The 144179-nt window shown below is 45.8% G+C and overlaps 1 protein-coding gene across 1 annotated transcript; it reads left to right on the top strand.

Moving 5' to 3' along the window:
• The first annotated feature begins 51772 nt into the window (after nt 1–51772).
• On the top strand, nt 51773–120607 carry LOC144755070 (spondin-2-like). Its single transcript, XM_078643554.1, has 3 exons — nt 51773–52137; nt 119742–119956; nt 120052–120607. Exons 1-3 carry the CDS (start codon nt 51945–51947, stop codon nt 120562–120564), a joined length of 921 nt encoding a protein of 306 aa, XP_078499680.1. The 5' UTR covers nt 51773–51944; the 3' UTR covers nt 120565–120607.
• The last annotated feature ends 23572 nt before the right edge of the window (nt 120608–144179 follow it).

The following is a 144179-nucleotide window of genomic DNA, read 5'->3' as shown; positions in this document are numbered from 1 at the left end:
CAACGGGCGGATGGTCCTCTTCATCAGGATCCAGGGTGAGTGGCACCTCCCCCTCCACTGCCATGTTGTGCAGCATGCAGCACACGGTGAAGATGTCACACACCTTGAGCGGGGAGTATGGTAGTGATCCGCCTGTCTTGTCGAGACACCTGAACCGGCTCTTCAGGAGTCCAAACGTCCGCTCGATCACACGCTGTGTCTGGCCATGTGCATTATTGTAACGCTGGTCTGCGGCAGTTCGGGGGTTGCGTAGTGGAGTCATGAGCCACGGCATGTTCGGATATCCGGCATCTCCTACAACAATACATCATGTCAATGAGTGTGCAATAAGTAGCCATGAGAGGGATGATTGACATTGAGACATACATGAGTAACAGTGTATACCCACCAACTAGACATGCCCGATGGTTGCGCAGCTGCAGCATCATCTGTGGTACCCTGCTCCGCCTCATGATGAATGCATCGTTGCATGATCCTGGAAAACGTGCACAAACATGGGAAATCATCATGTTAGCAAGACACACCACCAGGGCATTTATGGAGTGGTAGTGTTTCTGGTTGCGGAAGACCTTCTCCTGAGCCTGTGGTTTTTTTTAAAGGACAACGGTCCTTGACAAGGAAGAATAGCACTTGCAATGATTATAGGCCACAATATGCACTATAATGAACAGATAGTCCAGCCGGACTATAGAATTTATTCAATAGTAGAATAATTTTAAATTCAACAACCAACAATAAAGCAGTGGGACACAGTCCTGCATCCACAGTGCTGCACAAACAATACAGATTACATTTAACTAAGGTATTTCAGGCATTTACAAAAACAGGAGCAAAAAAACCTAGTAGTATAATTGCTTCACATATGTGGAAAACACATGAATTTTGGCACATCATAGTGAACTAGTGTTTAAACACATATTAAGTCGACGGCGTTTCGATCCAATCCTTAATAATGGATCATCATCAGGACATTTGGTTGATTGCCTGAATTAAAAGGCCTTGTAATTAGGGTTGGCGCGTAATATAAGGTAATATGGCACCAGCATCGGTGGGTGACAGGGGGGCTGGAATTAAACCTCGAATCGCGGTTATATCTCAAATTAAGGTAAAACAGAAGAACAGGGAATTAGGCACAGGGTGCTGCCGCTGGATTGGCGGTGATCAATATGCCGTGCAGTTACAATTGTCGATCCAAGTAGTAACCTACGAACTTCAGAGTGCCAAGTCCTTTATTACGGAGCGTGATGGCTGTCGTACGAGCACCTGAGGTTCACAATGGAACTCACAGGAACATCCTGGTGCACATTCGCGCCCTGAGCCTGTGGTGGCACCAGTCCAACATGTGTCCCATCAATGGACCCTATTACATGTGGCATGCGTCCCAGGGCATAAAATGCACCCTTGACATTGTTCAACTCTTGTGGAGTGGGGAACTTAATGAAATCATCAATGTGCTGCAACATAGCAGCTAAGACATCACGGAGGACACGACTAAACATGGTTTGGGACATCCCCACACATCACCTATGGTGAATTGGAACATACCTGTGGCAAAGAAATGTAGGGCTGCCATCACCTTTACCTTGGGTGTCAGCGCAGTTGGATACCTGTGTTGCGGTTGTAGGTGTGGTTTCAGCCTGTCAGTCAAATCCTCTATCATTTTCTGTGGAAATCTGTACCGCCGGATGCAATCCCGTTCCCTCATGGCATCCAAGTCAGGCAACGGCCTTGGCAGAGGGGGTGCCCTGCACGACATGTGTGGGGAAAAAAGTGTACCACTATCAGCCAAAACATTTTACAATGTACATATCACAATCACCACGTCACGTTTCCAGCATGAGAAGGTGGTCAACACATCCAGACAGCTGACTGCACGGAACACACCCACGTCACATGTGCTCTATATTTTGCTTTTCAGTGATATTGTGCATGAGTTTAGCATTTTACAATACTACACCACAGACTTCCTCTGAATGCAGATCTGTATGTCTGTGGCCAAATGCTCTATGATGCCATCACACACATGAGCTTTAGAAATGCCCCTGTGGCATGGTGTGCGTACATGTGTGACACTTGCTATCACGACACAGACCCATCATAGATGCACCGATAGAGGATGACGTTTACCCAATACAAACAGCATGTCCAATGGATTACATGGCACACACATTACATTGTCACACAGGGTCATGCATAGCCTAAATTGGTACTGTGAGACAGTGCCCCTGTCCCTGGCATCATGTGAAAGATGTCCGTAATGAAGAGTGTGCCATCACAGTGTTCATGTGAATTACTACATGTCCATTATGTTACTCATGTGACAAGTGTGAAGGTAATGTACCCGTCACAAATGTCATGTCTCCACAGCCCATCACTCATCAACAATGCCACTAGTTCATATTCCCTCTGCTATTTGACTGTGTGCCAAACCGGGGGCCTGCTAATGTAGGTCAGCCATGTGAATACATACATGGACATCCTCATGATAAACTCACACCCACATCCCTGCCATGTGTTTTCCTGTTGTCACTATAGTAATGGTATTTTAACAAGAACAGCGGTCCTGGGCTTATCAAATACTTTCAAAGCAATGTCAAACATAGACTTAAATAAGGGTCCCGTCTGTCACACACGATGGTGGAGGAGTGGCACTCCTCCACCATCGTGTGTGACAGACGGGACCCGGCTTTCAACTGAACCCTCGCAAGGTTCGGAAGCCAGCGTACTGCCCTATTTTGACAGACGCCAACTCCCCATTCCTTAGGACCGCTTCAATTCCTCGAGTCCGACCTAAGGCAGCCACGCCCTCGGATGAGGCTTTTTAACACCGATCTGCCGTCCCGTCCCACTGGCTGTATCTCCCACTGAGGTGCCAGACAGTTCAGAATACCGCGTTCTCCTTGCATACCCCGCAGGAGTTCACTCGCCTATTAGGCTTGGCTTAAAACAACTCAGGCAATAGCAATTGTATTAGTCCTGAAGATGATCCCAATACACAATTGGAGCTAGGGATCGAAACGTTACGTCGACTGTAATAACAGAACTGCATATCTTTAACCTATATATTAAGTGCAGTCGCTGTTTGTGCATGCTTATACAAGATTGCATTGTAATTGCTCCACCCTTTGCCTGTCAAAAATCTTCATTCTTTCTATTCTTCTCTTCACTCGGTACAGGCTTGTGCCCAGTCTTCTTGATTCGTGTTTTATTACTCTATTTTTCCAAAAATTTTCAAAAATAAATCCTTGTCCGGCTGGACATGTGAAATCACGCCATAGTTCTTATTTAAGTCTATGTTTGACATTGCTTTGAAAGTATTTGATAAGCCCAGGACCGCTGTTCTTGTTAAAATACGATTTACCCGAGGTCCTTGGCCATTAACACGGGTTCCCTTGTTCAATATATTACTATAGTAATGGTGCCATGCGTGAGCCTGTGGAATGCAGTGTACACATGCATTGACTGGAGCATGTGATACACACACTACCCCACTGGTGCGTGCAGGTGTACGGGTCGTCTCAACAATGCATTGTGCCTATACGCGATACAAGTCAGGAGCGTACCCCACTGGTGCGTGCAGGTGTACGGGTCGTCTCACCTATGCATTGTGCCTATACGCGATACAAGTCAGGAGCGTACCCCAGTGGTGCGTGCGGGTGTACGGGTCGTCTCACCAATGCATTGTGCCTATACGCGATACAAGTCAGGAGCGTACCCCACTGGTGCGTGCGGGTGTACGGGTCGCCTCACCAATGCATTATGCCTATACGCGTGTGTAGCGTACCCCGCTGGTGCGTGCGGGTGTACGGGTCGTATCACTATCTAAACATGGCGTTTGCAACGATTCACGCACCGTACTTGTGTGTGGATGCCTGAAAATACATAGGGAACACCTAGGGGGCGAGTTGAATGCACTGAATGCAGGATGGTTGTCAATGAAACTGAGATTTGAATGTGCTACAGGTGTCCTGCAAAATTCAGTTGGCCAAAAGTATACAATGTTGCTATGTTTGTTGTGTAGCTGGAGCTAAAATTTCAAACCATGCAAATGTGTGTCAGGGCCTTATGTGGAATGGGATTGGATGAAACATAGGATGCAAAGTGATGTGCCCTATCACACTGTCTTCCTGAGAATAACAGCCCCTCAGCAGCAGAGATTTAAGGCTGCATGTGGCTGTGAGAGGGCACTTGCCTGCACAATATTTGAGTGGGCAACACTGCTGCTGTCTCTGCATTCCCTGGACCCTGATTTTGCTGGACATGGAGAGGGCACCTGCATTCAGTGAGGGGGAGAACCAGGCACTGCTGGATGCCCTCCTACCCAACTACAGCAAGCTGTATGGGAAACCAGGGGATCAGGTGAGTGGTTAATGTGTGAGTGTGACTACAGCCATTGTGTATTTATGGGACAGAGAGAGATGCAATGTACTTCAAAGTGAGTGCCTGGTGTATACATTAAAATAGCTACCATGCAGTGAATGATGTATCTAAATCTTGTGTACTGCTTACCGCCGTTGTGCTAAGTACACTCACTTGAGAGTGTGTGGTCTGCTTAGAGTTCGTAGGTGTCGTGGAATATGTGCCAGCATGTCACGTGCTGGACACCACCATGCAAAAGCATATCTTGTTCAGTGTTAGCCATGCTCAGTGAGTGTTTAGTAAGCCAAAGGGCATCAGTTGCCTTTCACAGGCATGTAGTGCATTGGTGTTTGCTCACAGGTCACCTTCACATGAACAATGATACTAGTCCTGTCTGCATCCTATGCCCTGTTGAAGAACCGGGTCTTAGAACCCAGCGGCGCCAGGGACACGCCCAAAGTCTTCGGGTTCTCCTGTCTTGGCAAACAGAGACACGGAATACTTGTAGGTGGCGTCAGAGATCAAATTTATTAGCTGCAGCTAGTAACAGTAATCCCAGCAATACAACATGGTGTACAACTCAAGAAACTGTTCAATTTTCATAGAGCAAGACATCAGTATTTATACACAATATTCTCATTATAAATGTACACCCACTGCGCAAAATTCTGACCAATAGGACACATTTTCTAACTGAGTATCACATTAACAAAAACCCAATTTACAGTAACCCAACCCAAAAGTTAATTATTAGGAATGTCCCAAATTCAATTTCCACAAGCCGGACAAACCCATAATTGAAAGCACTACCCATGTAATGAAAAGTCGTAAGGAAAGAAACAATTCAAATGCTGATTAGGATAAGATATGTGCAAGGAAACTAAAAGTTAACGAGGTCCGAACATTGATTGGTAATCTCAGACAAGAATCAGCCAGAGAAATTGGCTTTGTGAAGGGTCAGTTTCAGGTGAAGAGGTCAGCGTCCTGCAGTTCACTCACAAGTCAGAAAGGGCAAGTTAATATGTACATGGACAACGAAGCCCATGCAACTTTGTTCGTTCGGTTACCTCCACGGCCTACGTGAGGGCAACATAAAATGGCGTCTCGAGCAACGCAAACAAAATGGAGTCCGGTCCCGATAACCACGGAACCTCAGACCCTCCTTTTGCCATTACGTAGGCAATGACCTAAACTCACGTCAATCTGAATCCAGGTCTATATCTATTCTCATCAGGTCATCAAGTTGTTGCTGTAACATCATCTTATTATCCTTCGCTTCTCTCGGGACAGGTCTTCTCACACAGATTGTAGCACAAAGACTACAAATGGCGGGACCACACTGGATGCATAAGCAACACGAGAAAAGGATCGCTAAAGCCATACCAAGGAACATCAGAATGTTCCATCCCCATTTGGACAGCATTTCCCAAAACCATCCCATCAATGACCAGTTCCCTTCATCTACATGTATAGACTCAGCGGACTTATGTAACCTCAAGATGGCTTGGTACACTGTTGGGGCGTTATCTGTATGAAAACGCAGCAACTAGACCCAATCAATGTACATACTCCACCTCTATCTGCAAGTATAATGTCTAAAGCAAAGCGGTTCTGTAATGTCATAAGGCGATCCGCTTGAAGCTCGGCTGTAATATTACTAAGAGCACCTGCAGTCTCATTTATAGTGGCCTCGACCACTCTCGTAAGCTGACGAATAGTTCTACCATTAGCCATAGGACCCCAAAAGGGCAGGAAACCCTTAAAGAAGTCTCCAACTTCTTGTCCTGCAGTATCTTTCTCATCGATAACACCTCTACCATATCTTGTCTTATGGTAATTGAAAGCAGCTGTGTATGTAGGGGGAAGCAAAAATGCCACATAACAATTGCCCGAAAAGTCAGAAGGCAACCATGTATATGCTCTATCATAACAAACAAAATACATGCCTTTAGCTGGCACGAACGGTGGAGATTTCTGGGACGTATAGACATAGGTGTGAATACACACACTCTTACCAAGCTGAGCTCTCGGATTCTGACCATTACCTTGCAGACAAAAATGACCTCGGTGGGGTACAATCCAAATAGGGGGAGACCTTTTTCGTCTCTCCTTCTCAGTCAAACTAATGCTATATTCAGTCTTGTTCCAACCAACATATGCTCGTACCTCATCTTTAGGGATAGCATTATATGCATCAATATCTCTGACCATATCTACTATTCCCTGTATCAAGGCATTATTATTCGCACTATCTTTGACGGAACGTACAGGGGATGCTTCATTCGCATAGATAAACATTGACTGGAGTGCCCATACTGACCCATAAGGCGAAAAAGGCAAAACCAAATATGGCATTCCCTTATCAGTAGTATGCGGCATAAAACCACACACCCAACAATTCGTGGTATTTACAACTAGCTGATGCTGATGTAACATCTGTATAAACGAATTGTTCACAAATTCTAATCTTCGTGTCTGTTCATGTTCAGGCAACGTATGAAACTCATGTGGGGAAACAGTAGGAAAAGAAAGAGTAGTTTGGGAGGTAGATGCAAGTGTCTGTTGTGATGCATAGAAAATCCAACCCACACAAACCAACGTAATGTTCAAAAGCATGAGAGAACACATTATTAAAAAACATTTGCTACGAACCAATATACACCTTTGCACTCTGAAATCAACTCTTTTAACATCCTTGTCGGACTCAAAAGACTCCATCCTCTAACGTGCTGCTCACTGCAATTTTCCTTCTTCACTTAAGTGTGCGTCAAGATCGTACTAACAACCCTAAACCACAGACCTTGTGTCAATACGCGGCTCACCCCTTAAGAACTTATACCGTGACCCTGCAGCTGAGTCCGGATGGTGACTCGAAAAAGAAAAAGTAAAAAAAAGTCTCTTGATCTGACAAGGTGTAATTCACTATATAAAAAATTCAGATTTATTTGTCCATTTCAAACGTCCTTTTTCGATCTCAGATTGTAGCGCTCTTTACCAGGCACAGTCTGATCCTTAAAGAGGAGTTCCGGATTCATCGTGTCGAGTCTCAAAGACGGAGGCACAGCAGCTTACAGAACATCATCATCCTTGCGTTCCGACTGAGTCCATGTCAAATGAGCATCACTAAAAGGCACGAATCTAGGGACTTTCTCATAATCTGTGTCAGCTATTCCATCCCTCACCCACTGATCATACGGTAAAGGCAAATGAACTTTCTTAGTATGGGTGGCATGCACCCAATTCTTTTTACCAGCTACTCAAACAGCAGTTCTAGTGATCAGCAATACCAAATAGGGACCAGTCCATCTCGGCTCCAAATTCTTGGATCGCTGAAAGTTCTTGATGAGAACTGAATCGCCAGGTCGGATCGCGTGGCCTGGATCTGTAGTAGCTGTCGGCAAACTGTCAAACACGTAATTTAGCAGTCAAGTCATGTAAGTAATCCACCAACATAGGGTACTCAAGGTCACTGTATTATTTAGGACGAGGCACACCCCAAACATTCGCTGGATGACCAAAAACTATTTTGTATGGGCTAAGTCCCACACGAGAATGCACTGTCGTCCTTGTTGACAAAAGAGCCAACAGCAAGGCATCCGGCCATATAAGACCAGTGCTCGCTTGTCCTTAGCTAATTTCAGCTTCAAGGTACCATTGTAACATTCAACAAGTCAAGCAGACTGGGGGTGATTCGCTGCGTGGAACTTCTGATTGATACCCAATCCCGCACACACTTTTTTAATGACTCGGCCCACAATTTCACTCCCATTGTCCGACCATACAATTCTCGGCAAACCAAATCTGGGGAAATACTCTTTGAGCAAAACCTTGGCTGTAGAAAAGGCAGTATTAGCCTTTAGGGGGTAGGCCTCTATCCATCTGGAAAAGGCGCAAACAACCACAAGGACATACTTCAGATTATTGCATCTCTCCATGTGAATGTAATCTAGCTGTATCACTTCAAATGGATACGTCGGAGGAGCAAAATGACCAGCTGGAGTTGGAGTTCCCTTGCCAGGATTATACTTCAGACAAATCATACAATGCTTCACAACATTCTCAGCACATTTCGGAATTCCAGCATTCTGCCATACTGGAGCCAACAACTTGCATATTCCCTTCAAACTAATGTGAGCCATTCCATGAGCCATAGTAACCACTGGGAGCACATACGCATCTGGCAACAACCATCGCTGGTGTTCTGACAACTCAACCCAACAACCTGTCGAATCCAACATACCTGTACTCTCTCTCCACGTACTCACTTCTTTTTCCGTAGCTTCAGCCTGAATCATCTTCACACTTTCTATTGTGTCTTCACACATTCCACTTTCCACAACCCATCTTGCAGGACCTGCCACATACATACGGCTCATCATGTCTCTCGCCGTTTCCTTCGCAACTTCATCCGCAAACGCATTCCCTCGACCTACATCGTCCACAACTTTCTTATGCGCACTACACTTCACAATTGCAATCTGCTTTGGGAGAGTAAGAGATTCCAAAAGTTCATTCATTAACTGCCCATGCTGAATTTTTGTGCCATGGGAAGTAAGGAATCCTCTTTCTCTCCACAAACGCCCAAAACTATGGGCAACACCAAACGCATACTGGCTATCAGTATAAACATTCACTCGCTTCCCCTCTGACAATACACACGCTCGTGTCAATGCAATCAACTCTGCTGCTTGCGCAGAATTCTGTGCTATGCGTGCTGTCTCAACAACTGTATGTAAAGTTGTGACGGCATATGCTGCAGTCGTTTCACCATTCAGAAGCTTAAAACACGAAACATCTACCCATAAAGTACCATCAACATTCTGAAGAGGAGTATCCTTCAGATCAACTCTAGCTTTCGTTTCTTCCTCTGTACGAAGAAAACAATCATGCTGTTCTTGAGCATCTGACGCTACAGAAATCGGCAACAACGTAGCTGGATTCAACACATTACATCTTTTAATGTGAACATGGCTAGCCAAAAGAGTCAACTCATAACCTGACAGACGTGCACTAGTAAGGTGCTGAGTCTTGGTCCTGTTCAATAAGGTATCCACTGCATGTGGGACCATCACAATCAACGTATTATCCAATACCAAACCAGCAGACTGTCGGATAGAAACAGCCGCTGCCGCTGTAGCTCTCAAACAACTCGGTAACGCCTTAGCAACTGGGTCTAACGTAGCTGAAAATACGCACATGGGCGTTGCTTATCTCCGAACTGTTGAGTCAACACTGACAATGCACAACCTTCTCTCTCGTGAACGTACAACGTGAAAGGCTTACTGTCGTCAGGAGTACCCAATACCGGAGCCGAACACAATGCATCACGTAATTCAGAAAAACTTTTCTGACACTCATCAGACCAAGGGAGAGGATGCGGAGTATCTTTAAGAGTCAGCGCCAACAGAGGTTTCGCTAACAGGGAAAAATTAGGGATCCATTGTCTACAATACGAGGTGATACCTAAGAAAGCACGCACTTCTCTCTGTGTGGATGGTACACTCATTTGCGCAATTGTTTGAATTCGTTCTGGGGTCAACCTTCTTCCCTCCTTCGACAAGAGAAGACCTAAGTGGATTACTTCTTGGCGACAATATTGCAACTTTGAAGGTGACACTTTATGATGAAGGTCAGACAAATATTGTAACAAAGAAAGAGTAGCGTCTTTACAAATCTCTTCGTCATCAGCAGTAATCAACAAATCATCAACGTACTGAATAAGAGTAGCACCAGTAGGCAATACAAAACCATCAAGCTGAGTTTTCAACGCCTGACTATAGATGGAGGGACTTTCACAATAACCTTGGGGAGTTCTCTTAAAGTGGAAGCTTCGACCTCCTAAAGAGAAGCCGAAAATATCTCTACTCTCCTCAGCAATCGGAATGCTAAAGAAAGCATTCTTCAAGTCGATAACAGAAAACCAGGCTGCCGAAGCAGGAATCAGAGTCAACAAAGCAGTGATATCAGGGACAACAGGAAACTGTGGCACCACAATCTTGTTGACCTCTCGAAGGTCGATCACAAACCGGTACACAGGTGTCTGAGAAGCATCAGTACGCTTAAGGACAGGCAAAACAGGACTGTTACACACATTACCTCTCGTTTCTTCAACTACACCCTTCTCAACCAAATCCTAGACGATTGCTAGAAGAGCTCTCTCGCCATCGCTAGAGATTTTATATTGGGGAATACGAGGTAGCCTAGCATTCGATTTGAGGGTGACAACATAAGGTGGAATCTGCAAAAGAACAACATCATTAGGACCTGTAGCCCAAAGTGTATCAGGAAGAGAACGCAATTCCAGTGGAAGACAATCTTTAGACACATACATCGGAGAAATCACTTTCTTACCTAGGGTAAGATGTACTCCCAAAGGAGAACAATGTAATGTCGCATACAATCTTTTCAGCAAGTCCAAACCCAACAGATTCTCATTACAACCATTCGTCAAAATAAGAGGAGCTTCCAATTTACAAGGGCCAATAGAAAGGGGCAAAGGATTAGAAATCGGGTTACAAACTGGGGCGCCTGAAAATCCTACGGAAACATTGGTCAAGCCAGACAAAGGTGCGCCAGGAAGTTTAGAGTGCATAATAGAACTCTTTGTCGCACCAGTATCATAAAGAAAAGGTTCTGTCACACCTGATGTAATCACTTCAACATAAGGTCCACTCTGGTCTACTGGAACTGACACTACTCCCTCTCTTTGCCCATGGCTGTCCTAACTATCATTATAACCAGCACTCTCACTCTCGACATAATAATCATCAACATAGTACTGTGCAGACTGACCACTCAGAACATTCTGTCTGTCAAAATAATTTGCAGAATTCTGAAGGGAAGAGGAACGCTCAATCTGGGGTAACACACCACGTCCCCTACCCCTAGGAAATTGCTGGAAACCACCACGACCTCTCTGACCAGATACGCCATTCGCACGCTGTAACAAAGCCGGGCAACTATTCTTGAAATGACCTTCCTCTCTGCAATAAGCACACTGATTAGGACCAGGAAAGAATTGCGGAGCATAAGGCTCAGGTTTCTGTAACAATCTTTGAAACTGTGGAGGTTTCTGAAACTGAGGCTGATTCTGACGAGGCGGATAAGCTTGCTGCAAAAGAACCTTCATCTTTAAATCTTTAGTTTTCTTCTCTACTTTATCCTTCTCATCTTTATCCCTATTCTCATAATATTGTGCAGTAGCCAATATCTGGGCCGACGAAGAAACAGCCCATGAACTCTCAGAGTCCTTTAACTTATTAGAAAGTTTGGGAAGCAAATTAAAGACAAATTTGTCCACGAACAACCTTTGACCACCTTCCGTACTCATGTCCTGACCACTATGATCGATAAACGTTTCTTCAAACCTAGTGAAGAAATCAGACACACTCTCGTCTTTCTTTTGTTTGCATGCTGCTAGCTAGTCCCAATTCTCTTGCAAAGCAGGCATCATAGTTTTCATTAGATTAATAATCCTACCAGGTAATTCTGCAACTAAAGGTTCAGGTTTAGCACCTCCTACCTGCCGACCATCTGCAGCAACAATATTAGCCCACGTATCTCCTAATTCTGCCGCATCATTCTCATGACGAATCTTCGTCCACAAAAGGTGGAGGAACTACATTACCCATTAACATGTCTATGTCAGCTAAATTCATAATACACGCTTCAACTGTCTGAGACAACTCCTTGTAATAACCAGCAGGATTCTTACGGGGGTCAGGTAAGGTTTGCTTAAGAGCCAAGACCTCTGCTCTTTTCCAAGGAACATGTACCCACACTCGCTGAAAATGGGCTTCTGCAGCCTGAATACCCAAATTAACATTAGCAGCAACTGCCTCTCTCCATACAGGGGGAACTTCTCTCATAGGATACTGCTTCACTTTCCTCCTAACAGAAGGATCAGGTTCGTACAGTGGCTGAGACGGTAATCTAGACCTAAAGACAAGTATCGTCTCCACGGCATTTGTAACATCAGATTCCACTATCGTCCCTTTAGCAAATTCTGACTGAACATCAAGCACTTCCTGCGGAATCGGACCCAACTCATTATCTTCCCATTCCTGCCGCAGAAAAGCACACATCACATCAAAAACATACCTTTGCTTAGGCGGCTCCCACTGAAAGAAAACATCCATAACTGATGGCAAATTGTACCTAGAAGCATTTAAAATCCATCTACGAGCCAACAGATCCAACACTGCTCGCTCTTCGGAACTAGGAAGCTGACTACGACTCTGCTTACGTTCCGAAACAGGGGTCATACTCAGTGGCCCAAACAATGGAGACAACAGATTAGCAACAGTCTCGGTCATTCGTTTTCGAGCAGCAGGAGAAGAAGCAGACATAAGAACAGGAGAATAAGTATTTTGTGGCAAAAGAGGTGTAGGAACAAGAGCAATAGGAGTCGAAGATGCAGAAGTAGAAGGCAAAGGAGTTTGAGGCAAAGCTGGAAGCAAAGCTTGCGACCCTAGAGTGGGTTGCGCAGTAGGAGACAAAACCATCTGTGGAGCACCAGGTGGCTGAACAACAGCAGGAGGTTGAACAACAAAGGGTAGAACAACCGGGGGTAATGGAGGCGCAGTAGCACCCTGCACATAAGGAGGTGGCAATCTCAGTAAATGAGACATCAAAGGATCTTTTTCAGGGTCTTCCATCACTTTCGGAGGAGAAGACGGCAAGGCCAGATAACATTTATCTATGGCCATGCAACGCTGTCTATCTAAAACTTCACACACTCGATCTTCCTCATCTGACTTAAACTGCCTAGCAGCTTGTAGTACTGACATATTCTTATCTTTCCTATCTCTCTTTGCTTGCTTAATTTCTCGCTGTTTGGCTTCCTTTTGCCAAAGGCGGAAAGAGTCAAACATTGCCGGCCGGGCTTTCATCCTAAATAGCGCAACTTCCAGATTATCTCAAATATTTAATTCAAAACTACCATGTTGGGGCCATCGTAAGACACCATCTTTCCTAGTGTAACGGACCAATACTTCATTATAAGTAATAGGACCCACTCCGTGTTTTGAATAGAGCTCATAAGTCGGAGTTCCAACCGGAGGTATCGGACACGAATCCTCCAATCGGGAATCCCTGTTGCAACCACAACTAAACCATTTCCTAATTTTGCTAAGACCAGGCATCTTATAGCTCACTAATTTAGCTTCAAACTTCAAGGGGTTATCAACTATCGATACACTCGTAAATATACGAGCACCTCGGCTTCGATTTTTGCAAAAATCAAATCAAAACCAAGAATCAAAACAAAGTCGTGGGACTTATACTTAACCAAAATATCTGTCACGCCACCAGAAGACCGTCTATCGTCTCGCTCTACAGAGGATCAATCAAGTGTCCAAGACAGGGCAACAGTCAGGGCAGCAGTCCTTCGTAGCCGTTGGAAAGCGGGAAGCCTCGCAGAAAAGTCCTTCGGTACACGTCGACATGCAGGGGTCAATGAAGTGGCGGCCTTCCTCCAGAATTTCCTCACGTGGCTCCTCACGATCCTCGGGCTTGGACCGGTACCGCTGAAGTCGCCCCACGTTGGGCGTCAACTGAAGAACCGGGTCTTAGAACCCAGCGGCGCCAGGGACACGCCCAAAGTCTTCGGGTTCAGGGTTCTGTAGCCACATTCGGCGAGGCACCGGCCAGTGTGGAGGGATCCACACCACCTGCACCCACTACACCTGTCCTTCCCTCTCCTGTCCCTGCGGTGCCGGAGGATTCCCCAGATGATGCCCCCACTGTTTCCACAGACAATTGAACTCGATGTGCAGGCAAGTGTGGGTGTGATAACATCCAGGATGCCACAACCTGGTTTGAACTTTATTTGGACTGGCAATTGGCCTACTATAAGCATGGACTCATATTTAGTTTTTCTCTTTGGATGCGGCTGAATAAAGCTTTTGATTTTTGGTTCATCACTTTTGGTTTTCTGATAATGGCTTTGACTGCTGTGTGCCTGGGAGCTGGTGTGATGTTCATATTTGGGTATTGTTACATGTGTCTATTTCCTGATGGTAATGAGGTTTAGCATGGTATGTTTCTGCTTTCACTGGTGGGCACTGCTGGGGGTCTTAGCCACACACACACTGTAATGCTGGGCACTGCTGGGCACTGCTGGGGGTCTTAGCCACACACACACACACTGTAATGCTGGGCACTGCTGGGCACTGCTTGGGGTCTTAGCCACACACACACTGTAATGCTGGGCACTGATGGGCACTGCTGGGTGGCTTAGCCACACACACACTCTAATGCTGAGCACTGCTGGGGGTCTTAGCCACACACACTGTAATGCTGGGCACTGCTGGAGGTCTTAGCCACACACGCACTCTAATGCTGGGCACTGCTGGGGGTCTTAGCCACACACACACTGTAATGCTGGGCACTGCTGGGCACTGCTGGGGGTCTTAGCCACACACACACTGTAATGCTGGGCACTGCTGGGGACTGCTGGGGGTCTTAGCCACACACACACTGTAATGCTGGGCACTGCTGGGCACTGCTGGGGGTCTTAGCCACACACGCACTCTAATGTTGGGCACTGCTGGGCACTGCTGGGGGTCTTAGCCACACACACCCTATGCTGATGGGCACTGCTGGGGGTCTTAGCCACACACACCCTATGCTGGTGGGCACTGCTGGGCACTGCTGGGGGTCTTAGCCACACACACCCTATACTGGTGGACACTGCTGGGGGTCTTAGCCACACACGCACTCTAATACTGGGCAATGCTGGGGGTCTTAGCCACACACACTCTAATGCTGGGCACTGCTGTGCACTGCTGGGGGTCTTAGCCACACACACACTATGCTGGTGGGCACTGCTGGGCACTGCTGGGTGTCTTAGTCACACACACCCTATTCTGGTGGGCACTGCTGGGCACTGCTGGGGGTCTTAGCCACACACACCCTATACTGGTGGGCACTGCTGGGCACTGCTGGGGGTCTTAGCCACACACACACTGTAATGCTGGGCACTGCTGGGAGTCTTAGCCACACACACACTGTAATGCTGGGCACTGCTGGGCACTGCTGGGGGTCTTTTCCAACCACACCTCAGATGTGACGCACCGTACCCCGGGCTTTCTGAGGTGTGTGCGGCGCTTATCACTATTGCAATGGTGATATGCGCTAGCGTGTGACGCACCGTACCCCGAGATTTGTGACGTGTGTGCGGCACGTATCACTATTGCAATGGTGATATGCGCTAGCGTGTGACGCACCGTACCCCGAGATTTGTGACGTGTGTGCGGTGCGTATCACTATTGCAATGGTGATATGCGCTAGTGTGTGACGCACCGTACCCCGAGATTTGTGACGTGTGTGCGGCACGTATCACTATTGCAATGGTGTTATGTGCTAGCGTGTGACGCACCGTACCCCGAGATTTGTGACGTGTGTGCGGCGCGTATTCCTATTGGGATGGTGCTATGCGCTGGCGTGTGGCGCACCGTACAGGTATACTTCCGTTGTTGCGGTGGGTTGTACTCACCGTCTGCGCCATCGTCGGTTTCTATGTACGAGGTCGTAGGCGTACAGGGCTCGTATGACACGGTCGATGGGGTTCATGTCGTGTATGTAGCGTACCGGGGTGCAGTTTGTGGCGGACTCTGGATTTACGGCAGTTTACAGCTCTCGTAGGAAAAGGGCCGTACGGAGTGTCGTCAACACGGATCGTACTTCCTGGTTCGGAAATGGCTGACGATTTATGTACGGACGTGGAGTACAGCGTCGGACGGACTGAATCCGTAAGTAGTTTGTATTTGTATGGTGTTTTGTACGAGTCGTACGGAGTGGCGCTTTGGGTAAGGATCGTACTTGCTAGTTCGTACGGGGACGTTGTTTGGGTACGATTCGTACGGGAAAAACGCTCCGTACAGCTAATCGGAGCGCTTTTTACCGGATCGGAATCGACCCCTTGGTCTTTGGTACCTGGTCTAAGTATCATCTTGAATAGTCCCTGGTGAAACCACCCAAGTATGTTCAACCCTTTGATTGCAACATAAACTTTCCCAAAAATCTTTCTGCCCCAAAATACCAGTGTGTCTTCAAAACATCCCGCCAGTTCAATGCTCCTCCCATCGTACAAAACTGGAGATCTATCTGGAGGGGGAGACCCCAAACTTTCTTAAACAATTCCTGAGTTAACATAGTCTTCCTCACTCCCAAGTCTACTAACAAACAAACATTGTGTACCACTGGTCTCAACATCCACATAAGGATCCACACACTCCAAAGTGTCACCTGTAATGGCATTCATCTCCCCCACAACAACAACCATGTCTCTTAGATCATCTTGAATATTTCCAAGATTGTCAGAAGTGCATTCAGAGGCAGACACATTCGCAACAAAAGAAGAAATGTTTGAGACCGGTTTTGCATCAAATGAGGTTAAAAAGTTACGTTTTCCACTCTGGCATACTTTAGCAAAATGTCCTAACCTCCCGCATGTTCTGCAAACCACATTTTTAGCTGGACAAGGTTGTCCTGATTTAAAGTGAGGAAAATTACTGCATGTGAAAAAAATATTAGTTTGTCTGAAAAACTTGTTTTCAGAAGGTGCTGACACATTGTTTTTAACATCTTTAGTCCTTACAACAGTTACAGATTCTTCTTTCGTGGGTGTTACCTTCTCATGCAATTCCTTTGCAGAAGACTTTGAAAGCTCAATGCTTTTTGCAATACGGATTGTTTCTTCAAGGGAGGGATTGTTCAAAAACAGCAGCTTCTGCTGAATGCTTTTGTCAGTATATTTACAAATATACTGATCCCTTATTTATTGATCCCTAAATCCTTCAAATTGACATTCTGCGCCTAACATGCGTAGTACAGATATAAAATCTTCAACATTTTCACCATGTCTTTGTGCTCATTTGAAAAATTTGTGTCTAACAACAACCAGACTGGGCTGAATATCAAAATGTAACTCTAATTTTTTTAATGTTTCTACAAATTCATCTATTTCTTCATCTTCAGCAGCACGCACTAAAGGAGGCAAATGTTTAAATACAGATCTCCCTTCAAACCCTAAAGAATGTAGAAGTAAACATTTTTTTCTTTCAGCTCGGTAACAGGTAGCGCCTATAGCACCAAGGTAAGTGATGAACGCATCATACCATTTTTTCCAAGCAATGGGAGGATCTCCTGGCAGTTCCAAAAAAGGTGGAGGTGGAGACACAGACTGCTTGTTTGGTAAAAGAAAAATAAGAAAACAAGTAAAATTGTATGCTTAGAAAGAGAAAAAGTGTGAGGAGTACTAATGAGATATAAAAGTGTGTACTCAAATTGAACCAAACAATTATCTTGTTAACATTTACATCCTAACGTAATATAACATGGGAATTATATAATGCATTAAAGACAATAGAAGAAAATAGAATGAAATAGAGGTAAGATAACACAATTGACATGCCTGGTGTGCGTATCACCACGTAGAAAAACAGAGTAAATCCCCTCTCAAAATCTTACTATGCATGCCGTGAATGACTTTAGTAGAGACCATTTAGAAGAAAAGTCTAAAATATGGTATTCATTTGTTCATAAACAACACATTGAGTACATTTTCCAGACATCAAATCGATATTCTAGTAGAGTCTGGTGTGCGCGTCACCAATCCTTGATGCGCAAGACGCTGACTTTGAAATACCTGTCTATTGTCTTGTGAAACCATATAACTTCTGAAGATAGAGTCTGATCTGTTTTCGACCCATGTGCAGTGTTCTTCTTTACACCGTTTTACAATGCACACAGTAAACCGTAATTGGCAGAATATATTTTTGGTGTGCATGTCACCAACGGCAAGCACCAATGTTTAATAATCTTTTAGAATGTGACTTTTTTTCCGATAACGTTGTGTTGCGTTATAACAAAGTATGGACAACCAATTTCCACCACACACAAGATGGAGGTGACGTAGTGCGTAGATAGACGCTGTATGACCACTTCAAAAATGGCTGAAAATTCATCTTGACATGCAGTGCGTTTCACAGACGTAAAATGTCCTCCACATTGCGTACACACAACCAAGATGGTGTTGAATAGTTTTAATAAGAAAGACTAATCCGCGACCTTATAACGCACAAAGTCGTGAGAGTAAAACAAACTCTCTCCATGTGCCGGTGCCGCAATTTAAACAAAGTATATCGGACACTACCTCTTAACTTCTTTGAGCGTGAATTACAGCTTCAACTATCACCAGTAAATCGTTGTGCCTTCAATGGAAGGCAAAGGAAGATTGAGGTAAAAGCTTGCCCCGTGGGTTCGGCAGTCACCTGGTCATCTTCGCCATATAATTTGTAGTAGGTAGACACAGGGTAAAGTTGTAAAGCTTTAAAGAGAAGCTTTTTTCATTTCTCGGGTGCTGTGCAGCAACCGGCTTCAAGTACAACAGAACCACAACTGACAAGCATATTCAAAATACAATAAATGCACATTCCACGGAAGAATGCTCGCAGCTGGAACATCATGGCGCGAGCACACTAAACATGAGAGAGGTCGAGAAAACCACTACAGAGAGTCATAAAACTCACAATTGGTATATGTGCAATATGATGCTGTTTATCAAGGAAAGACATGGGTCTTCCCATGGAGGTCTGTTGATAAAGAACAGATGCATTGCATTTTGCCATCTGGGTGAGTCATTGAAAGTCTAACTGCTACAGAAGCAGCAGCCTCCACTTCATATGCTGTGGAGGACGGGGCAAAGCTGCAGGATCTACACTTTGCCAAATGCATTCCTGCAACAGCTAAAAAGACTCAACCATGTCGTCCTTTCAGAGCCTGCTCTAAGCAAGGAAAGAGATAGCAGAGTCGTTATTGTCCACAGTGCCCATTTCCACCAACCCTGTGTTTTCCTACTTGCTTTATGTTGTACCATTCAAAAGTGGAGTATTGGGGGCTGCCGTAACATATACCTTTCGATGAGCCACTACTTCACTAGGCGAGCAGCCATAGAAACATTTTAAGTTCATTTTTAACCTGAGATAGCGGCTGTGATCTGTGAGTTACAAGTCTGAATTACAAAATTGGCACGTCATCCTTCCGAATGCCGTGCATTGTGTCTGTTACATTAAATACTTGTTAAACATGGTACTTTCCTTTCTCAATAAAAAACTGAGGGACTTATTTAGAGTTTGATGGGCTGCAGGTGCTTCTGTCCAGCCAAAGCCATTCTCATTTAGAGGTGGGTGGAGGGGACAAGCTGGGTTTCCAAAGCCAGAGAAATTGCTTGCTCAACTGTCAGACCTGGCAGCACCGTCCACCACACGGCTGTCATATCACAGTGGCAGTATTCCCACCTTATTTAGGATGGAGCTATAACCACTGATTATTTCTTCCCAAGGCTTCCATATGAGATATGGCATACCGGGAGAGAAAATATAACAAGCAGTAGCAAAGACAACAGGTCTCACCTTTGGGACCTACTGGCTTTGCCAATGCTTTTTGGTGATGCTCTACAGAGCCTGACTTTTATCTGATACTGTGCAGCATTGTAAATATAAACAAATAAATACAAAGATGTGCAAATGCTGGTGGTGGTGACATCATTCCACTAGTGTGCAAAATCTGTATTGTTGACAAACAAATGAGCATGTGTATGATCCTATTGGCCATCTGCTATAGGGCTCAAAACATGTTGACTAGTAATTATGGTAGTAGGACCATTATATCCTAAATATCCACAACCCCTTTTCTTTCATTAGAAATTTTAACCTTACCACCACAAGTAAAGCGATACCTTGGTGAGCTTGAGGTCATTTTATTATATCTTGAAGACACTGTTTCACATTGCCTAAAGTGGTCTCTGAAATATGATTGAGCCCATCCTGGATTTTAGGCACCAGAATGAGACTTCATGATGAAGAATGCCACTAATGGAGTGGGTGAGGATCTAACAAAAAAGAACAAGCCTTTTTCTGCAGGCAGGGTGACTACCAGAGGACCAGAAGAAACCTTGTTAAATATCAGGCAGGGGATACTTTTGTGTGTTGAGCTAATTTTGCTAGGAAGAGTGTGCCTCCTATATCTCGAAGGTCTCTCTTATCTTCTCCAAAAAAAAAGGTTTTTTATCCTTCTCTGGTTTTTTTTATGTTTGAGTTTTTTGTTGATCCTGACAAAAAGGATGTTCCCGTAGTCCAACCTGCTAGTTACCAGGGCTTGTGTGTTTGTTTTCCAGGTGCTAACTGTGAGCCATTTGATTATCTTCCTCAGCATCTTCAGAGAGCAGAAGCATGAAGCAGCGACAGCATTCATATTGGAGGTCATTTTTTTCAATCTTGGTCAATCTTTTTCACTTCATTAAGCTTGTTCAGCTTTGCTGTCGAATAGTGTTATGACTTTTGGGACTGTATCATGAAAGTGTGCGTTAGTGCTATGCACAGCTGTTTGACTGCACTTTTTAAAATGTAAACTTTTAACTCAGAATTTCTTAAAGATAGTTCATGCATGGCTGAAAGCACAGTTCAGAAGCCGAGAGTGGCCATTGCCTCTCTGTTTCTGGAATGTGCTGGCTGCAGCACATACACTGACTCAGAGGAATCCCTAGTAAAATATGTGCACTTTAGAAGGTGTACTTGCTTACGCATAAAAACAGCCGCTCAGTTAGTCTTGCTCAAACGCACACCCACATGACAAGGACCCCTAAATACTATGAACCTGATTATAAGAAGGTCAGAATTCTAAGTGGATACTGCCGGCCAGTATCCCAGCACAGCATTTTAGCTATTACAAGTTAAACTCCTGAGAATGGTAAATAACTGTTGAGGAAGTACTGTGTGGAATTGATGTAGGGTTGAATGCACATGTTTATCACCTGCTTTGATCAGGTGGTAAATGTGTGGGGTGGGTGACTGATTTGGGGTAGATAGGATGACCAAGGGTATAGGGGAGAGAACGGGAAGCATAGTCATTGCAGAGGCAGCATTGTATGCTCCTCCCTTGCATAGAAAAAGGTTGGCACAGACCAGGGGATGAAGCATGGATGATGTTGCTGCCCAAGCCTGTAAAGCTAAGTTACTGAACAGTTTCTCCAGCGAGTAAAATCAGATCTGGGGGTTCAGCACCAGGGAAAGATGGGTGTGAAAACACTAAGCCACTTGTGATCTGGTGCAGCAGAATTCAACATAGTAATTCCCCTCCATCTGATACATAATCACATCACATGGGCACCAGGAAAATGAAATGCTAAGGGAGGCACCTTACATGACTGCTGTAATTTTTTTTTTTTCTTTTGTACTTGTTTACCTTTTCCATTCTGAGCAACTAGTAGATAAACCATACTGATGAGCTTCCAGCTTATGTACTCTGCCGTAAAGAAAGAGAAACGTGTATGCTCTTCAATTGTCAGAAATTACACTTTGAAAAGGCACCTAAAATTGCAAAGTCCTTTTGAATTACAAATTGGATTCAGCTGAAGCTGTCGGACAGTCTCTCCAAGTCTTAACTTTGATGGAAATAAAAGTAGAGGCAATCAGATATGTAAGAACATCTTGAGCGAGGGAAGGCACACCCTTGAGAGCCCCAGTAGCGGCCAGTACATATCAGGAGTGGCAGGGCGGGCTGGGTTAGGCGAGAGGGAGGATTGGGGGTGTAAAAAAAACATGAAAAATGTTTAAACGTACCTGCTTGCTGCTCTCCCGTTCACTCCCGCAACTCAGTCACTCCTCTCCGGAGCCGGAACAGGAAGCAGCCATGGTCCCTCCCCTAAGCCAATCACAGCAATGCAGTGTTGTGATTGGTCTGAGGGCCGTGGATCGGCAATCAGCCAGGGAATGGGGGCTTGGGCATGTTCTCCACGCAGGCTGCAACAGCAAAGTGCGCATGACCGTTTTGGATGGCCCCAGAGGGCCAGCCAAACAGTCATTGAGAACTTGGAGTGGGCAAACCACTCCTCCCCTGCTCTAAAAGCAGAGCAGCCCCACCCGCCCCACTAAGCTGCACAGCAAGAACAAATACATTCATAATAACCTTGAGTTATTATCATTGTATTTGTTCTTTCTTTCACTGCTTTGCAACAGTGGGGCGACGCTCCTCTGCCGTAGTGGAGGATGCGCCTGTTCTTTTCTCGATGTTGGAGGGTCTGGATGAGCATTTACTTCTCCTGCCTGTGCCTTGTCTTTTCAGGGGAGAATTGGTGTGCCCATTGTGCATCCTACATACAGGATACAATTTGCTGACAGATCTGACAGCAGTGAACACTTGCAATTAGAAAAGGTAATTAACCCATACAAATGTTGTTACTTTATGTTTGCTTGCCGTGCTTGTGTTATTGATTAACAACCATCTTTGGCAGCTCTGATCACTCCATAATTTGACCAGTTTAACAAACCAGTCAGTCATGGCTGTGGAATATTTCTGGAAATGGACACAAAGGTCTGATTGGGATTATGCAAATTCGTTTTTGTACCTGAACGCATGATAAATGTGGTTTAACTGTTCTCTAAATGATGTTCTTTAATGAGGTCCCCCAGTGTGGAAGTTAAGACTCAGATCCTGGTACAGAAGTTGGTGTACATGCACTTCCTCACAAACGCGGCAGATATCTCATCTACTTTATTCGAAATGTTCATCAGATCCTAATGCACTTGCAACAAGGAGGACGGGATATCCTTCATGTTTATGATCAAGTATCCGTCCACCAAACTCTAAATCAGGCCCTTAACCTCTAAATACACCAACAGCTGTCGTTCTTCATCTTGTGTTCATCATTCTGCTCCATCTTTCATCATTATGAAGCATATTCTCTCTACTCCCCCAACACCTCTCATCTATTAAATACCTCTTTCATGAACTCAGTTACTCATACTTCATTCAGCCATTTACTTGTTCTCACATTCACCCACCAGCCATTTCACCACCACACACACAGATTTGGCAACCAAAAAATAACCCCTTTTATCAAAAAGTCAAGACCTACTGGCTTTGCCACTGCTTGTGTTATTTCAGTGATGGCTAAAAAGTTAAATCACTCACTCACCAAAGACTGTATAAAATGCACTGGGATAATCCAATAGTAACAAACAAAAGATCTCTGACTTGAAGGTGGCCATTTGTAATTGAGTCCTATTAATCAATGTGTTAGTCGCAGGCCTAATGCACAGTGCTTCAAAGAACAACACATGATGTAAGGTAGATAAAGTTAGACAACACCAAAGAGCTCATTCAACAAATTATTGTGACTTAATGAATTTCACCTGGATTGAAAATGTATTTATTTTCGATTGATTTACTGTGTTGTTCTTTGATGCACTGTGAATATTTTCCATTGTGACTTTCTCTTATGTACCATAATTTACCCGGGTCCAGTGGTCTATCGGGTTACCTCATTGATACATAACTCGCAGGCCTAATGCAGGCCTAGTTCCCTTGCAGAACAGATCTTGCTAGGGCATGCTGCATACATAGACAACCTCCACCTTCATGGGAGCCAGCTCTCACCTCAGCACTAGGCAGTTAAGAACACCCCCCCCCCCCCCCTTGGCATTCTGTTTGGCTCAGCCCTACTCCAAACCTACTAAGCTTTTGGCGCACTATTCTCTCAATGACTCAAAGCCCTGAAGAGGAGCACAGGGGCTGGATTACTGCTAGCGGGTTCTGCAATGGCAAAACCCCAAACTATGCATAGGGCACATGTGGGGGAGGGGGGCGTTGGAATTGAGTGTCTTGTAGAGACAGGGGATGTGATGGCACAGACCCCAGGGAATGAGCTGGTAAAGGAGGCACAAATTAAGTTTCAGCCCTGTTGAGAGTCATGAGACACAATTAGATAGAGGGGATCAGACATGAGGTGAGGGGCAAGGGGTCAGAACTCAAGGGAGGAGAATGGGACATGGTAGCTCACATTAGTAGCCACATTCTGTTATTGTCCATATGTGTCACCAGAGGCGTAGGACAGCTCCACGTTGGCTTTGTTTGTACATGGACCATCATCTGTTTTACAACAGTGCAGTTGACACTTTCATAAAGGGTAAAATAGAGTAAAATTTAATAAACAAAATGACACTTATGCAACAAGAATCCAATAAGGGGAAGCAGAGATATGCTTTTTTAAAGATTTAAGTGAAAATATCACCAAAAAGTGCAAAGGGCCAATGGAAGTCAATGGTCGTGGTATGTAGTCAGACATAGACACAATTTGATGTCAACTGTGATTGCACATGGGTTAGATGCAGTAAGTAGTTTGGCCCCACTATGGCCTGGAAGTAGGTAAGTTCGAAAACGTTTCTAAGTCCCAATCTGAAAAGGAACTTTACTGTTTTTCTGAGGAAAAACTCTTCTCCACATGGGACAAACGTGAAACTCAATCCAGCATTGTGAAACTGCCAGTCAGATGCCTTTCACAGTCAGTCCCCTTGATGCTCTGGGCTCTAAAGAAAATGTTTTCAGAAAGTTCCTGTATGTCTTTTGGTGAGCAAACAACCACAGAAGTACACTTTCAAGGCCCTCAGGACCTCAGAGGGAGCACCTAAAGACTCTCAGAGTCAGTAGCTGCCACCGCCTACCTAAAGTGGTAGCGAGGCCGCAGGCAGAGAGGGTGGTGAGTTGGGAAGGGGAGGGGGTGAAATAAAACATACGTTAAAAAGGTAAAAAGAAATTACCAGCTGCTCCGCTCCTGCTGCCGGCTTGCTGCTTCTCTTGTCGCTGTCAGGCTGGAATGGGATGGGCCAGAAGGGCACAGGCTCCACACCCAATCCAGACACTGCTTTCATATGAGAGCAGCACCAGGATTGGTCAGAGCAGGCTCATTTGGCGCTCAGACGGTACATTGGAGCCCGTGCTGTTTCTCCTAATCTGCTGTGTAATACAACAACGTTAGAGAAACTTAAGTATGCATGTGTGTTTGACCGGCCTAGCACACATGTGCATGTATTAGTGCACAGTACTCCTCCCTGCCTCGCCCGCCCTGCCCCACCCTATATGTATTGTATTGCGTGGCTCAGCATAAATGAAATGATACTATATTGTCTTATTATCATTGTATTTATTGTCTTCTGGCACAGGCTGAGGGGAGATGCTCCTCCACCATTACTGAGGAGCCACCACTGCTCAGAATGCCTTGCAGAGGACCACAGCAAAAACCAGCCGAAGTGGAGATTCTTCACAGCTAGGATTTATCACTGAACTTACCGTGCGGCTCGTAGTCTGAATCTAACCTAACTGCCCGTCGGAGCTGACTTTGCCTTACTGGATTGCACACAGCGGGACTGGTGTTCTTTCAGCCATATTAGCGGGACTGTTGCCGTGTCTTCAACTGCTGCTCGGGACTGCGGGACTGCGAGGACCACAGGTCAGTGCGCTTCAACACCACGCACACCTGCTGCCTCTTCCCGCAGCTCCTCCCTGCTCAGCCTGCTGTCTGATAAAGCAACTCGCGGCCACACGCTCGGCGGGTGCCGCTCGTAGTCTGAATCTAACCTAACTGCCCGTCGGAGCTGACTTTGCCTTACTGGATTGCACACAGCGGGACTGGTGTTCTTTCAGCCATATTAGCGGGACTGTTGCCGTGTCTTCAACTGCTGCTCGGGACTGCGGGACTGCGAGGACCACAGGTCAGTGCGCTTCAACACCACGCACACCTGCTGCCTCTTCCCGCAGCTACACCCTGCCCAGCCTGCTGTCTGATAAAACGACTCGCGGCCCCCCGCTCGGCGGGTGCCGCTCGTAGTCTGAATCTAACCTAACTGCCCGTCGGAGCTGACTTTGCCTTACTGGATTGCACACAGCGGGACTGGTGTTCTTTCAGCCATATTAGCGGGACTGTTGCCGTGTCTTCAACTGCTGCTCGGGACTGCGGGGCTGCGAGGACCACAGGTCAGTGCGCTTCAACACCACGCACACCTGCTGCCTCTTCCCGCAGCTCCTCCTCCAACCTTCATTTAAGTCACACCCAGCACGCCACCGCGGGACGCCCGCGGGTCGAAGCGCGGGACGAAGCCCGGGCCAAGGACGGGCCCGTTTGTGCCCGTTAGAGACCGTCAAAGACTGGGCTGGGCCATCCCCCTAAAAAAGTATGATCATTTAGTTCTATCTAGTTCTATCTCAAAAATTCTAGATACTCTCCCCCTACTGCTTCTTACCAACCTCGAGACTCTGCCTATATATCCATACGTCCACTTTTAAAGCTACAAGTTAGGCACTATTCTAACGCCCATCATGTCTACACGAGGAAGCAGAAGCAAAACTGCAGCTAAGAACGGGCAAATCACTGGTCCTATTGATAACTTTATCACTAGAGCAAACACTTTCATAGATCAGAGTATCTCCCTGATAGAACGTAGAGTGTCCCAAGATTTAGCAAATGCAAAAAGGTCATCTTTGGGACACCTGGCGGATGCAAGAACGCCGGACCAATTTAGGGACCCTAGACTGAGTGAAGCCTGTGGCCAAAGGCACAGCCTACCAACCACGGTTGATCTATCGGTCTCACAGCTCTTCGATTCACAATTATCCTTGGACTTAGAAAAGACCCCAGATCTAGTGATTCAAACTACCCCAGAAGAAATAAGACAGCCAAGAGGGAGGAGGGAGGGTGCAATAAGAAGGAAAAAATCTACAGCCCCAAACAACCAAAAATCTAAAAAACTACACAAGGTTCCTAACAAGACAGGAGAGACCCGAACCCTTACTCCACTGAGAGGAGACCAAGAACTCCATACTGTGATTATTCACCAAGTGACACATGACACCCCGGCTTCTAATACTGGGGAAATCATAACTGACCTCCCATCAGGCAAGGAGGCAGATGACAACTACGATCCCAATGCCCAATTATTAATTAAAATTGGAGACCTATTTAAGCAACTATTTACACCACTAGAAATGAGATTGGGACTAATAGAAAAAGCACTAGCTCGTTTGACAACTTCTGTTAAAATCAAACCAAATCAGGGGGCACAAAAGACAGGGGGAGGTAACCAGCTACCTGCAATCCCAACTGTTAAAAAAAAAAAACCTATCCCCCCAGTAGCCAAATCAGCCCAACCTATAGTGACGAAAAAAAGACATTAGAAAATACACTAACACCCCGATTAATAGCATCAACACTAATTCGGAACATAACAACATGGCCCCAAAAACACCAGCTACACAGCCGAACAGAAGGTGGGGGAGAGGTCCTCCTGATGGAAGAATTGGGAGACCAAATTAATGAAGCAACCTGGTCGCTAAAGAACAAAGTCCAACATTGGTTAAGTGCAAATCGCCCACCTCCCCCCTATTGCTCAACTAAGATCCTAATGGTAAGAAGAGCCCCTTGGGTAGGGCATGGTAAAAAAACAATACAGGGTGACTGCGTTCTTGTCACCTTTGATGACCCTAGATTGGTTGACCACATTTGTTCATGGGATCACCCGACCTCTACTGGCGCTATAGGAACAAAGCGCCTTTCCTTCTTCTACCCCCCCGAGACATCGTAATGATGGACCCTGGTACACAGTTGGTCCGCGACATCGGGGTAGAGAAAGGGACGACTGGGGAGGACCATATCATAGGGATCCCCATAGAGAACCACTATCCTGGGAGGGTTGGAGCGGTATCCCTATGACGAATAGATATAGTGGCCTCGAGTTAGTGGATTGACCATCACAGGCTGAAAATCATCCTAGCCCCAAAAAAGGGGAACTAGAGCGTAAAACTGGACCACAAATAACTCAAATTCCAACTAGGGATCCCCAAACAGTGTCGTGTCTTGGAACATTGCCGGTCTCCGTCCAAAGATTGAGGATGGCTCCGCCATAAGTTTCCTAGACAGACACCAAATTGTATGTCTCCAGGAGACATGGTCACCAACGGAACTACATCTTCTGGGTTTTAGGACGTTCTTTTCTCCAGCCCTGGCTGGGAGCATGGGCAGAGCTAAGGGGGGATTAACTATCTACATAGCGAATACCATTCAACAAATAAAAATAACCACTCTTGAACTGGATGCAAATTTCCAGCTTCTTTCCCTCTCCCTACCCAACAATGAGACTGTCCTACTCATTAACTTCTACAACAACCTGGAAGAAGGAGAATTCCTGAGAGTAATACTAAACTTAAATGAAAAAACTCTCTAATTTTAGACAGACGAAAGGAGGGAAAGGTGTTGTCTTTTTTCTATGGGGAGGGGATTTCAACTTGCATCCCTGTCCTCACCTTAGTAAAAATTGTGGTGGAATGGTTAATGAGCTGGATTACCCCCCTTACTCATTTTTGTCACACCAAATCGGGCATAGCCATGAATGACCTTTTGTCAGACTTGGGCCTCATAATAGCCAATAATTCGAACCCAAAAACAAGAAAGCTAGAACCAACATATGTAGGGAGGGGTTACCAGTCTACTGTTGATTACATACTCATATCAGATGGGCTGCTAAATAGGACTAAGCATGTTGAGGTTCTACTAAATACACTAAGCGATCATTCCGCTATCAGGATAGAACTCAACTTACTACATCAACAACCCCTTGCGTTAACGATAGCTAAAGCTCTGAACCAGAACAATTTATATCTGGCCCAGGTAAATGGTTACACTTTAAAATGGGGGAAGATAAATCCCGGGCAAATTACCGAAGAGGCAATTAAACTAGCCTTCCCTTATATCATAAAATGCCTTGATTTAAACACGACAGAGGAGGAAGTCTTAAGTAACTTCTCTAAAATTCTAACCGTCATCAAGGGTCTCCTAACAAAAAAATCAAAGGTAGAAACATCAAATAAGAGAGGTTGGTTTAATCATAGTTGTACCTCGGCACATTCCAAGCTCAAAGTGGCCCTGAATAACGAACACAGAGATCCACAGCTAATTGTCAGACTCAGGAAAGAATACTTGTCTGCCCGAAACCAGAGAAAGGCCGAATTAAAACAGGCCTTGTGGGAGGAACTACATAAAAGTGCCCTAAACAACAACAGCGGAGCATTCTGGAGAGTAGTAAAATCCCCCTTCTTAGCTGACGATAACCTCCCAAAAATAGAAGTGGCCATAGAAGAAGGAGCTTGGGTTTCTCACTTCTCAAAAATTTTTAGGAAACAAACGCCTTTAGGAAGCGAGGAAATAACTCACCCATCTGTCGTTTACCCAATTCAAATAGAATTCGACATATCCGAAGTCCTCAAGGCTCTAAATCTAAGTAAAAATGGAAAAGCTCCGGGCCCCGACGGAGTCCCGGTGGACATTTTTAAATACAATACGGACCTCTGGGCCCCCATACTGACCAGGGTGTGCGTGGCATGAGCAAAAAAGGGGCTCCTGGAATCTTGGACCAAGTCTGTTATGGTCCCGATTTTTAAAAAAGGAGACCGCCAGGACCCTACCTGCTACCACCCCATCTCATTGGTGGACTCATTGGGTAAGGTAGCCGGTAGGGTCATCCTTGAGCATCTCCAACAGTGGGCAGAGGACAGAGGGGTACTGTCCGACTTACAATTTGGCTTTCGGGAAGGATTTGGTACAGTGGAGCAGGCCTTAAATCTGTCAATAATTGTGGGAAAATATATTCATGCAAAAAAGACAAGCTCTATATGGTGTATGTGAACTTGTCCGCAGCCTTTGACTGCGTGTCTCACTCAAAACTATGGCTAGTCCTGTCACAAATGGGTGTGGACCCCCTACTTTTAGATTTCCTGAAGGACTTATACTCCAAGGCATCAGCAAGAGTACGTTACGGTGTTAGGGGTGAGTTGACCGCATCCTTCGGAGTAGAGCGTGGAGTCAGGCAGGGTTGTGTCTTGGCCCCCTTCTTATTCTCCCTATATACAAATAGCTTGGAGATGGAGCTTCTGAGGGGGGCTCAAGACCTCCCCCAAGTGAAACAGCGCCTGATTCCCGCTCTGCTCTACGCAGATGACGCTGTCATCCTAGCCCGTACTTCACGCGAGCTACAAAAGGCATTGACCAGGTATGCGGACTTCATGGGCACCCTTGACCTCCACATCAATATTAAGAAGACCTTTATAATGGTGGCAGGTAAAGGGAAAAAAGGCCTTAGAGACATATCCCTTAACAACCAAAACCTCGAACTGACGGCCCAGTATCCCTACTTAGGCATCACAATAGATGAAAAACTAAATTGGAAAGCGGCAGTCGAGTCAAGGAAACATTTCTTTAAGAGGACAATAGCAGCTCTGATGTCCTTTTCACAAAAATTGGGCAAAAGGTCGCCTGTGGAACTACTGAAAATTTATAACGCAAAATGCCAGACAGTAGCTCTGTATAGGGCTGGGGTTTGGGGGCATGTGAACGTTAGTGCTCTACAGGTGGCAGAAAACTCCTTTTTAAGGTTTCTTCTGGTGGCACCAAGGCGAATCTCCACATACGCATCCCATATTGAACTAGGCATACCGCACATTGAGGACCTGGCAAAAATTCAACCCTTGCTATTGTGGCGGCGCATATGGACCTCAGATAAAAACATGCTAACCAAAGGGATTGTGGCAGATTCAATGGCATTAGACCATTCGGGAAAAATAAAATGGCTCACCTACATCAGAAATTTTCTCACGGACTTAGGCCTGGAGGCATACTATATTACACCAGAAAAGATCTGTGAGATATCCAAGAAGGAGCTGAAAGAAATGGCCTTGAGCCACTTAGATGGACTAAGACTCACAAGTGAAATAGGGAAACCTTCTGTCCATCATGCAATCACGGTCCATTTTGTCCCCACAATTCAACCCTACCTAACGCTTGAAATTGGCATTTTTTATCATTTTTTATTAACCAGATTCAGACTAAACCTTTTCCACCGGTTAGTAGCCTTTCCAATGAGAAACACCTGGGAACAAACGTTAGGACTTTGTCCTTGCGATGATACATCTGTACAGACTACTATACATACAGTATTGTTCTGTAAGTTCTATCATGTCCATCGTAAAATTTGGTTGATACCACTGCTGAAATCGTGGAACTTAAGACAGTGTCGCCCTGCCATGCTGCGCCTTCAATTTTTGGATTCTGAAGTTACTTGATGTATTTTTAAACAGAGAAATAATCTGTGAGAAAACTGCTTATAACACAATGAAATGTATTCAATGTAAAGAGAACTGAATTACTTTCCAAGCATTTTTTCCCCAAATTTTAACCGCAAAGTTTTATTGTAAATATTGTTTCCTTTTTCTATTTTATGACATAATGTGTACAAAATGCTTTTGTGGATTTCTATCACGAAATACCGAATAAAGGAATTTATATATATATATACCGTTTGAGCTTTTTATGTTCCTGGAGCCACACAGTGGTCCAGCCTTATTATCCTTAGAGATCTTTATGCCCTTGGATTCCAAGTGGAAGTGGGTCCAACCTCTTTGCGCCCTTCTTACAGGAAATAGAGCAGCAAGTTCAGTCTGCCTGATATCCTTTCACAGAATCATCAGTGTTCTGAGGAAAGCTGGGTGAGTGTTCACTGATATGTGGGTTGGCAGAAACCCTAAATCACTCATAGTCCCTCCCTGACCAATGGAATAACTGTTACCAATGCTGTGCTCATATCAAGAGTGCCCAATGGCTGCTCTAAATTGTTATAGGCATATTTGGGTTATATGGACTCTATTGTTCTATTAACAATTGAAAACAAAATCTATATTATGTTGATCACAAAATGAGCAACAAAAATGAAAAGCAGATATGGTGTAAAGTTTTTCCTTCTTCAAATTAGGGGGAGATACTGACACTCTTAGCTGGGGTGTACTCCTACAAGCTAGACACCAATTATTGGGTCAAGCAAATGAGGCTGTAGCTTTATCTGCAAATAAAGATAGAAACCTATTGACACTGTTAAAGCCATGATTAAGTAGTGGAACAGTTTTTTTTATTAATTAAACTAACAATATTATAAAAAAAGAAAAGAATCCACCATTACTAAGAAATCTTACAAACGTTTTGATTACAATAAATTATGGAGCCTCCAGTGATCCACTAGCGGTACAAAAATGTTCAGTCAAAGAAAACCGACTAAAAACATAAAGAATGTCTGCGATTTAAATATGAAAAAAAGGTTGTTGATGGACATGTCCTATAGGGTCAGTAAACCAACCTTTAACATTTTGTTCTAGGCTTCCCCACCAGTAGTTTTGCAATGAAAAGTTTCCTAATGTCTGGGATCCAATTTAAACATTGGAACCAAGATGCTTTAAATCTGAAAGAATAGTTTTACATTTGTATATATTTAATATAGATATCTATACATAAATGCACTAGTGGTTTATTTCTTTTCGTTGATTTTAGGATATGGATTTTTTAATTGATATGAGGCAGGATAAGTGATCAGGGAGTGAGCTCTTAAATTATATGCATTTTTATAGAACTTTTTATGGTGAAAAAACAAATAGATAATGAACAATGCATGTATTTCAAAAGACTCTTCTGCACAACATAGCTTACCTGAAACTCCCAACATAAAAACGTATTGTTCCTCGTTGCACCTATTTCAGATGATCTACCACATATTTTAATATATGTAGTTGTATGTCTTCATTTTCCATCTACTATATATTTTCAGACATAGCTTTATCAAGTGAAACAGCAGTATTCAGATGTCCATGTTTTCTGTCTGTTATGAAAATGCTCACAATACCAGTTTTCTTAGCACTTGGACAAATACACACAACATAATAGGGAAAACCCCATCCTTGGGGGTTTGTTGTAGAAAAGCAAAACACTGCCAAGTGGGAGCATTCAGCAAAGTGATGTGCCTTCTTTGGGGCCACAACACAGCTGCTCAACTGCAGATACAGAGCTCCCTACTTGCCTGGTGCACGTAATGAAGTTTGGCGGCCTCTCCTCCCATGGGGGAGTGGTGCTGAACCGAAAGATGAGCATCTTTCACAACAAGAAGAGCAAATCCCATGTAAGTTAATTTGAAAGTGAGAAATATTATTCTTTACAAGGTCAAAAGCTTCACTTTCAATCCAAAGGTTGCAACATGGTTAAACTTTGATAAAGAATAAAAGAGAAACTCGCCCAAAAAGCAACATTTAGACGCCTTAGCTTCTGTTCCTGATCTTTGATCTGAAGTGCAACATATTCTATATTTTGTGGTGCATTGTGCAATTCTAGTAACTTGGTCACTGTGGAGGAATGAAAAGCTGTGATGGCAGTACAAATTCCCAATTATTGTGCACAAGCTTTAAATACTAAAACTTTTACAAAAAGTAAAGTGGCCATGTATAAGGGCATGGGTACTCACAAACTTTCTCTCGGGGGCCAAATTTACACTGTGATTTGTGGCTGAGGGCTGCACCGGTGGGGGCGGGGTCAGAGGTGGAGGGGGCGGGGCTAAAGCCAACAGAAATTCTGACCATGAGGTTATGAGGTTAAACATAGGTCCCTACAGCAGACACCTTCGTCCACTGAGCCACCAGACCCAGCATACACACATCTTTCTCTCTCTCCCTCCTTCTCTCTCTCTCCCTTTCTCTCTCTCTCCCTCCCTACCTCTCCCTCTGTGTCTCCCTCCCTCTGTGTCTCCCTCCCTCCCTCTGTGTCTCCCTCGCTCCCTCTGTGTCTCCCTCCCTCCCGGTGTGTCTCCCTCCCTGTCTCCCACTCTCCCTCTGCGTCTCCCTCCCTGTCTCCCACTCTCCCTCTGTGTCTCCTTCCCAGTCTCCCTCTCCCTCTGTGTCTTCCTTCCAGTCTCCCACTCTCCCTCTGTGTCTCCCTCCCAGTCTCCCACTCTCCCTCTGTGTCTCCCTCCCTGTCTCCCACTCTCCCTCTGTGTCTCCCTCCCTGTCTCCCACTCTCCCTCTGTGTCTCCCTCCCTGTCTCCCACTCTCCCTCTGTGTCTCCCTCCCTGTCTCCCACTCTCTGTTCCCCTCCCTCCCTCTGTGTCTCCCTTCCTCTGTGTCTCCCTCCCTCCGTGTCTCCCTCCCTCCGTGTCTCCCTCCCTGTCTCCCACTCTGTTTCCCTCCCTCCCTCTGTGTCTCCCTCCCTGTCTCCTACTCTGGTTCCCTCCCTCCCTCTGTGTCTCCCTCCTTGTCTCCCACTCTCCCTCTGTGTCTCCCTCCTTGTCTCCAACTCTCCCTCTGTATCTCCCTCCCTGTATCCCACTTTCCCTCTGTGTCTCCCTCCCTGTCTCCCACTCTCCCTCTGTGTCTCTCTTTCAGTCTCCCACTCTCCCTCTGTGTCTCCCTCCCTATCTCCCACTCACCCTCTGTGTCTCCCTCTGTGTCTCCCTCTGTGTCTCCCTCCCTGTCTCCCACTCTCCCTCTGTGTCTCCCTCCCTGTCTCCCACTCTCCCTCTGTGTCTCCCTCCCTGTCTCCCACTCTCTGTTTCCCTCACTCCCTCTGTGTCTCCCTCCCTCCCTCTGTGTCTCCCTCCCTGTCTTCCACTCTGTTTCCCTCCCTCTGTCTCTCCCTCCTTGTCTCCCACTCTCCCTCTGTGTCTCTCTTCCAGTCTCCCATTCTCCCTCTGTGTCTCCCTCCCCGTCTCCCACTCTCCCTCTGTGTCTCCCTCCCTGTCTCCCACTCTCCCTCTGTGTCTCCCTCCCTGTCTCCCACTCTCCCTCTGTGTCTCCCTCCCTGTCTCCCACTCTCTGTTTCCCTCCCTCCCTCTGTGTCTCCCTCCCTCCCTCTGTGTCTCCCTCCCTCCGTGTCTCCCTCCCTCCCTCCTTCCCTCTGTGTCTCCCTCCCTGTCTCACACTCTCTGTTTCCCTCCCTCCCTCCGTGTCTCCCTCCCTCCCTCCTTCCCTCTGTGTCTCCCTCCCTGTCTCACACTCTCTGTTTCCCTCCCTCCCTCTGTGTCTCCCTCCCTCTGTGTCTCCCTCCCTCCCTCTGTGTCTCCCTCCCTGTCTCCCACTCTCTGTTTCCCTCCCTCCCTCCGTGTCTCCCTCCCTCCCTCTGTGTCTCCCTCCCTCCCTCCCTCTGTGTCTCCCTCCCTCTGTGTCTCCCTCCCTCCCTCTGTGTCTCCCTCCCTGTCTCCCACTCTCTGTTTCCCTCCCTCCCTCCGTGTCTCCCTCCCTCCCTCTGTGTCTCCCTCCCTCCCTCAGTGTCTCCCTCCCTCTGTGTCTCCCTCCCTGTCTCCCACTCTGTTTCCCTCCCTCCCTCTGTGTCTCCCTCCCTCCGTGTCTCCCTCCCTCCCTCTGTGTCTCCCTCCCTCCCTCTCTGTCTCCCTCCGTGTCTCCCTCCCTCCCTCCGTGTCTCCCTCTCTCCCTCTGTGTCTCCCTCTGTCTCCCACTCTGTTTCCCTCCCTCTGTGTCTCCCTCCCTCCCTCTGTGTCTCCCTCCCTCCCTCCCTCCGTGTCTCCCTCCCTCCCTCTGTGTCTCCCTCCCTGTCTCCCACTCTGTTTCCCTCCCTCCCTCTGTGTCTCCCTCCCTCCGTGTCTCCCTCCCTCCCTCTGTGTCTCCCTCCCTCCCTCTCTGTCTCCCTCCGTGTCTCCCTCCCTCCCTCCGTGTCTCCCTCTCTCCCTCTGTGTCTCCCTCTGTCTCCCACTCTGTTTCCCTCCCTCTGTGTTTCCCTCCCTCCCTCCCTCTGTGTCTCCCTCCCTCCCACTCTCTGTTTCCCTCCCTCCCTCTGTGTCTCCCTCCCTCCCTCTGTGTCTCCCTCCCTCTCTCTCTGTCCTCTCACCTGTGTGTGTGTGTCAGCCCTCAGCCCGGGCTGAGACAGCTTCCCCGGCCGCGCGCATACAGCCGCACCAAGTACTTCATGGGTCTTTAAAAGACCATTTACATGTTAGTTAGGCTTTGTTGAATTTCACCTCTTAGGCCCCTGCAGCTCCCCTCTGACAATCACTGAATCCCCAGGTCCCCCACAGAGCATAATCTGAGTCCGCACTGCTGTGACTGTATTTGCGAACACTATTTAATTTATTTAATTTTAAACACAGGTGTCTGCAATGTCAGCGGGACGCCCAGGAAGGCTTGCCAGGCCGCCAAAGGCCCACGGGCCATACTATGAGTACCCTTGTATTAGGGCCTCCCACGAGCCATTGCCATGGATCAATTTATGCCAATGTAAGGCCATGCTGATGCACACTGTTTACACATAATGTGGCATCCTAATACCGAGTATTCTCACTCTATGGAGTGATAACCCATGATTTCATACGGCGGCTGTCCTACACTAAATATTTGTTCATTCTTATTATGGCAATGATAACAAACAGCTTCATATCGGGTCAGTCTTCGAATGCATGTCACACAACCCAAAAGATCCTATTCACTCCAGCCTAAAATAAGTACGATAAATACCACAGGGTGCCCTAACCACCAACCCAGAAACCTCAATCTGAGAGAAATACAGTAGTCTTACATGTGTCTCCGTGAAAACTGACCTACTTCTTTTTTTCTTCAGGTCATAACTTCCTGAACTGATACATTCTTTTTTTTCATATTGGTCTCAGAGAACACAACATACCATAGGTTTTCCTTGTCTAAGATTACCATAACCATACATATAAGCCATTCATCTCCTTGTATGTAAACAGGAAGGTTGTGATCTAATTATCGAATATCAATCTCCATATCTTTGACACCTTGTTTGATGCCCTGTAAAAAATAAAAACATCTTTGGTAGCAAGGGATGTTAATGCTGATAATATACCAGCAATTTTACCAATATAGATGCCTATACCATTAGAACACTCTTTTCTATCCCATGTCTCCCAGTTTCAACCACACACCCCTGAGGGAATGAAATCAGACAGCATGCTGCCAGCATTCACCATGGTAGTCTGGACCACAGCTTGGAACAAAGCTACCACTACAATGATACATATTGAAATATTGCAAAGGGCAGACCCCAGATCTCATTTGGTAGCCGTCATCACCACTTTCACCACTTTCCTGCAAGCAAACCTCCCAATCCATTCCAGCTTCATCTAACCAAACATATAACCTGACTCCCCAGAGGAAGACTTGACCACCCATTGGCATGACTTACATGAGAGGAGGATTTCATTTCATCAACCTCCTTATCACAGACCACTGAACATATTACTTATCTAATTGCTAAATTGAACATCTTCAGATCAAAGCAAACCTGAATCACTTGCATAACATAACATAAAGTCTGCAAACCATGCTCTCCATCTCTCTCACACAAACATTCTCCTACCTGGAACTGAGCTCTCAAGTCACCCACTCCCCTATACTATCCTCTTGTGACACATCTACTTAGGAAGAGCCCAACACAAACACCAACCACAGAGCTTCAGGGCATTCTTCTACAGCATTACATATAATGCATCCTGCACACTCACATAATGTGTGACCATAGATCTCACAACACATTCTGATACCACAATCTTCAGAGATAAACACCCAAGCACAGTCAATGGTCAATTTGCCCAAGAAATCCTAGAAAAATCATCTCCTCCCAACTCAGTGACCCATCTCCCACGCATCACAGCAAAGCTGCCCTTTTGAACTGAAGGCTTGTGATCTCTTATTCAACTTACATATCTATCCACATCCAAGACTGTGATGGTGATAATGATTCATGCACAGGGATCTGCTTCTGTTCACCCTCAGTACCACTACCTTTCCACTAGCACATGATATCTTCCACCTCAGAGCTTCAGAAATAAAGAGTGGGAATGTTGTCTTGATCCACACAGAAACACTTAAATGGTATATTATTAACCCAATCAACTCATCCTTGTTCCAATGTCTCACTGTGGAAATTACAAACACGACACATACACCACTGACGCTGAACATTATAGATGTCCCACCTGGCAGCGAAAAGCGATTTCCTAATGATTTCTTCTATAGTAGCATTGATCAAGTAACCTCATGTTTTGATCACATTGATAGGCTTCACACAGTCAAGCCTGGTGAGCTTAAACCTTAGTTGCTTCCTCATTTCCTTCCTGGTCCCATTCCTTATGCATTGATGATGGACCCACCTCTCCAGACCAGCACCCTGTACAAAAGCTCTCTTTTTTACACTACTCCCCTGAAAAGGGAGTTTTACCTCCCTCCCTTAATGTGCCTTAAGTGGCCCGTAAATAGTTATTGGTGCACATAACAGTTAATTTTCTTAGACCATGTGTGCAAGAGAGTTTTCACTTCAGAACTATTGCCTGTAAGTCACTTTCTTGTAGATGCAAGGGACAGTTCTTCCCTTGACCTAGTTTTTTTAATGATAAAATATGAATCAAACAAGGATAAGGCTAGTACCTTCCTTCTTCAGGTAGATGTTTATATGTCTTGAAGGTCTTGAATTTCTGCAGTTGGTTCAGCAATTTCAGGAATCCATTGTTGGCAGTCACATCCACTTCTCAGTTTTTTCCATAGTTGTTTTTCGGGTTTTCTCTGCATGGGGTTTTAGAGCTGGACACCATTCTCCTCTGATCTGGTGCTTATTTTATCCCTTTCACCTCTTACACAGAATTCCACAGGGTGATGTCTTACTTATAGAAGACTCAGACTACACAGAAGGTTTCATTGAGTCAAATGTGTGTTCGCCCTGTAGCTTCCTCCTGTGAACGGTGAGTTACATTTTTTGTGTCTTCCTTTCAGGGAGTACCTCAACTATTGCCTCGGTTTCTTTGGGGTGGGTTTCAGGTGAATACAAATTTCTAGATTATGGTACTCGGTGTGAACTCCCTTCACTAGGCAGGTAAAATGCATTTTTCGTGAATAATGATTTCCTTGTGGTGTCAGGAGGATTAGGCCGATTTCTACTACTAGAGGCCTGACTGTTTTGTTGTTGTCTTCCTCACGAATTTCTCTCTTGTAGCATTTAAGAAGGGTTCCTATTTCATTTTCTCCTCTGTGTTTTTTTTCTCTTCGTTATTTTCACCTGCCCACTCTTTGAGTGAGATAAAGTCCGTTTTGAGCATATTTTCATTCCTCATGAGATAGGATTGAGCCCAGAATTTGGACTATTAATTAACTCGTCCATGCTTAGGGTTAGACTTTATTCCCTTCATTTTATTTCTAACCCTTCCACATTATTTTTAACTTGTTTTTACACCTTTAAAAAGTAGTTTGAGTTGGACGACTCTTTCTAAACGGTAGGTCATAATTCCGACGCTATGATATATTATTTTCTATTTCGTTTTCAGAGGGGTCTCAAAAACTCTTCTTCGGCTTTAGAACATTGGATATATTCTGGAAACTATTTGCATAATTAAACTGATCTGTCTTTTCCTGGTGTCATACGCAGGCAGGTCAGCACCTTCATGAGCTTGGAGGTGGTCAGCTTCCACTATAGTTTTAATGTATTTGTGGTCTAATGGACATGTAGTTGCAGTTTTATGGTTTTTGGTTTACCATGGAAGTCCTTTACTTTCGGTAATTCAGTAACAGAAGCATGGTATTGCAAATTTCAAATTACTTACCAGTAATCTTCATTACTCCTATTCTTCCTTCCTCGTCCCGATACTTACAACGCACTGCCCCCCACCAGGGGTGAGGTTTGTTGGTGACCATTAACATTTTGCTTGGAATAAACATGAAGGCCCTAATTACGTTTTTGGGGGACACCATTTTGGTGTGGGAACCGACCTACCATAAGTCGGCTGTTCCGAACACCTTATTACAATGTGACTACATATGGTGCAGTCATATATTCCCATTTCCCTATGGGAGCTTGTGCAGCGGTCGGAAACCGGCCGCAGTACAAGCGCCCATAAAGAAATGGGAGTTCCTGTAAATCCCAGCACTGGGTGGCAGGCACCTGATGGTGCCTGTCACATAGTGCAAGGATTTACAGGGGGGGCACCAAAGGGGCCCCCAACCAGAGGCTACAGAAGCATGGGGGTCCTAGCAGGGCCCCCAAAGTTGCTTTCCGTCATGCTTTTTATTGCGGAAATCCCGACATGAAAAGCCTGTCAGAAACCGATATCCTAATCCCGATGGAGGAAACCATCCGTAGGGGATTATGTGTGGCCTTCGACTGGTCGACGGGCTCTTTAAGCCCGTCGGAAGCCAGTTAGTCCGACCGGCCAGTTTAAGCTCCGACCACCTACATAGTAATTAGACGGTCAGACTTTAAACCAAGAATGTCGGTTGGAAAGCCTCCGACCTGTGGTCAGAGGCTTTGTGACCAACATCCTAATGAGCCCCGAAGTGTTATGTGCACCAATCCCTTTTAAAGGGCCATGTAAGGCATGTTAAGGGGGAGTTTGTAAAACTCACTTTTCAAGGGAGCATTGTAAAAAAGAAAACTTTTGTATGTGGTGCCAGTCTGAGAGACGCGGGCCTCTACTCATTACGTAAATTCTGGGACAAAGAAGAAAGAATCAGAGTAATAAAGATTACTGATAAGTAATCTAAACATTATACACCCCAGCCTTCAGGACTTTATGATGTGCGGCTTTGTATTAGTTAAAATAAAAAAGCTTGATAATTCTACTCCTCAGTAAGCTATAAAGTTACTGCTAAGCACAGGTCTTAAAAATGTCTGCGAGACCACTCCTTTCCAGGTCTCCACCTAAAATAGTTGCTGTGACGGGTTTTATTTGGGCAAGGAACTCTTTCGATTTCACACATTTTTATTGGGAGTTTCAGCAGAGATAAGAAACAATACATACAGAAATGGTAACAAAAGAGAAACCTAAAAAAATGAAAAAAGAAATACATGACCATGATGCAATAATAACTAAGGGTGCGAATACCACAAACTGAAACATAATAAGGTAAATCGGGCATATTGATGCAGACAGAATATAGGCGCTTGGAAGCGTCGTGTCATAGAGAGTAAGCATCACATACAGTATCTACACGGAGAGAGGAGTGTTGGTGAGCAAATGATAGGCGCGCCCTTCGAGGCCATGAAGTAGGAGCTGTAGCGGCTGGGACAGTTCTGATTGCTAGTGTAGGTTCACGGGAAAGGGTTCAGTCTCAGAAACCAGGGTGCGGTCTGGGTGTTCATGGGGGTTTGAGTAAACTAAAGCAGTTGTCTAACAAGGCCCACATTTTTCTATTAGGGGGGCGCCAGGGGGTGTTCAGGAGAAAAAAATGTTGTCAGCGCCTCTCAAGTTGGAGACCTAGTTTAGCCAGTGTTGAAAGGATGCCTTACGGGTGTCCTTCCAGTTGTTCAGGATCACCTTTACAGCAGCAGTGATTAGGAGGTCAAGCAAGGCCTTGTCACCGTCATTGAGTACAGTAGCTTTAGTGATTCCCAAAACTAGGGTGGAAAATTCCTGTGTAAGGGAGATGGAGAACACCTTAGCGATGAACTCAAAGATTCTATCCCAGTAGTTTGTGACGCATGCGCATTTAAATACTAAGTGTTCAAGATCGCCCCTTTCCTCTGTACAGTTCCAGCATGTGTCATCATCTCTAATGTTCTGCAAGAAGAGTCGTTCTGGGGTCCAAAAGGCTTTGTGGAGGAGCCAGAACTTAGTCTGGGAGAGAGTAGGGCTAATTTTGTGACGAGTGGTAGATTCCCACATTTTGGCCCACTCCACCTCTGAGATTGGTGTCGAGGAATGCGATTCCCAAAACTGTCGCAAAGATTCAGTGAGGTTGGACTGTTGCAGGCACATCAGTTTGTAGAGTTTAGAGACTTGGTGGCCTAGTCTATTGAGGGTAGCTAAGAACCCGGGGAAGGAGGGTGTCTGACTGTTAAGTCTCGCTTTGGAGATTGCCACCTTGACGTTCAAGAAGTTGTAGAATGCTATAGCCTCTAAGTCAAATCTATCCTGTAGTTCAGCAAAGGAGAATGGTCTGGATTCGCTAAAAAGTTGGTGTGGGAAGAATACCCCCTTTGCAACCCAGGTTTCGTTGTGCAACGTTTTCCCTTTGTATGTCAATGTAGGGTTGTGCCATAGGGATTCCCATTTAGATCGTTTAAACTGGTGCGGTAGGTGTTTGCTTACGTTCAGGAGGGCTACTTTTGTGTTCTTAAAATTGGGTCTGGAGCAGTTGGTGGTGTGTAATGCAATGGTAAGGAAGGATGTAGGGTCGAGGTTCTGGAGGAGGGCCTTTTCTACATTTAGTCAAACCGGGGTGTACCCTGGTTGAGGTGCCAGCCAGTGTGAGCCCTGCTTAGCTAGAAAGGCAGTCTGATAGAGTTTGAAATTCGCTAGGTTAACCCCCCAGGGTTATGTCCAGGCGTAGTTTTTTTAGGCTGATTCTAGCTCTTTTCCCCTTCCATAGAAGGTAGCGATTGGTGTGTCCAGTTTGTGGTGGAATTCCCCGGAGAGGGTGAGTGGAAGCATGGTGATGAGGTAATTGACCAGAGGGGAAATCATCATTTTGATGGTTTCAACGCGTCCCCACCAGGTGATAAATCGAGGAGACCAGCCATCGAAGAGCCGTTTGATTTTGTCTAGGGTGATGGACTCGTTGTGTCGAAGCGTCTTGAGAAGGGAGTCAGCAAATTCGATTCCTAGATATTTGATAAAGCTATTTTGCCATGTAAGACCTGAATCACCTTGGACTTCCCTGGTGGTATGCACATTTAGGGGTTTAACCTCCGATTTGTCCCGGTTTAATTTGTATCCGGAAAGGGCCGAGAATCTGTCAATTGTCGCCATAAGGGCTTTTATGGACTTCTCTGGGTCCTCTGTCGCAATTAAAATAACATCGGCATACGCCGCTAGTTTCACTTGAGTTTCCCCAAAACTCACGCCCGCTATTTCCTCATTCTGTTTTATATTTGACAAGAGGGGTTCAAGGGCTAGGAGGAACAGCACAGGGGAGAGGGGGCATCCTTGCCGAGTGCCTTGATGCAATCGAAATGGTTCTGAGAGGGTGCCATTAATGGTGATTCTAGCAGACAGTGATGAGTAGAGGGCCATTACCATGTTTATATACGAGGGTCCTAAATTAAAGGTGTGCATACAGTGCTGTAAGAAGGACCATGATACTTTATTGAATGCTTTTTCAGCGTCTAAAGTTATGGCAACCATTAGCGCGGGGGAAACTTTGGCTTTCTCTAGGATGTGACATAATAGTCTGGTATTATCGCTTGATAGTCGATGTTTTAAGAATCACACTTGCGAGGTACTAATCAGCTTAGGGAGCAAGTCGTTGAGTTTAGCTGCCAGGATTTTCGCATACATTTTGCAATCTAAATTTATCAGCGAAATGGGACGATAATTTTTAGTTAAAAGGGGGTCTTTGCCGTCTTTCGGTATAACAATTATGGTAGCTTCACTCATTGAAGGTGAGACGCTGCCAGTGGTGGCAATTGAATGAAAGAGTTTCTGGAGGATGGGGGCAAGCTGTTTGTCAAAGGCCTTGTAGAAGGCCGCAGAGAACCCATCTGGGCCAGGGGCCTTATTGCTTTTAAGGGTTTTGATGGAAGACAAGATTTCTCTGTCCGTGATGGGGAGCCTATGCGAGCACTATCCTCCTCCGAGAGCTTAGGGAGATTCAGGGATTCCAGGTAACTAGTACAGGCATCCGCATCAAGGGTCGTGTCATTTTTGTAAAGGTCCTCATTAAATGACTTGAAGGTGTCTACAATCTTCGCCTGTTTCGTTTGAATTTTGTTTGCGGGATCTTTGATTGAGGTTATAGTGAGCAACTTCTGTTTGTGTTTGAGGTATGATGCGAGGAGCTTCCCAGCCCTGTTCCCATCACATAGCTTTAGAGCTTTGAATCTATTAATGAAAGCTCCGGCCCGCTTGCTGGTGATTGTGTTATATTCGTATTTTTTCTTGACCAAATGTTCAAGGGCCTCTGCGTTATCAGGGTTGGACTTATGAGCGGTTTCTAGGGTCTTGATATCTTGTTCGAGCCTTCCAGATCATGGTTCAGTTTCTTATTGGTTCGGGCTCTAATGCTAATGATAACTCCCCGTATTGTGGCTTTAAGTGCGTCCCAGACAGTGGAGGGAGCTGTGTCAGGGGAGTCATTCACTGAGATATATTCCACTATAGTGTCTTTTATTTGTTGTTTGTTCACAGAGTCTGACAGGGTTTCTTCATTGAACCGCCACCGCCTTGGGGGTAAGATCGATCGGGAGCCAGCAAGCTTGGTGCTAATACATGAATGGTCGGAGACTAATTTTGGGGCAATGTCTGTTTCCTCGATGAGGTGGGTGAAGGAGCTCGAACTAAGGATAAAATCAATTCTGGAGTATGAATTATGTGGGGCTGAGTAAAAGGTATAATCTCTACCATCGGGGTTTTGTAGACGCCAGAAGTCTTTTAAGAGAAATCAGTTGCAGAGACATGTGAGCGCCTCATGTGAGCGAGAAGGGTGTAACAAGCATTTAGATTGCCAGTCGAGTAAAGGGTCCAAAGGGAGGTTAAAATCTCCCCCCACCACTAACAGGTCATCTTGTGGGATACTCTCTATGCCTCAGGAGACTGAATCCCAGAAATCCGGAATGTCCGAGTTGGGGCCGTATAAGTTTACAACGTGGATGGGGTCATCATCTCTTAATACATGTGTGATCAGTAATCTGCCCTCCGTGTCATGTGTGTGTGAAACAACAGAAGGGTTAGATTTTTTTGCAATCAGTGTGATCACTCCACCTTTCTTGTGGTCAGGAGGGGGGCTGAGTGTGTGTGAGATCCAATTGAGGTTAATAAACCATGTGTCCTCTTCAGAGAGTTTAGTTTCTTGCAATAAGATGATATCTCCTTTCGATTTAGCGAGATATTCAAAGACTTTACATCTTTTCACCGGGTGGTTAAGACCCTTGACATTCAAGGAGACTATGTTGAGGTTTTCCGATAATGAATTGGTGTCAGTCATCGGCGGTTGGTGGTGTCGCTAAGTGGAACATCTGAGGAGTGATACGTGTTGCACAACATACTGGGGTCGCCAAAGAGGGACTGGAAGTTAAGCTATACCAGGGCCTCAGAGTAGAGCATGAGATGTGTGACGCTGCATGGATGTGGGTTACTGCATCCTGAAAAAAATATGAATCAGAACAGAAGGAAACATAAACTGTAAATAACAACTCCCTTTTCATCCCCTCCTCCCCCCTCCTCCCTTCCTCCCCCATCCCTCCCTCCCCCTCCCCCTTCCCTCCCCTCCCCCCCAACATACGTACGTAGGAAGTACGACGGCAGTACCGTCACTAGGCAGAACAGGGATGATAATCATCAGAATAACAACAGCAGCCTTCAGGCAGAACAAGATTAGACCGGTTAAAACAGCCTTAAACAAGGACAAGATCTATGCACTACGAGACCAGTGGCAGGAGTTATGGTCTAAGTATGCTGGAACCAAAGCGTTAATGATAAGGCACCTAAACAGGAGAACAGGAAACTATACAGGAAGCGTTGGGTCAAGCACTTTACAACATATAGTGCGCAAAGGGCAATCAGAGATAGGTAAAACGCTGCAAGGCCCATCGAGAACATTAATTTTGGTGGCTTGTCGTCGTTAAAGCATAGGGAGATAGTTAGATTCTTAATGCAAACAATTTCCCAAAACATAGCTAACTTTGACATATGTCCACAGTAGCGGCATGTGTGCAGCCTAGGCCCTCTAAGGTCGGCAAAAGTGAGACAATTTTAAATTTAGGGAACTTATTGATGGTAGAACGTACTGTCAAGTAATGAGATGACCTAAGTAGTCACTCACGGTTCTGGTAGGTCACATTAGAAGACACTAGAAGGCATCCTTGGCATCGTTCAACCTTGCAGGGAAGACCTGCCCGGGATTGTGCATGATGTGCAGATCGGACAGACATAGCTACCCCATCCGACGTAAGTGCTTCAGGCAGGAACAGAGTCATGGGAGTCGTGGGGGACCGTCTTCCTCTTGTTTGTTGCACCACTCGACTGAACCATACTCTGTGTCGGGCAGTCCTCTAGGTGGCAAGCCAAGTCTCTGGGGTCCGTGTAGAAGTGAGGTCTTCCATTTTCAATGATTTTAAATCTAGATGGACCTGCAAAGGAAAATGGAATGTTCTTTGCTTTTAGTTTGTCTCGCAGTTGGAGGAACCCCTTCCGTAGCTCAACCGTGTCTTAGGAATAATCTTGAGTAAAGATTATGCGCTGGCCTTCCCAGGATATATGTTGGTTCTTCCTTGCAAATTGAAGAATGGCCTCAACATGTTGATATCCCTCACAGTCGTTGTGGTGGTGAAGGCATATGTCATTGCCTAAGGGTAGGGACCTTTCCATGAGTGGCTGTTTCATCTTGGGGCAGCGCTGTAGAAAATGTCCATAACAGCCGCCATTTTAAGGTCAGGCGGAGCGGCGGTTTCGAGGGACGATTTGGCAGCAATCAAAGGCACTCACCTTACCAAAGTGCCTGTGTGCATTTCACAGCCTCAGTTCTCCGTGTTGGCTAGTCTCCGGAGGATTTGAGAGAGAGAAATATCATCGGACACAGTCGATACCCGGGCTCAGGTTCAGGCGGGTCCGAAGCAGGGTCGCGACGCCATTTTGGCTCGTCTGCGTCGGCTCCTCGGACTCCAGGGAGATCTTTAATTATGGGCGATTTAGCACAATAGCAGCCCCGATTCACCGCTCATTCCATGCTGCTTAAGTTGGTGGTTCGGTGTCTGGCGGTCTGGTGACGGTAGACCCAGTTTGGCGCCTGGCTGGAGAGAAGTCCCTTCCCTGTTCTACAGAGCGACTCGGTTAGGCAGCCATCGCCACTGCCGTTCAAGCCACGCTCCCCTGGGCAAGGAACTCTTTGACAGCTCAGGCCAGAGATAGCTTCAGTAGCAGGGATGGCATTGGTGCTAAAGGGAATTTATACAGGGCTCGGAGGTTACAGGCTATTCATATGCTGAGAACAAGTAGTAAGCTTGATTCGAAAGAGACGCTGGCTGAGAACCAACCTTTCATCAATTTAAAAAGTATATTCTTGTAACGTGAGTTGCACCTTATATTTTTACCTATCTGAGATTCTAGTCATTCTACAGCTCCCTGAGTCTTTTCACAGTTCATTAAAAATAGTTATATTAGCTCAGGAGAGCCCACGCACAACATGTTAAAAAGAGGAGGATTATTGTTCATGTTTGTAGGGCCGCACTGAATTTCGTCGGTGGAATCTTTTTTTATAAATATTTTCCACTCTCATACCACCCACGCTTTTAGATAATTTTGGACATTTCAGATCTGGCCTGAATCACTCTGTCTGATTAGTAAAAATATTTAAAACTAAATTATTTTACAAACGACAGGGAGCTAACTCAGAGGAAGTAAGGAAGTGACCTTCTACGGTGGTTAGCACTTACTGTTTAATAAGTAAAGAAATTAAAATAATAAGTCAGTGGGCCCAACATTTTTCTTAGGAGCTCACTGTGGCATCGCAGCAGACTGCCGAATGGGAAGACTGCCTAAAGCACAGTATGTTTAAATGTACTTTATTATATAATTGATTGTATTGTTTGTAAACAGTGCTCCAACAGTCAGGCGGTTGTGGAGTAGTGAGTCTGCCTGCTCACACCCTTGAACACAAACCGGGAACACCTACTCACCCACTGGGATCCTCTCATAACTCAAGCCACTATCGCCATCATGAACTCCATGTTCTCTGGAGCACCCACGGATCCTGTTCCAATCACATCTTGCACCTCAAGAGCAAGACAATTGGAAACAAGGTCAATAAATTTGTGAACACCTCATTCATCTCTGCCTCCTTTCCTGAGGACTGGAAATACAGTGAATCCGCCGACTCAGCAGAACCGAAGAACCACTAGCCCATCTTCCTCTTCCCCTTTCCAGCAAAGGTACTCAAGAAGGTAATCAACCTGCAACTCACCAAACACCTGGAACACAACAACCTCTTGGACTCCTCTCAATCCAGATTCCAGGCCAAATACAGCACCAGGACAGCATTGATCACAGCCACTGACGATATCAGGGCCCTCCTGGACATCTGTGGAATGGCAGCCCTAATCCTCCTGGACCTGACAGCCACCTTTGAGACTGTCTCCAATCACATCTTGATCAACATACTCCACCCTATCGGAATCCAGGGAGATGCCCTCAAAGTGATTGCCTCGTACCTTACAGGAATAACCCAGAAAATGTGTCTCCCACCTTTCGACTTGGAACCCAAGAAGATAATCTGCGGCATCCCACAAGGATCGTCCCTCAGCCCCATGCTCTTCAACATGAACACGGCCCTCATAGCCAACACCATCAGATCACACTGATTTAACATCATCTCCTACGCCAATGACACAAAGCTCATCCTTTCGCTGTCACAATACCCCTCCACCACCAGAGCCAACTTTCACAGATGTATGATGAACATTGCTGACTGGATGAAGGACACTTGTCTCAAGCTCAACACTGACAAGATGGAAGTCCTCTTCTTTGGGAACAACACCTCACCATGGAATGACTCTTGGTGGCCTGCTAAAATCAGCCCATCCCCACTGCAACAGACAACGCCCACAACCTTGGCATCATCTTGGACAGCAAGCTATCTATGAAGAAACAGGTAAACACAGTCTCATTATCCTGCTTCCACAACTAATGCATGCTCCGCAAGATCTTTAGGTGACTCCCAGTCAACAACAGAAGGACCGTCACACAGGCCTTTGCCACCAGCAGGCTGGACTACATAGAAATCACCACACACTTCCAGAAGAAATTACACACAATACAAAATGCAGCAGCAACACTCATCCTCGACCTCTCCAGATGGACCCACATCGCACAGCATCTCAAGAAGCTACACTGGCCCCCAATCCAGAAGAGATGCCAGTTCAACATGTTGACTCACGCATACAAAGAAGGACCAGCATACATCAACTAACACATGACCTGCCACCAACCGACCAGACATCAATGATCTGCCTCCCTTTTCCTTACAAACAGCCCCCGGATCCGCCGAAGCAACAATGGAGGACGCTCCTTCTCACACCCAGCGGCCAAAGCTTGGAACCACTTCCCCCTGCACCTCAGGACAACCTCACAGCTCTGGGAGTATAGGCGGGGATTCAGGACCTGGCTATTTGAATTAACAGATCGCAACAAACTAGGTAGCAACTCCAGCACCCTGAGACCCTCATGGGTGATCTTCTGTGCTAAATAAGTCCCTGATTGATGGATTGATTGAACTCCATGCTTGACCATCACCTAGTTGAGAGACATCAGGGCAGGCATGATGTGATCCGATCTTCAAAGAGGATGATTAAGGGAGCAAAGGTCAGGGTTTCTTTGAGTTTGCCTGTTATTTTCTAACTTAATATGTGTAACTATAAGTTAACCTTGCATCCTGCTACCACTGCAAATTTGTAGTTGGAGGCATAAGGATGGATCACATGCTTATCAGGGACAGTCACATCTTCTTCAGATACTTTTGGTCCCTATCTCTTTGTTTCATGGGGCAGCCATCTTCTGTTGATTCTTTTATGAAATATATCCACGTTGAAGGCATTGGTACTTGTTTGGTTATGCAAGTGTGTCTGAGTGACAGATGGTGGGTGGTATGGCCTCCTTTGGGCAGCCAGGCTGACAGGATTCAGCATGTATGCGGTTGATATTAGTTATATGAGTGTGAGGCAGTGAGTGGCTTAGTTTACAGATCATTTCAGTCCTGAAATAGCTGCCACGGAAAAGGGAATGATTACATGGTGTTACCAGCTGAGGCGTGGTACTCAGTATTACAGGCCTGAGAAAAGAGCAAATTGAGATGTGACATTTATAGTGTGAGAAGATGTCGATTTATGAAAACCTCGGTTCATCCATGTCATTCACCAGTGTAGACAAATCAGGGATCGTCTTCCTATATTTTAAAGCTACCTAGGATTAGGCTGTGGTTTGAGCAAGGCATGATAGAGATACCATTATGCCTTTCAAGGGACTGTGACAATAATAATTAGTCAGTTATGTCTGTCAGGTGACAGATCTAGGACTGCTGATACTTTCAGCGGTCTTGGGCCTCCCACATACTGAACATAATATGTGGGAGGCCCTACATAATAGACAGTATATTATGTTTGGGGGAGGGGGGATGTTGCAAATCCTGCGGAGTGTGACCTCCCCACAAGGATGTTAAATAAGTGCTTGCATTGCCCTCTGAGGTGTCACTTTACTCACACCACATGACAAAAAGAGTAACCTACAAAACTTTGCATAGGTTTCAACTCACTTGAAGATTCGTGTTATCCCGAGCTCAGGCAAGTACATTTGCATGGGCCGACCTAAACGTCTGATTTGCTCCGGTGTGCTAAAAAAATTAATTTGCAACACAAAAAATTAGAGGATGTCACATAGAAAAAGTCAGGTGTGTGGAAAGGAGCCGGGAGACAAGGTTTGGATTGCCCACATGCCACATCACAGGAATAACCAGAAACAACTCAAAGGCAGATAAATGATGAAGAGGGAAGCAAGAGAACCAAAGATATAAAAACATATGAGAGGAAGAAATTGGAGCATAGGAATAGCTAGATACAGACATGAGTCAGATGAAGACTGAGCAGCGAGAGAGACAAGACACGGACACTGGTGATAGGAAGCCACACCTCGAGCACAATGGCCGCCATCTCAGAGAACAGAGCACGAGGAAGGGCAGCAGAAGACAGCAAAGGGCGGAAGTGACCCACAGGTGAGTCGAAAGCAGAGAAAGACAGGATAAGAAAGACGACAATGCACAAGAATTGGAAGCAACGAAATAGAAACTAAGCACTCTGGAGAACTGTACTGGAAACATGAAATGATTCTGTTCTCCACACAAGGCCATTCGGTGCCTACTTCTCAGTTGAAACAATCGGGTAAAGTGCGCGCATGCTGTGCCCGTCTGGGTAGAAACAACCTTGAACTGTGAATTTCAATGTAGTCCTTTGTGTTCTGTAACCAAAGGAAAACAGACATGGACGTAAAATGTACATGAAATATGTTCCCAAAAGTATCCACTTCTACGTTTTTAAGCTGTTTCTCCAGTGTCGATTGCTCTTGTTAAATTGTTAGTTAATAAGAACTGCTCTGTTAATGCTGAAAAATAACATTCAGCCCTGATAAGCTTCTTGCAAATGGCAAGAACTATTTACATGAGTGGAAAAACATGGACATTTTCTTCAAATTAAAAACACTTTTCTGTTGTACATTGGAACATATTTTACAGTATAGGTAATTCTGCTTGAAACTGACATTTAAATCCACATAGCTTTAAAAAAAATAGAGGCTCCCTGGGTCACTTCGCAACGCGAGCCAGGATAATCATATTAAAATGGTGCATTAAAGCAATGCTCGATATGTTGCCTCAGAGTTAAGGCAACAGTCCAGGAGGTCAGAGGGCATAACGATTTTTGCAAGGAAAATGCAATCAAAACTTGAATAGAAAGTGGGAAATTCGACTTTTTGAAGGAAGATGATGTGCTTCTTTCAATGACCCTAGGTTGGCTCGCCGCCCTTTATTTGAAGGTTTACAGGCAATAGAGACCGTAACCTCCTTGCACATGGTGACGCTACAAGTGAAAAACAGACTGACATGGGAACTTCCAGAGACATGATGTGCGAGTCTGGCGTTACCCTTTGAAGCCTGACAAACAGCAAGCTTTTCCAAGAAGTGCATGGCTCACTGCCCCATGCAGGAAATTGATTTTTGTCAATTGTTAACTCAGAGGACAACTAGGTGAGCTTTTTTAGTGATTGGCCTTTCAGAAAGAGGGAGAACCGCAACCAAAGAGGGCTGGAAAGGAAGGCTGGAGACAGGAGAATAAAAAGGGATTTAAACAAGTGAAAAAACCAGAGGAAGGACATGTTGGAACATGGCAAGATAAAGTAAGATTAGAAGCAGAAAACATTTGACCAACCTCCTCTGGATTGCAGCTCACCGAGTCGTCACCGATGGCTTCCAAAAGGTTATCCATAACCCTGATCCTGGGATTCTGCGTTCCCTTTGTTCATAGTGGCGAAAGCTCTTGTGGCGCGAGTGGACCGGCCAACTTCTCCGTGTCCTTCTCAGCAGAATGGAGCCCCAGCTCCTTCCCCAAGCACTATCCCACCCACAGGCCGCCGGCACAATGGTCCAGTCTTTTCGGTGAGTTCCTCCAGTTCCTCCTTGTATATCGCGCTTTGAGGCGATTATTTGAGTGATTCTTTGTATGTAATTAAATGTAGTATGGAATATCAAGGAGGGAATATCAAGGTGGGAATATTGAGGTCACACAATACTGTGACAAGAATATCAAGGACCAAAATATCGAGAAGGTCCATGCACAAAGGGAGGTATACATCTACTATTCTTAACTGCGCCTCTAAGTACCTTGAAGATACATATATCTTCAAGGTCTGTAGATGTGGAGTTAGGTATAGAAATTATATACACACTTACCTGTCTATATTTTGGTCCTCAATATTCTAGTCACAATATTGTGTGACCTCGATATTCCCTCCTCATTCTTCTGAAACCCCGCCACGTAAATGTCTCCATTGATATAGTATGAAACAATGTTTAGTTATCCAGGGTGATAGAATTCTGGAACACAGGGGAAAAAAGCCTTCTGTGTCAGATTTGTGCATTCAAAAAACACCTCCATAGTGTTTTATTTGTAAAAGAAGAATTGCCAGGTCCCAAAGCTTTGCTCAGAATGTTGTGGCTGGCGCTATTGAATGTCACAGTGTGGAATACCGAGGCTGCATAGTCTTGCTTCCAGTTTGTGCCTCTTTAATCCATCACCGGACACTTCCTGCCTCTTTATTTCACTCTTGCAGGTTCCTTTTCATTCCTGTTTTCTTAGTCACAGTTTTTCTGTCTTTCTCTTCCTTCTTCTTCCCTACATTTGTGTGTTTCTCTCTCTTGCTCTGAATCAAAGTTTGAGGAAAGATAAGCGCCATTACTCAGACATTAGTTTCAGTTGGTCCCACCTGCAAACAATGGCTCAAGTTAAGCACTGCACCTCCCTCCAGGTTATCATGTACACCGTTTCCAGTCCTGGACGTTTACGCAACTCCCATTGTAAATATGCCCCTTTGCGCCAGAGCCCAAACTTTTTTCTCAACAGCCATCCGCCAGCGCTGCTGTATGTCATGGTTGTAAATAACAAGGCTATCTAGTCCTGATTCCAACTCATGTCTCTTTCATCCACCACCATACATTTCTGCTCTTTTATTTCTCCCTCGTAGGTTCTTTTTCAACCCTTCAGGGTCACCCTTTATTACAGTTTTCCTTTTTTCTCTTCATCCCTTTTTCTCCCATTCCTGCTTTACTCTCTTTTGCTCTGGGTTAAAGCCCAAAAATAAAAATGTATATTCTGGTCCCCGAAAATGAGTGATGGAGGGCTCCACGTGCAAATACTGATTCGAATTAAATGCTACCTACACTCAAAGAGTGCATGCACCACTTTGGCCATAGCCATCACGAATTTGCGATTTTCCTTAACCCTTTACATACATGGAAAGTAGAACATTCCTCCAATTAAGGTGCGAGGCAATTCCATTTTCCTAATTCATTTAACAGCAGTACCTGTTACACTGATGCTTATCATGATGATTTGCATAATTGTTTTCAAGTGTTTTCGTAAATAACTGGATTGTGATTAGTAAACCTCTAGCACCGTTGAAAGATTTCGGTCACTAACAGCATACAAAAACGTCCTTTAGAAACAACTCTTGTTTATAAGTATGATGAGCAGGGTTATATAGTGATGCCCCCAGTTACTGACAACCATATGCTCACAGATAAGTGAAAACATATTCTATTTTTGCTAACAAAGAGCCTGATTACGATGGTGGTGAAACCGCAACCGACAGGCTGTCGGTGCTGTGATTTACTACCACCATAAGCATGCTTTACTCCTGCCACATTACAGTGGCGGGTGTGTCTGTGGCTGTCAGGAAGTCCGACCCCTAAGGTTGCGACAGGTGCAAGGAGCCTGTCAGACCGTTGGAGGGGAAACCTATCCCTACAACAATGGCAGTGCTTGACATGCACCGCCGTAGGGAATATGATTATGATATGGTAACCCTCCATAAAAAGGAAAGCTGAAAGGGACTTTGGGGGCCTGTAGCGGGCCCCCCTTCCCCACTGCACCCCAGATTTGGGCACTGGGGGGCACCTATGATGCCCCCTACATATCTCTGCACCATGTGTCAGGCACCGCATGGTGCCTGTCACGTTGTGCAGGGATATGTTGCATGTCCGCTTTTACATGCGGCTGGTGCTGCAGCCAGCAGCACCCCCGGATGGTAAAATATAGGTATTGCGACTGCCGTGGTGGCGGTCACATTGTATTTACCCCGTGGGACCGCCGCCTTGTAGGCTGGCGGTCCCACTCCCCGATACAATGGCGGACAGACTGAAGTCCGTCCGCCATCGTAATCAGCCCCAAAGTTTGGCCTCCTTCATGGTTGTGTGCTGTCTCGGCCGGCATGACTTGTGGGTGGGGGAGCAGGGGGATGCGCAGGGAGGGGGACACGCAGGGGGGCGGTTAATTTAATGAAAAAAGAATACATTAAACTTACCATCTCCTCCGGTCCGTGTCGCGTCTCCTCTCTCCTCGCTCCGGCAGCCTCCCTCCCCTCACCTAAACCAATCACAATGCTGCAATGGCAGCATTGTGATTGGCTAGGACCCCGACCCCATAGGCGTCTATGGGGAGGCCATTTTCTCTATGTAGGCTGCATGCAGTCTGCACAGAAAAAATGCAGAGGTCGTATGACTGGTTTGGTTGGCCCTGGGGCCGACCAAACAGTCAGCGCACTCAGAGTAAGAACTCCTCCCCTGGACTCCTGCAGGATCGCCCACCCACCCGCCCCCAACCAGGCATACCCTTCTGCTTTCTCGCAGTGCGAGAAGCAGAAACATAAAATGGTATTTAAAATATCATTTTATGTTTCTCCTTCTCGCACTGCGAGAAAACAGTGGGGTGACATTCCTCCACCCATGTGGAGGAGCCGCCCCTGGTTGTGCAAGCTCTTCTTCTAGATTACCTGTTAAACTGCTGCTAGTTGTTTATTGATTCTGGGAATCTGTTCTGAGTGACTGCCTCAGTGTCTGTGGCAGTGAGTCGGCATAAGATGCCTTACTCTTCCCCGGGCAATGCAACTGTGTGTTGACATGGACAGCCTGACAACACATGCCCTGGTGATGCACTCTGCACTGCACTGGAGTAACCGAGCTACAGTGGCTGGAGTGGCACAGGCAAGCTCTGACAGTGGAGCACAAATGCCTCAACTCTTATCTGGCTGACGCTAGGCAAGGGCACTAAACTCGCTGTTAGTGCTGGTTTGCATCCCACCCTCCAGGTCTACGCTACCACACTACATGCACTGGCGGCTTGGCAGCCAGCTACGATCCCCCCTTACCAGACTGGTATCCCTTCTGCACCCTACATAGTGAGTCCTCATGCACCCTCCACAACTCCACCTTTATCATTCGTTGCTTGCACCCTGTAATGTTCCATCTCTTTAATGTTGTGCTGATCTCAGTTGTACCATACACTGCATTCCCTTGTACCATGTTTTGCTCCCTTGAATTGGTGCCCCTTTGCCCCCTCCTCTCAGCTTTTCCTTGCACCTTATGGAGTTTCCTCTTGCCCTCACTGTTGTTCCACCAACAACTAGGCTGCTCCCCTTGCATCCTACTCTTGTCCTGATTCACTCATTGCCTGTTGTGCAGTTCTGACCATTGCACCCTGTACTGATTAACTCCTTGCACCATGTACCTCTTCGCACTTAGCACCATTTGCTACTCCGTCTCATACCATTTGGTGCCCCCTATGAAGCTTGCACTGTTGTCCATGCACACATCATTTTTCCCTTTGCCCCTTGAACTGTTCTCTATTACTCCCCTTCAGTCCTTCCCATGCATCCTAGTAAAAAGGAGCTTGCCATGCCTCACAACCAAATGAAAGAGAAAAAACATGGGTTGAAACCGTGCAAGCCTGAGTACCTATCCGCCCTCCTGCCAGCCTCGTCCCCTGCCACCCAGTGCCCCTCCCTCCTTCCAGGACCTACTTAATGGAGGCCGCAGTGTGGTAGTACCGCTGGCAGCCAAAGGCGCACCAAAAGAAAGCCCATCTGTGCCCATCCGTGCCTCGACCGCACCCAGCGCCAGAAACCCTGGAACTCCAACCTCCCGCAGTTACACCACTGCCAAACTTCAAATCCTGAACACAGGACACCACAACAACAACTGCTGCCACATAGCGTCCAGCTCCATGGTAGGACATTTCTCCGGCCTACACTGCCACATCTCCTGCAGCACCGGAGGTCCCACCCCCATGACTGTCACTCCCCCGCCAACCAAGCAGCACAGTACTCATGCACCAGGACCACTCAACTGCCTCCTCCTCAACACGCAATCACTCTGCAAGCACACCACCAAAATTTGGGACATAATTACCAGCCTCATCCTCAATATCATCTTCCTCACTGATACCTGGCTTACCCCTGCATCCGCTCCTTACATCCCCTCCACAACACCCAATGGCTACAAGATAGCACATCTGGGACCAGGTCATCACACATGGAGGCAAATCACCGTCATCCAAAGAGAGACCATCCAGTGCACCACCACCATAGACTATGCCATGGAACCAACCATGGCAACACCTCAATTTCAAATTCCTAACAGATGGAAAATGCACCATCAGAGTCACCCTCGCTTACAGACTTCCAGGCCCACGCCCCAGCTTTTGCAGCACCATCCCGGACTTCATAGGCCTGCTCTCCAGTGACTCCAAAGATTACATCTTCCTCGAAGACCTTAACTTCCACTGAGGTTACTTCGACAGCGCCAACACCACCAACCTCCTCGAAATCATGCACAACATCAGACTCACCGAACTGGTCAATGGCCCCACTCACATCGCAGGACACACGCTTGACTCTATCTTTACTTTGAGCAGCAGAGTCAAATTCAGCCATGTCACTTGGGCAGAATCTGCCTTGATTGCAGCCACTGACGACATCAGAACCCTCCTCGACTGTGGAGAAACGGCAGCTCTGATCCTCCTTGACCTCTCAGCAGCATTTGACACTGTATTCCACCATACCCTGATGAAGAGGCTACATCACATGTCGATTCAAGGAAATGTCCTCAAGTGGTTCTACGCCTTCCGTACCAGAAGAACCCAGAGAGTCCTTCTACTCCATTCACCTCTGAGCCCAACGACATCATCTTGGTTGTTCCTCAGGGTTCGCCCCTCAGCCCCACTGTCTACAGCATCTACATGACTCACCAGGCCATCATCGTCAGAACTCACCGATTAAACATTATATTATATGCAGATGACACCCAGCTCATTCTCTTGCTATCAGAAGACCCCACCACCACAAAGGACATCTCCCATACATGTAAGACAAGCATCGCAGACTGGATGAAAATAAACTGCCTGACACTCAAAACGGACAAAACAGACAAAACGGAAGTGCTGATCTTCAGCAATAACCCCTGCCCATGAAACGACTCAGAGTGGCCAGCAGAACTAGGATCCTCATCCACACCAACTGACCATGCAAGAAACCTCAGCATAATACTGGACAGCAAGCTAACCATGAAATCCCAAATCAATGCAGTATCCACCTCCTGCTTCCTCACACTTCGCATGCTACAGAAAATCTTCATGTGGTTTCTCATCAACACCCGACGCACTGTCACCCAGAACTATGGCAATGCACTCTATGCACCAATCACCACTCACCTCCCGAAGACATTTCAGACTATTCAGAACTCCGTAGCCAGACTCATCCTTGACCTCCACAAATGGACCCACATCATCCCTCACCCCAGGAAACGCCACTGGATCCCCGTACAGAAGAGATGACAATTCAAGACATTGAGCCACACCTACTGGGCCCTGCACAATCAAGGTCCAACCCACATCAACCAACGCATGAACTTCCACCAGCACTCCAGACACCTACGATCCACATCCCTGTCCCTCATTCACATCCCTTGCATTTACTGAAGCAACAGTGGAGGATATTCCTTATACCTTGCAGCAAAATCCTGGAATGACCTCCCTCTGCACCTTCAAACCTCTAAAATTCAGGAGGGCACTCAAGACCTGGCTGTTGAACTGATCTCTCTGGCAACAGCCACTTCCTCTGCACATGTTGTGCCGCCCTGCATGCCTCCCCATGCAGTGTTCATGGAGTAGTAACCTCCATGACACTGCCGGCGGAGAGGAATCTCAAAATATGCTTGTTGGTACCACTGTGATCTCACAAAGCGGCCTCCTGACTGCTGCAGCATTACCAAGGGAATGGCGATTCCCTGGCAGCTGCGGTGGGCCAATGGTGGTCCAACTGTTCTAATCGTAATAGGGAGGTCGGGAGACTGCCGCAGCCACGCCCAACAAGTCGGGAAGTCTGTGTACTGCCAGACTTGTAATTGGCCTCAGAGTAGTGAATTAGAGGGTTGACCGACATAATATCGACACTATAAATATGGTGCAACAAATATATTGTGTCAAAAATATTGAACACAAAAATATGCAAATATAAAGAAGAACCTACTCAACAATTTAATCACACATACTGACACACACATTGACTCTTCTTGTTCCCTTCTAGGAGCCCCACACCAGAGCTCACCAAAGTTCGACCTAAAAAATAATGCATCTTGGTCATCCTTCAATAATTATAATGAAGAAAATATACTCAAAATGCTCACGGCTCTAAATCCTGCCAATCACTTCATTGACCCTCTCCCAGCAAACTGCATAATAGATTTCATCCCGTTGCTACTGCCTCTTTGGACCAAGTTTATGAATACCTCCCTCCTTCAAGGAACCATCCCTGATATCCTCAAGGATGGCAGGTATCCCCATCCTAAAGGAGTCAGCGGTTGACCCCGCGGACTTAAATAACTACTTCCCAATATCCAACATCCCTAACCTGGCCAAACTCCTAGAAAAATGTGTATACCTCGATAGACCATTTCAACCTGCTCAACAAATTCCAATCAGGTTTCCGTGCAGTACACAGCACTGAATCAGCCATGACCCACATGAATGACGATGCGCTACAAATCCTAGACCAGAACGAAGCCTGCTTACTTATCCTGCTCGACTTTTCCTCTGCCTTTGATACAGTCAAACACGACAACCTGCTAGACCTTCTGAAACACAGAATGGGACTATCCGGATCAGTTATAAACTGGTTTACCTTGTTTCTCCAAAACAGATCGCAATGATTCAAGGTTAACCATTCCTTGTCCAAACCCCTCCCAGTCACCTTAGGAGTCCACCAAAGGATCATCCCTCTCTCCGATAATTTGCAATCTATTCACGGAACCACTCACTGAAATTCTTAATTTTCTAACGTACAATACCATATGTACGCAGATGATACACAACTATACCTAAAGATCCATTCACTAGAAGTCATCAAATCTCTCAACACAACTCGAAAACCATCTAAAACTGAATACCCTCAAACCGAATTCCTCCTAATCGCTCCTCCCGCCCCAAAGTACCCATAATTCAAGACTGGATCAAACACCTAATAGCATTTAACTGCCAACCTCTTATCGTTGACTCAGCGAAATCGCTGGGAGTAACGCTGGACAGAAATCTCAATATGCAGAAACACATCAGCACCGCAACAAAAGGAGCAAACTTTCAGATGAATACTTTGAGAAAACGTAAACCTTTCCTGCCTGAAAAGGACTTCAAACTGGCAGTACAATCTCTAGTTATCCCAAGATTCGAATAGGGGAGTGTTTCTCTCTGCGGTCTTCCCAGATCCTCAACGGCCCCTCTTAGAGCGTCAATCAACACAGCAGCTAGACTTATTATTATTAAACCTCTCGGCGGCCTTTGACACGGTCTCACATGCCATCCTCTTAGACCGCCTTGCTTCCTTTGGCCTCACGGGTATCGTCCTGGCATGGAAAAAATATTTCCTGCAAGATCGCAAGCAAGTGATTACACTTGGCCAATATAAGCCACAAGAAAAGGCCCTCCTCTCAGGGGTACCTCAGGGATCGAGTCTCAGCCCGACCCTCTTTAATGCCTACATGGCTCCTTTGATTAAGCTGATATCATCCTTCAATATTGATACCATCTCATATGCGGATGATACTCAGCTCATCCTGGTACTGGAGAATAACACCACAGAGGCAGAAGAAAATCTCTGCAAATACCTGACTGTAACTTTCAGTTGGATGAATGCAAACCACCTTAAGTGTAATTCTGAGAAAACAGACATTCTACCCGTAGGCCAAGAACACTTTTTCTCACACAAATGTTGGTGGCCAGCCAATACCACCCCTCCTCCAAACACAGTAAACGTGGTCAGGAATTTGGGAATTAAATTTGACTCCACTCTGTCATTTAAACAGCAATCCGTGGCTGTTGCTGGAACTTGCTTCCACATTATAAAAACTCTAAAGAGATTCTTTGACCTGATTCCCTTTTCAGGAAGGCAAACAGTAGCCAGAGCCCTTATTACATCAAGGCTAGACTACTGTAACAGCCTCTATGCAGGGACCAATAAGTCAGTCTTGCATTGGCTACAAATGGTCCAGCATGCTGCAGCACGATTAGTACTGAGGTGGCCAAGGAAGTCATCTGCATCAGCGGCTCTAAATACACTTCATTGGCTGCCAATTCACAAATGCGTTCTTTTTAAGGTCCTTCTCATCACCTTTAGGGCCTCCCACTCCGTGGGCCCTCAATATCTTCACTCACGCTTTAAGCGGTATGTTCCATCCCGAATTTTAAGACCATAAAAGACCAATCTGTTGAAAATACCTGCCTTCAGACTGGCAACGAAGGGAGGAAAGTCACTGACAGTGTTGGGCTCAAAGGCATGGAACAAACTTCCTCCACAGTTGCACCAGATCAACTCCGAGTCCCATTTCAGGAAAGCCCTAAAAACTTGGATTTTCACCGCATCTGACTCTCTTTGCAAAACTCTGATCTAAGGTCCCTCTCTGATTATTAGCAGTTTAGCCAGGTTTCCGAATTTCCATCTCTGGTTTCCGAAGTAGTTCCATGATGCTCCTTGGAGTGACAGCTACGCTGCACAAATGGACCTTTACATTATTACTGGCTCCAAAAGAAACTCCCACATATCCCCGGACCAAAGGTCCCTTAACTGGTTACAATTCGAAGCCAAAATTCAACAAAAAATAGCATGCATGACGCATAAAGCCATTCATCACAACACTCCCAGCTATCTGGCACAGAAACCGAAGCCTTCATGTGGCAACAGAGCTTCCAGAAGTGCCAATAACCTCTTATTGAAACCATAAAGATTCAACAAGAAGAAAACATACAACAGAGCCTTCTCGGGGATGGCGCCCAGGATCTGGAATGTTTTGCCCCCAGAAACTAGACTTAATCCCTCTACTGCATCCTTCTCACAAGAAGTGAAATCCCTTCTCATGGCTAAGTTCACTTGAGCATAGGTTACTATGATTATACAACGCTATTCTTGTTCTATATGGAACCATATATTATATACTACTTCTCTATGTATCTTTGATATTGTGATTATACTATGCTTGATTTGTATGGAACTATATGTCATTTACCAAATGCCTATGTATCATTGATATGTTGATTCTACTATGCGTGATTTTTATGGAACTATATGTTATTTACCATATACCTATGCATCTGCGATATTTACCTTGTAAAGCACTCTGATACCTGCAAGGGTCTTGTCTGCGCTACATAAAATGCTCAAATAAATAAATATTGTTTTTCTATGCATATACAGGTAAGTACAAAAATATTTAAAAAAATATATCGTGTTACTCTAATATCCAAAAATATATATTTTTTACATATATATATAGTTAAAAGTAGTAAATCTTAAATATTTTAATATATAACTTTAATGTAATGCAAAGTTAATATGTTTAAATAATATATATATTTTTTTTTTAATTACATTATAATTTACTATTTTTTTCAATATACTACTATAGCAAGTATATGCATATATATATATATATATATATATATATGTATATATATATATATATATATATATATATATATATTTAAAAAAGAAAAACATTTGAAGCACGAAAGTCACCGCCGCCGCACCACTCCTCCTGGGTGCTGTCCTCGCGGTGGTGAGCCGCGATATATTCTTCCACAGCGGCAAAATAAAACAGCAAAAAGGTGCACTTGTGGGTCAATAACGGCAATATTCTTTATTAAGCAGTCTCCAAAGAGAAAGGCGTTTTACGCCGAAATGCGTCTGTCAGCACCGAGGGGGGGGAGACTGTTTAATAAAGAATTTGGCCGTTATTGACCCACGAGTGCGCCATTTTGCTGTTTTATTTTGCCGCTGTGGAAGAATATATATATATATATTCACAGAAAAAACCATAGGTTATAGACCATATATAGTTAGGAATTAGCATTTACAAAACCTTGAAAATTCACTGAAAAAACCATAGGTTATAGACCATATATAGTTAGGAAATAGCATTTAGAAAACCTTATTTTACTCACACAAAACCATTGAAATTCCATATATAGTTAGTTGCACTAACTATATATCGCGCACCTGCAATCCACTGCTGATGATGTCACATATTACATCATTCATGACATGGTCAGTGACATCACTGATGACATCACTGATGACATCTCAAATGACATCACTGATGACATCACTGATGACATCTCATTTGACATTACTGATCACATCACTGATGACATCATTCATGTGATGATACAATGAACCTCTTCAGACTCTAATATAACCTTAGATACACTCAGTGTAAACAGACACTCACAGACTGTCACTCATCCATGGAGTTACTCACACACCTAGTCAGTCTTGCAAAGAATCAATCACACCTCGATTTCCTCAACTATATAGTTATACACACCTTACCTTTTGGAACATATAATAACACATATTTACTCTGTTATACAATCCCTGATACAAGTTCACAATAATCCATACAGCCACTCACACATTCACTGGCTCTTATGCACAGTTATTTATATATGTCAACTATCACATGTACTGTGTTTTACATATGTACTTACTTTGACATGTAGCACTGAGATATCCATTCACTCACCAATACACTCATGCACACAGTCAACCGCCCATACAGATGTTTCCACATGCACTTTTGAACCCATACATCTAGTGAATCAACTGCTCACACATCTATGCACAGAGTCATACACCTCCCAGACACCCACACACACACTCAGTCTCCCATACAAATACTTGGGCAACTAATCAATAACCCATATAGTTAGTCATATAGCTAATGATCAACACATGCATCAGATTACAAAACAACAGACACAATGATGCACAATTTAAAACAGTTTAGTCACTAACCCATGCACTCAGTGAGACACATTTAATCACTCACTTATACAGTCAGTCATGCACCTACTAAATCCTTCATCCAGACACTTATACATCCACTCATTCTTCAATATGTAAGACATATTTTAACTTTACAGAAGCATACAGTCACTGGATGTTGTCATCAGTGATGTCATCAGTGATGTCATTTGAGATGTCATCAGTGATGTCATCAGTGATGTCACTGACCATGTCATGAATGATGTAATATGTGACATCATCAGCAGTGGATTGCAGGTGCGCGATATATAGTTAGTGCAACTAACTATATATGGAATTTCAATGGTTTTGTGTGAGTAAAATAAGGTTTTCTAAATGCTATTTCCTAACTATATATGGTCTATAACCTATGGTTTTTTCAGTGAATTTTCAAGGTTTTGTAAATGCTAATTCCTAACTATATATGGTCTATAACCTATGGTTTTTTCTGTGAATTTCATTGGTTTTTTAACAGCTAATATCTGTAGCTGTAAAATGTATTCTTCTTTAAATCCAAAAATATATTTTATATGTTTATGAATATTTTTTTTTTTAAATATTTTTTTTTCTTCGTTCCCGCTTCGCGAATCAGGAAGCTTCCCGTTAGCTGACCTTGATGCCGCGAAATAGACCGCGAGCCGGTAAACGTTTCTTTACCGCAAGTGCCGCGTTAGAAAACAACATCGTGACGCCTCCCGTCCGCATGACGTTCCACGTTGTCGCTTGATACGTCATATGACGTGCTACGTTAGCGAACTGGTACGCGAAGCGAGTGCCAAAGCGCAGGTTTCTGGAAGCAAACAGGGAGGCCCTGCAAAGCGCTTAACGTAAACACAGCAAGTCATGTGACTTGGTAATAACACTTTTCATTGGTTCATTTCACTTTTGGTTTCCTAATGATGTAAGACTAGGTCATATAATCTAAAATGAACACTTTTGATTGGTTGAGAACTCTTGTTTTTCCCAAATGATGAAAATCCCTCCTTCTTTCCTCACTCTGACTTTCATCATTGTGAGAGAAAGACCCTTTGTGATCACTGAGCAATGGCTTCTTTAGTAGCTTCAGCTGGTGCTTCCCCACCACCTCCACCACATCCAAGGAAGAGTGGACCACCTGCTCAAGTTGTAATTCAACAAGAAGAAGAAGAAGAGGAACAGGAGGACGAGCACGAAGAGAGGCAGTTTTTGCCTGAGCAGCCCAAGACGTCTCACCGGAAAGAAAACTTCATTTGGCAATTTTTTAAAATTCCCAAAGGTCAGAAAAAAGTAAATGCAAGATACGTAACTTGCCTTATATGTCAAGATAGACTGTCCAGAGGGACCGACAAAAAATACAGTTTCGGAAACTACACAATGCATCGCCATATGACTAGGTGGCATCCTAACAACTACAGTGCTGCACAGTTTCGGAACGACCTAGATAATCTCCCTATTATGGCCAGAAGATCTGTTGTACCGGAAGTAACGGGACCAGAGGGCAGGGAGATGGTGCCAAATATACAAATGAGATTTGGTGAAGTAAAACACACCTGCGTATTTTGCGATGGATTCATTTGCTACGGAGAAAGAAGCATCACTCTGATCAACAGAGCTATTGACTATCATATGCAAGTTTGTCCGAAACGCCCAAAATAATAAATACTTCTTTTTTTTGTTTTGTTGCTCCTGTTGAGCCCTTTACAATGAATCGTTTTCATTGCCCCCTCCAAGAAAAACCCAAAAAAATATAAAACTGTTCCGAAAAATTCAAAAACAGTAAAAAAATGTTCAGAAAAATAAAAAATAAAGTTCTTTTCAGAACTACCTCCCCGTTATTAAAAAATTGGTACAATATTTGGAACTGTGCCAACCTCTATTTCTCTTAGTTCGCTTCCTAGTTCGCTCGCTGGTACGCGAACTGGAAGCGAACCAAAAACAGTAAGTATAAGGGAAGGAAACACACACTTATGTTAAAAGAAAGACAGCTATAGGGGAGTAAACTAGAGATACTATTACCCATAATCCACTACTGATGATGTCACATATTACATCATTCATGACATGCTCAGTGACATCATCAGCAGAGGATTGCGGGTTTTTTGGCAACATGCCTTATCCACGGTTTAATAACGCTGCCTTTTGCTTTATATAAGTTTTCAAATTGTATGAAATATATACCAATAGGTCTTTATGAACCTTTAGGTAGTGCTTTTGTTCATGAGGTCTGGTCGCTTCCATACACATACAGATGTTTCAAAGATGATCAAGAAGTTTATCTGAATGGAGAGGAATGCACTGAGACGCCAGATCATTCACTAATGTGTAGGCACATACAGTTACACGATTCATGCAACAAACACCGACCAAATATGGCTTGCGTGTTGCAAGGCACGCCAGTTCCTGCTATCATCCCCACGTTCAAGTTGTTGGAAAATGGTAGTTATTTGATGCTCAATAATGAAGATTGTTCTGAGTTAATTAAAAGTATTCCTTTTATCGTAACAGTAAGTGAACGGGTTATTTGCTGCAGAAATGTTCTATTTCCTCCCACACATGAACATAGGGAGTTTTCAATCTGGCCACAAATACCAACCTTGGGACACGTTTCAACGGCATGACAAGAATAAGAGCTCTTTTGTCTCAGAGAGAGGTGGCCTTGAGTTCGGCCCGTGAAACTTTCGTACTTCACATAGCGAACACCCGTACACAGGTTTGCCTTTCAATTTCAGCAACATGTTTCCGACTATCTTTAACGCATCCTCCACAAAATCCCTGGCACACTTTTTTAAAGTTGTTACCAGTGGTCTCGTGACTTCATTTGAGAAAATCTTTGGAGTCATCCCTGCTCCCTTTCATTCCATTTTCTCCACTCTGGTTCGTGGATTGCATTTTTACTTGCATTACCAGCGGACGCTCTTGTGCTTTTTTACATTTTTAAATATGGATGTCCCTCCTATGCAACCTCCGACCCTGCAGCTGCTGACACTGTTCCGCAATCGCATGCTAGAATATTATGGCACAATGCCGTTGGCGATATTAAGCACGGCATATGGATTATCTTTTCGGTTCTCCTACTTCACCTGTGTCCAGCCTGTATTTCACTGCCTGACCTGTGATTTCGATTGGGCCATTGATTTGTGTCTCTGCAGACCGGTTTCTCCTGACGTCGACTTTAATCAGCTGATGACTCCTATCATTACTCACGAGTTGATTTGTCCTGGCGAAAGGATTATGGCTGTGGCATTGATGCATGGACTACTTGGTCCCTGGAATTTACTGGCGGCAGCACAGTCTTTCTTGGAACACAGCTTTCTTGAAAACCCACCGAGCTGTCCTCTGATGGTGATAGAGGATCCGGTGCTGGGAGAGCACGTATGTTCTTTTCCGCTTTTAAATTGGATGGCTGAACTGTTTTCGGATGAAGACGGTGACTTCCTATTGGAGGCTGTTGCAGCTTATTTTGCATACACAGTTATGTCATAGACCTTTTTCATGTTTCATATGCTGAGTACTAGCATTTCATTGACAATTCATTGACTTATTTGTCAAGTTTTTATTATTTACCTTGCCTATTGGCTTAAGACTCGATAAAGTACTTGGCTGTTTTATTTTTCTTTAGCATTGAATTTTCCTAGTTTTTAATGCTTTACCTTGCGGACCGTCCACATATAAACTTGCAATCTGCTCTCATGAGATGGCACTTCTATTATCTTATTCAGTTCGTTTCCGGATCATGAGGAGGTGTCATCTAGGTCCTGGATATCTTTACACCGTGTTAAGTTAGCATGGGCTCATTACCGGTTTAAACGCCATTTTTCCTTTTTTGCAACTTCTGCACACGACACTTAGTTGTTGCTTTAGCTTTCCACCTAGTAGTTCATCGTGGTTTACATGAGAATAATATGTTATTGGTCTACTATCTGCTTTACTTGTTAAACTATATCTGTACAGCGAGTGCTAAAGTTTCAAGAACAACACGATACAGAATTGTTATGAGGTCTGATCTCCACGACTTCATACTCATAACATAAGTGCAACTTCTGCCAATTCTGGGCATGAGGCGGGTTTTATATTGCTTTGCCGAACACACATACACAACAGTTGATGCGGTTCACATGAAGAGAGAGCTGGTGTATGCTGATGTGATTCCTTCAAATCTAAGACACTAAAGTATGGGCACGCCCTAAACCAACACAAAGAGACCTTCTTAGCAAATAATATAATATGTGTATTAGGGAGGGTGAGATATAAGCAGCCGCGGGCCGTGGAGGGAGTTACGGTGAGGCAGGGAGGCGGGGAGGGGGAGAAGCAGGGTGGAGCCCTCTCTACCTTGCCCCTCCCCCTCCCCGCCTCCCTGCCCCACCGTAACTCCCTCCACGGCCCGCGGCTGCTTATAAGTGTTGCTAACTCTTATTCATTTACAGCATGTTAACATACTGTCACCATTCGCTTTTTATGTACTAGTAACTATGCTGGTAATTTTGCTACTGATAATATGTGTACTTGTATTCTCCACCCTGCTTCTCCCCCTCCCCGCCTCCCTGCCTCACCGTAACTCCCTCCACGGCCCGCGGCTGCTTATAAGTGTTGCTAACTCTTATTCATTTACAGCATGTTAACATACTATCACCATTCACTTTTTATGTACTAGTAACTATGCTGGTAATTTTGCTACTGATAATATGTGTACTTTTATTATCTAAGGTACTACGCCTGAGAAGACGGCATTAGTAAATAAACATTTCAAATACACATGTGTTCTTCTTAACTCCATGTTCTGGTTTCTAAGAAATATATAACGACCGACTGTTCATGAGTTCCACGTATCCTGAGGTACTATAAGTTCATATTCTGGATTGTCTAAACATTGAGAGTTTGTTATATCCAATGTGACACTGTACCTAGCTTGCTAAATAGTTTTTGATTACTAACGTGAGTTTTGGGACACCCTAATTCGCCGAGGTTCCAATCCTCTGTCCACAGTTCTGTGTGAGAACAGAAACCCTGCGACAGGGGCACCCCCGACCCTTGCTGGACCTTCATCACACTTGCGATACAACTCCAGCAATGCGCCACCTTTACGGCACAGATACATCACGCATCTGTGCTGTTTTTGCCCCATGATGCGCCGCATTGTAAATGCAGCACACCATAGGTGACGGAACAGCGGCACAGAATGACTAACACATCCCTGGTGATGCGCCAGTCATCATAAATCTATCCCTATGCTTCTTATCTTGTTAGAGATGAACCGCCATATGTATCATCAAAGTTATTTGCATTTCCTAAATAGCGAACTTTAAGGAATAAATAGCGACTCTTTACCATTCCTAGTTTGCGATGAGCTATTTGCTAATTAGCCGAATGTAGCCCAATGAAGCCCAATGTAGCCCAATGTAGCCCAAAGATGGCCGCCAGACACACAAAAAAACAAATGTAGCCCAAATATCAGCCAGATGTAGCCCAACTATAGCCCAGTGACAGAATGACCAATCAGCTTCGCAAACCTCCGTTACGCGAAGCGGAGCGCTGTTACAGATATATATCTTTTTTTGAACGTTAATTTCTCAAAATCCACTGGAGCACATATATTGAGACCTAGCAAAGGCACATCGGGCTACCAGTCCCTAATATTTTGCCAAGTTTCGTGCAAATCCATTCAGCCGTTCAATTATTATTTTTATTATTTTTTTTTGCCCCGCGGGGCCCTTTTAAAACCTCCACATCAAACCTAGGGGGTCAGCGAGGATCTACTATGCCCCCTTATAGTTATTTCCCCCTTTGTTTTGACCTCCTCTTGTCTCTCGATCCTACCGAGAGACAAGATGGCGGCCGCTACGGACTGTTTGGAATGTTGACAGACGCCGGAGAACCAATCAGCTTCGCTTCACAAAGCTCCGTTGCGCGAAAAGTCCGCGAACCAGAGCGCTAACCGGTCCGCTGTTACAGATATATATCTTTTTTTAAACGTTAATTTCTCAAAATCCACTGGAGCACATATATTGAGACCTACAAAAGGCACATCGGGCTACCAGTCCCTACAATTTTGCCAAGTTTCGTGCAAATCCATTCAGCCGTTCGGGCTAAAAGTGAGGCCAACCGCCCTATGGAAAACTCAATGTTAAAAACACGTTTTGGGACCCCCCTTTTTTCTCGGCCCCCACTGGACGAACCCCCCCCAAATTTTCAAGGGCTGCTCAGAAACAAAATGTGCCATTTTCCTGAAAATTTCAGCCAATTCCGTCCACAAACGCCAAAGTTATTAGACATAGAATTTTCAAAAAACCCATAGAGAAAAAATCCTAACTATATATACCTACTGGCGACCGCCAGTAGGTAATATATATATATATATATATATATATATATATATATATATATATATATATATATATATATACATATATATATATATATATATATATACATATATGTATATATATCACACCACTTGCTCCTCCATTACGAAGAAACACCAGGGACAACAGCGGGGCTTCGGCAATCACTTTATTGGAGAACAACTGGCATGACCGGTTTCGGCTGTTTGCCTTCCTCAAATGCCGCAGTTCGTGTACCGTGGAAACACCCCCACAACAGATTTAAAAGAGTTCCTCCTTCCATGTGGTAGTGGGCTCACCTGCAACGGATTGTCCTTGCTCTCGTCAGTGTTAGGGACTACCAGTCCCAAAATGCAGCGTGCTGGATGTCCGTTACAGCGTTGTGGGGTTTTCACCTATAAGTTGAAAAAACAAGTGTTGTTGCCGAAATCCCATACTTTCTGCCATTAGCCATAGGGGCAGCAAGTATTTTGCCGCTGTGGAAGAATATATATATATATATATATATATATATATATATATATATATATATATATATATATATATATATACATATATATATATATATATATATATGTATACATATATATATATATATATATATATATATATATATATATATATCAATGCTCGAAGGTGTCCACCTTTGAGTAGCACGCGAACAGCAGCTTGGTTTATGTATAGGTGAGGACGGGGATCCACTCGTAGACGCCGCTCCGTTCGGGATCTGCCCGACGCGTTTCGAAGCTCCATATGCTTCTCTTCAGGGGCTTTAACGGAAGTGGTGTGCGCAACCGCCGACCCACTTCCCAATATATATAGAAAATGTAACAAATAAACTGCGAAAACATTTAAAGTATTGCAATTTAATTAAACATAAAAAGTAAACAATAAACAAAATTGCCAGATTAAATACAGATGGACTTACCCTTTTGACATTGCCTTCCTGTTCGCAACAAACAGCACTACCAAACGCTCGGACCAATCAACGGAGCAGCGCCCACCGCCCCCCCTGGCAGACACCCAAGAGGGGCAGCAAGACGATGAAGCATTGACAAATGTTGAAACTCTAACCCATGACCCAGTGCAGTGGTGATCTGCGGCCTCTAACCTATTGATTAGCTAAAGATATCACCCTGAGAGGGAGGCAATATCGTGGAGGAGTCTCCCTGTACCTGAGGTCCTAGGGTATAAGACAAAGATAGCGGGGAGCATCTCTCTTTCATTGGCCTGAGATAATTTTGCTCACTCCGGCTCAAAGGAATACATTTACTAGAAAACTAGTGTCCAAATATATATGCAAACGGGGCTCTAGGAGCGGAAGTGGACTTGCACCTGGAGTCACCAAGAGTGAATTTTTTCTGTCGCTCTGGGAACTTCTTAGCTCAAAGTTATTGTTTACGTTCTGTTTTATTGTTCCTACTGTGGTACCTAAGATGTGCCTTATTCAACTGGATTGCTGAGGGTGGGAAGGGGTTGGGTTGGGGGGTTTGCGGCTGAGTCAGGACAATAGATTGCTCACCTTAACAAAGATGTTCCACACAATTATTTAAATGGCAGTTGATTGTATGTCATGGAATGTAAGGGGTCTTAATTCCCCTAATAAGAGGCAACATTGGTGGAAATTCCTAGGGGATCATCATGTCCATATAGTAGCATTACAAGAAACCCACCTAAAGAAGGGCGAGGACCCTCATCTAAAACACAAAACCTACCCCTAATATTTTTCTCCCCGACCACTACTAAACATAATGGTGTTGCTCTCCTCTTTCATTCTTCAACTCACTTTCATCCACATGACACCAAAACAGATAAAGCGGGGAGGTTCCTTATGGTCAGAGGGGTCTTGATGGGGCATCTTTGCACCATAGCCACGGTCTATGCTTCTAACGCTGGTCACTCAGAATTTCTCTTCACATTTTTATTAACACTGGAGGGCTTTGCCACGGGGGACATAATCTTACTGGGACCCTACTGTAGACACTACCCACCCACATAGGACAGCGGGGGAGTCTTCAGCAAGATTCTTAAATCCTCTTCACAACGTATGGGACTGACAGATACATGGAGGGTTCTCAATCCCTCAATACAAGATTACTTCTTCTTATCCCACCCCCACAGATCATACTCTAGGATTGACCATATCTTCACTAGCCAAGTGCTCCAACAGACAATCTTGAGTGCTCAACTGCATCCGATATGTCTTTCAGATCACGCTCCATTTGAAATTCTGATCAATTGGCAGGCTCCACGCTATAAACTTTCTAGTGGTATTTTCCCAAAATTCTTAGCAGAGATAGGCTTCTCCGTGACAACCTGAGGAAGTCGATCAAAGACTTCTTTGCTAACAACAACCCCACATACACCTCTCATTTGAATAATTGGGACACCTTCAAGGTAGTCATAAGGGGTAAATGCATTGCTCTAGCTAGCACCTTAAAGAAGCAACAGACAGAGGAAAGGCTGTCACTAGAGGTGGAGTAGTGAGATGCGGAAAGGGCACACAAAGACGCCCCATCCGTACAAACCCTTCAGAAAATAACTGCACTAAAAGGGAAATTCCAGGCAAAATATACCAACAGAGCAGAAAAAACATTCTACCACTTCAGGTCCGGGGATAGGATTGGAATGATAAAATAGGCCCCCTGCATGCGCTGCAGCTTGGAGCAAACCAGGAAAAAGAATATGTTATACAAATAATCAATGACTCTGGCACCACAGACCTAAGCGAGGGAGGGAAAGCGAGCGCCTTCCGCAACTTCTACCGCTCAGTTTATACAGCTGATCTCTTATCAGAACAGGACCAATCTCACTTCCTGGATTCACTAGAGCTCCCACAGGTCTCCCCTGCCACCAATGACGAGCTTAGCAGACCCATTTCGAGAAAAGAGGTCCAGAAGGCGATAGACACCCTCAAATTCCAGAAAGCCCCAGGTCCTGACATGCTGAATGCCCAGTTCAATCAATCAATCAATCAATCAGAACATTTATAGAGCGCACTACTCACCCATGAGGGTCTCAAGGCGCTGGAGGGGGGGGTCGCTACTGCTCGAAAAGCCAGGTCTTGAGATGTTTCCTGAAGGTGAGGTGGTCCTCGGTCAGTCGTAGGTGTGTGGGGAGGGAGTTCCATGTTTTGGCTGCCAGGTAGGAGAACGATCTTCCTCTGGTGGTAGTTCTGTGGATCCGTGGGACTGTGGCGAGGGCGAGGCTGGCAGAGCATAGCTGGCGAGTGGGGGTGTAGAACGAGAGGCGGTTGTTGAGGTATTCTGGGCCATTGTCGTGGAGTGCTTTGTGTGCGTGGGTGAGGAGCCTGAATGTGATCCTCTTGCTGACGGGGAGCCAGTGCAGGCTTCTCAGGTGGCCGGATATGTGGCTGTGGCAGGGGATGTCGAGGATGAGTCGGGCGGAGGCGTTCTGTATGTGCTGGAGTCATTTCTGAAGTTTGGCTGTGGTTCCTGCGTTTAGGGCGTTTCCGTAGGCGAGGGCCTGGGTGACGGTTTTTCTGGTTTCGGTGGGGATCCAACGAAAGATTTTACGGAGCATGTGCAGGGTGTTGAAGCAAGATGATGAGATGGCGTTGACTTGCTTGGTCATAGTGAGGGAGGAGTCCAGGATGAATCCCAGGTTGCGTGCGTGGTCCGTGGGTTTTGGTGTAGAGCCCAGCGCTGTGGGCCACCAGGTGTCGTCCCAGGCAGAAGGGGATTGTATGAGGATGAGGACCTCCGTCTTGTCTGAGTTCAGCTTCAGGCGGCTGAGTTTCATTCATTCTGCGATGTCTTTCATTCCTTCCTGGAGGTTGGTTTTGGCAGTGGCTGGGTCTTTGGTGAGGGAGAGTATCAGTTGGGAGTGGCCGGCATAGGAGATGATGTTGATGTTGTGTTTGCGTGCGATGGCGGCGAGGGGCTCATGTAGATATCGAAGAGGGTTGGGCTGAGCGAGGAGCCTTGGGGTACGCCGCAGATGATATCGGTGGCCGCTGAGCAGAAAGGGGGTAGGCGGACTCTCTGGGTTCTGTTGGAGAGGAACAAGGGGATCTAGTCCAGGGCCTTTCCTTGGATCCCTGTGTTGAAGAGGCGTGCGGTGGCATACGGTGTCGAGGGCAGCCAAGAGGTCTAGGAGGATGAGAGCGGTAGTTTCTCTGTTGTCCATTAGGGTTCTGATGTCGTCAGTGGCTGCAATGAGGGCGGTCTCGGTGCTGTGTTTGGCACGAAATCCGGACTGGGACGGGTCGAGCGAGTTGTTTGCCTCGAGGAAAGTAGTCAGCTGTTTATTGACGGTCTTCTCGATGACTTTAGCCGGGAAGGGAAGGAGAGAGATGGGGCGGAAGTTCTTGAGGTCTTTGGGGTCCGCTGTGGGTTTCTTCAGAAGGGCGTTGATTTCTGTGTGCTTCCAGCTCTCAGGAAAGGTGGCTGACATGAAGGAGTTGTTTATGATGTTCCGGAGGTGGGGTGCGATGATGGTGTCGGTTTTGTTGAAGATGTGATGGGGGCAGGGGTCAGAGGGGGAGCCAGAGTGGATGGTGTTCATGACGTGTGTGGTGTCTTCAGTGCTAATGGGGGTCCAGGTGCTGAGGATGGTGGTGGGGGTCGGTGGTACGGTGGCTGGAGGTGGAGTCTGGGGTCCGAAGCTGTTGTGTATGTCTGCGATTTTGCGGTGGAAGAACGTGGCGAGGGAGTTGCAGAGGTCTTGTGATGGTGTGATGTCGTTGTTGCTGGCGCTAGTGTTGGAGAGCTCTTTGACGATGCTGAAGAGTTCCTTGCTGTTGTGGGTGTTGCTGTCTAGCCGCTCTTTGAACGTTGCCCTTTTGGTGGTGCGGATCCGCTGGTGGTGTTTGCGAGTGGCGTTCTTGAGGGCAGTCATGTTTTGGGTAGTCTGATCATGGCGCCAGGTTTTTTCGAGGGTTCGGCAGGATTTCTTTGAGATTTTGAGGGCGTCGGTGAACCATGAGGATTTCCTGTTGCGAGACTCGCCTGGGGGAGTTCTTCAGTGGAGCGAGGTCGTCGGCGCAATTGGTGATCCACTGTGCCAGGTTGTGGGCTGCGTTGTTGGTGTGCGAGGTGTCGGCTGGCGGGTTCTGGCTCAGTGATGAGAGGAGCTGGTCGGTGGTGATTTTGCTCTAGCATCTGCGGGGGATTTGTTGCGTGTGGAGGTGGGATGTAGTCTTTTTGAAGGGGAAGTGGATGCATCTGTGGTCGGTCCAGTGTAGCTTGGAGGAGTGACTGAAGGAGACGTGGTTGCTGGCGGAGAAGATGGGGTCGAGCGTGTGGGCAGCTAGGTGGGTGAAGGTGTTCACCAGTTGCTTGAGTCCGAGGTTGGTGAGGTTGTCGAGCAAGGTGGTGGTGTTGTTGTCGTTGTTTTTCTCCAGGTGGAAGTTCAGGTCCACTAGAAGGATGTATTCTGGTGAGGCTAGGGCGTGCGGGCTAATGAAGTCGGCGATGGTTTCGCTGAATTGTGTGCACAGGCCCGGGGGTCTGTAGATGAGTGTTCCTCTAAGGGTGGTCTTGAGGTCGGTGTGAATCTGGAAGTGTAGGTGTTCGGCGGCAGAGAGTGTGTCTTCGTCGTTGGCCGTGATGTTGATGGTGTTTCTGTAGATGATGGCGATTCCTACTCCGGTTTGGTTGACGCGGTCCTTCCGGGTGATCTTGTAGCTCTGCGGGATGGCTATGGCAATGTCGGGGGCCGAGGAGGCGTTCATATGGGTTTCCGTGAGGAAGGCGACGTCTAGTGCCGTTGTGTCGAGGAGGTCCCAGAGTTCGATGGCGTGCTTGTGGATGGAGCGGGTGTTGAGGAGGATGCACTTGAGGTGGTTGTTGTCGGTGTTTGGTCCGGTGGGAGGTCAGCAGGTTCGGAGGCAGGTGAATTTGCAGGCTTGGCAGGTGAAGGGTCCGTGGGTTTGCTTTGGGGTGGCTTGGTGGCAGGCGGGTGGTCGTCAGGTGTTGAGTGTGTTGAGGGCGGCGGAGTCGCATCTCAGTCGGGTAGCTTGGCTTCAGCGGGGGCCAGGAGTTCTGGCGCTGGGCGTGGTCCAGGCGCGGACGGGCTTGCCTTTGCAGCTGCGCCCCCGCTGCGCGTGCCCGCTGCACGGCCGCCGTGCAGCCTCCATAAGAGGCAAAGTGGGAGGGAGGAGCAGCTGGGAGGCGGGAGCGGGGCGGCCCATAGGCAAGTGGCAGGGGGTACATAAGAAAAAATTGGGCGGGCCGCGGGCGAGCAGCGGCGGGAAGCGGGAAGTGGGGGGGGGCACAGAGGGCAGGGGGCCTGAAAATACAGTACAGAAACTAAACGAAAATACAACTAAAACAGACAAAAATGCAAATACAGTGCCAGCAGAGAAAAAAGGTTGGCAGTGCAGAGGGGGACAAGAGCACTGTTACCAGGGGCGAAACTCGGGCAGTCAGGAGGAGCTGTGCGACGTGGGGGGTGGCCTGGGGTCAGGTCACCTGTTCTACCGAACAATTGCAGCTGAGCTAACTCCTCACCTGACGGATCTCTTCAATGAAATAGCAACCTCCCAACAAGTATCTCCATCTATGGAGGAAGCACTAATCACTATAATCTCTAAGGCAGGAAAAGATCCTCAATAATGCGCCTCATATATGCACATAGTGCTATGGAAACTGGATGCTAAACTATACTCCAAGATAATGGCCAGCAGACTGGAAGACATTTTACCTACACTAATCCTCCCTGACCAATCGGGTTTCATCAAGGGATGCTAGACCCATGATAACCTATGCACGATGATGCACCTAATAGACAAAGTTAAAAAGAAACATATCCCGGCGACCTACTATCATTAGATGTGGAGAAGGCCTTAGACCTGGTCGAATGGCCCTTCTTAATGTGCACCTTATGCCACTTCAGGTTTAATGAGGCTTTCCTGGGAATGGTGCAGGCTAATTATCACTCCCCCAAGTCCTGAGTTCCTGTAAATGGAGTAGCTCAGACTTTTTCAATCTATCACAAGGCACAAGACAGGGCTGCCCCCTATCTCCCATGCTCTTCGCCCTCTGCTTCGAACCACTTGCAGTGCAGATTAAATCTAATCCAGAAATCAACAGAATCTAATTCGGTCCAGACGAACACAAAATGTCACTCTTTGCGGACGATGTTCTCCTACCCATCACTGACCCTATTGCTTCTCTGCCGGCTATACAGGCCAAACTTAATCACTTTGAAAAAGTAGTGGGGTTTAAAGTTAATCTTTTCCAAATCTTTCCTGAAAATGCCCCAAGAGATGACAACAGTGATCAGGGAGACATTGTCTTTCTGATGTGCACACAAAGAAATTACTTATCTGGGCATTACAACTACCCCTAAATTAACAGACCTCTATAAAGCCAACTTCCCCCCTGGCTGAAAAAGCTCAAATCTGACTTTAAAATAATGGAGCTCCGCATATATAACCTGCAGGCCGAATAAACTCGATCAACATGAACTTCCTACCCCACCTTCATAATCTCTTTCATGGTCTCCCAATCACAGTGAAAAAAAAGTTGTTCACAGAGCGGAAGGGGATGACCACAAAGTGTATGCGGCAGGGGCAAAGATCCCGCTCATCCCAGCGACTATTGACTAGACCATGCCTGGAGGGGGGGGGGTCTATCCCTCCCTGACTTCCTTCTGTATGATAGAGCTGCACAACTTTGGGTCTTGGCCAAGTGGTCCCTTGAAGCCTCAGATGAACATTGGCTCCATATGTATAGGCAGATAGTGGGAAGAAACATCTGGGACCTACCTTGGAAACAAAAACAAGACAGACCGGTCACTAAACACAGGGCAGGCGCTTGGCCCCAATGGCATTCCCATTGAATTGTACAAACTTCGACAGGACAAACTTGCTACACATCTGCGGGCCATGTTTGAAGAAAGCAGGGACCTGGGGATCCGACCAAGAGACCAGCGAGTAGCCACGCTGGTCCCAATTCATAAAGAGGGTAAACCGAACACTGACTGCACCTCTTACAGGCCGATTTCTCTCCTTAATGCAGAACCGAAGGTTCTCTCAAAGCTCCTCGCCAACCGCCGCGTTGAAGTGAACAGCAACTTGGTCCATCCCGATCAGGCAGGCTTCATGCAAAACCGAAACAGTGCACTTAACCTGCACAGAGTGCATGGAGTATTGGGGAGAGTAGCCATGGTTCAAGAAGCGGCAATAATCGTGTCATTAGATGCGACCATCACATTTGACACTGTGGAGTGGCCCTATCTCTTTGCAGTCCTTGCGAAAATGGGGTTTGGTCCAGGCTTCATACAGTGGGTGAGACTCCTATATTCAGAGCCAATGGCACAAGTCATGATTATTAATAAGAAATCAGACGCATTCCAACTGAGTAGGGGGACCCATCAGGGATGTCCTCTCTCCCCTCTCCTGTTCGCCCTTGCACTGGAGTCGCTGGCGACGTGGATTCGCAAAGTCCCAGTGATATGAGGCCTGCGTTGGTCCTCCGAATGGGAGGACCGCATCTCACTTTATGCAGATGATATTCTGCTATACTTAGCCTCCCCAAAAGCATCACTCGTTAGTGTTCTAGATATCTTGGTAATATTTGGGAGATACTCTGGGTTCTCCATCAACTGGACTAAGTCCCTCCTTTATGTCCTCAGAGGACACCTGCCCATCCCACCAAAAGGCTGCCCAATCCAAATTACCACATTACGCTTTACTTACCTGGGTATCTATGTTTTCCTAGATCAGACTCTCCGCTTCGACGGCAATCTTCTCCCACCACTGCAAAGGTTGAAAATTGATACTGCCAACTGGAAAACGCTTCCACTCTCACTACTGGGCAAAGTGGCCCTTTTTAAAATTATGTCCCTGCCCCGCCTATATGCATTACAGAATTCCCTAGACCCAGTTCCCACATCATACTTCAAAGAAATCGAGAGACTGCAGAGGGACTTGTTGTGGGATGGGAAACCCTGTATAGCCTTGGCCAAACTCACACTGAATTGGTATGATGGGGGCATTAGGCTCCCAGATATTCAAAATACTACTGGGCGGCTTAAATCGCAGCTATTAACCATGGCACATATGGTCGTCTAGATGACCCAGGATATGCTATGGATAAGTGGCTCCTACCGGGTGGGAACTACTATGGGGTGCTTTATTCGAAGCCTCAATGCTACCACCACACCGGGCCAACCAAGCACTCAGTCAAAGTGTGGCACACTGCAACCAGGGCGCTAAGATGGGAGCACACACTTACGTTGGTGACCCCCTATGAGATTCTGAAAAGTTGGGTAACTTGTGGAGGACGAAAGGGTTCGATAAGTGGGAACTCATTAAGGTTTCGCAAATTAAGGATGTTTGGGTTAAAGGCAAAATGACAACGTTCACCGCTTTGCAGCAACACCACGGCTTAGCGGACTCGGAGCGCTTCAGATACACACAGATTTGCCACGCACTACAATCACATCTCCCAACAGACTCGTCCCCCCCCCCAGAATCCTCCACACTGGAGGATCGACTGCTGGTTGTCCATCAAGCCCAAAAAAGCAATATCCTTAACATATAAGAAATTAATCAATAACATTACAGACCCTCTCCGGCCAATACGAGAGAAATGGGCAAGGGATGGTCTTGAGCTTGATGATGAGGAATGGCAAGAAGCGGTGTCCTCCCCAAGGGTGATGGCAATTTGGGCTAGACTTAGATTAGTGCAACTCAAAATTCTCCACAGAGTGTACATTACAGAGCCTTGTTTACTTTGCATGGGTAGGGCTGAGTTGGGGGATTGTATATGACAATGTGGTCAAGAGGGCACATTCATGCACATAAAATGGGAATGCGACCACATACAAGCATACTGGCATAAAATACATATCGTCATTGGCAAAGTGCCTACACTTGTCTTTCGTCCAGGGGCACGGAGATGCCGGAATAGCCATAACATAAAATGGGTCACACTGGGGTTAATGTTGGCAAAGAGAAATATTGCGTAAAAGTGGGGTGCCTCGCATTCACCCACTGGAAAGCTGATCTAGATTGGTGTATGTATAGGGAAAAGATGGTATATGTTGCGCGAGGTTGCCCTAGAAGGTGGTCATAGATATGGGGCCCCTGGATTGTTTACCAAGGAAATATTTGCAACCTGCCACTCAGCATTGATCTGGATGATCCCCCACCCGATAAAACGTGCTTACGGTGTACTGTTGTGCAATTCTGTTTACGACAATGTATCTGCTAATCAGAAAGTACAATCTGCTTCCTATGTGCTGTATCTTTGATGTTGATAAATGTTTAATAAAAAAGTTATAAAAAAAGAAGAAAAAAAACAAGACAGACCAACCAATGTCTACCTCAGCACCCCCACAGCCACCACCCTCTATGTGTGGGATAGAGTAAACAAGGCATTGCCCCTAACAACCTTTCCATCCCCCTACAACCCCATTAATTTCAACCCTGCTTTCCCTCCAGCGCTACTAGAAGGTCCCTTTGATAAATGGAGGGAGGGTGGATGCCTCATGTTGTCTGATTTCTTCAAGCTAAGAGAATTGCACTCCTTCACCAACTGCGCTGGTCTTTTAAGTTGCCGCCCATAGAAAAATACCACCATGTCCAGTGAAAACATTGGGTGCAACAACCCCAGGAGCGGCTTCCCACAACTTGGACTTTCTCCCAATAGAGAAGTTTGTGCTATCTGGCAACACGTCTAAGGGCTGCATATCATTTCTGTATTCTCTCCTTCTAACGGTGGGTCCTCATCAAGCTCCGTGACACAGAGGGTTTTGGGAAACCATGCTACACACTTCCATAGTGGAGAAACAGTGGTGGTCCCATATACAAAGATATTGCTAAAAATAACCGATCCATGTTTTTTAGAGAAGCCCACTACAAAATCATGTACGAGTGGTATTTACATCCCCAGAAAGTACATACTATTTTCCCAAACACTTCCGACAGATGTTGACAGGGAGGTGGGCTTTTGGGAGACTTCTGTCATATATGGTGGGACTGCCCTTTCATTCAACCTTTCTGGAAAGAAATCCTATCCCAGATCAAACAGATTCTGGGGTACCCAATCCCAGACTCCATAGAACACACTCTTCTGGGTTGCATAACCCAGTCTGAAGCACCAAACACAAGGGGATCGCTCCATTATGTGGCTATGTTTGGGGGCGGCCGAATGACAATAGCAGCAGCCTGGAAGAAACTGGAGGCCCCTAGCTTACCCAATGGCATGCCCATTTATGGCAAGCCCTAGCTATTGAACGGATGACAGATATTATTGAGGATCCCCGCAAGAGCTTTGATAACATCTGGAGTCCCTTGGTGTGTTATCTGTCAGAGCAGTTGCCTCTATTTGCCTGTGGGCCCATATTGCGGGCTCTCCATCTCTTTCAGATATAACAGATCTGGCCCCAGTCTTGACCTTCTTTTCATACACAAATAACCTGATTATTCGGCACACATCATATTCTTTATAAGTTATATGTGATGGGCATTTGAATGCTCCACAGGTAAGGCTATGCTGAATTATCTAGTCATGCCCTCTAGGTGTTCCTCATTTAAGAATTAACAACCATCTCCAACAGATCTCACCCCACGAAAAAGTGAAAATGTGTGTGAAAAGTAAGAAAGTGCCTCACGTAAGCACCACCCATAGAGCTACTGGTTGGTACTCACCAGTTTGCTCGTTCTCCCATCAATGACAACTTTCTTGACAGAAATGAAACATGTGTGACCTAAACCGTAGACTCATGTGAAGTGGTAAAGAATATTTTAATTAGGGCTGGGCGTAGTTTGCGAAGTAGCGCTTCGCGAAGCTACGCAAAGTGCACTTCTCACTACGCGAGCTATGCGTAGCACTACGCGAACTGCGTAGTAGCATGTTCGCACTGTGCAAGATGCCATTTTCAATGATTGCACAGTGCGGACAAGAATCCGTCACTGTGCAATAATTGAAAACGGCATCTTGCACAGTGCGCGCTGTAGTTTTCTGCCGCTTGAGGAGAATTTTACTCGAGCGGCAGCTTTCTCAACGCGGACTGGTAGTTTCTCATCGCAAGCGATCGCGAGCATATGCGACCACTCCCAATGGGAAACCAGACCTCCCCGCGTTGAGAATCTCGCAGGGAGGTTTATTTTCCACGTTCACGATCGGCAACTTGATGTTGCTGATTGCGAACGAGGAAAAAGTCTCGCCAGGATGTAATTTTGCTTGCTCGCGGTCGCTAACTTGACGTTGAGGACTGCGAGCAAGTAAAAGATACTAGCATGTAAATAATAGTGCCAACTATTGAACATCTGAACCCCATTGTGTAAAAACGTTAATATATCTCCTAATTAAAAGTGAGTTATGAGCATCTATTCTATATATACTTTATTTCCATAGTGCCCATACTCAATTAAAAGAAGCGGCATGTTTATACCATCTTAGCTTGAACAGTCGAGACATGTTACATTGCCCACACTCTTTTTGGCAATTTCATCAGGGCACGGGACGCATTTCCACCTCACTGATGCTTAAAATTGGGTGGCAGCCAGGTGGACTCCTACCAACAACACACCAAGGGGGCTAGTAATCAGCCTCCACCATTGGACACAGTGCAGCACACAACAACGCACCGCTATACTGGCAGTCCGCGCTCTGATACTCCACCCATTCTTGATCTTACTGGGAAACGGTGGGCCCCTTGGGTTCTCTGGGCCTTGGATAACACCCGCCCTACACTGCCCTCAGTCACGTTAGGAGCATATGCACAGGGTACCATAGAAATGTTTACTTGTTTTAAGTTATGTTTAATTTGTTAGCTCCTGACTATAGAGCGGGGACGCAATATGATACATGCAGACTGCATGTAAGGCACTTTAGTGTTGGGACTTCTGCGCCTGAAAACATGTTAATAGTAATGCTGACAACTTGTGAAAAAGCTGTGTATTGTCTTTAGATAGCTGATGATCTAGGATTGCGAACAGAGCTCGGTCAAGCTACAAAGGTTATGTATCTTTGTAAAAACGGATTAAAAGATTTTGACAAAAAACATCACAAGAAATGAGACAATGGTGGGACCATTTGGGTGAAAGTTTTTGGCATCATGATAAAAGGTAGGTTACTGGAAAAATGTAAATACATAGAAAGTTAGAACTCCATGTCCAACACCTATAATCTTGCCATTGATTCAATTCAGAAATTAGCAGAGTGATCTTAAACAGCATGTAACAAATTAAGAAGTTTCCAAGTCAAATTTGGGAATGTAGGACCAAACTATATTCATGTAGCCTGTAAAACTAAACATTTTAACCAAAAGTAGGCCTAATTTTCTGTTGTTCTGTTGAGGATGTACAGCAGTTGCTAAAGAAATGCACAGAATAGGAGTTGTGCTATATCATTTGGTCAATAATGAATTGCAAGATGTCAGATTACAAGTATTATATTAGATTTGTATATCAAATTTAGATCAGTAGTCTTTTAGTAAGTTGGAGAGTGCCAAATATTAGAACAGTTCATAGGGCAAGAAGGGCTTAATAAATAATAATGGAGGAATGGGTTTTAGGGCACAGTTCACAGATCAGTTAGAAAAGCAGGGGAGGGGAGGAGTGACAGTGAGTGGGAGAGAAAGAGGTACTTGAATTAGGTTGAATAGGTCACACATGTTCTGTGAGCATTTACACCCAATTTTCCGTTAAGTGACAACGTTTCTAAACTTTCAAGCCAATATGTCTCTCTTTAATTTAATCAGTGCTGTCTCTTATCTGCCTTATATAAGGATTGTACCACTTCTGAGATCTGCACGCTCATTTGTGAGATTCTATGTCTGTCGAATGTGATATCCTTCAGCAAATTACTAAATATTTTTCACACATACGTAATTGGAAGGTTCAGTTCTAATACCTGTAATATATAGTGGGACAATTGATACCCTATGGCATGATCTAGAGGAATTTCTAGATCTCAAGACTGCACTAAAAACCCTATTGAGGACTGGGACCCATGATGATAGATCAGCCTTGCAGAGGTCTACAGTTAGTCCCCGAGTTTTATTTGATTTTTGTTGTTGGTTGGCCCCTTCTACCTCTGCATTTATGAGATCTCATTTATCCTTTAATATAGGAACTAAAAAGGCATAGTTAGAAGACATATCAGTGGCACAGAGCCTCATAAAGTGGGATACCCAGTCATGCGCCCCTATACGCATGCCCTGATTGACCCTGGATGAATTGCACCCCCATGTAATGACCAAACATTCCAGAATTTGTTTTGCTAGCTGCTTGCCTCACCCTTTCCCATATGTTATGGAGCATTGCTAACTTTATTCCTGGATCAGGTCTTTATAGCTTAATCTTAGTCTAATAAAGGGCTGATCTGAGTTAATGGTCTCATGCCACCTCACCAAGGCATGTGGCAATTCCTTTCCTCCTAATCCCACATTTGTCATCATACCAGTTACCATTTTGGTTATTACTGCTCAAAGAATCAGTGCTCTTGCTGGTCGTCACAAAAGGGAATGTCTTAGCAATAATTTTAGCACATTATCGTCATCAGCCTAATCAAGTTTGGTCATCAATAATTGTTATATACTAGACTGGTTTGTAGTCCTCATTTCCTGGGCAAAATAATTATATTTCTCAGGATTCCACCTTACAACCCTTCTAATGTCTTGCTGGAATATTGAGGAATGCTTTTCATAACATTTTTGTCATGTATAAAAGGCTTCAAAGTTTTCCCAACACGAAAGATACTACCCGCATAACCCATTTCGATTGCCCAGGCTTCATGTTTACTAAAATGATATCGATGAGGGATAAACCCTATTTCCTCAATATGACATATTTGCCTGGTCATCCAAAAGTCAGCAGCACAGCCCTAAAACCTTACCGTAGGGACTTACTTCACCAATTATGTCTAATAGCAGCTTCAAGTACTTCTAATGAGAAGTCTTCCTTGGGGAGTAGGCTCCCTTGTATATGACATCCCAAGGAGATATCAAAATAACCACAGACTACTATACTGTACTGTAGTATTTTACTACCTTCAGGTCTAATCATTAGGATTAGTTCCTCAAGGGCATGTAATATAGGCTCATCACTATCCTTTCTCCCAGAGGAATGTAAACATTCAATATGTCTATGAAACCCTCCTTAGGGCAATACCCACCCAATATAATATGCAAAATATTAGTAGGCATACTTGACACAACCATAGAGCTCCAAAATGTTGACAATTTTAAGGACACCTATATCTTTAGGCCACCCAATGGATGACCCATTTTCTGCTTGGTTGCTGGGATGTAATGAGTGGTATGGCCCTCCATGGTAATTTCTGATATGGTCCATGTTTCATGAAAACAGCATATATCATTCACCATGAATAATGCTTGAAACTCTCAATCCTCTATTTTGACAGATAAACCATAAACATTCAAGCTAACAATTTTTCGAAGTGTTTTGCGCCCCCCCATTTAGACTGACTTATCTGTCTACTCTTGTTCTTAAATGTATTGACTAAGGATCATTGCTAAAACCTCCTACTACTTTCTGGAATAGTAGTCGCCCTGGTTGCATTTGTTAGAACCACCGGCAACCCATGCCCAGGCATTGTTTCCAGACTGTCAGAAATTCAATTGTTGGTTCTGGGAGGTGCGAGACATTTTCAAGCCATTGCCACAATCCTTGTCAGGGTGAACCACAAAAGTCACTAAATTAACCTAATCTTAACCATCTTGTAGCTTGGCACAAAAACAGTCCAGCTTAATTCATAGATAGAGAGAACACAAGCACTTTAGCACTGGATAGTAGTGGTAAAGTGTGCAGATTCTAAAGCCAACAAAAATTAATTCAGATAAACAGAAGTGGGGAAATAAACAAAACAATGGGTAAACCTACAGAGAGGGCCACTTCCCACATGACCCTCCTTCAGACTAAAGCCAGGATAGACTAATTAGTACCTTGATGGATTCCCTGTTCAGGTGATAGAATGTAGACAATGGCCCTCTACTGCAGAGGCGCTTGCCGGTTCTATGGCCCTCTAAACTCAGTTGGATTCCTCTGTCTACACTCTCCTGAGCCACTGCTTTGATCCAGGGCAACCCTTCTTCTCACTTGTGGATCCCATCTGTGAAGCTCCTAACCTTAACTTGCTCATAGATGCACACAGCACCACAATGGCCAACAAAGCAATGTGGCCTGTTCGGCCCCTTAGATCACACGTCTGTCCTCAACCCAAAGAAAATTCTGCCCATAAGGAAAGTATCCATCAGAGCCCATTGATAGCTGTGACTGTCAAGGGAAGACCACAGGCCATCCAGGGTTCTCTGACCTATGTAGTTTCTCAGAGTGGGGGACAGCAGCCTGAGTGTCAGGCACCCTTCTTCCACTCTCCTTTCCACCAGTTCAATGATGGTAGCCTTAGACTGGCCAATCAGCCCAGGGTGTATACCCGGAGCCTTAACAGCTTTCTGGCAAGCCAAAAAGCAGTAGGGGGAACCACCACCCCCTCAAGGGTGACACACTCTGTCTGCCTCATGCAGGTGTCTGCCTGTTGTAGGTCTCTAGCCCTCTATCTCAGTGACAGAGGAGTGAGCACCACCAGATCAGAAGTGGCATCACTAGGTTCATTCTTGGGGTGCTCTGTTCTCAGAGCTGGCCAACCCTGATCCACTGGTTCTCCCCCTGTGTATGGTTTCCACCTCCTGCCCCTCCATCTGGCCAACTGTACTCTCTATGTGAGTGTAATACCCCCAGAAACCAGAATTTTTAGGATGCCCTGGGTGGCCACCCTTACCAACTCTTCCACTTTTGGTGGCAATGCATTCCCCAGAATGCGGTCAATGGGCACTCGGAGATTAGCTATGACCCTCCTCAGGGCTAACTCCCCACCCCAACCTAGAGGTACTAGAGCCATGGGATGTACAAAGTCCAACACAAGGACCTGAACCACCCTACACATCTTTTCTATGTACTGATGTGGGAAACCCAACCTTTCAACCCTTATGGTATTGCTGGCACCCGTATCCCTCAGAACAGTGACAGTGATCCCATTCACTGTGATTAAACTAAAGTGATATCCCCCACCTCACTCCACCCTCCCCCGGAACACAAGCCTACCCTCTAAGTCTATCTCCCAACTAAGGGAGATTAGGGAATATTCTACCACCTGCCTCTAGGCATACTTCATCCTAAGGCCACACTGGCCACCCATAAAAAGTTCCCACCGGTGTGGCTACTTAGGACAGTCTTAATGCTTGTGTCCTAACTGGGAACACTGAAAGCAATGGGGTTGGAAATGGGCCGCCCTCGGCCTCTGCCCACTAGAACCTCCCTCCTGTTTTCCAGAAGGGGCATGGGAACCCTTTCTCTCCACCTTACTCTGGGACTTGTCTTTCTCTCCCTGAACATCCCTCTCACTCTGCTAGAGGGAACCTGGACCATCATTCTTGGGGGTCACTCCCAGGTACCATCTTGTGGACCCTGATGCTGAGTCAGGGTTCCACCTCCTTAGCAAACTCAACTAAGTGTTGGTACAGCTCTGGAAAAACAATTGCTGAACATGTGCTCCCAGGCAAAAGCATTTTCACAGACCATGGCAATGCAACAGATCAGTTCCCTTCACTCAACAATCCTGGCCTTACAAAATGAATCCACATAATCCACCCAGTACTGCTGAGGCAGCTTCTGGCTGTCCTTAAACCTCTGCCTATACTTTTCTGGGGTAAGCCCATACTTTCGGAAAAGTATATCCTTCATGGGGGACGGGGTGGTTACCTCATCCTGTCCCCCTTTTCTAGATCCAGAGGGCATTCCTCCCCTCACTATGTAAGTGCCTTCAGAGACAGACGCGCTTATCCTCTTCAGGGACCCTGCGTATCTCCTAGAAACCTCATAGGCTTTCAACAACTTATTTATGTCAACCCCTAAACAAAGTTAGACGCCAGATCCTCAGGAATGTGGACCCTCTTGACTCCAATGAACACTGTAGGTATGCTGTCACAATTGTTGCCGGACTCTACTTGTTTAATGCTGATGCCCATCTTTGTGAAACTTAGCCTACGGGCCATTTACCTTTCATATATGGCTTTCTTCTTCTCCTCTAGGGCCAGCCTCTTTTCCCCAAGGCCATGTGCTGCTTTCTCTGCCGCACTATTTGCAGCAGCCTCCTCCTTGGCTACTTCCATTCTCAATTTGGCCAGCTGCAGCCTGGTCTCCCTTTCAGCCCTTCTGTACTCCAGGTCGTCTGTGGACAGACCATTGGAAGACACAATGCCCCACCTCCTGGCAGGAGGCTCCTCCTCTCCAGGGTGCTACAGCCAGGCACTGTGCCCAGGTGTTCTTCCTGTTCCTAAAAAGCCTCTTTCTCCTCTGCTGTGTCTAGCAGATGGTAGCCTCCTCATAAGCCCTGAGGGCCATCTGATACTCCTCCTTTTTAGAGCTCCTTTTATCTGGAAACCCCATCACCATGCAAAATTCTCTGAGCTCAGCTGCAGTGTAGCTCTCCGGGTTGCTGAGCTCAAATTCTATATTTACAGGTAGGGATCTCAGGCACAGACAGTCAGGTAATGTGAGTGAATTCGGATAAAGCAAAAATGGCCAATTAGGGAGAATTTAGAAAAAGGTTGAATCTGCTCTCAAATTATTTACATTGGGATTTTAGTGTTACACTAATCACTGTATGGCACGGCTGAAACACAAGTACTGAATCCCATTGCTGCCATTAATGTGAAAAATTAGGTTGTTGGTTGAGGGGGTGTGAGCCCTTCTAAAGCAACAGCCATAATCCTTGTCAGGCAAAACCACAAAAGTCACTAAATTAACCTGTGTAACCCTTTGGTAACTTGTCACAAAAGCAGTCAGACATGACTAAGAGTCAATGTGCAAAGTATTTATGCAGCACTCAAACAGTAATAAAGTGAAAAAACAACACATGAAAACTCCCACACCAATTTAGAAACAAAAAGCAAAATTTAATACATTATTTTACACCAAAATGACAAAAATACAATCAGTAGAACTGGAAATATGCAAATGCAATTGTTTAAGGTAAGTATAGCACCTAAGAGCACAAAGTACCACTCATAGTTATCCGCGGGATCGGGTGAAAGTTACAAGTTCATGCTGACCACGTTGGAGCTCGGGCCTGGTACAAGGACCCAGTTTGTCTTGCTGAAAAGTTTACCTTCTAAAGTCCAGTAATCCATTCGCAGAGAAGTAGTCCGCGAGGAGCAGGGAGAGCATCGCAGATTGTCATTGCTGTGATGTGAGGAGCAGGCCGGACGTCACTGCCAGTCTTCTTTTTAGCGTTTAGGTCTGTTCAGGCATCACGGATTGTCATTACTGGAGCTTCTTGTTGGTGGTCACCAAGGGCTATCGATGCTATAGTGCAAAGTGCGGATCCCCTGATGATGGTCGTCGTCACGCAAACACCGGGTTCACCAGAGCTTAGCATTGGCGTCGGCTCAGACAGCAAGATCATTGCACGAATGGGCAATTTCTCAAGGAGCCCAAACCTTTAGGTTTTCTTCTTTTTTATTAGGAGCAGCTCAACTGATGCCGCACGAAGGGTACAGGACCTGAGGGGTACCTTTTGGGAATCAGGAACTCACTCCAGCAGAGGCCATCAGGGCTCAGGCAGGTCTAGGTGCAGGTTCAGGGAGTCCTAGTACAGCAAGTCAGCTGGGCAGCTGCAGAGAAGCCCATGGAGCATGTGTCCATGTAGCACAGAACAGGTCAGTCAACTGACCCTTAGAGTCACTTCAGCATGGGATGAAGGGTGCAGATCCAATTTTTCTTCGCAGACAGCAGGGCATGCCTCAAGCAGCAGAGAAGCCCTCTGGTAGCAGGGCAGTCCTTCTTCTATAGTATACACAGGTAAATGAGTGTACTGAAGGGTGGGTCTGAGGGTCCCTTTTTTTATACCTGGTACCCAGTTTGAAGTGGAAGAATCTGCTGGAGTTTACCCCCCTGACCCCTGCAGAAGTGTTTGGAGTTTCCTGTCTCCCTGCCCAGGTTGTCTACGGGCACAATAGGCTAGTGTGAAGTCCTTTGTGTGTTAGCTGAGGAAGCGTCTTTGAAGTGCAAGTGCCAAGTACACCTATTCATGTCACCCAGAAATAGGCTGTAGGCAACAAATGGTTAGGGCAAGAAAATAAATGCCAACTTTTCTAAAATTGGCATTTTCAGAATTGTGACTTAATATCCAATTTTATTATTAAAGAGGGTTTTAAATTACAATTCCTTAGACACTAAAAATGATATTCCTACCTGCTCCAAACCATACGTTATCACTTATTAAATGTAATAATGTATTCCAATGTTATCCTATGATAGATTTAGGCCTTGCAATAGTGAAAAACAAATTAGAGAGCTTTACAGTACCAGGACATGTAAAACTTAAAAGAACATGTCTAACCTTTTAAATGCAACGCACTCTACCCTATGAGCTGTTTAAGGCCTATCCAAGGGGTGACTTATATGTATTATAAAGGAAGGTTTAGGCCTGGCAAACGGTTTATGAGAATGAGATGCCAGTTTAAATTGAGGATTGTTGATAACAAGTACAGTATTTAAGGTCAGAATGTGGGTTCTTGCGTACGCAACTTTTTTCATATGTTATTTATTCAGAGTAATGTTGATGCGTTTAACATACTTACTGACATAAGGAATGTAATTTCCATGCTGATGATTGTTCATTAATGTTTGTGTTTTAGATACCTCTGACAAAGGGAATATCCCGAAATGCATTGGGTTTATAAATAAAGTCATATCATGAGGAAACATAATTCTCCTGTATTCTTATCAAAAACATCATACAAGCTTCAGATTGAGTAAGACGAATTGATCAACATAAGAATAAAAAGAAGCAAAAAGCAATGAAAACAATTGAAAAATTTGAAGATTACAAAAAAACTCAATTTATTGGATTCATTCAGTAATGGTTATGCCTGTGCAGCTTGCATGAGGACCGGATATGGTTCCTTCGTGTATGTTCTATATTGCAGCGCAATTGGGCGGAGCTCAAAGCAAGCGAGCACACCTTTATAGTTTTGAAAGTGTTGAACTTAGTATAAACATTGAATACACAGGTGTGCATCTCTCCACCATTCATGCATTGTAAAGGTTTATTTTGCCAGGTCAAAATGGCATTTCAAAACTGCACACACAGGCTGCAATGGCAGGTCTGAGACATGTTTTAACAGGCTACTTAAGTGGGGGGAACAATCAGTGCTGCAGGTTCACTAATGGCATTTAATTTATACGCCCTGGGTAAAGGTAGTACTACTTTATTAGGGACTTATAAGTAAATTAAATGTACCAGTTCTACCATGTATAAAGGAGAGAGCACAATCACTTTAGCAATGGAAAGCAGTGATAAAGTGTTCAGAGTCGTAAAGTCAACAAAAACGAATTCAGAAAAACTGGAGGGAGGAAGGCAAAAAGTGTAGGGGTGATCCTGCAGAGAAGGCCAGGTCCAACACAGATGAATCATACATTTTTTGTCTATCATTTCCTCTCCTTCTAGATCAATCATAAACTATCCTCTGACCCTCTTCCATTTTGATAACTAGCTGTTTTGTGTCACTTAATTGTTTAGGTTTGAGTATGCTGGGCTGTTCAACGAGTAACACTGAAGTCATTGCTTATCGCTGGATAAAACATTACTACATTGATCCCCATTATCAGCAGGCTGTCTCTGTTTTCCATGATCCTTTTTACTATGTATGTGGATATATATTCCACATGGGTAAAGAAAGTATCATATTTTCCATCCTAGATCACAGGATTCAAAAATATCAAGTCGCTTGAATGTGAGCAATGGCAGTGGCTTAATCAAATAGAAAATAGCCAATAGAAGTGATCTGTTTATAGGAAAACTAGTGGATGCATCCAAAAATATCTACATGAAATCCAGAAAAGGAGATTTGTAGGTCGGTTCTTCCTCTGAACTGTCATCAACCGGTAAGGACCTTTCGGGGTCTTCTTCGCAGATCATTAATTCTTTTTGTGCAGATTATTGGAATTACTTTCTTGCCTTAAGAGCGCCGGGTATGCCCAGACATGAGTCCCGGGCTCACTGTGCCACTGGATTCCTCCTAGCCTGGCTATTGAGGGGTGATGCCCCCAGGAAGCTTGTTTCTGTTCCAGGTATGACCTGGTTTGGCAGTTCGGGCTGGACTGTTCTCATGAGGAACAGGGTCAAGACTGATTTGTATATGGCTGGGTCTAAATTAGGGTGGCATGGTGAGCAAAATAACAATGAGTTTAACCCAGATCTCTTGACTGGGGTTGAGTGTTTTATTTTGCTCTGCATTCCATATATCATCAGTGTGTCTTTTGCTTTCTCGCCGTAAGTGCACCGGGTATGCCCAGACATGGGTCCCGGGCTCACCGTGGCACTGGATTCAAGCTAGCCTGGCTGATGAGGGGTGATGCCCCGAAACCGGTCCCAGGATGCTTGTTTCCGTTTGAGGGAGGACCTGGCTTGGCAGTTCGGGCTGCACTGTTCCCAGAGGCACAGAGTGAAGACTGATTTGCATATGGCGGGGTCTAAACTGGGGTGGCATGGTGAGCAAAAGAACAATAGATATAACCCAGATTTCTTGACAGGGGGTGAATGTTTGATTTGCTCTACATTCCATCCATCATATGTGTGTCTGTTGCTTTCTCGCACTAAGTGCGCCAGGTATGCTCAGATGTGGGTCCCGGGCTCAGTGTGCTGCAGGTCTCAAAAAGCTAGTCTGGCTGATTAGGGGTAATGGCCCGAAACAGGTCCCAGGATTCTTGTTCCTGGTCCAGGGAGGACCTGGCCTGACAGTTCGGGCTAGACTGTTCCCATGAGGCAAAGGGTCAAGACTGATTTGCATATGGCTGGGTCTAAACTGGGGTGGTGAAGTGAGCAAAATACAGATGGATTTAACCCAAATCTCTTGACTGTGGCTGAATGTTTGATTTGCTCTGCATTTCGTCACCATCTGTGTGTCTTTTGCTTTCTCGCCCTATGTTCGCCAGGTATAAGCAGGTGTTGGTCCCGGGCTCACTGTGCCACAGGATTCAAGCTAGCCTGGCTGATGAGGGGTTCTGAGCTGAAACGGGTCCCAGGATGCGTATTTCCGGTCCAGGGAGCACCTGGCTTGGCACTTCGGGCTGGACTGTTCCAATGAGGCACAGGGTCAAGACTGATTTGCATATGGCTGGGTTTAAACTGGGGTGGCATGATGAGCAAAAGAACGATGGATTTAACCTAGATCTCTTGACTGGGAGTGAATATTTGATTTGGTCTGCATTCCATCTATCATATGTGTGTCTTTAACAGATTTAATGTAGCAGGTGATAGTGCAGCCATCGGGGTGGGGATTGAGGAGATAATGAAGGTAGAAGAGGAGGAAGAGGTAGGGCAAATGGAATCTGTTATCCTTCCAACAGGTTATAGCCGATCATCACTTGCTGGTTAGGTCCATGCCCATAATCCCATCACCCTTCATATCCAATTCTTCCTGCATACAGCCAAACCTCCCCCTGCACTTACGTCTTTGAGATTCATCTCCGCTTTTGCTTCTTCGTTTTGATGATGTTATTGTTATTTAACCCTCTTGCAATAGATGTTTTCTTGGAAGAAAATATAGGACACTTAACTACTACTGTAGAGTCACATAAGGTAGTACTTGATAAAATAGATGGCTCTCTGCAGGAGATGACCAAGGCATCTTTTACTGTAGCATTCGCTTCCTCCTCTTTAAACAGTTGTTTTGGTTAGTAAACTGCATCAATCATGTTCTTACTCCTTTTCATCCCTTTAGACTTCCTGCATTTTTTCATTTCCGTAATAGAGCTTTGAGTCTCTTCGCCATTTTCAACTACACAATTTAAGCCTAAATCATCATGCTCAGTTCAGGATCACACTTCTGATCCTTGCAGATCTTTGCTGGAAGTGTTGAGTTTATTGATGATTCATCAGGCTTGGCTGTTTCTGTTAGCATGGCCATTGCTGCATTGGTGGTAATAAAATAAGTTCCATCCAATTCAGCATTACCTCCTTTTTGGAGGTTGAATATTGCATTATATTCTATATTACATTTTTAGTAATAAGGTGTTTACATAGGCAAGCACGTTTCCTTATTTTGCCCACCCACGTACAGAAAATTGAGAAGCACAAATTTATCGAAAACTTCCTACCATCTTTCTTGGATCTATTATAATGATTTAGTGACTTTTTTCTTACAGGCTTAATTTATAATCTATCCAATCAAGATTCATTACACCTTGCCTTAGCACTATTTTGTTCCCTCTTGTTTCATTCCAGTATTCCCTAACACCTAGTAATATTTGTGAATCTAGGCATGCTTTCACATACACTAGCTACTGAAACCTTTCTGTCTCCTTTACAACTTTGACTTGGTAATTCTAAGATTTCCATTTTACCACTAAACGATCCACAACCCCAACTTCAATAAGGGGTTCATATCAAACAATGAATTATTTATTTATCAGTCAAACATGCTGCTTCTGATATCTCCTTTGATTAGTAATTCCTACTCCTTGATTTGTTGAACATGGGTAAAACATACATTTTGCAGAAGATTCTAGATCCCACAAAATTGGTTTTCTTCTGTCAGAAGACACTTTCCCTTGTGTGGGGAGTGATTTCAATTCGTTTGTCATGACTTTATAATTTGAGAACAAGGGTGTGTTTATGTCCTTGGTTAATGGAGATTGTTTTAATTTGAAAGAGTCCATGGTGGGAGAGCTGTAATAAAAAATGAAATGAAATGAAAAATTGCATTTGTATAGCGCATAACTGCCCTGAGGCCTCGCAGCGCTTAATTGTAGACTCAATTCACAAAATTAAGGGATAAACTGTTACAAATCTGAATGGTGTCTTGCATGGAGACAATAGTGATCAAACCAACACTCTGAAGTACCACACCCACCAGAAATAGTTACATGACATGAACTTAAAAACTTTGAAAGTTTCTGAAAAATCGAAATCGAAAATGTAGATTGTTGCTCTACTTAAGAAAATAAAATTTGAAAAACTGAAAAACCTTATAAATTCACTGAAACAACCAAAGGTTACAGGGACATTATAATTAGGCTCAGATTTCACCCATGCAAAACCATAGGAATTCAGCAGTTATAGTTACCTGAGCTAACTATAACTTACGCTCCCCTCAATGCCAGTAGTAGGCCAAAATATTGGAAACAGCTGGCTGCATAGGGATGAATTGAGGATCATGGTGTCTGGTTGCAATTTTTGAAGACAAATGAGCGCCCTCATGGGTTGGGAATGCAGGCCGGTTAGGAATCGGAAATGACAATAGAACAACAAGAGATCTATGCCCAGCGTTACTCTCTGCAGCTCCTACACCCCTCTCAACATTACCAGAACGAAAGTTATCGGAGTCCCTCAAAGTCACAGAAGAAAACAAGCCCAGTAGGTCAGACATAACAGCCAGACAATCGGACAATAATATGAAGAGCAACCTTAGGCTGAACGTTGGCAGGTGAAAGGAAAGAGTATTGGGGTGAAATTCATATCCGAACATAATAGATCCAGGACAGGAATACAATATTTCACCATAATTGAATGGAAAGGGATACAGTCATGTTATAGATTAGGACAGAAGGGGCGGGCGTAATGCTATTCATATCACAGACAATGCTGGTGAGTTGTGGGACTATCTTATTGGTTCTCCTTGCAGCATGGTGAAAATGTGTTTATTTCCTGGTTTTTTGGTGATGTACTCACTCCATCAAATTTTATACAGGACCCAGGAGGTGTTGCTTTCCTACATAACGGAAACAATTAGTATTGATTCTTCAATGCCCAGCTGGATCAATAAACATGCATAAATTAGAAACAAATTATTAAAGATATTTTTACTTGATTTGCCTCTCTGATTTATAAAAAAAGCAGGTCATCTGTCACAAGTTAATTTAGGACATCAACTTATCAGAATGTGAATAGGAAGAAAGAATCAACTGTAAAAGGCAAGTTTACCCATAAAATGCTCCAATTCTCACAAGAAATATCAAGTGCTAACACCAATGATAGGAATTTTATATTAAACGTTTGATTGATCTTTGGTGTCTCGGGACCAGCAGTCTTAAAAGGTACGGTACTGCAATATTGTGTGATAGCATGTCTGCCACCGAAGAGGTTTGAGAGAAGAAATAATGATGTATATTTTACTTTTGTTTGTAACAGATTTAGCATGGAATGTTGTAATGTGGTGCTGCAATGTGACATTTTGTGTACCTTTGTTCTGAATGGTTTTATGAAGGCTTGTCCTCTGTGCAGTGCAATATAAATCCCAATTTTAAATAAGTGCAGGTGCTCAAATGTTTTCTTAGGAAGCCATTGCCCACTTCTGACCCCTTCCTCCTCTGGCACTGCAAAGATTCTATCACTGGCACCCCAGAGAATGCCAAAACTAGGGCCAGATGTACGACCCTTATAATTTGCGATATTGTCTCACACACTGTTTGCAATAATTGATGGGGTCTAAAGTTGCCTGCCTCATTAATATTCATGAGGCAGGTGCAATTTGCGACTCCATTGGGAAAGGCTGGCACTCCCAGGAATGATGTCCTGCTGAGGTCAGCAGACCACCATGTCTGTGACTGCTTTTTCAATAAACTAAGAAAAAAGGTGTCCTAGCCGTCACGTTAAAAGGCTGCTAAACCAATTTACCAGACTAAAGGCCATCAATTGAATTGATATAGGTTTGAAGCATTATTATGGCCCCGTCCAGCCGCCTAGGGCCAAACCCCTTGTTGCTATTATGCTTTTTGAATAAAGCAGTGTTTTTTTAAAAAATGCAGCCCATTTTCCTTAAAGAAAAACTGGATGCATTTAAAAAAGAAAAATGAAATGTTTCTGTCTCCCTTTTTAAGAGTTAGCAGTGGTCCGTGGGACCACTGCCTGCTCTTAAAAAATATTTGCGCATACATTCACAAGGAGGAAGGGGTCCGTTTGCGAGTGGCTTACCACCTACATGAAGTAAGTGGTAAACTGCAAGTGTTTTGCGACCCCAATTGCGTTGCAAAACAATCGTACGTTGAAGTGCGACTCGCTATTAGGAAGGGACGCCCTGGGCACGCCCCTTCCTAATAGGGAGTCACAAACCCTATTTTGCAAGTCGATATTAGGCTACCGACTCACAACATAGGGTTTGTACATGTGGCAGACCTATTATGCGGTCGCACACGGGCCAATTTCCTGTTTGTGACAGCAAAAAACGGTCAAATTCTGGTCCTCAGAATGCAGCTAGCAAGTGAAGGCAGCAACAGTTCCCCACAAGCAGGCGAAGAGATGTTGTAGGTGGTGATCCCCAAGAAAATAAATAATTTTCTGCTTTTATTATTTCATAGGCTGTGTAATTCCTTCACCCATATTTTCTTGAATCGTCTTTATAATTGGTACAAATGTGATCATAGCTCTGTGTACTCTGAAAAGAGGCCAGGGATTGGATGAGCATGTAGTAAGACCATCTGCATGATTCACTGACTTGCACTGTCAGAAACATGCATAGCCTTCAGCCTCATCTCCAGAGACCTCAGTTGTGCAGTCATGAATATACATTTATTTCCTGAATTCACCTGACACCTAGAGGCAACTCAGTTTGTGTAATGCAAAAGAAAAGATTTACATTACAGGAAAAACAGACCTGCAGAAATACACAGCTGAGAACAGAATACACTGTTATGAAATAGAGGCACATGTATCATGTAAAATGAAGGAACTCATGACAAATTTAACAGAGAGGGCATCACTGACTTTGCTTAAGGTATTCTTGCACACATTGTCAAGAAATAATTCATTGTATTTCCTTGTAAAGTTAAGCACAGGGCTGAGTAGGGGCCTGTTTCAAAGCCTGTTTTGTAATACTAATGTTGCTGAGCACCCTCCGTACATAAAGCAATGGTGCACACGCATACACCATGACAGAAACCCGCTCTGTTTGTCACACTCTCTCAAAGACACACACACAGACACACACAACCACACACACTCTCCCTCCTCTCAAATTTTCTCTTTCTTACAGTGCTATGACAGTCTGTTAGTGCTTTGTAAATAAAGCACTACCATTCTCACTTTGTTTACAGAACACTAATGGGCTGTCAAAAAGAGTCCTGATCCCCTATATCAGTGCCGGTGGGGTTCACCGGCATCCAACAGCCAATCAACAACTGCATATGAGGATGTAAGCACCATGGGGAGCTAGATCCTGAATAGCCCTCCTAATAAATGGTATCTCTTTGGTTTTATTCTACTGTGGCTACTGTATTCAAGGGTTGTAGTGGAACTATATGCCATACATCATTAGACCTCTTACCTTCGTCAACATATCATCCAATTTCATTTTGAAATTATTTGGATTATAAGTACCTCTCAGAAGGGGTATATGATTATTATCTCATGTAACTCTAACAGCTAACCATTTCCCCACTAGGTTGTTTTGTCAAGCTGGCGGGCTGGTACCATCAGTCTGTATTACCATTAGTTCTAATTCCTTCATAGTCTCCTTGTTGATCATTTTTAAAGGTGTTTCCTATCCATGTTTAACGTAAACTCATAATATTTCCCTGTTCCTAGATATTTCCAGTAGTAGGTCCAAACCCCCCCCCACTCCGGCGACTCGGGAGTATGATCACCTGAAGATCTACCAGGTTATATTCCACCATTAAGGCATTATACCTTGTCTGTTTTAGCATGGAGTAAATAAACAAAATGACGCCTTTACCATTTCCATATAATTGATATTCATTTTGAGGACTTCCCATGCTACACATTTTGGCAGGTTGTTTTTTGGCACAAATTTGTCCCAAACTGTTGTTAAAACAGATAAGAATTATTGTATACAAAGAGGCTAGTGAGGAGTTCAAGTAGTAATGCCAGGAAAATATAAACCACAAAGACAGATTGTTGATCCGATATGTCTATATTTGGTTGTTTACACAAACAATCAATTCAATTTCACTGTGTCATACATCAATTTACATGTACAAATCAATAAACAGAGGCACTAAATCGGCCGGCAACTGTTACAGTTCAAATGCTCAAAATAGCCATTTTGAGCCTTTGAAGCCATACCCTCTTTGTATCCATGTACCTTTTGTCAGCAGGAAAAACTGACATCAGTGGGTGAGTGTGCAGGGCCATCTCTCAGTTTATCAAGTCTCTATTGAGTAAGAATTAATGTAGTTAACTTTATCTGTATTAGCTTCTTGCGACACCACTAATCACAACTATTACCTTATCTAATATTCCCACTGTTGACATATCACTGCAAGTGAAGGGCTGGAATGGTAATAGTCAATAGCCAATAGCATGAAGAACTTCACATTACTTGACACACATTGAACATTATTATATCTGCCCTGAATTACTCCAGGTATGAAGTTTAACCTTGTACAAATCTATATAAATGCACAGTAACTAGTCTGGTTCTATTACCGTCTAGGAATAGTTTCCAGAAGGTCACTTGAACATGGACATAATTGGTGCAAAAACACACCAGTGTGAATAACATTGGCACTGTGCATCTGGTATGCGTATATGTCTGGTCAATGGCAAATAGTGTAGAGTTACATGAACACACCTTTTTTTCACTTGGCGGGGCACATTAGTATCCCTTGCACACAATTGATTGGGAAACTCGTTGCCGTTACAAGTTGATGATAATGGCAGGTGCAAAGCCCAGGGCAATTTTATTTTCCACTAATCTCTTAATGGGAAGGAGTTTTAAAATGGGCACAAATTCTATGGCCACAAATGTTAACATTTAGACAACTGTCTGAATTAGCCCATTAATACATTTGGCCAAACTGACAATTAGCCTACAATCCTGAACTGAGCACTGTAAATTGCTTTAGGAAATCCTTCTTCCATTTGTCTTGCTGTAGTAATCTCTCTTTTAGTCTGTATGGAACCTGAGAGGTCTGCTTCTTTCCCAAACCTTTTAATCCATCAACTTAATGATGCCCAGTTATTTTTTCCTCTTAACATCAATCACTAGTTCAGCCTGTCAATCTACTGTTATCTCTTGTACACACCTATATGTGTCAGTGCCATTCCTTTAGCTTTTAACTTCCCCATATCATCTGTATGGAGTGTTGAAGGATTGAACTTCCCTAGGGACCCTATTTGGAATTGGCCTCTTTTTTAACACCATTAGACTTAAGCAAGGATGCACTTAGCAATTTCCTCAGTCTTTAATATTATCAAGGAATACCAAGGGGACAACTAAATATAACCAAACAGTAGGTTTTAATGAGTAAAAGGTTAAATTTAAACATAGACTCTAGTTCCATCAACAAAACAAATTAGCACTAAAACTTGCAGTAAAATAACAAGGGTCCAGGCGTTGATGGGTTTGGGTTTCCTGCTTCCCTCCTATCACAACCTGTTCTTACTTGCTTCTGCCAGCCTGTCATTCCTACTGTAATCCAAGGTGCAACCATCCTAATGTTGGGAAAGGGCGTATTGTAATACTGACTCCAAAAAGAAGAGATCATACAGACCCAAATAATTATAGAATGTTAGCTCGTTTGGACTGCCAAGACGTTCACCTAACATGCGAGCCCACCATAGTGAAGATGGAGGCTGCAGCTATTTAAGTACTTTGTATGGTTAAAGCATGCCTTGGTGTGGCCTTTAGATAGGTATCTGCAAATGCGAAGGCAGTCTACTTTGGTATGCACGCATCTCCATGCTACACATTCAAGTTAGTGCTACAGACCTAACATTTATTCACCCCAAAATAACTGTACTTTGAAAATCAGCAGCTCGTCAGTTTGATTGATTTTAGTGGACCAATTCTGGTTCATAGCACAGTAAAATGAATATGCCGTGTAGTCACCTACATACATACAAATTATTCTAATCACTGTTAAGGTTGGGAACATCACACCCCAGAGTATCAAAAGGTGCTGTGCTTCCTTACAAATGGCAGATCGCATGTTATTCAAGTGCTAATAAAAAACAATATTAATAACAAATTAATATAGTTTATGAACTTTCTTACAGAAATTACTGATTTTTGATTCTACAGTTCTTGCTAAATTATTTCCTTTTGATGTAGAACATTCACCTGTCTTGCTTCGCCTTTCAGATAATACAGCTCCCACACGGTGGCTCAACACAAGATAGACAGGAGACATTAAACACAACTAACACCTTTAGAAAATGGTTTTATTTTACAAAATGCAAAGACTCTCTTTTTGGAATAAGACTTGGGGTTTTATTTTACACAAGGCTCTCTAACAGAAATGGCTTTACCAAATGCCAAATGCACAAAATTCAAATACACACATATATATATATATATTTATATATATTTTTATGCAAGCTATAATAACAAACTTGGTAAATGCAACAGTTAAATGCATGCATAATACTAATGAATAGACAAACAGCAAATAATATGACATAAGATTCAAGCAAATATAATATGCTGGGCGTCCTGCAAGAGATCAGAAAGTTATATATGTACACTAAACACATCAAATGATTACTTTGGATGTGCACCTCAACTCACTCACACATCACAAGGAACACACCTCAAATGATAAAAGTCACTGGCCAAACATCACAATGGCAATAATCAAAGCTCAAGCACCTCAAATGATCAAAGCCACAGGCCAAACATCACAATGGCAATAATCAAAACTCAACACTTCACCTGGTGCAAACACTGCATCTTAGCCCACTCCTTACTGGGGTAAATAAACAGCTGTGGTTAAGAGCCTCAGCAACCAGAGTTCCACTCCGAAGTAGACTCATCCGTCCCCATTTGGATTCCAAAATCCCGGAATCTAAGTCAACAACCCTCAGCTTTATAATCTCAATACACACTAGAAGGTTCGAGAAAACTTCCCCCATGAGCCAAAGGATTCTTACCAGAACTGGCCAGCTTCCAAGCAAGCATTCCAATGGCAGGAGGAGTTCTCACGTTCCCTCTCCAATCTTGCATGTTCCAGCCTTTATCTTGACGAAGCCTTCCAGGGTACATTAAACAATCTGTCACAAAACAATCCTTGAAGTGATTAACCCAAACAACTAGCAAGCGTTGCTGTGCGCGCAGAAAAGCTGAAACCAAGCAGAGTCAGAAAACAGGATGACATGAGGCCATGTCAAAGCCAATAGTAAGAATTTCATAATACTCATCAATGTACAGCACAATGCACATTTGTGCACTACTGCGTATAGATTCACATACTTAATCTCTCAATGAACAACACCGAGCACATTTGTGCATCACTGCTCACAACATTGCACTTCGAGACCAAAAAGTACATTCCACACCTCTCTCTCCCTCTCATGCTTTCAAATGCACATCCCACATGTTCTGTTCTTGGCAAGGCTGTTCTACTCTGTGACAGTTCCCACTGAAAGACAGCAAGATTACAAGAAAGAAACTAAGCGGACATCGTACATTCAGGCTAGGATACAATAACACACCAAAGTCAATTAAAATAAGGGTAGTCAAAGGTCATCACAGGGTGTCAGACCACAAGAGTGCCTCTAGCACCACATCACCTTTTTAAATTGCCTCAACAGAATGTAATGAAGCTCTATTTAAGATATCCCTTCCCCAAACATATTGACTCACATGCATATCTCTAACAGACTTTTGACCTTGGGATTCAATCTGCTTTAACAAAACTCTTATTTAGGGGGTGTGCAAAATTTGTGCAAATTGATTTTATGTAATTACGTGAAATTTCAGCAGGATTATGTATAATTATTTGTAATTATGCAAGATGTGAATCCAACATTTTGTGCTAAATGTTAACTCAAAATGTGTCCTCTTGTAAATTTTTATGCAGTTTGCACTAAAAAATGGAATAAAATAAAAGCATCCTGTAGTATCCAGATACACTCCTACATGAGAGGTGTGGTTGAAGTATTTATTTCAGATCAGCAGATAAATATTTAATAGTACAACAGGGTCCAAGTGAACCCATGAACTGACTTTACATTCAAGTGACAGCACATGAAATCCAAAGCAGAATGAACACACAACCAACCATATTACAGTGAAACCTATACAATCATAGTAGTGCATCATTCAAACATAGAAAGACAAGACACAAAGAACCTGCAAGATGACAACTTGCAGGATGCCACACATTCCGAACAATAGTCGCTCATGTTCTGTTGTTTTTTGCATTCACAGTATTATTATTTGCATAATGCAAAATGGTGCAGTGGTCTAATTTGGGAAATTTCTACATAACAAGTGTAACTCAAAATTTAAGAAATTGCACAAATTACATTAACACAATTTAAATTCCACCCAAGCCAACTCTTATTCTCGTATGCTGGATTGACTTGCTTATTATTTTTATTGGGTATTTGGTGTAGTGTGAACCTTACAGATACAGACACTTCCCTCCAATTCTATGGATGACCATACTTCGTACTGTACCTCAAACAACAATGTAAGCAGGAGTGAGTTCAGGATTGTCAGCGACTCTGAACTCAATACAATTCTAGCTAACATAAAACCAGCTTGTCCTTTCACTGATCTGAACCCATTCACTTTAACAAGAATAGTCAGGAGGGCGTGGCTTAGCTGGCGATGTGAGAAGACGTGCTCTGGAGGGGCTCCCGCTGTCAAGCGCCTTCAGCAGCAATTAAGGCAGAGCTGGGGGGCCCTGAGCGCAGTCCCCGGGCCACACTGCAGGGGCCTGAGTGCCGGGTGACTGCGGGTGAGTTTTGGACCCCCGGGAGGCGGCCGATGGGCGAGAGCAGAAGTGCCTGGTAGCGGGCCCGGAGAAGCGACCCGCCATTTTGCGTGTCCCTGGTCAGAACAGGACTCGCGTTCGGAGGCTGGCCGGCAGGATCTGCAGAGGCGAAAGGCGAGTGCAGCCCATGGGCCGCATTGAGGGCGCCTGAGGGCCGGGCACTTGTGATTGAGCTACAGACCCCCGGGAGGCGACCGGCAGGCAGGTCTGGAGGGGCCGGTACGGGTTTGGAGCAGAGAACCGCCATTTTGCATATCCCTTGTCCCTACGACTGGAGGCTGGACGTCGGGGCATTTCGGCAGCTGAGGCAGCGCTTTCTCCACCGAAGAGGAGAGGCGAGCAGCGAGGTCCGGGCAGGGGACACCGACCGAGACCCCGAGGCAAGCAGACCCGGGAGTGGCTGAGGTCTGCCGGTGAAGTGTCCGGTGGCGGGCATGGAGAGGTGGTTCGCCATTTAGTGAGACTGACAGCGGAGAGCTGGTCCCCCGCATGCAGCGGGTGCGGACTGTCCCTCCCTGAGGCGGAGAGGCGAGGAGTGGACGTCAGGCCGGATGAGCGGACCGTTGCCCCGAGTAGGGTAGACCCGGACTAGAGGGCTGAGAGCCAGAGAGAGGCGCGGTCCGCCATTTTGGGTGCGAGACTGGCGGGGGTGGACGCGCCTTACCCGGGCACCAGGGAGCTGCTGGCCTGCCCTAGTGTGAGCCCTCTACAGCCTTGGGACTGCTTGCTGCTGTGCTGGCCTGTGGTCCGGCGGTGTGGCCTTGGGAGCTAGTGGCGGTGGGGCAGTCGGACCCCCCGCTGTGTACTGAGGCCTGGAGTGCGGCGGACGTCGGCGAGAGGCTGGGTTAGAGGCACTACCTTGCGGAGCTCTTGCTGGGCGAGGTGTGGTTGGATTGTCCCTGTGAGACCTGGTGTCCGATGACGTGGAAGTGACTGACGCCGTGACTGCAGCAGCGCCCCTCAGTAGGGTTGGTCCCGAGCCCGGTGGTGGGATACACTGGCAGCGGGTGAGGCCCTAATCACCAGCGGGGCAGTGAGGCGGAGAGCGGCCACGGGGCGGAACTGGACATTGAGGTGAACGGAGCTGATTCAGGGACCCCGGGGGCGGACGACGGCGAGACCTGCCATTTTGGGTGTGGGGCCTGCATTGAAAGACCCGACGTGGAGGGCCGTGGGCTTTTGGCAGGGGAGGATGTGAACAGCCTGTCGGCCCATGCGTAGGCCCTCTGCGGGAGAGTGCTGTGAAGGCCCTGGGTGACTGGCCGGGACACTCCTCTCACCCCGCTATTCGAGATCTGACAGGGGTATTGTGGTGCGGCATCAGAGGACCTTGGCGCGAAGGCTTGGAGGTACGATGGCCTGATTCGAGGACTGCGAGTGGGGTTGTGATAGCTGTTGGCTGGTGGGGGCCCGAGCTAGTGTGACGATTCCGCATCGGCCTTGTCCCAGGGAGGAGGGGGCGCGACATCTTGCCCTGGGGTCCGCGGGTGGGCCAGGGTGGGGACGGTTCAGGTGGGAGGGTACGGAGCCCTCACTTCCTGGGCTCTGCTGACTTGTTGTGCTCCTTCCCTTCACCACCCCGGGGAGTTGGGAGTCCCCTGGGTGTTCGCTGCTGTGAGATAACCCCAACCCTCACATCGCTTGTAGCCCGTGCCCCTGGCCACGGGCCTGGTGCTCCCCTTGCGTAGTCTTGAGCCCCGCGGTTGGTGGGGTGGGCTTGTTGGAGTACTATAGAGTGCGGGACCTGGGGTGTGGGTGCGGACCTTGGCCTGATTTCTTACCCGGTGCCGGGGCCCTATCCCCCCAGCGCCTGCTGTTGACGATTGACTGCCGGGAGTATTGAGGTGGACACCTTTGAATCTCGGCTGGGTACAGTGCAGCTGGCGATGACGCACTCCAAGGGTTCCAGGGCCGACCCGGCTGCAGCCCCCAGGGACAATACGGTTGTGGCAATGTGGGGAAAGGTGGGCGCGCCTGCTGCTGCAGAGAGCTCGTCCCAGGCCACTGGAGACTCCCCGCCGGTTACCCAGGCCTTTATGACCTCCTTCATGTCAGAGCTGAAAATGGAAATTGGATCCCTGCGGTCTGAGGTGCACACGTGTGTGAAGGAATTGCGGAAGGAGGTCACGGATCATGGGGACCGCGTGGATGAGCTAGAGAAGACGATGGACTTGCGTACGGAGGCCCTTGAAGAGCAGAACATCGAGCTCCAAGTGAAGCAGGAGGACTTGGAGAACAGAAGCCGTCTGGACCAAGCCCATCGTGTTTCCGGGCCTGCGGGGAGGCCGGGGCTCATCCCGGACATCCTGACAAGGGTCCACTTTTTTACGGAAAAGGAGGCCATTTGGAGAGAAGCGCGTGACAATCCGGACTTGCGATACAAGGGGCACAAGATTCAGATATTTCAAGACCTGGCACCCAACACCCTAAAGAGAAGGCGAGCATTCAGACCGGTGACGGAAAAATTACGCAGTATGGGCATCTTATATCAATGGGGGCATCCGTTTGCACTCATCTTCCAGTGGGAATCCAAGCGCAGGATCGTACGGTCCTACACGGAAGCGGTGCAACTCATCCGCCTACCGGCGTCAACGCCGGCGAGCCCATCTCGGCCCCGTAGACAGGAAAGGATACCGGCCAAGCCGTCTTGGACTATGGTGCAGCGGCAGCATCGCACGTCCCCCAGGATTGAGCGGTCATCCTCTCAGGATAAGCAGGACATCATTGCCCACATCCGATCTCTGGAGGGGGATAGAGAAGTAATTGATGGGCGGCCCATGACACCATGAAATGCAGGACATGTGTCCACTACTCACTGAAGGGGTGGCTTGCTGCCCACGTACACATGACCCCGGGGGGGTAGAGTCATGGCGCGATTCCCCACATAACACCCTGGCTCCAGGTTTGAAAGGTGGGGGGGTAGGGGAAGCCCCCAGTTGATGGACCTTTGAGACCGCCACAAACCCCCTTCGGACTGCCCCTAAGGGAGTGACATCCCTGAGAGCATCCAAACCTGTGGGTGTAGGATGCCCCGTGTGGGAGACAGTGTACTATGGCCCTGTTGGCCGCTGTTGTTGTACGAAGATGGGTGGCCTATCTGGCCGCCTTTTCATTTCTTGCTCTTTTCCTCCTGTTCTTGTTCCTTGCTACTCTTCTTCCCTTTCCCCTTTTCTTCTCATAAGACTGCATGGAGAGGATGCTGGGCAGGGGGATGGTATGGGGCTGTGCGGGTGTATGCCTATGGTGAGTGTGGACCATTCTGGGCGACTGTTGAGGGGGCGCGGGTGGCCCATGATAGGATTCCACCATGACAGCAAATCTCCCTAGCCCCTTGAAGGTCTTAACGTTCAATGTCAAGGGCCTTAACTCACTCAACAAGCGAAGACAAGTGTGGCATTACCTCCCGCAGCAGAATCCAGACATTATATGCTTGCAAGAGACGCATCTCTTACAAGCAGACACCAAGCGCATGGCGCACCCTAGGTACCATCTTCAGTTTTGGGCTGCAGCGGACTCAAAGACAGCAGGTGTGGCGATACTGTGCAGGGCTGGCATCAGGCGAGGGGGAGACAGGCCCTTTCGGAGTGTGGATGGGCGCTTCCTTAGAGTGGGTGTGGAAGTTGGGCGACGTCGCTACACATTATGCAATATCTATGCCCCCAATCAGGCGCAGGACCGCTACCTCCGGGACCTTCTGCGGGAGCAGGTACCACAGGGAGGCCCTTCGCTCATCCTGGGGGGAGACCTCAACCTGGTCTGGAGCCCAGAGGTGGACCGCAGTGAGGATACCTTCAGTAGCGTGGGAGCTATGTCCTCGGCGCTAAGCAGGCAGATAGTAGACCTAGGACTGTTAGATGTATGGCGCTACCACTCCCCATACCGGAGGGAATACTCGTTCTATTCGCACGCGCACCGCTCCTATTCCCGTATTGACTATTTATTTATCTCCCATGACCTCTCCCGCGATGTCCTCGGAGTCACTATGTCTGATATTTCGCTCTCTGACCACGCCCATGTCGAGCTGCTTCTGCAGGACCCGGCCGCTTGCCCTGCCCGGGAAAAGAGATGGCGTTTGCCGCCGGGTTTCCTCCGGGATGCAGCCGATGTAGAGGATATCAGAGGGGCCATTGTCTCCTACTTTCAGTGTAATGATTTGCCGGAGACACCTTTTCCAGTGATCTGGGATGCCTTCAAAGCGACGGTACGGGGGCACATTACTTCCCTATCGATTGCGCGAGCGCGCGAGCCTCCAAAGCTGGAGGACAGTCTGACCGGGGACATCAAGAAGGCGGAGATGCAAGATCAGGGCCGTTCTTCTCTACCGTCGAGACGGCAGCTGGCCAATCTTAGAGGTCAGCTCCAGCTGTTGCGAACCAACAGAGCGGAGAAATCCCTTTTGATGCTGAAGCAGAGTTATTTTGAGGGAGGGTATAAGGTAGGGAGGCTACTGGCGAGGAGGCTGAGAGTCCGCGCTGCCAAAGCGCATATAGCTAATATCCAACTGCCGGATGGGGAGAGAGTTGTGGCGGAGAAGGATAAGTGTAAGGCATTTCGGGACTACTACGCGGCACTGTATGAGGAGGAGAGACCACCCCCGGAGCTGGTAGAGGAGGTTCTAGGACAATATGAGGGGACGCCGCTACACCCTCACTACGCGAGGGAAATGGAGGAGCCGATAACTGAAGAGGAGATAACAACAGCCATGCGGGAGCTCCTATTGGGGAAAACTCCGGGACCGGATGGTCTTCCTCTATCCTTCTACCGCATGTTCCAGGCCCAGCTTTGGCCCCTACTTCTCAGGCTGTACAACTCCTTCACGGATGAGGTGGGGCCGTCCCCTGATATGGGGTTGTCGGAAATCGCTTTAATCCTGAAGCCTGGGAAAGACCCTGCACTGTGTGCGTCGTACCGCCCGATTGCGCTACTAAATACCGACTTTAAAATATACACCAAGTTACTGGCGAGGCAATTGGACCCACATATGCCGGGCCTGGTAGACCCGGACCAAGTGGGTTTTATCCGCAACCGGCAGGGGGCAGACAATTTGCGCAGGGTTGCACACCTTGTGGGGAAGGCGCATCATTAGAAGATTCCAGCCTGTCTCCTCTCGCTAGACACAGAGAAGGCGTTCGATCGGGTGGACTGGTCCTTCCTACGAGCGGTACTGCTCAAGATGGGGCTTGGCCAGAAGATGATCACTAGGATAATGGCGCTGTATCTTGCGCCACGGGCCAGGATCCGAGTCAATGGACAGCTCACGGCGCCGTTTGACATCGGTAGGGGAACTAGAAAGGGCTGCCCGCTCTCATCCCTGTTATTTGCCCTGGCAATAGAGCCGCTAGCAGAAATGATCCGCTGGGCACCTGACATACATGGTATCCCCCTAGGCGGTCGAGAGAACAAAGTAGCGCTCTTCGCGGACGACCTTATCCTTACATTAACGCAGCCTCGAGCATCCCTACCGGCAGTCCACTTAGCACTGTGCCTCTTTGAGCGAGTCTCTGGTCTGAAGATCAATCACAATAAGTCTTGGGCCCTCAACCTCACCATCCCGAAGACTGAGATACCCCACTTGGAGCAGATAGCTCCGTACCGGTGGACAGCCCACCACATTAGATATCTTGGCTTACAGGTGACCCCCTCGTTAGAGGAATGGACGCACGTAAATTGGAGGGAGTGTCGGCACTCAGTCCTTGAAGATCTGAGGAGGTGGAAGTCGCTAGTGCCGTCGTGGTTGGGCAGACTCAATGCTCTTAAGATGTCTATCCTCCCCAAAATCTTATATTTATCTTAGTGTCTTCCCACACCCATCCCGCTGCACAATATAGAGGCCTGCAGCGTGACCTCACCAAATTCATCTGGGGGGGGAAGGAGGCCCCGCTTCTCCTAAGCAATTCTATTGGCGCCGCGTGATAGAAGGGGGCTGGCGTGCCCTAATCTTGTGGAGTATTACTGGGCAGCGCACCTCCGTTTTATAGTGGAATGGAATGTAACTGAAAGCGAGAAGGGGGGGTTGCACATGGACAGGGCAGTGACTGGGCGCACTATCTGGGATCTGCCGTGGAGACCTAGGGCGGGACACTCTCGGAGCGCATACATGGCGGTTCCCACGAAAACAGTACTAGAGATCTGGGATAAGATAGCAGTGCGCAGGGGCCTCACGACCTTTCCCTCGCCGCACACCCCAATAAAGGGGAATCCGTGCTTCCCGCCAGCCTATAACACCGGGGCCTTCAACAAGTGGCCACAGGGCGACTGTAGAGTGCTTACGGATCTGTTCGATGGGGGCTCTTTCAAGTCCTTTGCTCAATGCAGAGAGGAATTTAAGATACCGTGTGAAGCTGGATTGCAATACGCTCAGCTGAGGCACTGGGCGATGGCAGATGGCACATACCAGGCAGCTAGGCGTGCTTCAACTCCGTTCGAGCGGCTGGTCCGCTCCTTTGTTGACTTAAAGGGCCTGATATAAAAAGTCTATCAGATCTTGCAGCACCCTCACAAAACGCCATCCCATCCGTATCAGCAGCGCTGGCACTCCATTTCGGGAACAGACATCACCTCGACGCAGTGGGGTCGCCTATGGCGGGACATCCCCAAAGTATATCATAGCATTCCGCAGCAAGAGAATGCCTATAAGATAATGACCCAGTGGTATTACACACCCCAGCGTTTTCTTGCTTAGCATCCTAATGAATTGTTTTTAAATTAACGGTTTTTAATGTTAAACGTTTTTTTAAATGTAATATTCATCGAGACTTTCTATATGCATTGTAACATTTTATTCCTGTACTTTTTATGGTTTCGCTATGTGTAACCGAATAAAAGTTTATGAACTGAACACACCCCAGCGTCTGCACAAGATGTTCCCTGCTTTCTCCCCTGCGTGTTGGAGGTGTCGGTCTGCAACTGGGGACTTTATTCACACATGGTGGGCCTGTCCTTCTCTAACCCTCTTCTGGAAAAAAGTCCTAAGCCACATCAGGGGGGTGCTGGGATTCCCTCTGCCTGAAGCCACTAGCACGCTGCTGTTAGGTATCAAACCTGCTGGTCTGAAGGCGCTGACCCGGAGTGATTGGACACTGGCGCGTCAAATGCTAGGAGCGGCCAAGCAGCTCATAGCTTTGTACTGGAAAAAGACGGAGGCGCCACCAATCACAGCCTGGTTTGTGCGACTATGGCATGTTATCACAATGGAACTTCTCACAGCCAGATTGCAGGCTCGAGACACGCGCTTTAAGGTGGTCTGGCAGCCCCTAGTGAAGTATTTATGCGCAGTAGAGCATGCGCGATACATGCCTGCCAGACTCCGGGCGCTACGGCTTGTGGAAGACGCTATGGTTCCCCCAGAGCCGGGCAGGCTGTTAGCATGAGGACTCTAGAACGCGATGCCTAGGCCAATATAGGTGCTGTAATGTGACTTGGCGCGCGGCGCGCCGGTTCTCCCCCCCCTCCTCTGACACGCTCTGTGCTCTCCTTGACTGTCTCTCCAGCTTCTCTTCTCTACTTATTCCCACTATCTACTCTGTCCTACTGTCCTTTCCTTTGCTACTCTGTTGGAAGTTTGGGGCCCCCGTGGTCTATTTGTTCTACCTCTATTGGTTTATTGGTTGTGTTCGGCTCTAGGGGGCGGCTATCCCAGGCAATGACTGCATAGCATATATTGGGTATTGTATGACACGGCCGGCCCTGAGGGGTTGTAGGCGGAATGCTGTGTACAATGGTTTTGAGTGCGAAACTTATGAATGGTTTTTATTGCACCACATACTGATGAGTGGGTTGTAGGCTTACCGCTGTGTAACAGTCTGTCTGCTGCCTGCTCCCTGTTTTGGGAGGAAAATAAACAGATTTAACAAGAAGAATGGTCAGGACTCCCATTGCTCCATACTAAACCCACTTAATCAACGTATACATGGTGAAGTTCCAGAGTGTCTGAAAACAGGATAGGTTACCCATGTTTGTAAAAAACTGACCCTGATCTAGAAGACCTGAACAACTTCTGCCCAATCACCACCTTACATTTACTGGCAAACCTCCTTGAAAGTAGTGTCTCTACCAATCTGGAGCAATTCATAGAAGACCACAACCTACTCTGTGACTATGAATCAGGCTTTAGACCTGGCGAGCAGAACAGAAAAGCCATGGTACAGATTGTGGACAACACTGCTTGTCTCCTTGGCGAAGGACACTTCTGCCTACTAGCATTCCTGGACTTATTGGTCAATTACAATGTCCTGCTACACACACTTAAATAAATAATTGGAATAAGCAGGACAGTCTTAAACTGGTTCTACTCCTATCTTGATTACCACTGTCACCAAATTAATTGATGAGGGTGATGTAATACAGGAAACGAGACTATTCCCAGTTAGTTGTGAGGACCCCTGTCTTTATGTATCAGAGCGGGAGGAGACAAGGGCAGAACAGAGCCCGGATCAGGTGTTACCTAGAGAACTAGGGGAAGAGAGGGACAAAGTAAAGGTTACGGAAGGAAATATAAAAATCCTCTCGTGGAATGTGGCAGGCTTAAAGAGCAACCTACTTGTACCAGAGTGGTCCTCTTTTATGACCAAACACGATATCTGCTTGATGCAAGAAACCTGGTCCTTTGAGGTGAGCGCCAGCCCAGGCTTTGCAAGCTATGACATTCCTGCAGTTACCGGGGGGAAAGGCCGCCCTTCGGGTGGTCTTGCCATATGGGTAGGCATACACTTAGGCGTGCAGGCCACACAAGTGGACACAAACTTCCCAGATATCCAATGTGTGTTGCTAACAACTGTTGGTAAATCTACACTGGCTATTATTAATATCTACTCCAGGCCTACTGTGATTGGAAAAGAATCAAGTACTATCAAGGCACTCGATCACTTCCTCCAGACACTTGACCCCACAATTCCGATCATTCTTGGAGGCGACATGAATTGCCAGTTTGAACCATTGGGTGGATCCGAGTTGTGTGAGGAGGATGAGGTCGACCTGCTCTGGCACATTCCAGCCCCAAGAATCACCCCAGTTAAGGCATGGACCTCGCTAGTATTACAAATCAAAGCCTTGACCCTTGCAATGTCTCTGCGGGCATGCAATCGAAGGGGCAACAACGAAAGTTCCGGCCAGCCCACATACAATAGGATAAACCGTAGCTCCATCATTGACTACCTTATGTTGGAAGCAAAACACTGGGATAAGTTTAAAGATTTTGGGGTCGTTCCTAGGAACGATAGTGGCCATAATGGGCTGGTCCTAACGCTTAAACCCGGCGCATTTGGATTAACTAACCCTGACTCTGGCTCCAGCCTGACAATCCCCCCACACATCATATCTAATAATAGGAGAAGAGTTAAATGGCCTTCCTGCCTAGACTCTCCTACCCGTCTCGCAAAAATCTATCAGATAGCTATCCCACTAATTAGCGATATGGGCAATTCCATCTCCCATGGGCAGATCATAGAAACCCACCGAAATTTGGTTGAGAGACTGGGAGATGTATTTTATCCGGTCAGTGGGACTAAGTCGTGCTGGAATAAAACACACCCCTGGCACAACCACGCTTGTAAAAACTCAAAGAAAGCCCTTCTTAAGGCAATTAAATCTAGAGATACCCTTAAAATTCGAGAATCTAGATTGCTGTACAAGAAGGTGCTCACTAGGGCAAAGAGCGAGTGGGAGGAATCTAGGTGGGATGAATTGAGACAGGCACTACTCCTAAAAGATTCCAAGACCTTCTGGTTAATTGTTTCCTCTTCAGCGGCAGGCGAGAGAGATGCTGGGGTCTCGAATATTGCTCCTATAGTGTGGGAGGCACACTTCAAGTCACTTTATACAAGTCCTGAGATGGAGGAAAATGGGTGTCAGGGCCAGGATAGGCCGCTACAACCGGTTCTGGACCTTCGAGCCTGTGCGCCTCGGGACCTCCGGCACGAGAGCAGACTGCCGGGGGCCCTGGGGCCCGGGAGCTCGATTTCACCTACCTCTACGGCCCGGGACTTCCCGCACGAGTGTCGACTGCTGGGGGCCCCGGGCTCAGGGACTTCTCCCCATCAAAATCATAGCCCCAACCGAGCTCCCGAGATTCCTACGACCCCAGACCCCCCGCACGAGTGTAGACTGCCGGGGGCCTTGGGTCCTGGGTTCTCGGTTTCTCGCACCTGCACCGCCCGGGACCTGCCGCACGAGTGTCGACTGCTGGGGGCCCGAGCTCAGGGACTTTCCCCTGTCAAAATCATAGCTCCCGAGATTCCTACGGCCTCAGACCCCCCGCACAAGTGTAGACTGCCGGGGGCCTTGGGCCCTGGTCTCTCTATAGTGAGTCAGGATGCCCACAATAGGTCTCCCACTAATAGTCTAGTCCATATTACACTCAGGGAAGTTGAATCGGCAATTGAGAAACTGCTCCCGAATAAGGCACCGGGTCTGGACAAGCTCCCTGGAGATCTTTTTCGTTCCCAGCCAAAAATTTGGGCCCCATACTTGATGGTTCTGTTTAATGCTGTCTTACAGGGGTCCCCAGTACCTGAGACCTGGCTGGGAGCTGAGATTGTACCAATCTTTAAAAAGGGCTGCCCACTCGCCCCCTCATCAAACTACAGACCAATTAGTTTACTCGATACAACCCAGTAGTTGATGGGCCGAATTCTACTGGAGAGATTACTGGGCTGGATGGAGGAAAATAAAACTTTGACTACCCTTCAAGCCGGATTCAGATCAGGGGTCTCGACTTTGGACCAGATCTTTCGCCTGCAGGTCCTATACTGGAAAACTGCAAGAGTAGAGGGTGGCAGCCTCTACCTTGTTTTCGTGGACCTGCGGGCCGCATTTGATCTGGTTCCTAGGGAGAGGCTCTGGACGGTGTTGGAGGAACTTGGTCTCCCTCCTTACTTATTAGATGCCCTAATCCGACTTCATACCGGGCATTATGCCCAGGTGAGGTGTGGGAAAAACGGGGAATTATCTGACCGCTTCCCTGTTACCCGGGGCGTACGCCAGGGTTGCGTACTGGCACCTACACTCTTCAGTTTGTATGTTAATGGCCTGATAGATAGACTTAATTGTGTCAGGGACAATGACGCCCCACGCCTGGCTACTGGTAGGGTGCCCGCTCTGATGTTCGCGGACGACACCTTGTTGTTGTCGCGGACATCATCGGGCATCCAGTGGGTTTTGGACGGTTTTGTCTCCTTTTGTGCCTCGCGGGGATTGGAGATCAACTTGGAGAAAACCAAGTTCATGATCTTCAACCCCCCGAGGCACACCCGTCCAAACCCCACATTGAATGGAACCCCACTTGAGCGAGTCAAGACCTTTATATACCTGGGGGTGACTCTGACTGAGCATTTTACATGGGACCATCAAGCCTCTAAATCCTCTCTGAGACTTGCACAGATCATGGGTGGTGTAGGTAGACTCCATAACGCCTAAATCTTTAAATCGGCTACCCCTGCCCTAGAGATATACAGAACACAGGTTAGGTCTGCTGCTTTGTATGCTGCCGAACTCTGGGGACATATCAATGCATGTAACTTAATGAAAGTAGAGCAGTCCCTTATGCGACATCTGTTTGGTCTCCCTCAAAGCACACCCCTCCTACCATTACGTTTGGACCTGGGTTTGGAACCTATCTCTGACTTGGTGGCTGCACGTCCCCTGCTCAATTGGAGAAGGCTCTGGTCTGTCCCGGAGCTTGAACCCTTTAGAGCAGAATTTATCACTATTTGGGGACAGCTAAAGAGCAAGAATATACCTTGGCTGGTACATGTGAAGACTCTCTTTTATCAAATTGGCCTTCCCCAACTGTGGGACACACCGGAGGACAGCTGTATGAGGATGCAAAGGACTTTACTGGTGGCAGCTGTAAAATCGTACAATCTTAAATTGTTACATTGCTCTACCTCCCTGGGCAGACTGTCAACTGAGTTCCTTACAATAAAAGTCGAATACAGGACAGAGGTGTTTCTGGACTTGGTGCAGCCTCCACTAGCAAGAAAACTGTACATCCAACTGAGGCACGGCTCTTTACCGGTAGGGACACTGACATCCAGATGGGCAAAAACGACAAATGCCAACTGCCCTGCCTGTAATTATGCCAGAGAAGACATTGTACGTATCCTTTTCTTCTGTCCAGCATATAGTGAAATTCGAAAATGCTGGATCATCCCATTATGCAAAAATCTTGGTTTCCGACACTGTGCACACGCTTGTAGAGTGCTAACTTATGACACTGCCCCTCCCATTGTTTTTGACGTCTCCCGGTTTCTACAAGGCATGTGGCGGAGAAGAACTATTTTTATCTACAAGAAATAACGGATTGTTGTTTTTATCCTTTACAATTCCTTTGATAACCATTCTAATGTATCTATGTTTTATTATTGCGCTTGTATATATTTTATTGCACTTTTATGGTCTCTGACCGAAATAAAGTTATCAAAGAAAGATTACCACTCTCACCAAATTAATTGACCTGCACTCTATCTAATCCTATCCCTGTATTCCTCAAAGTCCCACAAGGATCCACACTATCCACACTATCTCCAATCCCCTTCAACCTGTTCATTCAATCACTGACAACAATTCTAAAAAATGCAATCTCTTGCACAATCTTTAGGTTGATGATATACAACTATACCTGACAGCGCCATCTCTAGGTGACATACTGCAACTGGATCATATTGTAAAAGATATTCAATCCTGGTTATATTTCAACCACTTGAAGCTAAACCCGTGAAGACAGAATTCTTCCTCGTCTTACTCCCTTCACCCCACACAACTTGTTCCGGGTACAGAATGGCTTGACTCTCTTGATGTTCCGAATCATAAACCAGAAATCATTGACTGCACCAAATCAATTTAAATCACCCTTCGTAGGAATCTGAATCTTTAATTCCACATAAACACCTCTAATAAACATTTTCAATATCATATCAAACTTCTCAAGACCATCAAACCTTTTGTTCCACAACCAGACTTTCAAAAACAGAACAGTCACTAGTCATCTCTAGATCAGTCTATGCAAACACGTTATTTGAATCCCCAAAATACATCTAGTGCCTATGAAAGCCACTCTGAATGCAGTAGCTCAATTGGTGGCCCGAAGAAGCGGTTTCCTTATCACGCAGGTTCTGATCAGCCTCAACTAGCTCCCAATAGAAGCAAGAAGCTTCTTCAAATTGGCCTGTATCATTCACAAAGCCCTGTACTGTCACACATCGAAAAATGTTTCACAAAAGGCGCCCTAAATTGGGGCAGCCGCTGTCTTGCAAGTACTAAATCCCTTCTCTTGAAACCACCAAGATTAAAAAGACAAATAACTATTTCCTGTGCCTTCTCAGAAAAATGCTCCTAAAGTCTGGAACTCAATCCCCCCTGAAATAAGTACTGATTCTATGTTCGAAACAGTCAAGAAATTCTTAAAACATCTGTTAATTGAAACAATACCTACTAAATTAATCCTCCCTTAATTACTTTTTGTTTAAGTTTAGATGATTCAGCATTGTTTGTCTTCAGTTTACTGTTCACTGACCAATTTTGCTCACTTGTCTTTTACATCTAACATGGGCTTCAATTGGAATTCCAAAGAGCATATTATCAAGCCCATTATTGCCGTTTTAGCTGCAGTTTTCTGCCGCTAAAACGGCGATAATTTTATCACCTGTCTTGATAATATGACCCTTACAGTTTATGATTCTTCAGAGGGCTTATCTCACACCTTCTTGAATAAACTATTATGTTCTTATCAGCTGAACGTGCCTGCCCTAGATGCCGAGTGCTGTCGGCGGACCATAGGCACATGCTTTGGGCATGCTCGGATATTGCCAGTTTCTGGCAATCGGTACACGTCCTATTAGCTACAATTTCAGAGCTATCAACACTCAACTCATGGGAAGCTACAGCGCTGGCAATTTTTCTAAGGAAGAAAAGTTTCAAGGTGCAAATACGCTTTGCTAATTTAGCTCTTCTTTTAGCCATACTAACTATATGTTGGCGTGCACAACAGCCCCCAACCTTTCTCCAATGGTGTTGAGCTATGCTCCATTGGGGTTAAGCAGAAAGTACTGCACTTCATTGTGAGGAAACCCAAAGAATAAGAAAACGTCTCATAGCAGCAGCCTGGGACACTATGCTAATACAATTCAAAGATCATATAGCTGAGTACCGCTCAATCATCTCACATCAGTCTACTCCTCCTGTGTCTTCCTCTGATAGAAAATAACAAGACACATGGTTGATCTGGGCCAACATTAGGATCTGGCCTCACACTACTTACTCATGGCCGCCTAACTAGCACCCCCTCAATTCCCTCATTTATCTAAATATATTTTCGCTCATATATTCCTCTTTCCTCCACCCTTTACAAGTTGGACTTTCCCAAGACAAACCAAACTAGTTAATATCAAATGTTATCTTTTTTTAAGTTTAAAGATGCAGAATCAATCACTCATAATTTATGTAGTGCAAAAAGCTTGATGTTGATAATACCGCATTAAACATATTTTAAAAAACCTAATAAAAACAATTGTACCACAGAATTACAAATATTTGAATACTTATAAATACTGGCTTATAAAGCACTTTACTGATGGGTATGGTTGGCCAGAGCAATATATTTGTATTGATATTTTACAAAAGTAATAAGCAAGATGATGGAGTAGGTCATTCATTATATACGGACATATGTGAGAAAACTGAGGTTTGCACCTGGGTAGACATAGGGCCCGATTCGCAAAGGTAAAATGAGATGAAATTCTAACTTTACAACTTTCAGTATTCACAAAGGGCATATTTGCTGCATTTGCACATTGGTCATGAGAGCTTTTGGTAATACCCAGTTCTATAGCAAGGCAAGGAGGATATTGGAGTATAACATTTTCATAGGTCTGGCAGTTCAGTGTGCATTTAATTCAAGCCTCCAGTCACAGTCAGTACAGATACTACAGTCAGGGTGGACTTTTGGAATGGGCCCAGGGCGCCAATCTTCAGAGGGCGTGCAAAGCTCTATGCATTAAGGTTCTCCAAACAGCAGCATCCATTTCACTTGGCTCCAATGATTCGGATTAAACTGCTTTTAGTATATATATTTGTATTTTACTTGTACAGATGCTGTTTTGAATACCCCTTTAACCCGTTCCCTTCCCCTCCCATCTCCGTTTCGCAAAGTGCAGCCACGTACCAACAACCCTATCCACCCTACCAACAACTTGGCACCAGCATGATGGCGCTAAGCTGTGAGCAAATCAGAGTTGGGAGAAGTGTTGGGGTGCTCAGAGGCCAGTCACTGGTTTGATGTAATCATCCACTGACTGACTTGTGAACACAAAATGCGCTCCATGATGCCTAATTTTATCCACCTGCACAAGCGAGGGTGTCAGGTTTCTTTCTGCCCAGGGCGCTATCCCAGCAAGAGCAGCTTTGACTACACCATTGTTGTTACATCATTCAGTTCTGGATATAGTACAGTGTGTAAAATGAATAGTGTGCATTTTGAGATCGCTGCATGAATAGCCTGTCCTCTCCGTGTGACAGAATGTATTTAGGGGGTTTGAATGAATCATGAAGAGGAAAGTACTTTCTGAAGAGTTCAGACTGATATTGGTGCATTGCTATTTACTTGGAGTCACTAGCAGTACCATCAAGTTCTCAAACATGGAAAGAAAGTTCTTCAATCTGTAGACATCACACTTTAAATATGTCCTCAGGTGGAGCAGGATATCATCAGCTTCCTGGCGTATTCAGATCCCACAGTAAGTGGGAAGAATCAAGATTCATAATTATCTCTATGTACACATTAAAGTCAGTGGGGACAGGCTGCTAAATATACCCGGGGAAGAGACTGTGTGGCAGCAACCTGAACAATTAGGGTGCAGAAAGGAATTAAAAAATCCTTTTCCCTTACACCTAAACAAGAAGACAATATGGAGAAGGGATGACTGCACTAACGGACGTGTGTCATCAATGGATGTCCATACACAGTCGCGGCAGGTGCAGGTAAGAGTGGTCAGGAGGTGGGATGGGGGGTGAGTTGACAGACAACAAGGAAAAAATAAAATTACAAAAAAAGAAAACCACTTACCTTACACTCGCCGCATTTTGAGTGCAAGGTAAGTGTTTTTCTTTTTATTAAATATGTTTTTCTGGTAGTCCTCGTCTGTTTACTCCCCCGTCCTGCCCCACCACTCTTACGTCCACCGGACGCTACTGTCCATATAGGAATTAAGAATTGCAATACTGTCTTTTATGACCCAAGCTTTCTTGGAAATTTTATGGATTCCACTTTCTTTTCTTCATTACAAGTTCATATATCACTATCTTGAGTGCCTTTGTTGCTTATCATCAAGATATTTTCAATCAAGAATGACACCTGTTTTTGTTTCATAGGTTGTACCCACAAATCAGATTTTGTGCTTTGGGCTAATGGCTCTTTCGTCCCACCTGGTGTCAGGGTGTTTGTTGAAAATGGAAAACCACAACTGCTGATCGAAGAACTGGAGGTAGTCGAAGACAAAGTATGGAGCTGGTTCCAGGCTGCCAAAATTCCATCTGGAGAAGGAAATACTACCACCATAATAACCATGGAACCATCACACCCATTTGTGAGTACAGACTGACAGTCACAATTGTTATTTTATTCTTTCACTTTGCACTTTTGTAAAATGTAACACTTATAATGTTTTAATTTTATGCCTAGGTTTCAATCATTGTGAGGATTGTTCCAAGTCCTGATTGGTTTGTTGGTGTGAGTTCTCTTAATTTATGTGAAAACGGCAAATGGAGGACCAGAAAGCTGTTTGACCTCTTTCCATGGGATGCTGGGACAGACAGTGGGTTCACATTTTCATCCCCAAATTTTGAAACCCAACCTCAAGAGGCAGTTTCCCAGATCACAGCCATGACCCCTTCACACCCAGCTAACTCCTTCTATTATCCAAGGATTAAAAAGCTGCCCAGATTAGGCTTCTTGGAATTCAGCCTTTTAGCTGCAGAAACAAACAAAGCAACACAGAATGGAACAGAGAGTCCACCTGTAAATAGTGAACAAATACTTGAAGAATGCATTCTGGATGGAGATGCCACACATCATAAAAATGCCACAGAATCAAGGCAACAAAAAGGAAATAACACCGACGAAGAGTTTAAAAGTTCAGAGAGTTTCACGCTAAAGCAACACTGTGGAAAAAGTACTACTCACTTAATTTATTGAGGTGCCACATTATACAATCATGTTATTAAAATATATATTATTGTTCTGGTAAGATTTAACTATGCAAATGCTATGTGATGTTTTAATAACTCTCTCTGTTGAGTTCAAATGGTGTTAACACTTAAATCTTTTGAAGTAGCAGAGAGCCTAGTTTGTCATAACTTGAAATCCAATGTGGTTTCTTGAGTTATGTCAATGTTGTTATAATTGTTGAATGTATTTATAAAATGAATGTTCCTGCAACAGGGATTGCACTGATCACCAATGATCTGTTACAACATATGAAATATGTCAGGTTATTCAACACACCTTCTTGTGGCAATTAACCACTTTGTATGCTTTAGTATTTATTAACTGCCTGATGAGCTGAAGATTGGAACCCTGGGTATATTCCAAAAGTCAGCCCTGGCTGTAGTGTCCTGTACTGATGGGACTGGAGGCTTGGAGTAAATGCACAATGACCCGCAGGACCATTATGCTCAGTAGCCTTCTTGATTTGCTATAGAAATGGGTATCCCCGAAATGCCCTCATGACCAGTTTGCAAATACAGGAAATATCTAACTTAAATTGATATCTTAAGAGAGTAGAAATCCCTGAAGCGGTGTAAATCAACGGAGAACAATACAAAGTAGCAGGTAAGGAATGATTGAGGTTTGTATTCAAGTGGGGAAGAGGCTCCGTGGCAGTTGGACTCAGGGGCTGGGATGGCTTTGAGTTTCTTTATAATCAGTGGCCAGGGTGATCTGTGAACAGACGTGCTTCTCTCCGATACGCAGAAGCCAAGAATTGCACCAAATATGTGATAGAACAAGCCTAAGTAGACACCTTGGTCATTTCTTGGCACTTGTTGAGTCTGGCAATGACATGGCTGTGAGTGTTATGTTGTCCCCTGGGATGATCAGTTTATGAGACAGATAGGTTGTGGTTTGGAAAACATAGAAGGGTTTGGAGATTATGGAAGTGATGAGTGGTAGTTAGTGAAATTTCTTCAAGCACAGTATCAGGTGGTTACATTTCTTTTGGCCTTTCACGAGTCAGATGGTGGCATGCAGGACACTCATTACTGAAGAAGGGGGAATATGACTGATGTCAGAACTCTTGAAAAACAAAGAGCCTGGTGGATTATTCTCAGGCCAAAAATCACTAACTGTGCAATAAGTGTAATTTTGGTGGGGCCTGAGAATATTTTTGCACTGAGACAAATGTACAAATCCATCACATCCCAACAATCATAGTTCAGTAGAATTCGCAGAATCTTGTTCCTTTAACAGTAATGAGATATGATTTAGTTTGTAAATCCTACAACAATTTCAGCAAATGAATGGATGGAGGCATGAGAAGGACAGCAGACCTACATTCCTGCATTCCAAATCGTAAAAGGTACAGGAGCTGTAATCAACCCGGCAAGCAGTGGCAAATTCTGTAGGTCTAGCCCTGGCAGTCTGGTGATATGGCTATATGTAAAAACAAAAACACTTATTTTAAATATGTGCCAGAAAATAAATAAACAGAAGTCAAAAGAAAAAAGATCCTACTATCTAAATGGTGTAATGAGATTATTTATTTAAAAAAATGTAAAGTCAAAAACAAATTAACCAGTGCATATAACTTTAATAGAACAGTGTGGGTGCTTCCTAGCAAACAGGTGAATTTATAACAGGGTTTTCCATAAATCCGTGTAAACACCATTTGCTCCTGACTTTCAATTCTGTGTAGGGCACGAACTGACCATCTGCAAAGTCAAAAACCCCTAAAACTTGATTTTTCTTGCTTTGATAGACGACGCTCGAAGATTCTAATGGGAAAAATTCCATTAGGTACCAACCCTCATCTCTCCTTGAACAAAGCACTAAAGGGCTAGGTGTTCTGAAACCTTCAACTGCAGATTCAGTGATATCCTTCATCTTCTTTACTCAACAACACCTTTCTTATTTTTGCCCATTGCTCTTTCTTGTTATTGTTATCTTTGTATTTATGTAAGTAGCTTCCTAAATAAAACACAAATAAGTACAAATTAAATAAATGATTATACAAACCTTTAATGAGCTGGACACTGTAAAGACCTAGAAGCCTATTTAAAGTTTGGACGTGAGAGTATTATTCACAAATTCAATGGAGTACCTTGTCATCCAAACTCTTGGCAATCCTGTCTCATTTAGTGACAGGCTGGCCATAAACTATTGGCTCAGTCAACGGAAAGCTTACTACGATAGCCCAATGGTGTCGGGCCATAGGAATAAAACCATAACACACCACCAACAAAAAAAATAATATTAACTCCCACTCCCTAGGACAAAACTCCCAGGGTGTGGGGGTCCTTTATTTTTCAGAAACAAACTCCTACTTAGAGAGTTTGTCTCTGGAAAAAAAAGAGTTAAGAGTTTGCCGAACAGCCATCAAAACAAACATTGGCCATCCACCAAACATTTAGCACCTTGAAGTGAACCGCTGTGATGGTGGTTCCTTTCAAGGTTCACAGATGACACTGGGCCGGCAGTTACCTCTAATTTTGACAGACAGTGTACCATCAGGATGGGGGAGGAAATGTGCTCCGCCATCCTGGCAGACTGTACTCCATCCATCAAATTATAAAGTAGGGCCTGGGCGCAGCCAGTCAAAATTAAATATGGATATTCTGAGCAAGGATGACCTCCCTGTGGTGTGCATAGAGCGGATTCGTAAAAGATATGGGCAAGTGAGAGAATTTGGTGATCTTATGTGCTGGAATCTATAGACATAATCAATGAGCTAGGTTTGACAAGATATTGAAGCAATCTCATAAAGAAACAACTCACTAAGTACTATTTTTTTTCTGCAAAACAATTTAATTTCTTCCTGTGAGGAGGAAAGGGACACATCTTAGCCAAGAGTGAAAAAGCTGCTCATTTCTGAAAGCAGGATGGTACCTGTCTGCCAGGGGCTATTTATAAGGTAACAACATCTGTGCCAGCAGTGACTCTATATCAGTTCCCCTAGTGATATGGCATATTTCGGGTACAAAAGGTTAGTCTGAGTTTCCACTATGTGATCGCACTGTGGAAACAGCTGTAGGCTTAACAGCAATCACCACAGAAGATCAATTGCAAATCTGTGAGCTATATTCTTTTTTGAATACTTACAAATAGTTGTGTCTTCTTTCTGAACATCTTACTAGATCATTTAAACCAGATCATAAGTGCTAGAAGAGGGCAAATGGTACCTGCAGTTTTTTTGCAGTGGTGCTCATTAGGACATAAGTAGACATTGTCATCTTTTCTAGTCTGCATGGGCAATTAGGCATATATCACGAGTTTACAACTGATGGTAATTGCCATGCAAACATGTATGCTGTTAATAATAGCATGCTTGCACAATATCAATCTCACCTGTCATTTGACATGAAATTGTGATCATCATAGATTGAAGAGAGTCCATAGTAACAAAACAATTCAAAACTTTATCCTGAAGCCCTGGCTGGTACTCAGCATCCTCCAAGCAAGCATCTTCAGCCTAGACACTTCGTAAACCGCAGTGTTTTTATCTAGGATTTAATAAGATTACTATTTGTCTGAGCAAAAACTGTTGTGAAGCTCAATAATTCTAGCCGCGGGAGGCACAGATACTGCTATGTACATGTGGAGGTAGGCTGGTCAGTGGCCACCCAGAGGAATACATGAAGATGGTCAAGCCCCAATGCAGCCAAAAATGGCCCTTAACTTCTCAGACACCTTGCAGCAACATGACAGCAGCCTGAGAGGGTCACTGGCCTAAGAAGATAAAAGACCACGGCCTAGATGCAGGTAAATTTGATTTACCGATTCATAAATACCGAATTTTACCGATTCGGTATTCATGAATCGGTAAATCAAATGTAGGTAGAAATTCGGTAAAAAATACCGAATCGGTATGATTCGGTATTTACCGATTCGGTAATTACCGAATCGGTATTTGCCATTGATTCCTATGGGCCTTGAAGCCCATGGGTATCAATGGCGAATACCGATTCTGTAATTACCGAATCAGTAAAAATACCGAATTGCCAAGGGGGACAGGGTGTCACTTTGACACCCTGTTGCACCCCTGTTACTGGCTTGTGTGCCATGTGACACACAGACATGCCCTTAGGGCATGTCTGTGTGCCACATGGCACAGGTGTACATGCACAGATGTGCATGTACACTTGAATTCGTTATTTACCATGTAATAGTATTACATGGTAAATAACGAATCGGTAATGGCCTGTGGCACTGTTTTCAGTGCCACCTACATCTGTATTTACCGATTCGGTAAATGTACCGATTCTGTATTTTACAGAATCGGTAAATTTACCGAATCGGTGAATATACCGATTCTGTGCATTATGCCTACCTACATGTCAATTCCCAAATACCGGTCGGTAACGGCCGAAATCGGCCGTTACTGACCGGTAATTGGTGACCTACATCGGGCCCCACATGTCTTACCTCAAAGAGTCTCTTGAGAAAGCCACAGAGCCATGTAAGCAGGTTATTTGCTTTATCCAACACAAAGTAATCCTGGATCCACTGATTCGGTCCTTGTCGGTACTGGAAGTTCCATGAGATAGCCCTTGCATTTCTGTAGTCAAGTACACACCCTAGATAATAAGTGTGATATCAAGGGCATCTTCTGATCAAAGGAACCGGTTAACTTTCAGAGCCTGTCCTATTTTCATCTGCATTGCAGTGACAGGTTTATGAAGCAAGGTATACTTGAGGCTTATCCCTGGCTCGATCTAGCCTTTCTTAGTGCTGCATTTTGATAAGTGTAGGGTTGTTCTTTCTTCCCAGAAATGAACTCATTTTTATTTTGACAAGTTCTCTCAGAGTGCCTTGGGCAGTGCAGATTTTTTTTTTAATTTTATTTTATTTTCTTATATAGCGCCTGAATCGAGGTATATCTGCGTTGCGGACAAGAGAAATGGAAGGCTGAGAGACAGGATCAGGATTAAAGAGGGAAAAGGAAAGTCTTAGGGTGTTTCCTGAGCTGAAGGTGGTCAGGGCATTGCCTCAGGTACAGTGGGAGCTAGTTCCAGTAAAGTGTTCCGAGGTGGGAGAATGCCTTTCCACCTAGTCTGGCCCTCTTTACTCGGGGGACCATGAGTAGTGATTTGGTTCCAGAGCGGAAGGGCCTAGAGGGTGTGTATGGCGTAAATTTCTCTGCAAGGTAGGCGGGCCGAGACGGTTTAGAGCTTTATGGACCAACTTAACCCGCTCACGTATCAGGAGCCAGTGTAGCTGAAGGAGGAGAGGGCGAGAGGCAGTCTGGGGGGGGCATTCAGTACTAGCCAAGCCACCGTGTTCAGGACTACCTGCAATCTACACAGTGAGGACTCATTGGCCGAGGCCAGGATGCCGTTGCAGTAGTCCAAACGGCTCAGTATCACTGCCTGAGTCAGGGTCTTCCGGTTGGAGTCGGGGAGCAGGGGAAATATTCTGCGTAAAAGGCCCAACATATGGAAGCAGGAGCCAGCTGTCTGAGTGACGTGCTCTTTCAAGGTGAGCGCCTGGTCCAGGCGAATGTCTAGGTTCTTTACAGTGGATTGAGGGACGGGGGTGCCTAGGTCCGCAGGCCACCAATCGGGTGACCTGAGTAGTGGTGTATCTCCGAAGAGCATGATTTCAGTCTTCCCCACATTAAATTCATGGAAGTTACCTCTAATCCAGTTGGAGATAGCCTTCATACCCGGGGAGAAGGCCATCTGCATTGATGAGGTGAGTTCGTTGAAGGGAAATAACAGCTGTGTGTCAGCGTAGGAGATGGGAATAAAACCACAGGCTCTGGAAGGGTTGGCCAAGGGAGCCACATAGATATTAAACAGGGTAGGCCTCAGGCACAAGCCCTGGGGCACTCCCTTGGTCAGCTTCATAGGTGCCGAGTGATAAGAACCAAGATTAACTGTCTGGGTCCTGGAGGAGAGAAAGCTCGCCATCCATCGGAGGGCGGAGTCTCTTAATCCAATCTCCTCCAATCTCCTGAGCAGTATCTCATGTGAGACCGTGTTAAATGCGACAGAGAGATCCAATAGCACCAGAATCATCAATTGGCCCGTGTCTAGGTTCATCCTGATGTTATCTGAGACCGCGAGCAGGGCTGATTCGGTGCTGTATTTGGGCCTGAAGCCGGACTGGGAAGAGTCAAGACTTCCGGTGAGTTCGACATGGTCGGATAGATGTTTGTTGATGTGTTTCTCGAGTATTTTGCACAGGAGAGGGAGGAGCAAGATGGGGCGGAGATTGGAGAGTTCGGTCATGGGGGCCTTAGAGTTCTTGTGAATGGGCATGACCTGAGCGACTTTCCATTCCAGAGGGACATGACCCTCTTTCAGAGAGAGATTGAGGAGGAATTCTATGGAAAGGGATAGTTGATCGTGCAAGGAGGCTGCAACTTTGGCCGGAATGAGATCTGAAGGAGAGCCTGATTTTACGCTACGTATCAGTGTTTCGACATCTTCGTGGGTCACCAAGGGAAAACTCTCTAGCAGCTGGATGTTTGCCTGTACTGGCTGGTCAAGGGTCGAGGAATCTGGAGGATGGCTCCCAGATAAGATGATTTTATGTTATGTTATGTTATGTTATAGGCGGTTTTATAAAGCGCACAGCTACTCGACAGAGTATCCCGGCGCTGAGACAGAAAAAAGTTGCAGAAGCCAAATAGGGGGAAAAACATCGACCCTAAGAGTGGAGCGCTCAGCCCGCTTGTTTGAACAACCAGATTTTCAGTTTCTTCCTAAAAGCCAGAATATTTGTAGTTTGCCTAAGCGGGAGAGGGAGCTGATTCCAAAATCTAGCCACCAGCACCTGGAAACACCAGCGGTCACATCGGGCTTTAAGACACTTAGGGTCACCGTAAGGTGTTGGTGAGCTGACCTGAGAGATCTGCCAGGAGTATAGTATGAAATTATTCTGCGGGTGTAGAGTGCCCCCGTGCCATGCAGAGCTTTGAAGGCCAGGACCAGAGCGTTGAAGAGTATTCTGCAGCGGACCAGTAACCAGTGCAGTTTCTTCAAATTATGGGAAATCCGGTCTCTAGGACCGAGGCTCAGTACGGCCCTCGCTGCAGCATTCAACTACCTGCAGTCTGCTGAGCGAAAACTCTGGATGCCCAGATAAAGGACATTAGCATAATCCAGCCTGGAAGTGATGAGAGCCTGTACTACTGTCTTTCTGTGTGAAATAGGTAGTAAAAATAAGAACCTGCGGAGCATTTTCAGAAGACCAAAACAAATGCCTACTACCGACTGTACTTGTGATGTCATGGATAAGGTCTCGTCCATCTTCACACCCAGATTCTGTACGATCTTAACTGGTGATTGAGGGGGGGACATATCTGGGGGCCACCACTTTTTTCCAGGCGTCCAAGGGTGGTGTGCCAAAAAAGATGATTTCAGACTTCTCTGAATTGCATTTGAGATGGTTAAGTCTGAACCAGGCAAAAGTATCTCTCAGGCACTTATTTATCTTCTCCCCGTTAAATTCCTCTCCCTTCTTACACGTAAACAGCAGTTGGCTGTCGTCGGCGTATGATATAATTACAATCTCATCTGCTTCAAACAGTGAGGCCAAGGGAGCCATATACAGGTTAAAATGGATCCCTGAGGCACACCAACACTCAGAGGAGACAGACCAGCTGAGAACAGAGGTGACCAAATCTCTTGCTGTCTTGCCTCCAAAAAGGAGGACACTCACTTCAATACCAGACCCTCAAATCCGCACTGTAGGAAGGTGGCTACCTGACTATGGTTACCCCAGATTTTTTGCCTGTGTTTAGCTGGTTTTTTGACTTAGTTGACCTGGTTCCCTGCTAATCAGGGCCCCAGGCCATCTGCTCTCTCTGTAAAATGGATTCCATGTACCCTAGGTACATACCACAATTGGAAATGGACTCCTTGTCAGCCCCTGTATAATGCACTATAGGTGCCCAGGGCATAGGGGCCACCAAGGCCTACCAGGGGCTGCAGCATATCTTTTGCAATGGTTTGAAAGTTGAAGCTTTTAGAGACACAGGGGCTAGCATCACCATGGTGGCTGACTGTATAGTCCCCTCTAAGCAACTTTTACCTGGTGCCACATACCAGGTAACAAACATTGATGGCATCAAAACAAATCATCCCATGGCAGTAGTAAGTCTCAGCTGGGGAGGTGTCATTGGCCCAAAGAGAGTGGCAGTGTCATCAAACTTGCCTGTAGACTGCCTACTTGGCAATGATTTGGAAATCTCAGCCTGGGCTGAGGTTGAACAGGAAATCCATTCTAGAATGGTAAACTCCAATGGAAAGGTTAGTGGGGCTGTAATGGCTACAGCCCCAATCCAAGATGTCCTTCCTGAAAAGGTTGGTAGGGCTGAGAAACTCTCTGCCCCATCTTTAGCAAAAGCTCTTCCTGAACAGAATAGCAAAGCTGTTATGATAACAGCAGAAACCCAAACTGAGTCTCCTCCTGAAAAGGTTGGTGGGGCTGTGATGGCCACAGCCCAAACTCAAACTGATATGTGTGTTGTGAAACCTGAAATGATGGATAACCCCACACAAACTGAGAGCATTGAGGAGGAAGAGAAATCTCCCCCTCACCAGACTTTAGGACAGGATCAGCCTCCTCAGGGAACTGATCTTACCCCTGATGAAGGAACTGCCCCAGAGGTGGTTGGGCCTAGCCTGACAGAGCCTCTGATGGCGGTGGACCCTTCTCAGGTGGGACCCAGTCTGGAGCAGGTAACCTGCCCCTCTCTCCCTTGCCTTAGCCAGCCCAGGGCTGCAGAGGACAAGAAGGACAGTGAGACCCAGAGGGCCCCCTGTCAAATAAAGCACCCCCATCAACAGATTAGGGGCACCAAAACTAGTAGCCCTAGTGAGGTGAAAACTTTAAAAACTCCTGAGGGAGCCCCCTTAAAAACAGTTAGGGACCTCCCACAGATGGATTCTGTTGGGCACAGCCAAACCTGGGACCCAAAGGGCCCAAACCTGAACTGTCCCTCCAGCAAGCCAAACAGAGGGACCCAGCCTCCAGCTTTAAGTAGCCAGAGGTTGACCCTGAGAGCACAGTGCAACTCAGTTAAAGAAAGAAAGGCACACATGGTGGAAGATAATTGGAGGAAGCCAAGCCCTAACTTAGTAGAGCCTCACTTCAATACTCCATATCCAAACCAGCCTTTAACTTTGCATAAACACACCCAAGGTAGTGATTCCCTATGGTGGAGACCCTCTAATACCCAAAGGGTGAGGGACTGCTTAGTGGACCATGAGACAGGGGGTACCCATGCTAGTGCAGGTACTTCCTTATATGGCCACTCAGGCAATATAGGCTTACCTGGCCAAGGATAGCCTTATCTCCTTTCGTTTGGGGGGGGGGGGTTATGTAGGAAGGTGGCTACCTGACTATGGTTACCCCAGATTTTTTGCCTGTGTTTAGCTGGTTTTTTGACTTAGTTTACCTGGTTCCCTGCTAATCAGGGCCCCAGGCCATCTGCTCTCTCTGTAAAATGGATTCCATGTACCCTAGGTACATACCACAATTGGAAATGGACTCCTTGTCAGCCCCTGTATAATGCACTATAGGTGCCATGGGCATAGGGGCCACCAAGGCCTACCAGGGGCTGCAGCATATCTTTTGCCACCCCTGGCTGGTTCTTAAATTGACACAACTGGCTGATCACTCAGCTGGGGTAAGGTGGTGTAATCACCCCTTACTTAGATATAGTATACCTATATCTAAACCTATATCTGGACACATATGAACCTGTGAGCCACTCCTATGGAAGGCCTCATCAATCCTGGAGGCAGAGTGCGTGGTTTAATGTGAGATGGAGCTCTAGCATGAGCTGAGCCTGTCTGCAGCTGTCGGGAACAACTCCCTAAGCTGTTTCAGGATAATGCCATACCATATACTCTTAAGTGCCTTATAATCCTCGCGGTTATATAGCAACTCTGGTTTGGCTTTATCAAAACATGTCGTGTAAGGTGTCATACGATTTGGAATACTATCCCCTCGCCAGTTCTGGCAACGGGGATAGCATTCCACCCCTCTAGAGGGGTAAGACATGTTCCTTTACTTTAATGCGGTTAATTTCTAAAAGGGCCTTAGATCCACAAAATGGATGCCTCTGCCACAGACAAGAGTCTGGACCCCTGCAGCTGACCGAAACTCAGCAAATGGGGCCTGGACAAAGGGTTTCCTGCCACAGGAGGGTGTCACCACCCTCCAGACATGAGATAGTGGATTGTAGCAGGGAGGTCTGAAAGAAACCAGACACTGCCTGGGGCGCACAAGGCTGCCCCTTGCATAATCCGGCCAAACCGGTTCTGAGGCACTCCAGCCCTCGTGCCAGGGCGGCCTGGATCAAAGGAAAGGGGTGTATCCACCCCCTTCCTGGGTCCCACCCATAGGGGGGGACCTAGCAGGTAATCACGCCCCCCAGATTCGAATAAGAGTGGGAGCAGTGCCAATGCACATCAGATTTCCTGGAAGAAACATTAGAAACGAAACTCTGGACCCTTGGACCTCCATCTCAACGTGGAAGCCCGAAGAATCTCCCTTGTGGTCAAGGAGTGACCACCCTGCAGCAGCAGGCACCATCCAGCCCTCGACGTCTACTTGGTTGCAGTTCCCGCCGGAACTCGAGCGACTGAGATCGACGAGATCAAGCTTGCCTGCCTTCCAACAGCCCGATTCACAGTCCCTGCAGAGCTGAGACCCGTGGAGGCGACCGGAAGCGTGGGGCACGCCATCTTGAATTGACCACGAGACGCTGACCGTGCGGCCCACGAGTGACCCTCGAAGCTGTGCACCGGGGTTTGAGAAGCCCCAACCCTGAGCCACTCTTGCACCGAAGCTCACCCCTCTACACTCATCGAGTGCTGCGTGGGGCCCTTCTACTACTTTTGGCTCAACGCGTTGGCCCGGTCACTTGCCAGCCGGCTAGTGGCCCCTGTGCCGACGAAAACTTGAAACCGACTTGTGAATCTGGTTGCTCCAGATCTGCACCAGCTCCCCTGAAAAGGAGCCCCCACTCTGACCTTCCTGGTTCGAGTGAGAAGCAATCTCCCGGTTCCGCATGGATTGCTTTTGCCAAGTGTTGTTTGCTCCAATCTTGAAGCCGACAGCGCCGACGGTGAGAGCCTGCGTGGGACAGATCGTGACCTGCTCCTGGACATCGTAGATGCCCCAGAGCCCACGTGACAGCGGAGAGAAGCACCGCGACAGCGACCTGATTGCGCCCGACATTGCCTGGTTCCGTCCTGGTTCCACCCTGGTCACTGCTGAGTGACCCAGACTCTGTCCCCTCTGCTTTCAGGTACTTTTCGACTCGAGTCCACCCTTGGACTCCACCGGACACTTCTCTTTCACCCCGCCTGCAGCCCTTTCAGCTCCAAGCACCAAGAGCCTGCGTGACGAAACCCGACTCAACTTCGACCCTGTGCACCCGCTTCCTGTGGGTGAGGTAACTTTGCTCCGCCGGTGTTCCCACACTGGTGCACACCTCTAGGGTCTGTGTCTTAAGTTTTGTTCCTCTAGGTTCAGCGGAAGTGTCCTTAAACTCTAACTTTGTCATTTTTACGCACCATTGGTTAACATTGGTGCATGCGTGCGCTTTCCGCACTGCTCCCGAATCCCGTGGGCCTCTCCCGACTTCAGCACTGCTTGTCCTGACTGCTCCCAGCGATTCCCTAGGCCCTAGGCCTAACCACTGTTCGATTGGTATCTCTTATACCACTTGTTTAGTATATGGTTTGAGTGGCCACCCGCCCTCATCCATAATTGTGCAACTTTGTATGTTTAAACTGTGCTTTTGATTTAACGCTTGTGCCCCTTTATTCATAAAGAATACTGGGGATTGTTTTTAGTAATAAACACATATATTTTTATAATATATACTTGTGTGGTGTCCTTTCATTTGATATTACAGGATTGTATGTGGTAAAACAGCTCGCTTAACACGACCTCTTAAGTTAAGCCTTTAGGCTGCTTAGTCCATGCTACCCCTAGGATAGCTTGTCTAACAAGGTTGACTTACAACCTGACACCATAAGGGATTGTTTGGTCTGATAATAGGTGGTTCCAGAATTGGAAACATCACCTATCAGGCCAACTTCTCACATTGGTGAGCAGCGGTGCGGATTTGAGCTTGCTGTTGTTTTACCATTGCAATCTTTTTATCAAATTGAAAGATCACATCAAGTACCTCTAGGTACATATAAATCAAAAGCTTAGCATATTAAGTTCTACTGAACTTAGTAGTTGTAGATTAAAGGGATTAGCACACCCTGACTACAACTCACTAGCAAGGTACAGTAGGAAAACACTTAGTGTAGGTAAGTGCACCACTTACACCTCACTAGTAGTCATGTCTGACACAGGAAGAGCCTCAGGGTCTACTCCTGTGACAGTTGACCTTACCAAGGCAACTTCCAGCTATGACAAGTTAACCCGAAAGGACTTGATTGCCTTGTGCATTTCAAGAGGGTTAAAAAGGAGCAGAAGTCCCACCTGTCCTATCCTGATAGCCATTCTAGAGCAGGATGACTTAGAGAGGGCGAATGGTATTCCCCTACAGTCAGGAGAAGGAGAGAAACCCCCTGTAACTGATCCCCCTCAGGAGGAAGGAGAAGAGGAAGAAGAAGAGGAGGAGGAGGACTCAGAAGTTGAGGACCCAGAAGATCAGGATCAGAGGGGTAGCCAGGTCCCAGTTGCCAGGCTTAACCAGGCCAACTTAGACCTACTGGGGAATGGAGAGGGCCAGCACCTCCCCAGATCCCACCATGTTATTCTCCCAGGCAACAGAAGAGTGAGATCTCCCTCAGGGGACTCTTATATTTCTAGTGCCTCCAGAGAATCTCAGAGAGGCATGACTGCTTCTCAAAAGCTAGAGCATAGGGCCAGAATGAGGGCTGTCAAACTCCAAATAGAGAGGGAGGAGGTAGCCTTGGCTCAAGCTAGACTTGCCTTGGCAAGAGAGCAAAAATTGTGTGGCTTAGATGCCACTGGTGGCAGCAATATTCCTAAAGAGAAACCCAGGTCCTATGATAGTAGAAACCTGACAAAGATTGTGCCCCCCTACAAGGAAGGGGATGACATCCACAAGTGGATAACTGCTCTTGAGAGAGCCTGCATGGTACAGCAGGTTCCTGAGGAACAGTGGGCAGCAATCTTATGGTACTCCTTTTCAGAGAAAGGGAGAGATAAGCTCCTCACTGTCAGACATGAGGATGCAAACAATTACAAAGTCCTGAAGAGTGTCCTAATAGATGGGTTTGGCTTAACCACTGAACAGTACAGGTTGAAGTTCAGAGACACCCAGAAGACACAGACACAGGACTGGACTGATTTTGTAGATTGTGCTACTAAGGCTCTGGAGGGTTGGCTACATGGCAGCAAAGTACATGACTTTACAGGATTGTATAATTTGATTATGAGGGAGCAGATCCTAAGTAATTGTCAGAACCAGCTCTTACACCAGCACCTGGTGGACTCTGATCTGACCTCTCCCCAAGAATTGGGAAAGAAGGCAGACAAGTGGGTCAGAACCAGGATTAGGCCTAAGAATCAGGACAGTAACCAGAAGAAGGAGTCTACCAAGCCTCAAGATAAGGGTGGGGATAAAAATAAAGAAAAGACTTCCCCAGGGCCCCAAAACTCCAAGAATGGGGGTGGGTCCCAAGACACTTCTTCAACTGAGAAAAAGCCTTATTGTTATGCCTGTAAACAGGTTGGGCATTACAAAACAGACAACTGTTGTCCCAAGAATAACAATAAAGAGAATATACCTCCAAAGCCAGCTCCAACACCTCCTGTTACTGTCAGCAGTAATCCCCCAGGAAGTGGGAGCACACCCAGGAATCTGGGTGGGTTTACTTTTGGAGCACAGGAGGACCCTGGCCTATCCAGGTCCCCCTCCCCAAATGATCTTGTTTATGAGACCGGCAGGGGGTTTGCCAACTTCTCTGATTGCCCAAATACTTTGAGCAAATATAGACAAGAACCCATCATCAATGGTTTGAAAGTTGAAGCTTTTAGAGACACAGGGGCTAGCATCACCATGGTGGCTGACTGTATAGTCCCCTCTAAGCAACTTTTACCTGGTGCCACATACCAGGTAACAAACATTGATGGCATCAAAACAAATCATCCCATGGCAGTAGTAAGTCTCAGCTGGGGAGGTGTCATTGGCCCAAAGAGAGTGGCAGTGTCATCAAACTTGCCTGTAGACTGCCTACTTGGCAATGATTTGGAAATCTCAGCCTGGGCTGAGGTTGAACAGGAAATCCATTCTAGAATGGTAAACTCCAATGGAAAGGTTAGTGGGGCTGTAATGGCTACAGCCCCAATCCAAGATGTCCTTCCTGAAAAGGTTGGTAGGGCTGAGAAACTCTCTGCCCCATCTTTAGCAAAAGCTCTTCCTGAACAGAATAGCAAAGCTGTTATGATAACAGCAGAAACCCAAACTGAGTCTCCTCCTGAAAAGGTTGGTGGGGCTGTGATGGCCACAGCCCAAACTCAAACTGATATGTGTGTTGTGAAACCTGAAATGATGGATAACCCCACACAAACTGAGAGCATTGAGGAGGAAGAGAAATCTCCCCCTCACCAGACTTTAGGACAGGATCAGCCTCCTCAGGGAACTGATCTTACCCCTGATGAAGGAACTGCCCCAGAGGTGGTTGGGCCTAGCCTGACAGAGCCTCTGATGGCGGTGGACCCTTCTCAGGTGGGACCCAGTCTGGAGCAGGTAACCTGCCCCTCTCTCCCTTGCCTTAGCCAGCCCAGGGCTGCAGAGGACAAGAAGGACAGTGAGACCCAGAGGGCCCCCTGTCAAATAAAGCACCCCCATCAACAGATTAGGGGCACCAAAACTAGTAGCCCTAGTGAGGTGAAAACTTTAAAAACTCCTGAGGGAGCCCCCTTAAAAACAGTTAGGGACCTCCCACAGATGGATTCTGTTGGGCACAGCCAAACCTGGGACCCAAAGGGCCCAAACCTGAACTGTCCCTCCAGCAAGCCAAACAGAGGGACCCAGCCTCCAGCTTTAAGTAGCCAGAGGTTGACCCTGAGAGCACAGTGCAACTCAGTTAAAGAAAGAAAGGCACACATGGTGGAAGATAATTGGAGGAAGCCAAGCCCTAACTTAGTAGAGCCTCACTTCAATACTCCATATCCAAACCAGCCTTTAACTTTGCATAAACACACCCAAGGTAGTGATTCCCTATGGTGGAGACCCTCTAATACCCAAAGGGTGAGGGACTGCTTAGTGGACCATGAGACAGGGGGTACCCATGCTAGTGCAGGTACTTCCTTATATGGCCACTCAGGCAATATAGGCTTACCTGGCCAAGGATAGCCTTATCTCCTTTCGTTTGGGGGGGGGGGGGGTTATGTAGGAAGGTGGCTACCTGACTATGGTTACCCCAGATTTTTTGCCTGTGTTTAGCTGGTTTTTTGACTTAGTTGACCTGGTTCCCTGCTAATCAGGGCCCCAGGCCATCTGCTCTCTCTGTAAAATGGATTCCATGTACCCTAGGTACATACCACAATTGGAAATGGACTCCTTGTCAGCCCCTGTATAATGCACTATAGGTGCCATGGGCATAGGGGCCACCAAGGCCTACCAGGGGCTGCAGCATATCTTTTGCCACCCCTGGCTGGTTCTTAAATTGACACAACTGGCTGATCACTCAGCTGGGGTAAGGTGGTGTAATCACCCCTTACTTAGATATAGTATACCTATATCTAAACCTATATCTGGACACATATGAACCTGTGAGCCACTCCTATGGAAGGCCTCATCAATCCTGGAGGCAGAGTGCGTGGTTTAATGTGAGATGGAGCTCTAGCATGAGCTGAGCCTGTCTGCAGCTGTCGGGAACAACTCCCTAAGCTGTTTCAGGATAATGCCATACCATATACTCTTAAGTGCCTTATAATCCTCGCGGTTATATAGCAACTCTGGTTTGGCTTTATCAAAACATGTCGTGTAAGGTGTCATACGATTTGGAATACTATCCCCTCGCCAGTTCTGGCGACGGGGATAGCATTCCACCCCTCTAGAGGGGTAAGACATGTTCCTTTACTTTAATGCGGTTAATTTCTAAAAGGGCCTTAGATCCACAAAATGGATGCCTCTGCCACAGACAAGAGTCTGGACCCCTGCAGCTGACCGAAACTCAGCAAATGGGGCCTGGACAAAGGGTTTCCTGCCACAGGAGGGTGTCACCACCCTCCAGACAGGAGATAGTGGATTGTAGCAGGGAGGTCTGAAAGAAACCAGACACTGCCTGGGGCGCACAAGGCTGCCCCTTGCATAATCCGGCCAAACCGGTTCTGAGGCACTCCAGCCCTCGTGCCAGGGCGGCCTGGATCAAAGGAAAGGGGTGTATCCACCCCCTTCCTGGGTCCCACCCATAGGGGGGGACCTAGCAGGTAATCACGCCCCCCAGATTCGAATAAGAGTGGGAGCAGTGCCAATGCACATCAGATTTCCTGGAAGAAACATTAGAAACGAAACTCTGGACCCTTGGACCTCCATCTCAACGTGGAAGCCCGAAGAATCTCCCTTGTGGTCAAGGAGTGACCACCCTGCAGCAGCAGGCACCATCCAGCCCTCGACGTCTACTTGGTTGCAGTTCCCGCCGGAACTCGAGCGACTGAGATCGACGAGATCAAGCTTGCCTGCCTTCCAACAGCCCGATCCACAGTCCCTGCAGAGCTGAGACCCGTGGAGGCGACCGGAAGCGTGGGGCACGCCATCTTGAATTGACCACGAGACGCTGACCGTGCGGCCCACGAGTGACCCTCGAAGCTGTGCACCGGGGTTTGAGAAGCCCCAACCCTGAGCCACTCTTGCACCGAAGCTCACCCCTCTACACTCATCGAGTGCTGCGTGGGGCCCTTCTACTACTTTTGGCTCAACGCATTGGCCCAGTCACTTGCCAGCCGGCTAGTGGCCCCTGTGCCGACGAAAACTTGAAACCGACTTGTGAATCTGGTTGCTCCAGATCTGCACCAGCTCCCCTGAAAAGGAGCCCCCACTCTGACCTTCCTGGTTCGAGTGAGAAGCAATCTCCCGGTTCCGCGTGGATTGCTTTTGCCAAGTGTTGTTTGCTCCAATCTTGAAGCCGACAGCGCCGACGGTGAGAGCCTGCGTGGGACAGATCGTGACCTGCTCCTGGACGTCGTAGATGCCCCAGAGCCCACGTGACAGCGGAGAGAAGCACCGCGACAGCGACCTGATTGCGCCCGACATTGCCTGGTTCCGTCCTGGTTCCACCCTGGTCACTGCTGAGTGACCCAGACTCTGTCCCCTCTGCTTTCAGGTACTTTTCGACTCGAGTCCACCCTTGGACTCCACCGGACACTTCTCTTTCACCCCGCCTGCAGCCCTTTCAGCTCCAAGCACCAAGAGCCTGCGTGACGAAACCCGACTCAACTTCGACCCTGTGCACCCGCTTCCTGTGGGTGAGGTAACTTTGCTCCGCCGGTGTTCCCACACTGGTGCACACCTCTAGGGTCTGTGTCTTAAGTTTTGTTCCTCTAGGTTCAGCGGAAGTGTCCTTAAACTCTAACTTTGTCATTTTTACGCACCATTGGTTAACATTGGTGCATGCGTGCGCTTTCCGCACTGCTCCCGAATCCCGTGGGCCTCTCCCGACTTCAGCACTGCTTGTCCTGACTGCTCCCAGCGATTCCCTAGGCCCTAGGCCTAACCACTGTTCGATTGGTATCTCTTATACCACTTGTTTAGTATATGGTTTGAGTGGCCACCCGCCCTCATCCATAATTGTGCAACTTTGTATGTTTAAACTGTGCTTTTGATTTAACGCTTGTGCCCCTTTATTCATAAAGAATACTGGGGATTGTTTTTAGTAATAAACACATATATTTTTATAATATATACTTGTGTGGTGTCCTTTCATTTGATATTACAGGATTGTATGTGGTAAAACAGCTCGCTTAACACGACCTCTTAAGTTAAGCCTTTAGGCTGCTTAGTCCATGCTACCCCTAGGATAGCTTGTCTAACAAGGTTGACTTACAACCTGACACCATAAGGGATTGTTTGGTCTGATAATAGGTGGTTCCAGAATTGGAAACATCACCTATCAGGCCAACTTCTCACACGCACTCCTGCAATCTCAGCAGTAGGTGATAATGGGACACAGTGTCGAACGCCGCAGAGAGGTCAAGTAAGACCAGAACCGCTTTTCCGCCTTTATTAAGGGATTCCTTGATGGAGTCAGAGATTTCCAACAGCGCTGTCTCAGTGCTAAGGTTCTGACGCAAACCAGATTGGCTCAAGTGGAACAGGTTGTTAGTTTCAGCAAAATTGCTTATCACCGAGTGGACATATTTCTCGATTGTCTTAGCAAAGAAAGACAGCAGAGAAATATGTCTATAGTTGGTTAAGCAACAACGTAGTGCAAGGCGTTATTGCGCCCCTCTCCCAGTTGTGCTACTTTAGCGCCAAATTTATGATTTCAAACATTTTAATCATATTCTAAAACGTAATCCTCATTTATCTTATCATCTTCTTGCTTTTAGTTTGCTCAATTCAATCCACGTGCAGGAATGATATGCCATTTTCAAAGTTTCTCATGTTTAGTTGTGCCGTCCGGGCCTCTAACAAAAACACGAACTAATGCAAATTCATCCAAGGCAGTGTTTATTAAAAACCCAATGCATTTCAGGCTGACAAAGCCCTTCTTCAGGGGTAACTGCCAAGACGTTAAAAACACTCCATCCTCCTCTCACCAACGTGTAGTTGGTTAAGACCTTGGGTTCAGCCATCGTTTTTTTTAATAAGCGAATAATTTTAGCGCTCCTCCAGCCGGCCGGGACCTGACCGCTAAGAAGCGACGCGTTCATCACTCTATTTACTGTGGGATTCAAAATCTCTGCCATTTCTGCTTGATTTTGGCCAGGCACGGATTTGCAGGAGATCCCGATTTAAGACCCTTCATGATTTCCAGGGATGTTTCATGGGGCAAAGGGGGGAAGGTGAAAAGGGTAGCCTTGTCCTTATCACTCTGGGGAGCTATCCGAGGAGAGACCATTAGATCTTTCTCATCCTGGGCGTCAAACGAGGATTGAATTGTTATGATCTTCGTGTAGAAGAAGTTGGCTAGTTTATCATTCCAATCAGAGGAGGGAGGGGAGGACCTTGTCATAGCTCTAGGTGAGGAGAAGCTTTTAACTATACTGAAAATTTCTTTGCTCTTATCTCCTGCTGACTCAATTTTGGATGCAAAATAGCTCTTTTTAGCTAATTGTATCTTTTGTGGTAGAGTCTGATGGCTTCTTTATAGCTCTTTTTATCTTTAGTATCAAAATCCTTCCTCCAGACTCGCTCCTGGCGTTTGCAATGTTTTCGACATTGTCACAGGGTATCATTAAACCAGGGGGCTGAGTATCTGGTGTTTTTGGTGAGGCTCAGTGTCGGAGGAGCTAGGGCAGAAGTTCCTTGCGCGATCCATTTTACAAGGGCCTCTGCGTCCTCGTCAACATTGCCCGATGGTAATAGCGGGTGATGATCAAGTTAGTTTTTGAGGGGGATAGGAGTGATCTTGTTAACGGGTATTTTATTATTATTTTTTTTTAGATTTGTATAGCGCCTTATCACCCAGAGGTCTCTAAGCGCTAGTCCAAAAATATATACTGAATACTCACAGGGCCAGAGCACATTAGGACGAGCCCCAAGCCTCCCGGAAGAGCACGGTTTTAAGCATCTTCCTGAAGGGTAAGAGGCTCGGTTCCTTGCGCAGGTGTATTGGCAAGTTGTTCCAAACCACTGGGATCGCATTGGAGAAAGCACGCCCTCCCATAGTTGATAGTCTGAAACGGGGGCGGACCAGAAGAGTGGCATCTGTCGAGAGGAGTGCCCTACTGGGGATATATGGAACCAAGCGCGCCTTAATATATCTTGGCGCATTTCCATATAGGGCTTTGTGTGTAATGCAAAGGCCCTTAAACATTATTCTTTGCCTGATTGGCAGCCAGTGGAGCTCGCGCAACAAAGGTGTAGAGTGTGTCCGCCTCGGTTTTTTAAAAACCAGTCTGGCTGCATCTAGGTATGGAAGTGAAGGCTGGTTGCTTAGCCTGGGCCAAAGGCGTTTTTATTATTTTTAACAATTTATAACCCACCAAATAGTGGTCTGACCAAGGGAGCGGTAGGGGTGACTCTATCTGGAATATACAATTAGCAAATATTTGGTCAAGAGTATGACCTCTTACATGAGATGGGGCAAAGACCTGCCGTGCGAGATTGAGCGCATCCAGGGCTTCACCCATCAGGATGGACTCTGAAGTCTCCTGTTTGTCCATGTGTACATTAAATTCACCTAATACCACAAAATGTTGGAATCTAGGGGCAACCGGTGCAATAGCCTCACTCAGGGACTTCAGGAAGGCCCATGCATGTCGAGGGGGTCTATATACTAGGACTCCTGCTAGACATTGATGGGGAGACAGAATAGCCTGGAAACAGAGACATTCCATCCCTACAATTTCTTCTAAAGGAATACAGGTGACCGCTATGTCCGCTTTACTAATAATAGCAACTCCCCCTCCCCTACTTCCTACACGGTCTTTCCTTAGGATTGAATAGCCAGGGGGGGAGTGATGTGGCAATGGTTGGATTAGGTGCGTCCGTCGGACATGTTTCTGTCAAAAATAGAAAGTCAGGCTGAGACTCATATAGCATGTCATATATATGTAGATCATTTTTATTTAGCGAGCGACAGTTTAAAATAAAGCTTTGATATATTTTTGATTCATTGGCCTTGAGTCCTGCTGCGGCTCAACCTTATCCTGGCTGTTGGAGGCAGGGCATCTATTCAGGGAATAATTAGCAGCTTCCCAGCTGCAGTCCTGGCAACACAGGCTCCCTTTGGCGTCCCTAAGTCTATCCTATTTTTGCATTTGAGAGTGTGGCTCAGTTCCCAGAGGATCTACTTGTCATAGGTTGGTACCTTTTTCAGCTGCCGTGCAAAACCGGCAGAGTTCCCAGCCGCCTCCGGGTCGCGGACGGGCACAGACGTGTTTGCCTTTGGAGCGCCGAAGGCGCGCCCGCTGTGTGCCCGCTGCGCGCGGCCGGGCCCCCATCTAGTTAAAAGGCCGTCTCGTGACCAGGAATAGCGTAGGCAGGGAGAGGAGCCGCGTCCCTCCACAACAATCGGTCCCTAAGAGACCGTGGTGGACCGGGGACCGGCTTGAGAGTGCCAACAAAAGCAATGTGCAAAATGAGCAAGTGAAATAAAACAGGTAAAAACACTTTCCACTGATTCAGAACAGTGCAAATTCAAAGAAAAAGCTCTCTCGCACTAACAGTAGCAATTAGTAGGTGTAACTGACAAGCAGCTTGCTTGGAGAAATATTGTGCGATGTCATTGCAGAGTGACTGTGATGGGGCCTCTAAGTTATCGCAAGCCGAGGGGTTGATAAAAGACTGGAGTATTTGATAAAGGGTTTTGGGGGTGTTGTCCGCCTGGGCTAATTGAGAACAGATGACCCAATATACCATCTTATAATTGCTGCAGTCCCTATTTCATAAATACCCAACAGTCCAAATTCTAATATGAGTGCCTGTATTGGTATAGCTGGCCTCACTGTGCAATAAATGTGAAGAATATTCACCTCCACCTTATCCAAAAAAAATAGATAGAAACCTTTGGGATAGATAGTCAGCTCAATAAGGAAGGGGTGGAATTTTTGTCTTAAATACATTCAGTATAAGGAGGAAAGAACTAGTACCCCACATTTCTGTAAAGTGATTGAACGACACCTCTGCATGCCAGCATCTTAGATGTTAGGTATTTTATATGTGGTCTGTCGTGTAAGTTGTGTGAGAGAAGCATTCCCAAGCAGACATCTATTGTGTCTTCCACAGTGTTTTTCCCCAAATGCCAGTTGTAGGAAAGAACTTTATATCCGTCATTAAAAAAGAATTAAGAGTTTGGTGAACAGGGTACTCCAACACAAACATGACTCAGTACCCTGCCTGCCAAAATCATGTTCAGTCGGCTCCTTTCTGAATTGGGCGAACAATCAGTTTTTCGATGCCAGGGCCCCCACTGGATCCATCATCCGAAAGCTTACTCCGAAGGACCAACAGAGTATGGACCGTCAGAGTAAAAACATCATACCATCCACTCTACTACCAGCAGATGGCCTGTTATCTTTTTCTCAGTCTGTCAGCCTCAGGTAAAACCTGGCGGTCTCTGAAAGATAAAAAATAAAGACCTCACATCCTGAGAGAAAACTTATTTGTTCTATTTTTCAGAAACAAACTTTCACCAACAAAAATGTAGTCAATGGCCGCCTAGTAGGTAGTGCCTTCAGAGCTGCAATGATGCACTTCTTTTAAAGGCAAAGAGATCACCAGTAGACCGGCGGTGATCTGTAAATATGACAGTCTTCTGTCCATCAGGTTTGCAGACATAATGTTCTTCACCACCCTGATGGACAGCGTAAAGATTGCCATATTTTAAATCAGACCGCAAAATGTTACTTTTTATTAATCTTTAAAAGGCGATGGTTAGAATAATCCAAAAGCTCATCCAGTGCGTTCTGCAGCCCTTCGGAGTGAGATTAAACATAATTAAGTTAATTCAGTTATTGGTATATACTAGAATATGCAGACAATGACTTTCTGTGAATGGAGTGGTGTATTAGTAAGGTCAAACCTTCTAGGAGAAGCATAAACGATAGCAATGAGGGTAAAATGCAACCTTGTTCAACCTGTTTTGAATGAATGAATAACATAATATTTCTAAAGCACTACTGCTACCCATAGAGTTTCCTGATGCTAAAGATTCCAATCTATGATAAAGGTGCTGGAGCTTCCCAACTGCTAAGACATTTGAAAGAAAAAGATTTTAATGTATTTCTTGAAAACATTATAATTGGATGTGTTGTGCACAAGCAGAAGAAGGTAGTTTGGATGATAAATATGAAAAAGATCTGGACCTTCGTGTAGATAGGCTGATGTTGGGGATTGTCAACTTCTGGAAGGTAGAAGATCTTAGATGCTGAATTGGAAGATAGTGCAAAATGTTCTTGATAAAAATTGACCAAATTATGTACTGCTCTCTATGTAAAGCAGAAGAGCTTTAGAGATGATACATTTACATATCAGCAGCAAAGGCAGAGCTTTAGATGTGCTTTAATTGAACATCTTCTAGGGATGTTCAGTATGACCTGAGCAGCAACATTCTGAACATTCTGTAGGTGCTGCAAGTGATGATTTGGAAATATGTAACCTACATCCGGTCTAGATAAAATAAAAGCTTGGAACACGATTTTCCAAGATACAATTTTGTGAAGTACCCAAAGTGTGTGGAAACAGGTAGCTGCCACACAAGAGATGTACGTGGAGAAAGAAAGTTGATTATCAAAATAAAAGCCAGGATTTTTGCCAGAGTTTGTGGGTTGTGAAAGGATGCTCAACCGTTTGTGTGTTTGGGTGCCAAGATCCTCCATTTACTATGAGTTTCCCCAGAGGAGCATTTTTGTGGAAGATGATGATCCTGCTTTCATACCCCATAGAGTTCGAGACAATTTTGGCTCATTCAAGATGCCACTACTTAGTACACTTTTAGATTCAGTGGAACCCGAATTCTTGGAGATGGACACCA

The sequence above is a fragment of the Lissotriton helveticus genome, chromosome 5_1 (genome assembly GCF_964261635.1).
Source record: "Lissotriton helveticus chromosome 5_1, aLisHel1.1, whole genome shotgun sequence".
NCBI classification, from domain to species: Eukaryota; Metazoa; Chordata; class Amphibia; order Caudata; family Salamandridae; genus Lissotriton; species Lissotriton helveticus.
The sequence above is the reverse complement of the archived record's forward strand: the minus strand, read 5'-3'. Positions and strand labels throughout refer to the sequence as shown.

Excerpts from the sequence above, each read along its gene's own strand:
- LOC144755070 (XM_078643554.1), top strand. The coding sequence starts at position 51,945 with ATGGCTTCCAAAAGGTTATCCATAACCCTGATCCTGGGATTCTGCGTT. Across the intron at positions 52,138-119,741 it reads ACAATGGTCCAGTCTTTTCG|GTTGTACCCACAAATCAGAT; the intron begins GTGAGTTCCTCC and ends TTTGTTTCATAG. Across the intron at positions 119,957-120,051 it reads TGGAACCATCACACCCATTT|GTTTCAATCATTGTGAGGAT; the intron begins GTGAGTACAGAC and ends TTTTATGCCTAG.